General features: G+C 44.2%; 1 protein-coding gene and 1 long non-coding RNA gene across 5 annotated transcripts; one reads left to right on the top strand and one right to left on the bottom strand.

The window, feature by feature from the left end:
• Window positions 1-12,848: 12,848 nt before the first annotated feature.
• Window positions 12,849-108,398, bottom strand: TNC (tenascin C). Of its 4 annotated transcripts, none has more exons than XM_039240065.1 (27): window positions 108,231-108,398; window positions 79,063-79,656; window positions 74,777-76,186; window positions 73,173-73,436; window positions 71,816-71,931; window positions 70,697-70,853; window positions 66,991-67,260; window positions 66,039-66,224; window positions 65,686-65,775; window positions 63,903-64,166; window positions 55,581-55,853; window positions 54,576-54,848; window positions 53,699-53,971; window positions 50,639-50,911; window positions 48,125-48,397; window positions 38,410-38,682; window positions 32,853-32,975; window positions 31,318-31,461; window positions 28,872-28,991; window positions 26,441-26,584; window positions 25,543-25,673; window positions 22,218-22,350; window positions 20,422-20,573; window positions 19,553-19,649; window positions 17,997-18,158; window positions 15,367-15,530; window positions 12,849-13,197 (listed from the first exon to the last, which is right to left on the bottom strand). In XM_039240065.1, exons 2-27 carry the CDS (start codon window positions 79,517-79,519, stop codon window positions 13,087-13,089), a joined length of 6,333 nt encoding a protein of 2,110 aa, XP_039095996.1. In that variant the 5' UTR covers window positions 79,520-79,656; window positions 108,231-108,398; the 3' UTR covers window positions 12,849-13,086. The 4 variants fall into 4 exon arrangements, with proteins under 4 accessions (XP_039095996.1, XP_039096015.1, XP_039096011.1 ...); XM_039240084.1 differs by lacking the exon at window positions 108,231-108,398 and adding an exon at window positions 40,245-40,517 and having other exon boundaries at window positions 79,063-79,561; XM_039240080.1 differs by lacking the exon at window positions 50,639-50,911.
• Window positions 79,466-81,591, top strand: LOC120236978. Its single transcript, XR_005529824.1, has 4 exons — window positions 79,466-79,526; window positions 80,109-80,207; window positions 80,450-80,514; window positions 81,485-81,591. It is a non-coding gene; the product is annotated as an uncharacterized LOC120236978 (long non-coding RNA).
• Window positions 108,399-144,179: the final 35,781 nt, after the last annotated feature.

The following is a 144,179-nucleotide window of genomic DNA, read 5'->3' on the forward strand; positions in this document are numbered from 1 at the left end:
AATCCTAATTCTTTCCCTGAATCTTAGCCAGCTTAGCAGAGGCCCAGAAACTCCATCTAGCCCTGGTAAGGCCCAATCCCCAGCCATCACTGTCGTGCTCCCCACCCCCACCGAAGTCCCGCTGGCTGGGTTCCCAGGCTGGGCTCCATCATCTTAACTGCCCAGACAGTGGAGTCTGAAATCTAAAGCTTTTCCATGGTCTGTTCACTGTCTGGTTCATACTGACCTTACTGACTTGATCCTAGATAATGGGTCCTGATTCTCACTATAACTACAGCGAGCTTCTGCCTGTGCACAGGAGGCCTAAAGTAGAGCCTGAGGCAAGAGCCTGGGAGACGATTCCCAGAAGCAGGAGTAAGGGTGAGAGCAGGTTGAGACGGGGAGGAAGGGACAGCCCGCATGAACTTTGCTGCTCAGTTCCTGCAGCGGACAGCTGTGGCTCAGTCCCACTGGGGCCCTGTGAGAAGGCATGCCGAACGTGCCTCCTCCTGTGAAAGGAGAGGAACCGGGGAATTCATCCAGTGTTCCTATCCTTCATGGGCTGAGGGTCCCTCGGCATATCCCACCTCTTGTGTTAGATTAGAGTGGCTTCCCAGGCTCTGAGGAAAGAGAGTGGAGAGACTGAGAGGTGTGCTTGCAGAAGAACCTGCTACCTGCAGCTGCACTGACATCAGGGACCATGGAGCGCAAGGATCCGCTGGGGCCATCTTACTTAGCAAGCAGTTTCCCACTCTGGGCCTCTCTGCACTAGGGGTTGCCCTGAGCCACACTGAAGGTCTCGGTGCAGAAGGTAGCATCCTCTCTGAAGAAACCTACCTATGGTCAGCTCTCTGATGTTTTTCTTTCTATGAACAGCCTGTCCAGTGTAGCTGAAAGCCTACCAGGCAGTGCATGTGCTCTGGTGTTGGGGTCCATTCAAACAAGACACTACAGAAAGAGAGGGTCAGATGCCATTGCCAGTCCAGGCAACGGGCACCACTGAGTGCTACAGCTTAGGCTGGTGATCGGGTGTTGGGGTACAAGGTCAGAGTCAGACACGGCAAGCAGTTAGCAGACTGAAGCAGGCAGCAGGAAGCGGGAACTTGGGAGGAGGCCAGCAGGTCTGGTGTAATTTCTGCAATGTCGGGCTGGCAGGCGGCTCTCTTGGGAATGGACAAGTTTCACCTCCTGGTCCTGCTTTGCCATTTCTAGGGCACTTGTGTGTATGTGGGCTCCACTCCCTCCGCGTGGCCGCATGGATGATGTCATCAAACTTGGGAGGAGTGGTGACTTCCAGGTACACCCGACGAAGATGCATTTCAATCGGCTGTAGCTCTTTCCAAAACCCTGACGGCGAAGGGATTCTAGGACTTGGAAGGAGGTCCTTTTCGAGTTTTGGCCCCTGGGATTCTGGAGACTGAAATGAAGAACAGCAGGGTAGTCCCTTCTGCTGACCGTGGATTTCCAGGCCACAGGTGAGAGCAACCCCCTCCCTATCAGACCCAGCTCGGCAGGACCTGCTCAGCCGCACACAGTGAGTCATCCTACGGCCCTTGGTTTTCCTTCATCACATCCCCGTCTCAATTGTCTCCTACAGGAGAGGCATGAAGCCAGAAAGAGCTTGTGGAGTAACGTGCCTGCCTTGCGGGCAGAGAAAACATTAAGGTCTGTGCCCTTTTACCTTATGGGTCTTTTCTCCTTCCAACCCAGTGACAACCGTAAATAACCTCTTGACTTCATTGTTTATTATCATCAGCTTCTGCAGTTCATGAGAGTGGAAATTGAACGGTAAAAGGAACATGGAATTTCCTCCTTATCATGACAGTTGGTGCCTGTAGAGTGTGGGCTGGCTCCATTACCAGTGTTTCTAGTGTATTAATTCTACTCACAGCCATCTTTCTGGGTCCCAGATGACGAGGTTCTAAATTAAAGCGTTCCATTAGAATTCTAATTGGATTATATAAAGCACAATAGGGTGGTTTTGAAGTTCCCCAGCCTTCACGTACCTCAGTTTCCTCCTGTGTATAATGGGCACAATGATATCACTTACCTCACAGGTTATGCAGGAAGATTGCATGAGTTTCTGACCCAGGAGGTGCTTCCAACAGTGCCTGGCATGTAGCCAGTGCTATTGTAGGGGTGTGATGCTCTTATTGTTTCAGGAAAAGCACTCATTCAAAGATGGTGAAGCCGAGGGAGAGAAGTCAGGTATTGTTTCCAGACCAGGAAGGTCTAGATTGGGGATCTGGGTGCCATTTTATATCTTTGGTGTTCTTCTCGCTTACCTTATTTTCCAGAAAGATTTATGGATTAAGCGGGAAGCAAAAGCAGCCCGGCGGGATAAAAAAGAGAACAGAAACTGGTGGAAGAAACAAGAAGGAATAGATTTGCCACAGACCAGGGTCACGATGATCACAATAAGTGGGCAATGAGTTTGCCCTCGCTGTCTTTGAAGCTAAGGCAGTGAGAAGGCACGTTGGATGACCTATATTTAGCTTCCTGATCACGGCATCAAATACACATTCATTTGCAGAAATGAGTACTTGGGGGTAGGGGAGAGGAACTAGGCACAATAGGAATTTATTATGTGGGTCCTTTAAGGGTGTATGGCTTTGAGTACAGTTGCTAACGTCTGTATGTTCAACTTTACTAATAAAAAGCTTTTAAAGGCGTGAATCTTCTGTGAATCCTCCAGAAGTTCTGGAAACTTTGCCTTTAGGAGCTGAAATGTCTAAGAGAAAATTACAGCATAGATGAAAAACAAATACAAGTGTTAGCTGCCTCTCACAGCAGAGATCTACTTAAAGGTTGGATTTCCTTCTCGCCTTCTGCCCCCAATTCTTCCAGGAAGCAGCTTACCAGACCCAGTGCACATGACCTCACCTGTCTGTGCTTCCTCCTCAATTAACTGATGTCATTCATATTCCAAGTATTGATCAGCCAGGCAAATGTTTACTGATTATTTTCTGTGTGTGAAGGATGGTTCTAAGGAGTAGAAGGGGCATAATGTATCAAGAACCTACTATAAACAAGGCACTTTTTGGGACACTTTATACACATCACTGAATTTATTGAAATCCTACAAGGCAGTTACTAGTATTTCTGATTTATAGATGAAAACATTTAAAGCTCTGAGAAGTTCTGCAACCTAACCAAGGTCACATTGCTAGTTCTGTAGCAGAGCCAGAGCTGAGGCCGTCAATCGATCCATTGATTTATTCGCGGATTTAACATGGTGCAGACTTCCCCGGCAGGTGCTGCTGATACAGAGTCCGCTAGAGATGGTCCTCTCTCCGACTCATCCACTGTCTGGTCCTGCTTCCATGGTCTGGGGGGGGGGTCTCAAGCCTTAGCATTAAAAACATGTATTATAGGATGTGCACAGAGTTGTTTACATTCCACTTGAATGCTCTTGGCATTCAGATTAAGTGGGAAGAGAGGGTTAAGGGATGAGTGATACTGGAGGCTGAATGATAACATCGTAACCCTGTTCACACTCCAAGATCTCCTTTCTAGAGATTGCTTCTTTGGGCAAGCCTCCTGTAACTTCCCAAGTTAAGTTAGAAAGTGGAATTTGGGGGCGCCTGAGTGGCTTAGTCGGTTAAGCATCCGACTTTCGCTTGGGTCATGATCTCACGGTTCGTGGGTTCGAGCCCCACGTCGGGCTCTGTGCTGACAGCTCAGAGCCTGGAGCCTGTTTCAGAGTCTGTGTCTCCCTCTCTCTCTGACCCTCCCCTGCTCACGCTGTCTCTCTCTCTCCTAGAAATAAATTTAAAAAAAAAGAAAAAGAAAAAAAGAAAGTGGAATTTGGCCCTGAGAAATCTCTTGCCGAAAATATCCTGGTGGGGGGGGGGGGGCGGGCAGTGAAATTCTCTGGCTGTGGGTCATGGTTGGGGTTACAGGTTTCTTTTTTTGTAAGAAGTTTGTTTCCAAGAAACTCATTAAACCTAGAATTTTTAGAAGAGTTAAGGTTTTTCCAACCGGTGAGTGTGGCTCCTTCTGCTCTGCTCTGTCTAATCAGAGGAAGAGTTGACACTGTGTTTACCTCCTATCTCCCCAAGGGGCTGCCTTTTTCAATAACATCTGTGTTTCGTGGTGTCTTAACTCTGTCATGATGGCCTTTCCTTTTGCTGCATTTGAGACCCAGACTGGAGACTGGAGCAGAAGCACTGGAAAAGCTTATATGCGACAACTGACAGAGACGCAGGGGCAGAATAAGTCCATTTTAGGGCTGGAAAGGACTGCACAACACTACTTTATTTAGCATGTGCACCTTGAGACCTAGGATCTCTCCAGCACCAGGTGCTCAGTGCCTCTCTGACGGCCTGCTTGTTCCCTGGATGGTTTTGGTCGTAAGTTCTTTTCTTATTTGGGTACCGTTTCCCCATGTAGATTTCACCATGGGATCCCAGTTCTACCTTCTGTCACCGAATAGGGGAAGACTGCTTCTCTGGTCCGGGACAGGCCTGCAGAGATTCTGAGGCAGAGACTGTGTCCCTCCTCGTCACCCCGTCTTTCTTTCTTGAAGACATGGTGTCTTCAGGGTTCTTTTTGTTTTTGTTTTTTGTTTTTTTTACCATCTGTTTGTCTACGCAAGCACCATTCTAAGGATGACAAAGAGATTAATAAGACATCTATTAACTGAGTGCACCTCTCTCCCACACTGAGTCTGGTTGTGACCTCAGCGCCCTTTGTAACAACTTCTAGACTGTTACAGAAATTGATAGCTTGATAGAAGCTAGAAGATAGAAGGGAAGTCCTAACTGGGCAGCAACTGTGTTCCAGCACTCTGCTCTGTGGGTGTGGTGCTGGAGACCAGTGTGAACGCAGTGGAATAAGCCAGGCCCTCGTGCAGTTTATAGCCTGTCCTGGAGGGAGCCCCGTGCCCCGGACCGAACCTGTGCCCTGGAGCAAGACCCTTGTTGCACTCAGTTGAAGTTCTTTGCTGCCTTAGGACTGGCCTTCTGGGAAGAGACAGATGCTTTTCCAAGCTTAACTCTGATGCTCCCCTGAAGGGTCCCCAGGGAGAGGGTGATCCTAAGCCTCTGCTGAGCTGGGTCTCCTGTGTAGACCAAACCCCTTTCACACACCTGCGGCCTGCTCCACCCTCTCCGCTAACCACTCAGAAGCCCTTGATTGTCAGGAAATAGATATACTTCTTTTTGGAGAAATTCTTGAACCCACAACTAGGTGAATTGAGTTTATGATGCTTCTACCATACCTAGAAAATTATCTCTCTCTCTGTCTCTGTCTTTGTCTCTGCCTCTCTCTCTCTGTGTCTGTCTTTTTCTCTGTCTCTCCTTCTCTCTGCATCCCTGTCTCTGTCTCACTCTCTGTCTCTCTCCCTCCCTTTTCCTGTCTTTCTTTCTCTCCTTCTCACCTCATTAACTTTTAAAGTTAATATATGGAAATAAAAGACTCGAGGGGTCACCAGTTTTGCTCACTTCCCACTTCTCACGACCCCTGAGAAACGATGATTCTCAGCGTGGTGTGGTGTGGTGGCAGGGCCTCTGTCCAAAATTGGGGGGGTTCTCTCCGAGAGACCACATGTGTGGAAAGTCCCTGGACAAGTGACTTTGCCCCGACACACACCATGCTCTGTCTTTGAAAGGACCAATATTTATGGTGCTTTTCTCACTAAATGTCTGGCTGGATTTCTCCCTCCTTGCCTGTGAGACAATGTCAGCCCACAGCCCGTCCCTCCCAAGGAGCAGCTGCTGCCCGGGCTCCGTAGAGCCATTCCTCGGCTGTTTCTACAAACCGCACGATCAGGTTCTGACCTCTTGTGATGATGTGGAGGAGCAGGAAGTGGATGCATTCTGGTTGCACGAAGGCTTTGGGAAAAACACTTCTCTGAGTTTGCTTCTGCTTAACATGATGATCTGGGCACAGAAGTGACACTCACTTAGATAGAAAATAGATCTGGTCGCGTGTTCAGTTAACACGGGAGGACCGGGAGACGATAGAATGGGCTCTGTTCGAGGTGCTGGAGATGCGGCAGGGAGCAGATAAAGTCCCTGTTGTCACGGAGCTGCATTTCTCGAAAGCAGACACATAAGTAAGTAAAGCAGCGGCACATCAGGTGGAAACACATGCTACGGAGAGAAATAAAGACAAGCGCCCGGGCCGGGCAGGCTTGTGTGCAAGTGCACGGATTCGCACGTGCGGAGTGCATGTGCGTGTGTTGACCCGGGTCCTTGAGGGAAAGTCTCACTGAGGCGACGACTTGGGAGGTGGCCTGAAGGAGGTGAGAAAGCCAGCCGTGCATGTGCATGGGTGTGGTGCTGGGAACAGCATTCCCGGGAAAGGCTCAGAAGAGGGAGGCTGCTGGGTTTGAAGAACAGTGGAGAGGCCAGCGCGCCTACATCCCCATGAGACAGACATCGGGTTCAGAGAAGTATCAAGGGACTGATCACTCAGGGCTTGCAAAGCCGCGGTAACGTCTCAGGCTTTGCTGTAAGCCAGATGGCAAGCTTGGAGGGTTTGGGGCAGTGGAATGAGATGGCTTGAGTCGGCATTTTAAGAGGATCGCTCTACGCCTGTTTGCAGTATAGACTGATGCAAAGAGCCAAGCGCTGGGGACGCAGGGCCCTTGGCTGCGTTTGCAGGGGTGCCCACACTGCTCAGGGTAATCCAGAGGGCTCGCCAGCTGAGCCAGACTCCTGAGGAGCAGAGAGTATAAAACAATAGCAACGACAGCTCGTTCCGTTTCCAGAAGGGCCTCAGTGTGTGCTGGAAAGATAAGCCGTAGGGCAGGAGAAGGCACGTGGCTGAGGGGCCACGGACAAGCCACAGGAAGCAGCACTGGGCAGCAGAGGATGTGCGAGCTCACCCTTCACTAGCAACAATAATTAGCAGTGGAGGGCAGATTAGCGATGACACATCACTGCAATGGGGCCGTTCCACGTGCCCGAGAAGGGCAGCGGTCCTTACAGAGCCTGCGCCGGGACTGGACGCGTGGGCAGGAAGCCCTCCCTCCCCGACCCCCGGGGACATACCTCCCGCCCTGGTGTAAGTTTGCAAGAGGGCTTCGTTCGTTGACTTAAGGCTTGGGCAGCCGAGTGGGAAACCAGAACAGCAGAGGCAGCCTGCCCTGGTCCTACTGCCCCCTCGGCAGGGTTTGAGCCTACTATGGAGCAGGGGATTGCAGGGAAGGCGGAGAAGGAGTTTTCCTGGAGGTTTCTATGAGCCGGGGAGCCCAGGGGGCATCACTGCAGCCGTGTGAACACCTCTGGGAGGAGCGCCTCCTTTAGTGCCCTCAGAAAGCCGGGGGAGACTGCCATCTGCTGGCTGACTTGAGTATTGCATCCCGATGCTCAGCTCCGGATAACTAGCAACTTCAGAGAGAGAAATGTGTGTTGGCATTTTCCCCAGGCCAGGTGCTGCCCATTTCTCTCTTTTAAATCATCACATTTTCTCAACAGGGTATTTATTCTTCATTCTAATTTTTAGGGACACTCAGAAAAATTAAGCGACTGGGCCAAGGTCATTCAGTTATTGGAAAACGGGATGCCAGCCCAGCTCTGACTGCAAAGATGATTACTTTAGAGAAGCTATGATCACGTTGGCTTTGTAAAGTGTAAAGTGTTATGAGGGAACTGGCTCACGCAGGTGTCCCTTGTGTAATGAATGGAAGAATGGGTAAAGGAATCTGTATGCCAATAGATGCTCCTCAAGGCCTAAGGGGTCAGAAGACCTAGGATTGAGTCCTGGCTCTGGAACTTCAAGGTCGAGAGAACCTTGGAGAAGTCATCTCATGGCTCTGAAACAGCTTCACCCACGGTTGCAAGCATTGGGCTAACACGGGAGCTGCTCACTTTGTGTGTGTGTTTCTTTCCATAATACATTGAAATCTATTTTCCAGTCTTGGCGAGATTGGAGTGATTTTCTTTCTTTTCTTTTCTTTTTTCAGAGGGGAAACTCTATTTTTATTTTTTTCTTAAATAGTTTATTGTCAAGTTGGTTTCCATATACAGTCAACCAGTGCTCATCCCAACAAAAGTGCCCTTCCCCATCCTCATCACCCACCTACCCCTCTCCCCCACCCCCATCAGCCCTCAGTTTGTTCTCAGCATTCAAGAGTCTCTCATGGTTTGCCTCCCTCCCTTTCCCCAACTATTTTTCCCCTTTTTCACCCCCATGGTCCTCCGTTAAGTTCCTCCTAATCCACCTATATATGCAAACACATGGTATCTGTCCTTTTCTGCCTGATACCTGCCTTTTGCTCAAGCATAACACCCTCAAGGTCCATCCATGTTGCTACACATGGCCAGATTTCATTCTTTCTCCTTGCCATGTAGTATTCCATCGTATAGATAAACCATCAACTGACGAATGGATCAAGAAGGTATGGTTTATCTATACAATGGAGTGATTTTCAAGAGGAGAGCCTTTTCCTGCTTCCTTTCTGAACTTTAAATTCATTTGCGTGGCTGGCCCTGGAGGGAGGAGGGTGAGGGAGTGAGCCCCCTGCTGGCCACTGGCTTAGCACACCCGCCCAAATCCTGGCAGGGGACACCTGTGAGTTCGCCCAACATCCTACTGAGGCCAGAGGCCAGAGCAAATGCCTTTTTAGTACGGGAGTGAGCCTTCTAAAGAAAGATACTGGTTTTGTCACTCCTGCCCTAAACACCATCAGCAACTCTCAGCTGCACTTACAGGACACAAAGCCCCCAGGGGCAAGGCCCTGCCATCACCTTCACCCTTTGCAATTCAGCCACAGACTCCCCTTGGGATCTATCCTTCCTCATTCTAACCACCGTAACCCCCAAGAAGCCTCCCTGTTCCCTTCTCCCCATGCCAACCAAAGTCCGAGGAGAGATGCCTAGTGCTCCGGGACCCTGCAGCCTTCCTGGTTCCTGAGGTTAATGGGGCCTTGACTCCAGCTCTGCACACCCTAAGAAGACAATGGAGTCGCATCTGGAAGAGACCTGCAGGAACTGAGAGCCCTTCAGAAACTGGGGTGTGGACGTGGAGCGGCTCTCTGGGCCCCCACATCCCTATGGGTTTTACCTTCTGAATGTCTCTCAGAATCATATGCTCCATCTCCACAACACCACACCTACCCAGACTCCATCACCTTTCACCTGCACCCCTGCAGCACCTTCCATCTCACACCTCCCAGCCCAGGTTGAAAGTGCAACAAAAAGATGGTTTAAAGAAAAGATATGATCATCATCTTTCCCTGCTTAAAATTCCTTAGCGACTTCCTATTGCACTTAGGAAAAAGCTGGACCAAAAGAACTTGAGGAACCAGATTCTTGCTGCTGCCCCTGGCTTTTTTTCTGCACAGCCTGACTGCCTCTAGGGGTACCCTCCCCTCCGCCTCCCCTGCCTTCTTCACTGGTTAACTCCTACCTGTCATTTAGGTGATGATTCAGATGCCCTTCCTCTGGAAAGCCTTCCTGGTCAGGTCTTCATAGACGTTCTCATAGTGTCTTGGATTTACTTCCAAAACATGCAAGTACAGATTCACTCAATTTGCAGTTATACACTTGTCTGATGTGGTGGCTGGTGCCAGTCTCCCCCCAGCACGGGCCCGTGCAGCCCCAGCTGCACAAGGGCCCATGGTTATTTTGGTCACTTAGTGCTGCGCACATGGGCCGTATTCAGTACTGACTTTTAAATGAAAAGGGAAGAGAGAAATCTTGGGAGAAGAGACCCAATCAGTGCAGCTCAAAAGGACCCCCCATCCTTGGAGTTGGCAAGGAATGGTGGGAAGAAGAAAGGCGTGGAAGGGCCAAGCTGAGAAAGGGAGAAGGTGGGATTGATTGTCCCAAAGGATGGCGATATGTGGACGAACACTGTGCTGGCATTGGGGAAGCCAGCCGCATGGGCTCTTTGATTGGCATTCCTTGCTCAAGATTAAAAGTCCCTCTGCAGATATCCAGAGGGCAAAGCTCACGTTACGTGTCCCAGCTCCCATGGGGAGGAGGAAAGAGTATTTTCCCCTATGGCTTCCATGGTGGGAGGTGTGAGTAGAAATAATGGTATAAGGCGAGCAGGCAGTTGTAACAGTGGTGCCCAGCATCTCGGAGTGTGGCCATGTCTGTCAGGGTCCTTGGGAGAGGCAGAAGTTGAGGGATTGTCTCCAAAGGTGTGAGCAGTGTGGAGGAGAGCCACTAGAGCTAACACAGTTCACAGGTCTAGAGCAGCTGAGGTACACAGACCATCCTGAGGTCCGAAGGGGCCTGTGGAGGGAGCAGTTACCCTAAACCTGGGGAGCTGAGTGGAGACGGCCAATGGACCAGCACTGTTGCTCTGTTAGAATGGAAACAGTTATCTGCCCTGTGATGCTATAGGGATGGGGCTGGAAAAGTAGTACCCTGACCCCCTAACTGCCCAGTCTCCTGCCTTCAGTGTCTCAGCACTTCCCGTTTTGATATCTTACCCAAAACCTGAGATATCATTAATGCGGGGTGGCTTTGAAGGCTACAAGCCGGGGAAAGGGAGGGGAGCAGATGGATGAAGGGTAAAGGGAAGGGCAGACTCCTTGGAAATTCATTCTCAGTGGGGAGCTTCATGGGAAGCAGAAGTGGACTTGGACTTTGAGGGTGGACTAGAATTCCAGGAGACCTTTTGAGATGGGAGAGGTTGCTTGAACAAAGCTAGAGTCAGTCACTGAAGGACATGTTTGAGGCATGGTGAGCTCATGCGTTGACCGGTATGTGGGCAGCTTGAAACTGACTATGCAGCATTCAGTATCTTGGCTCTGGCCCTTCTCCCTACCCACCCCCATATGGGGGTATCTGCCCCCCTTCCCAGGGCCGAGGTCAAGGACTCACATTTGATGGGGATTCTTCACCAACTGGCATCTGATTCTGGTGTGGTTTCTGGGAAGTACCTCACCAGCTTAGTTACATCTGCATTTGGGCGGGGGGTGGGGGGGCTAGGGCTGGGGCTCAGAGCCTCCCAAGGGAGCAGTGCACAGAGGGTTAAGCCTCCCACGTAAGGCTGGACTGTTGTAGGGAGCCCGTTTGTTGGGGTTTACATGGCAAGGCAAGCGTTGCTATGGCCGAATTGCAGGCAACGAGTCTTATGATCTGGAACCGCCAGTTGTGTATATAACATGACAGCATTTATTAAAGCAAGATAAACTCAGCGGCAAAGGGTCTGGCTGAGCCACAAATTCTTCTCATCCTCGCCTCTGAGCCATCACATTCCATTTGAATGAGGCCTATCAGCCCAAACGTTTTCATTAAATAAGTCCATTTGCTGAAAATCTCTGAGCGAATCATCTGGGAATTGCTCCCCACCCCCCAAGTCACCATGTTTTAAAAGACAACCGTGTAATGTGTGGGTCTGACTGGACAGTTGCCAAGTACAAACAGATCTGCTGTGCTGGGCAGTGAATTACCTCCACCCCTCAGTGCATTCAGGCCAGGGCTGGGGGCCATGGGGCTCTGAGTCAGGGAGAAGGGAATATTCCTAACAGACATTCTTTCTAGTTCTTTTTTTTTATTTTTAATTTTTTAACATTTATTTATTTTTGAGAGACTGAGAGACAGAGTGTGAGCGGGGAGGGGCAGAGAGAGAGGAGACACAGAATCTGAAGCAGGTTCCAGGCTCTGAGCTGTCAGCACAGAGCCCGACGTGGGGCTTGAACTCACGAACCGTGAGATTATGACCGGAGCTGAAGTCGGCTGCTTAACTGAGAGCCACCCAGGCGCCCAGTTTTCTTTCTAGTTCTAAGGCCTCAGGGTTGTAGGAAGGATCCACCTGAACTTTCCCACCCTCAATCATTCTGTAATGTGTGCCTATGGCACACATTTCCTGGGGGAGGGAGGGATTTCCTCAGCGAGTGAGGACAAGAACTTTGAGACCGGAGTTGAAATCCTAGTTCTCTGATTAAGTGGGTAGGTAGCCGCGGGCAAGTCGTTGAACTTCTGTGAACCCCCATCTGTCATATATAAAGTAATAGCAGTGACAGCTAACACTTAGTGGCACTTAATATACACCAGGCACCATGTCAGGGGCTTCTTCATCTGGATGATATCATTTATTTTTTTCGCAGAAATGCCATGAGGAAGTGTGAGCGTCCCTACTTTACTCACTAGGAAAGTGAGACACAAAGAGGCAAGGGAACGAGGGTATGGTGGAGCCAAGGTTTGAACGCAGGCTGTCTGTCTGCCTCTGGGCACTTTAATCCTTGCTAGATGACAGTTGTTACCTCATCTGTATCATGGAATTTTTAGGAGGTTACCTTAGAAGGTGGGTATAAAAACACCTCTGAAGCCACAAACCATTAGTCTTGAAAATGTTGGGCAAGAGGCTGAATCTTAAGTGGTAACCTTTTTTCCAACCTCGTTCAACTTTGTTCAAAACGGTGCTTTCCTCTCTCCCAGCCCATCCCCCACCACCCTTCCTTCTTCCTCTCTGACTTGACCACCATCCATCCTCACCTTTCCTCCCTCTGTTCAAATACGTTGGCTTTGGTGGAATTCAGACTCAACAACGAAGAGCAAAGCAACAGCCAAATTTAAAAGTACTTGTGCTTTTATTAAAAAAAAAAAAAAATACAATCAGGTACTGTCCAGATGTGTTTTGGAAAGGAAGATCTCTTTAAAAATTCTTAGTTTTCCTCATCATTATTATTATATTAATCATATTAATCATATCCTTAAAATCGAAACTGTATTGCTTTTCTGGTTTTTGCTGTATGAAATGTAAAAAAAAGGGGGGGACGGCCTCCAATGACACACACTGAATCGTTGCGGACAGAAATAACGATAATTATACAGCTTTGTGTAAAATACAGCTGGTTCTAACACGGACTACCACTGTACAGCCTACCCCTCGCCCATTCCCAGAGCCACCCAAGAGAAGGACAACCATTGTGATGCTGTCACTGGAAGATTTTTTTTTTTTTTCTGATTCAAACAACAAAACAGAAACCTGTGGAGATCGTTGTCTTTGGTGCGAAGGAAATACTCGCAGAGTAGGTGAGGCGGGTGCTTCCGCCATTGGCCTCAGTGATCCACGGTCAACTGTAACTCCTGCCAAATACCTGGGCGTGGTTTGATGGTTGGACTGATTGTGTTGATACTTTGGTAAAGTTTGCTTCTTTCTCTGGGCCCTACTCCTCTCTCACCCAGTTGTCCCTGGAACTTACGCCCGTTTGCGCCTGCCTTCGAGGTTTCGGAAGTTGCTGGGTCTCAACTTCATCTCAGCAAACTGGATTGAATATTCGTGGCCCTTCCAGTGGAACCAGTTAACACCCTGTAAAAAAGAGGAGATCTCCAGGTGGGTTTCCAACAGGCAAGGTGGTCACTGATCGTTGCTGCTTAGTTGTCGGAATAAAAGGAGGTCTGTTTCAACCTGACCATTTGGTAGTTCACAGCTGTCTCTTGTCTATCTGTCTGTTGGTCTGTGTGGTGAAAACTTTCAAAGGAGCTGGCTGAATCTGACTCAATTTTTAAAATTTTAGTCAGGAGTCACCTGCATTTGCATTGAGCTTTGAACTGCCATTGTGAAACAAAATGGTGGCTGATGAGACTTGCCATGGGTAGGAACAGGTGCTGAAGGAATTCAGGTCATGGCTGGAGGTTACAGAATTGAGTAGCTATATGCAGGGGGGTCTCTAATTCACGGGAGTCTCGTGGAGTGTTTTAATGAGGGTTTGTACAACCTGACATGCAGAGTTCAATCTTAATGTTCTTACTTGAGGCATAAATGGCCGTACACAGTCGTCAAAAATTTCTGGACCTCAGTTTCACTATCTTTCTCCCCCACCCCCGCCCTTAGGGTCTGGTAGTGCCAACCTTGAAAAGGTGCCATGAAAATTAAATGAATTTGTAAAGGAACAATTGGAGTACCAGGCGCATTGCAGGTGCGAAGTAAATATTACCTCCTTGATCTCAGATAGGGAGAAATATCCTTGGAAAATTGGCCAAAGATTTATTTTTCTCAAGAAAAGATTATATTTGTGCCTGGGCCTCCTAATGCCATGCTTGGCTCTTCCACACAGTCCGCACATGGTAGAGATTGCCCTTGCCCCACTGGGGGAGGGGTGTCCGCTCTCAGGCGTGCTGCTGTGAGGCCACCAACACATTCTCTGACCCCTCTTCTCTCTCTCTTTTTTTTTTTTTAACAATTTTTTAAGTTTAAGTTTATTTTTATTTTATTCTCAAGTTAGTTAACATACAGTGTAGTCTTGGCTTCAGGAGTAAAACCCAGTGATTCATCTCTGATGTGTGGGACACCCAGTGCTCATCCCGAGAGTGCCCTCCTTAATGCCCATCCCTCATTTAAGACCACCCCCCATCTACCCTCAGGCTTGTTCTCTGTATTTTAAGAGTCTCTTACGGTTTGCCTCCCTCTCTGTTTTTATCTTATTTTTCTTCCCTTAAGTCAGTCAGAGGAAGACAGATATCATATGATTTCACTCATATGTGGAATTTGAGAAACGTAACAGATGACCCCTCTTCTCTTTGAGCTGTGAGGGGCTGTGAGGGGACATGGAGAAGTGCATGGCTGGTATGATGAACTAAAAAAAAAAAAAAAGAGACACTATTTGATTCTAAGTTTTTGGCATTCACTGACATCAGGCAGTGTCTGAATCTGACAGGGAGGTGGGATTTGAGAAAGCCTGGCTCTCCTCTTGGGCAAACGCGGCTGTGACTCCTCGGTGCCTGTAAAGTACTGCCACCCGATGGCTTGGGCTTTGCACTGCCCTTCCTCTGCCCTCCTGCTTCCCTCAGACGGAGGCCAGAAGCAAGCCTTCCACGTTCTATGTGGGAGACAGAGGCCAGAGAGGGAGACTGATGTCCCAGAGTCCACGCAGCGGCCAGAGCACAGCCGTAGCTGGGGTGGGACTCACCTAACGCCTTGTGGCCCTTTTCCATCAGCTCGTTCTTCTTCCAACATTGGGTGGGAGGGAGGTGGAAAGAAAAGTTTCCTTTTGGGCAGGCAGCTTTTGGTTGGTGCCCCCCACCCCCAGAAGGATTCTGTATTGCCCAGGTGGTCAGAGACAAGGAAATAAAGGTGGTGGAAGAAAGCTACCGTGGAGTATCCTTGAGGCAACATAAGAAGGAGGAAAGAACACCCCACTTTCACCCCTGCTTCACCTAGACAGCCTCCATTTTATCTGTGTTCCTTCCAGGCTGCAGACCAGGGCTCTGTCTGAGGAGACCTTTCTGTGTTTGGAATCCACGTGACTGGTGATCCTCCCCAGGCTCTTCACGGGTTAACGTGGGCCGCGTCTAGGATTTCACCTGACCTGCAGTGTCCCTGAGGTTTCTCCTTGCTGGGGACAGAGGTGCCACCATCTCCTGGAGGTTGCTGTCCCCCAGCCCTCCAGTCTCAGCCAGAACCGAGGGGCAGGAGTGCCTGCCGATCACCCCCAACTGGCTTCCCAAGCCCTGCCCCAGACCCTCGCGGTTTGCTCACCTGACTGTGGTTGTTGTCCCCATATCTTCCCATCAGGTTGACACGGTGACAGTTCTTATACCAGAAAGCCCCCTTGTAGGACAGGGCACAGTTGGTGATGGCTGAGTCCGTGTCCTTGTCGTAGGTGGAGAAGGACCTGCCGTTGTGGTAAGCCATGGAGTCACCTGCAGAGAGAAATCAGTGGATCTGAGGAATCCCGGCTGGAGTGTCCTTGTGGGCTCCGAAGGGCAGAGCCAGGGTGGCCACTCAAAGGGACTGGGGTGGGCTGGCCTTAAACACTGAACCCAGAATTAGGGTCAAACACGGGGCTGGAGGGGACCTGAGAGTTACCCTGGGGGCTCACTTCTAGAAGCAGCATAAGGTGGTAGAAAGAAGGTTGTGGGTGGCTTTGGAGGGTCCAGCTTCAAGTCCTGTCCCTTTCATTCCCTAATGTGACTGTGCACACGTCAAGCGTCTTGCTGAGCCCCAGTGTTTTCTTCTATAAAATGGAGCCAGAACACCGATTCTATTCACCTCTGGGTGCTGTTTGGACAATGGATTTGAAGGTATATGCTGAATGGGTAGGATAATATGTACAATAGTTGTGACTGTTGTGACTTTTATCATTTTTTCACATTCCTTTACATAACGGAGCTCAGAGAGGAAGATGAAAAACCTGTATTTAATAATGGTGAGCTTTCCCCAGCAAATACAAGTATTTAGTGCCACACTAGTAATCAAACCCTTTAGATATCAGATGCCACCAAATAGCATGTGCATCATACAGTTATTTTTCACTGTTTATGGGGCCAGTGATCTCTGATCCTTAGACAAGATGCCCATCTGTATGTAGCACTATCTAGGGATCCAGTTTGACATTTAATGTATTGCATTTTAGGGACATTTAAGTGCCATTTCTTTCTGTGTCCCCACACTCCCAGCTCTGGCCGATGTAGCGTGCAAACATTTTAAGACACTGAAACATTTTGCCCTGACATCTTGAATCAAAGTCCAAAGGATCTCGGAGGCCTTTTTAACAAGGAAGCTACCACGAGCGGGTGGGTATGGATGACACAAGATGCCCTCCTGGGGAGGGCCGGCTGCCACCAGATGCAGCGTTACCAGGGTCACCTTAGTGAAGGGGCTCTGGAAATGCAGAGAAAGACGGGTGGAGGCCACATCCTGCTGCCCCGTGGCTTGGCTTTGTCCAGTGATGATATCCTTCTTGCCTGAAGCCACTTCACTCAAAGAGGTATTTATTGCCAGGTAATAAAAGGCCAGGATTCTTCAAGCGATTCAGAAAATAACTGTGGCCCTTGTTGCCCCATAAGCCTCTCCCTCTTGACTGTCACCAGACTGATTTCAAAAGAGCTCGGTCTCTCCTTAGATCCTGCCTGGCTCTTAGCAAATCTTAACCTGGAGACTCTTTGCATTATGGATGTTTCCCTGTGGGGCTCGGGGAGGTTGGAAATGTACCCTAGCTTCTGTCTTTTCTGTTTTCATGGACATAACTGGACGCCATCCCAAAGCAGGTAAGAGTGCTACTGGGTGGTCCTGCTGTCAGACCCGATCCACACTTGTCCACAGCCAGGCCTGCCCCCTGGTCCACCTTCTGCAAGCTGCTTCACCCCGGGGCAAATCACCCACCTTTTCTGGGCCTCAGTTTCCTCATCTGTATAACAGCAACATCTTCCTGGAAGAGTTTCTGTGAGAAATGATGCAGGCCGAATATCTGCAGAAGATGCTACCTAGTAGGCCTGAATGCATGTTGCTTCTTTATTTTAATTTCTCCTCTACTGTTGAGCCAGAAAAACCACACCAGGGCCATTTCAAGTCGATGAAATCTTCAAAATCTGAGCTAGGTTATGTACCAGATAGGGAATGAAAGGGCTGCTTGAAAGGCAGTGAGCTGGGGCACCTGGGTAGCTCAGTTGGTTAGGCGACTGACTCTTGATTTCGGCTCAGGTCATGATCTCACAGTTCGTGAGTTCAAGCTTCACACTGGGCTCCGTGCTGACAGCGCAGAGCCTGCTTGGCATTCTCTCTCCCTCTCTCTTTGCCCCTCCCCTGCTTGTGTTCTCTGTCTCTCTTAAAATGAATAAATAAACATTAGAAACAGACAAGCCATGAGCTTCTGGTCATGTGTGGGCTGAGGTCACGTGTGGGCTGAGGCTGGATGACACATGGCAGGGTTGTCTTAGAAAAGATTCAAGCAATTGGTGCCGGAGTGGAGTGTTGGCTACTCAAAGTGTGGTCCACAGACCAGCGGGATCCCCAGGGAACCTGTAAGACATGCAGAATCTTGGGGTGTCAGCTCCGGGTCCCCGGGGGTCATATGTGCACTGGATTAGATGACCATTAAAGCCCCCAAGAGACTGTTTTTCAATCCATCTAAAACTGATATCTAAAAATGGGTAAGAAAAAGACATATTTTTTTGATTCCCAACCTACTCTGTGTTCTGCTGACCAAACTATCTAGCCTGCTCTGTTCAGCTGCAGCTCTGGATTAGCACCTAATAAGGATTCAGGTACTTTGTGGATCTGAGAAGTGGATGCATTAATGAAGGAAGGAGTGATGAGGGAATGCACTAAAAACACTAGGAAGGCATTCTGCGGGGCCGGAAGCCGGAAGTGTGGACCCCGGCGCCTACCTGCGGTCCCGCTGTACCCCTCCACCTTCAGCTTGTAGCGGGTCTTGGAATCTCCCACGCTGAACCTGTCGTAAACGGCGTAGGCGGTCTTCCCGTGGTCGCGCAGGTCCACCCGGAGCTCATACTGCCCTTGGGCTGTGATTTTGTGTAGATTGTCCAGCCCTGTGGACGACAGGCAAGGGTTACAGAGGCAGCACGAGTGAGCGAGGCCATTGTTTCTACTCCATCCCCCCTGCAAGAGCAGCGGTTAGGCTCTCGAAAGAGACTGGGGTCACATCGATCTGGGCTTGTGGTTTGGTCCACTCCTCACGGGAGCAACACCAGGCAAAATACTGGATGATTCTGAGCCTCCGGTAGAATTGGGTTGACATCTTTGCCCTGCCAACTTCCTAGGGCACTGTGAAGATCACAGTGGGGGCGCCTGGGTGGCTCAGTGGTTAAGTGTGGGACTCTTGATTTGGCTCATGGCTTGTGAGATTGAGTCCTGCGGCCGGCTCTGGGCTGACAGCATGATGTCTGCTTGGGATTCTATCTCTCCCTCTCTTTCTGCCCCTCGTCCCCCTCTTTCTCCCTCCTTCCCTCTCTCTAAATAAATAAATAAATAAATACATATTTTAAAAAAGGATCAGGAGGTACGGTAGAGAAAGCACCTTTTCAACTCTCAAACTTCTTGCATGAGAAGGCAAGCTGTGTGCATGGATGGATGGATGGATGGGTGATGGCATTGTTGTGTTGGTTTGGGGGAATTTCAAGTGGCAGCTCAACTGCTTATTGGCTAGATTCTGTGGGCATGCAGCTTCGTCTCCTTGGCCCATGTGCAAGGTGGGGGTTTTGAACCTTGCACAAGTGCCATGAGACTCAAGGTTAGACCCAAGTTTTATTTAATTTTAATTTATTTTATTTTATTTTTTATTTTTTTAAAAATGTTTTTAAAAATTTATTTCTGACACAGAGAGAGACAGCATGAGCAGAGGAGAGTCAGAGAGAGAGGGAGATACAGAATCTGAAGCAGGCTCCAGGCTCTGAGCTAGCTGTCAGCACAGACTCCGATGCGGGGCTCGAACCCACGAACTGTGAGATCATGACCTGAGCCGAAGTTGGATGCTCAACCGACTGAGCCACCCAAGCGCCCCTATTTTATTTTTTTTTAAGTTTATTTATTTATTTTGAAAGAGAGAGAGAGAGAGCATGAGAGAGCATGAGTAGGGGAGGGGCAGAGAGAGAGGGAGAGACAGAAAATCCCACGCAGGCTCCACACTCTGCCTTGAGTCTGATGAAGAGCTTGATCTCCCCACCGACTGTGAGATCATGACCTGAGCCGAAACCAAGAGTCAGACGCTTACCTGACTGATCCACCCAGGTGCCCCGACCAGAGTTTTATTTTTAATAACCTAGAGAACTGAACGTCTTTTCCACTGAAGATTTGCTATTCTGTATCCACTCTCACAGACATTGTTCCCGCCTAGTTTCTTCTCACCCATGGATTGCTGTGAGTTAGGACAAATGAGGAGAGCAGAAGTGGGTAGCTGGGCTGCAAACATGCAGAGCTGCATTACCAAGCCAGAATTCTTCTCTGCGGTCCCCAAACCCAGCGGCATAGGCCTTCCAGTTGCGATAGAAATCCTCACGTCCATTCTTGCGTCTCAGGAACACCTATGACATAAGCAAGGAGTCAGGTGCGCTTTAGCTATTGAAAGAAAGGGAAGGCATCTTTCTGAGAGGAAGAACACTAGACTGTGGGAAAAACACCTGTCCCCAGCTCTGTCTGAAGCTAATTTGCTGGGTAACTCTGGGCAGGCCACCTCCACCTGAAATGCAAGGATTAAAAATACCACCCAGCTTTGGGCGATTACGAGGTGTCAAGGCAGAGGTTCTAAATGCCCCTTCTGGGGGAGGGTGTTGCTGGGGGGGGGGCAGGAAGGGAGGCCATGCATGTGAGGACGGGGGTATATGGGCACTCTCTTCACTTTCTGCTTACTTTGGCTGTGATCCTAAAGCTGATCTGAAAAATTAAGTTTATTAATTGAAAAAAAAAATACTACCCAGCTCGAACAGTAATGGGGTTGCAAATAATTCATGTGAAACTCTTAGCACAGTGCCTGATAGTTAGCAAATGATAATTAATCCACAGGATAGGCTCCGTGACCACCGTCATTTTAATGGATCACAGAGCTGCTTGAGGATCAGATGAGATAAATTACAAGAAAATTATTTTTTCCTGCTTTTTTTTTATCCCCAGTTTCTTTCTTTAAGAGGTAATTCCTGAGTGTCCCTGCGTGACAGGCACTGTGTTGCAAAACCTCATGCATGCTGGTGTCTGAGTGCACGGGGAGGACCTCCCCCGCCCCCCTCCATACCCCTGCTGCGTCCTCTGCACCCATGCTCCCTGCCCAAGAGCTCTGGAGCCTGTCTCGGAGGTACTCACAATCCATCCACCCCCATCAGAGGTCATGTCACAGAAGACTTCCAGAGCCTGCGCCTTATCGCCATTCAGATAAATGGTGTAGAGGCCAGAGGTCGTGTCTCCATTCAGCATTGCTTGGGAGCAGTCCTTGGGGAATGGGTACAGGAGTCCAACTGTGGGATAAGACGGCAGCATGACCCTCTTAGAGAAAGGGGGTTGGGTGAGGGCTTTCAAATGGCAGCTCTACTGTGCGTTGGCTAGATGTCTATGAGCAGGCACTTAACTTCTCGGTGGTTCTGCTCTCTTATGTGCAAGATGAGCATAAAACCCATTTTGTGGGGGTTACAATGAGGCTTTGGAGGTTATGGACATAAGGGACCTAACTCAGTCTCTTATATTCTTGGAAACCACCACTGACATCAGTGGGAGGAGAGCTGAGCCCCTGTGAGGGGCATGATTCAAGCTGACCTTGATCTACCTTGAGCAGCCAGCCAGCACCTGATGAAGACCCAGGTCCCGGCCAGATGGCTGGGTCTTCAGCACCAACAGGCGACTCGCTGTGGGTCAGGACACTCTGCTGGCCATCTAATAATGATGCATCTCAATCTTTTCAGAGGGTTTGGAAGCCAGAGACAAGGATTCTAGTCCTACACTTATACTTCCTTGCCTTGAGACACTGGAGAAGTCACTTGACTGCTCTGAGCCTGGGAGTCTTAGAGGGAATTCCTAGGGAATTTCCAAATGCAACAGTGTGATGCAAAAAGTATAGAACTTGAGAGACATAGACGATCTTGGGACTATGCTAAGCAGGTAGGACAGAGACCTGATGGTCACAGCAGTTCTTTTTTCTGATCTGACCTACCTGTACTGCACCTTCACTGGAGGTTGTATCCTTAGCTGTTTCCTTGTTTCTTTTCTGACTCTGGTCTGGGAGCACCTTTAAAGCACATTCAAATTTCTGTGCTCCCAGCACCCGGCATGAGATCTGGCAAAGTGATAACTTTTGATTTTTCACCTCCCTCAGCAGGTGTGTGCAGAGTTACTTGAGGGGAGTGTGAGGGGCGGGAGGCAGCACAGGAATGCACTCTGTGTACCCCACACTCAGGCCTTTCCAAAGGCTGATTTCCCCCTCCCTCAGGAAGGCATGCTTCCTCTTAATTCACCAGTGAAATGCCTTGCACATTCTCCATCTGCCAAAGACAGCCAGTGTCCAGGGTGCAGGGGTGGTTCCCTGGGCCTGGAACATCTGAGCCCAGATCAGACTCTAACTCATGCTATGTAGCCTTCAGCAGGTCACTTTCATGTCTGGGAGCCTCTGCCACCCCGACAGAAAACTGGGCATGATAATCCCACCAGCTTAGTGGGAGCACTGCTTTTGATTTTGAATTGGACAGGCTTTGCAAATGCTGACATGATGAAAGAGAAAAGAAGGGACATAGCTTATGATGAGCCCTGACCATGAACCATACCCTGGGCTAGGAGTTCAAGGTCCTTGTGAGGAAGGGATGCTTACTGATCCCATTGTACAGATAAAGAAACTGAGGCTTGTAGAATGACAGCAACTTTCCTAAATCACACAAGAGCAAGTGGTGGAGCTAGGGATTGAATCCAGATGTCTCACTACTGACCCTCTTTCCCTTTCATCATGAGGTCCTTAACCTCCTGTACCCACATTCATCAGGCTTTCAGGTAGTAGCAAGACATTGATCCGTTTAAGAAGGTTGATGGAAAAATGTAGCCAGAGTCAGAGAAGTGGAGGGTTGGTCTAGTCTCACAAAGTTTGATCTCAGAGCGCAGCTATACCCTGAGGCCCTTACTTGTGGTAAAGATGGTCTGGACCAGCTTGCTCCTCAGGGGCCCATTCAATGCCTGGATCTTGGCTGTGTAGTGGGTAGATGGGCTCAGTTCCGCCAGGCTATAGGAGGTGGTTTCTGGGCCCACAATGACTTCCTAAGGGCAGAAGAAAGAATATAATAGCTTTTGACCACATAAATCATCAGGGTACAGATGATACACTCATTCATTCATCCATCCATTCATTTCTTCATTCAGAAGACTCCACTGAGTCTCACTCTGTGTCAGGCTCCATGCTTACTCCTGGGACATCAGAGGTGGGGAAAGTGTAGCATAAGCAAAGGTCCTAAGGCCAGAGGGGGTAAGCAAATTAAAATAATATGAGGAGGTACTGATTGATCTCAACCACACTTGGTTTTAGGTGATAGAGTGGTAGAAGAAGTGGGAAAAGACCAAATGACAAAGAGACTTAAATGCCAAGCTATGAAAATTGAATTTTATCATGATAAGGAATGCATATTCCCAACAGGGTTTTTGAACAAGTGAATGATGTGAACCCAGCTTAACTTGGTGGCAAGATGAATCACGCAAAGGGCAAAAGGTTTAGACTTTGACCAGTTATACTAGAGGTCCCTAATATGGCTCTTTTTCATAGTCCTCTGGGAAACTATAAAATAATATAACATCTGGGCCCCACTGCAGACTGACTGCATCTTAAGAGCCCGAAGTGGAGCTCTGCCAGGTGCATATTTAGGAAGCTTGTCAGATGATTCTGATACAGTTAGCCCGGGGATGTCCTGAGCCAGGGGACAATTGCAGTACCTCAGCAGGTAGGGCATAGTGGAAGTCTGAGCTGAGCCCGCATGTCTCTTTTCTAGAACAGAACTGTCCAGGAGAGGTGTATGTTTGCCTCTACTCCCAGACCTCTCCTACCTACACCTGTAGTTTGTGACTTTGCTCACTGGGCTGCTGTCCACAGGACACTGGTTTCAGCTTTCAGGAGATCTTCTTCCTTTTCAAATGCTCTTTCGAGCTTCCAGTGCCTGAGAATTCACCTTTTAGCAGATGACCTTGGTGTCTGGAATTGAAATTTAACCTATGCTTCTAGCAAACCAAACTCAGCAGTGCTGCCTACAGCCTGCAAACACAGCCAACAAGGTGTAGGACATAATGAGTCAGTGTGGAGGTGCCTGGAAGGTTCTCACACATTGTCACACTGGGCAGGTGAGGTTACCCCGATTCTTCCAAATGGAGGGTGGGGGCTGAATTTCAGAGTTGCTGAGAGACTTGTTGGTGGCAGAAGATGCATCCTGTCTCCTAACACCCTGCCCAGGACTGTTTCCTCCTTCACCAGGTTGATTTTCTTGGGTGAAACATAGAAAGTTAGGGATTGGACATGCAGGAAAGTCAGTAAGCTGACACTAGTGACCCAGTGACCTGTGTGTGGTCCCCAGGTCTGGTCTCTAGGGAAGGGTCAAGTATGAAGCTGGGTTCATTGAATTACTTGGGGGATTCAGTTACCTCACAGCTCTCTTGGCTGCTGTGCAAAGTTGCTTTCTATGCAATCAGGGTAGACCAAAATGAGGTTCAGGACTTCAGGCAAACAAAGTCCTAGAATGCCTGGCTGGGAAGGGACATTCAAGATTGGTGAATCCAATGCATTCGTTTTACATATGTGAACACTGACAAAAGGGACTTGTGTAAAGGACTTGCCTTCACGCACACAGGAAGTTAGTTATTATTATTTCAACTCAAAGAAGGGCCATGGCAGTGACTGGAAATGTGTGTCCCCTGCTAGTTAAACATGGCAGAGCCAGTTTAGCTCTATCTTCTTCTGAAACCCACTACAGTGAGGGTAAAGGGATATAAAGTATAAGCCCACGAGGAGGAGGTGGAGAACAGAGGAGACAGACAGGCACACAATGTCAACAGGGTCTTGACAGTTGGGAAGGGGTGCCGTGGAGTGACAGGTGAGGGGGCAGAGTCGAGAGAGCTGAGGCATAACCGGCTAAGGGGGTGGGGCCAGTCAGAAGCGGGTTGACGAACACCACAGAGCCCAGCAAGTTCAGGAATGGAATGTGTACAAAAGCAAAGGCGCCTTTGAAGGCTAGTGTGGGGGCATGGCTTAACAAAAGTGTGTTTAAAAGCTTAAATAAGGAACAGATTCCAAGTTTTCCCCATCCTCCAACAATCTAGAGGATTGCCCTTCCCAGTCCGGATGAAAGGCTGAGGTTTACTTTCTGGAGAGACTGAGCCAGAGAGAAGACTCTGGATTGAAATCCACCAGGCTCAGTGGTGCTATAGTGGAAACAGAAATGAAGGTTTGTTCACATAGGAGCCCAGGCTCTTCCTCCAGCTATGCTCCTGGCAGTTTGGTTTGAAGGGGCTGGAGGATCTTCTAGGGAGATAGATTAGCTCAAGAGAAAAGGCTTATGGTACCCCTATTTGTGAGCCCCCCAACAAAATGACTGGATACTTGCTTACCCACTCTACCCATAGTTGACCAGACCTATGCATGCATGTGGAGCTCCCAATAAACTGTTTCACTCTTGGCTCAAGCACAAAAAGGACCATCAGGAATTGGGTGGGAGTCTCAAACATGAAAGAAGACCCAAACAAAACAAGCAAGCAAGGAAGGAAAAAAACCTTGGAAGAGACACTATTCAGGTTGTAGAATAATATACCAGTAACATATATTCTTAGAGATATAGAGAAGATTATACACGGAATATAAACAATACGCTAGAAAATGGTAAATGAACAGGGAATAAGTAAAAGATCTTGGAAACGTAAAGTATGATGACCAAAATTAAAAATTCAGTAACAAGTTTAGAAAATAAAGTTTAGAGATAAAGCTCACTTGTGTGAAAGGAACGGCTAAAGTTACTTCAACTTGGAAAGTTAAAGAATAGAGAATATAAATAACAATTGCTATAAATAGTATTAATGTTGATGGCATAAGAACATGATGATGTATGCTCAATATCTAATGGAATGATGCTGTCTGTGACATTGTAAATATGGCAAATGCGCCAAAGAAGTCCTTGGCTTTGGCTTAAAAAACATTAAAGGACCATGAATCCAGCTCCAAAAATGTCCTCAAGTCTTGTGAGCAGTGGTTTTTGATCTTGGCGGGCTATCAAAACTGAAGTCTGGTTAAAATGAGACAGGGAGGCTGGAGCATATGATTCAGAAGGTCTGGCATGACATTTAGTCTCTATTAATTTGTTTTTTTTTCTCAGCTCCCTAGCTGCGCGGGGGAGAAATAGCCCCAGGGTAATTCTTTTCTCTTCTGAGGATCATGTACATGTTTCAAACAGCAGTGAGGAGTTTATATACTTTAAGTACCTTGACTGTACCATCCACGGATTCATACACCAATAGGTAACCGGTGACAGATGCTCTGGGGGGCCTCCAGGTGAGGAGAGCAGTTTCCGACTGAACGTCAGTAGCAGTCAAGTCTCTTGGAGAATCAAGGTCTGTGGAAGATAAGTCATTTATTATCAAATACATCAGCAACTATAGGACAAAAATCCCTGGCTGGGTTATCAGGAAGCCTGTGTTCAAGTCCTTTCCCTGACACTGACCTGTATGACCTTGGGCAGAACCTTCCCCATCAGTAGATGAGGTGGTTGAGTCATGTGATCTCTAAACATAATTCTCTGTGGTTCATTTCATCCTAAGGGCCAGATTTTCCTGAGCCCGACGTTCTCTTGATTGGCCTTGGGTGGATTTAGGGAGAAAGACACAGCTGTGAACATAATTACCAACCTCTCTTGCTCTTCAGTAACAGGACAGATGAATGCTGATATTGGCATTCACCTCTACTGAGAGGATGCTTCTTCTATTTCCCTGCTTGTCATAGTTTGTAAGAAGATCTCAATGTATAAAAACCCAATGGGCATCTAGGAAAACATGCCTGAAAAATCTTTCTCTTAAAAATACTTCCCTGCCTAGAACATGGATCATTAAATACTGGGTTTGGGGCCAGTGGGGACTGGCTTTCCACTTAAAAAGCCCTCATTTTAAAACTATTTCCTAGTCCATGGGGAGAACAAGGTCATTTCAGTTCAAAAGTGAATGGTGTTTCTTAAGGTCCTGATTGAGTGGGCACTGGTGAGTTTAGCTGATGCTGACGTCATCACATTGCAAAGATCGGACTTCAGAAAGAAGGTTGGAGAGCATGACCACTGAAGATGGAGGCTGTGGGTGGGTGGATGTCTTCCTGCTCCCGGAGTCTTGGTACCTGTTGTGAACCTGGTTGTGATGACTGAGCTCTTCTGAGGCCCTTTCTCTGCAAAGATCCTCAGCACGTATTCTGTGGCAGGCTCGAGGTCAGTCAGACCATACTCCACTGTGTTCCCGGACACCGTGCGTGTAATTTCTGGCACTAAATATAAAACACACACACCGAGGTGGTTACCTCTCCCCGTGTGAGCCATCAGTATACCTGGCACATGGCACACACAGCTACTTCTAGCAAAAATTTTCCACGACCCTGCAGAAAGGCAGGTTTGCTTTCTGAAATGACACACCCTTTTCTCTCTCTTGAGCACTCACCTCATATACAAAGGATTTATCACACAGAGACTGGATTTTTCTGGGCACCAAATCCGGAAGGAAGGGGGGCAGGGAAGCAAGTTTTTCCACGTGGTGCTGGCTGGGGCAGCTTTGCAGCTGAGGTGTGGGAACTGGCTAGAAGAGAGCTGTAGCTAACATCCTCGAGCCTCAGCTGCCCCGATTTAATGTGTCCCATTGCTTGCTCTCACCTCCTTTTCATTTACTGTCATGTTCTTTTATAATTTGACAGATGTCAAATCACGAGGCTGGGGCAGCCCCAAAATTGGGCAGCTGCAGACACTCCAGAGCCTGGTTATTGCCTCCCAGACCCCTTCGGGTCAAGGCCAGGGTTGGATACTGAACCGTGATGCCAGGTGTTTGTGTTTATTTTCAAATCATAGGTGGCTGACCATCCTGGCTTGCCAGGGACTGAGAGGTTTCTCAGGGTGTGGGGCTGTTAGTGCTGAAAACTAGGAAAGTCCTGGGTAAACTGGGATGAATTGGTCATCCTGTCTGTCATCCATGAAACCCCCTTTTCCAGGCCTTCCTCTACTAGTTCCATAATGGCTGTGAATCTACTCTGATCTACTGAAGGCACAATAACAGCAGCTTCCCTGACTCGGAGGGGTTTGCTCTTAGGGGATATTTAAGAACTGAAGAGATAAATGAATTAATGAATTCATCTAATGAATAGAAGAGTAAAAAGAATAAGCCCCAGAATCTCTCTTCCCTTACCCCCCAACTTGCTTTATGCTTATAAAGAACTCTCTTAGGTAATGGCCAAGGGTGAATTAAGATTTTCAGAGGCCCCAGGCACAGTTAAGACGCTTCTCATATTGTCACTGCAAGTAAAACAATACTGAGCCATAAAATATGAAACTTCCATATGCTTGGGGATTAAGATGGGAAAGCGTTTTTCTAGGGAAGCTCATTACAAAAGCACGAATTCATTCACTGAAAATAAATCTCTTTCTCCTCTCTCTTATTTGCATTTGATCTTACATTTCAGTGGCCATGGTGTGCTGGTGCCCCAAACAAGTGTTTAGTCTTACAACTGAGTAAATGAATTAGCACATATGTCTGCAACGACAAGGAGAAATCATTTCTGATTTCTTAGTCACACCTGTTATAACTGGCCCCCTCTGTGGCCTCTAAGAATCCCAGGCTCCCAACACCTCATGAAATGGCCTGTTTATTTTATTTTTTATAATAATCTAACCATTAAAACTTTTTTAATGTTTATTTATTTTTAAGAAAGAGACAGAGGGGCGCCTGGGTATCTTAGTTGGTTAAGCATCCGACTTCGGCTCAGGTCATGATCACACGGTTTATGGGTTCAAGCCCCATGTTGGGCTCTGTGCTGACTGCCAGCTTGGAGCCTGGAGCTTGTTTCGGAGTCTATGACTCCCTCTCTCTCTGACCCTCCCCTGCTCACGCTGTCTCTCTCTCTCTCTCTCTCCTAGAAATAAATAAAACATTAAAAAGAGAGAGAGAGAGACAGAGCATGAGCAGGGGCAGGGCACACACAGAGAGAGACACACAGAATCTGAAGCAGGCTCCAGGCTCTGAGCTGTAAGCACAGAGGATGACATGGGGCTCGAACTCATGAGCTGTGAGATCATGACCTGAGCTGAAGTTGGATGTGCCCCTGGAATGGCCTGTTTAAGACTCAAGATTTTGAACTTATTCTTTGTAAGAAATGAGAGCTGCTGCCTAGAGAGGGAGTCTCACGGTGACAGCCTAGACTAACAGAGGAGGAGGGACAGGCTGGGGAAACACATGCAGCCTGGAGATGTGCTCTTTCTTTGTTTTCCTTGAAATGACCTCCCAGCTTTCCTTGGTGTAGCCACAACACTGATGCTCTTTACTCGTCAACAAGCAGAGGAGGATGGGCAAGGCCTCCCTTGCCGTCAGCCTGGCCGGGCCCTCCACACCCACCCATCCAGCCCCAGCCATCAGCCCATGAGTCTATTCTGATGTCGACAGCCACAAAGACGTCACTGGCCTTCCAACCTACCCATGTATTTTTGCCATCCAAGCCCAAACATGGCAGGGAGGAGGGAGAACAGGAGGACAGACACTCCTCCTGGTGGGGAGGGTCTTAGACACGACCTTACCTCTCTCCCCTGTGTAGGAGATGACGTAACTGTCCACCGGGGCAATGGCTGGCTGCCACATGGCCAAGGCTTCCGAGTCAGTGATGTTGGCTGTCACCAGGCCAGATGGGCCATCCAGGGCTGCAAAGAAAGGTGAAGATGTGTTAGAGAGACAGGTAGTTAAGGGTGTAGGACATCAGACACAGCTGCTCTGCGATCTCCCTGCTCCTGGACTCCTGGTGTTGGGGTTGGGACATAGTGCTCATTGTGTGAACAGTTCCAAGTTGAGTCTGGAGTCAGGACCACCTTGGTTGGAGTCATGATTCCTTCCCTTGCTGGTTAGGTTATCTTGGATCTCTACTCCCCTACTTGTAACATGGGGATATTGATTCTTTCTGGCTTTATCCTCAGTGCTGTTTTGATGCTCACATGCTATTAGAGGTGGAAAGGAGCTATATAAACTGTAAAGGGCTGGGCACACGATGAGGGTTACTGTTATAGTTCATATCACTTGTTACAAAAATAGGGGGCATAGGCTACCAGAGGCTCTTCTGGGCTTTGAATGATAGCACCAGTAGGTGGCTTGTAGGCAACACAGAGCCGGGCCCCACGCTGCGATCCCGGGTTCTGCCACAGCTTCCCTGCCTAGTATCTGTGTGCCCTTCTCCAACCTCACTTTCTTTAGGTGTCAGAGGGCAGCTGCTATAAGGATGGACTAGACGATGTGTGTGAAATGTGCTGGGGTAGCACTAGCTCACTGAAGCTGCTATTATTACTTTTTTACTTTTGAGGGAGGAGAAGGGGCAGAGGGAGAAAGAGAGAGAACTCCAAGCAGGCTCCACACCCAGTGCAGAGCCTGATGTGGGATTTAATCTCATGACCCATGAGATCATGACCTGAACCGAAATCAAGAGTTGGATGCTTAACCAACTGAACCACCCAGGTGTCCCTACAGCTTCTTTTATTAACATGACTATTAAAGTTATTGGATATGATTCTTAGACATAATCATATCTTAGATATAATTCCCAAATAACCTGTACTGATGAAGGATGCATATTCTGAGGGCCTTGGCCTGTTTAACTGACCACTACTACTACCCAACATCCCTTTCTCAGAAACTAACCTAAATATGACTGTTGCCCCATTGCATTTCCATTTATTACTCAGTTATTCCAGGACAATGGCCCTGGAAGGGTGGAGGGCAGTGATCATTAGTTTATTTCAAAGACGAGACTCCTGAATTCTGAGGGATGTGATGACTGGCCTGAGAAGCAAGAGGAGGCAGAGTAATTTTGGAAGCCTGCACGGTCTGCTCCAAGTTCCTTCCTGTTTCAGCCTGCCTGTACAGAATTTCCTTTAAATGCCAAGGACAATGGGCCTCAGGAGGAAGTGCATCCAGCTTTTGCAATCTGTTGCCGCGGAGATTCCATGAATGAAAGATTTCTATGGGGGAAATAGGGCCTGTGTGGCAGGGCAGACAGGACTCTGGGTTCAGACGGGATGTTTTAATTGCATATTATCAACTTTTTTAGACTAAGGATATTTTTAAAATTTCCTATGAGGCCCATTCTTTGGATCCCTTAATGGATTACTCTGGATAATTGCTTGTCTATCAAAGGATAAATTGTTCAGAGACATGGCTCCCTGAAAAGAAATTTTCCACTTCACTCTCCTTCAGTGCAATTCATTATTCCCCCCCTCCTTACAGCATGCTGCACAAATCAGGTTATAATAGAACAATAATCATCTATTTTAGAAGAACACAGGGCTTGGAGTGAGGCTGACCCAAGTTCAAGTTTGCTTCAGCCATCACTAGTTCTGTGGCCTTGGCCAAGGTATTTAATTTCCCTGATCTTAGTTGTGTCCTCTGCAAAATGGGAATGATAACAGCCATTTTAATGCTTTAACTGCAAAGGGTTTAGTAACAGTGCCTGGAATACAGTAACTGCTCAACCAAGAGTTGTTACTTCATGGCTGTCCCCATTACACATCAGTGTGAAGCACCTGCTTGGAAGGACCCTCTCAATAGGCAGGGGGGGAAGGAGGAGGATTAATGTGCACAGTCATTTACATTTTACGAATGCCTTACAGGTATCATTTCATGTGATCCTTACAGCACCCTGCAAAGGAAGCAGCACTGTACCCATTTTACAGTGAAGGAAACTAGATCCTAGAAAAATTAACCGACAGTTCATGTATCTAGAAGTGGTAGACTTGGGATTTCAATCCAGGTCAGTATGACCCCAAACTTGTGCTCTTTCTCCCACACTAACCCAAGAAATGGAGGCCCCGGGAGGGTAAGAATGACGTCAAGTTTACCCTGCCCATAAAAGGCTGGGGATGGGCCAGAAATGAGGTCTCCTGAGCTCCAAATTCAGTCCATTTTCCACCAGGATGTCCCAAGTAAAAGAAAAGTTTCCAGCTGCTGAGTCATGAGCAATAATACGGAAGATGGGAAAAACACCTGTGGTGAAGGATCCTGAGATCGGTTCGCTTTCCTCGAAGCCCTTCATGGCGATGACGCTGACGAGGTACTCCGCTCCGGGCAAGAGCTTCATCAGCCTGGTCTGAGTCTTGGTTCCGTCCACAGTTACCACTGAGGGTGTCCCTGGAACATGGCAAAAGCAGGATCAGGAAGGGTGAACTGCACTGAGATACACCATTGCCCCAAGAATGGTGTGTCCAATTTGGAAATGAAACTGCCTTTATCCAGTACCACTTTCTTGATTTCCTCTCATTTGCTCCTACCCTCTGGCATAGGAAAAGAGGTCTTACTTTTTGTATAATGCTTTTTTGCCATCAGTGCAGATGCCAAAAACCAAGCCAGGAGAGGAAAAAAACATGAAATCAGAATGTGCTAAAAATGGCAAGTTTCCGTTCAGTAGAGAGTTGGCATGCTGTGCACATTTTATTTATTTATTTTTCCCACAAAGAATATGAAAAGCTCACTCTGTAATGTATATCTGGTATATTTAACTCATTGTCTTAGCTTTGGAATACATAGACTCCCTTACTAGCAGAGATCCTACTCTTTAAGAAAAGAAGATGGTCATAGTCAAGTTCATACTCTTATATTTATTGAAAAGGCCAAAATGTATACTTCTTAGACTTTCAGGGCTGGTGAGGATCTTGTATACTGGCTGGCCAAACTTCCATTGGGCTGCTACATCATTCTTTTGAAGAAGTATCAACCATCCTTTAAGTATACACTTTCACTTGCCAGAATATCTTTAAGCAGATTTGACTGTGCATCCCCTTCTGCCCCCCCGCCAAGCATGGTCTTTGGTGTGGCTCCTGTGTGCTGGACTAAAACTCTCAGCTCTACTAAGTCACAACTCCCCATCTCTACTAAGACAGGAAGATTTGGAAATCAAAGGGTAAAACCTCACATGTATCCAGGTCAAGATTAACTTTTCAGATAAGTGTGCTCAAAGAGAAAAAGGCCAGTGTATTTAGTCTCTACCATTGTGAGAAAACAACATTGGAGTCCATTTCTTTTTAAATTTTTTTTAAATGTTTGTTTTTGAGATACACACACACAGAGAGAGAGAGAGAGAGAAAGAGAGAGAGAGAGACAGAGCACAAGCAGAGGAGGGGTAGAGGGCGGAGGGGAGACACAGAATCTGAAGCAGACTCCAGGCTCCAAGCTGTCAGCACTGAGCCCAATGCAGGGCTTGAACTCACAAACTATGAGATTATGACCTGAACAGAAGTCGGATGCTTAACCGACTGAGTTATCCAGGTGCCCAGGGTCCATTTCTTACAGAAGTTCAGAATTTCAAGGCTGGATAGGGTCTTCATAAAATGACACTTCATAAGGTAATTCTTGTAAGGATCTTAGAGCACTTCACAAATCAAATCTACAGAGGTGGTCTCAAATAGAAGGAAATAATTTTCTTTGGTCATATTTGGGGAAGATGGGAATTATCAGGGTCTCTTCACTATCCCACTCAAACTCTCCAGGCTGCTCCTCCCATCTCCTTTTCTCCTTCTCCTTACCTCCTCCAACAGGGACATAGGTGATCCGGAAGCTCTCCACCTGGGCAGAGGGTGCCATCCAGCTGACAGTGGCTGAGTTTTCAGTGATGTCTGAGAAACTGATTTCCTTCGGAGAGCCCATGGCTGTCAAGGAAAAAGCACAGGAGAAACCCAGAAACAGTCAACCATCTTGCTCATCAGTGAGTCTTCCTGGATTCCTTATCCAGGAAAACACAGCCCCTAGAGTTTGTGGCTGAGCCAAGCCTTTAGGATGGAGAATGTGATGGTCTGGGGTCAAGTGGTGACTTGATAGAAACAACATGGGCCCAGGGCTGTAAAGCAGCCATTAGGTTTCACTTCAGTAGATTGTTAACACCACAGCTGACATCTAAAGAAGTGAGGGTGGCTGGTTTTGCAGCTTGGAATATGCCATCCTATTATTTATTCAGTTTTAGCATTTTTTTCCCAAATCTTTGCTTTGTAGCTCCTTTTATTAAACGATCCTAAGCCTTGACAGTGGTATGGTTCTTTGCAACTGATTGGAATTAACCCTCATTTAAAAACCCCTGAGAAGGTGTGGTTGTAGCCATTTTACAGAGGAGTAAATTGAGGCGTGGTTCTCTAATGCACATTGTTGTGGTGTGACCTTTATGGGTCTCAGGACTGGGCAGCAGAGCGGGCTGGAATCCTGGAAATAATGTTAACATGGAAACTGACCTTGACAAGCCCATTCGCAGAACTGGATGGAGGTCCAGAACCAGGAGAGTAGACAAAGCAAACACCTCCGGCACACTGGGTCTACCTTGGGGGAAAGCTGTGCCCAGGGGACAGTTTCTGCTACATAAGTACCTCCTCCCCAAACCCAGTTTCCGTTGGCTTTGCTTTGTGTATTTCTTGGCTTGGCTCTGTGCCTCTTTAGCTGACCATGTTTAACCAGAGAGTTCAGGGAACAATTTTCAGGCCCCCAGGGAGCTTGTTTTTCATCTCTCCCCTCTCCAACCCACGTTGATCATTAAGTTTTAAAACCCACAGCCCACTGTGGGGAAATGTTTTTCTTCCCTCTCCATTACTTTTTCTCTCCTCTTTTGACTTTCTCCTGTGACCTGGTAGCACCTCCACACTCTGGAGGGGTTGACTGGGGTTTTGCCCTCTCCTTGGAAAGCTTTGGAAACCACAAGGGCTCTGTCTGGAACCCAGAAGATCTTGATTGTCCAAATACCACAGAGGGCCTGGGCAACCTGGAGGCAAGTCCCTTCACTTCTGTGAGCCCCAGCTGCTCCATCTTTCCAGTGGGAAAAATGATGCCCACCTATAAGAATATTTTTAGGATTAGCAGAGCTAAAAGACATAAAACCCCTAACAGAATCTGGCATGAAGTAAGAATTCGGTAAACGTGATTGTTCTCTCTTTCTTTCCCATGTAACTCTTTTTTTACCATGGGCTACCCTGGACTTTGAAGTAACTTCCAAGAAAGATCTAGATGAGGTTGGCTGAAGACAAACCGACAAACCCCAGTGAGGTGTGTAGACGCAGGCACTGTGGCTCTCCAGCAGCTCGCCTCGGTCCACACTGCCTTTCATTCTGACTGCAGACCTCACTGGTGCAAGACCTAGCACATTTTAGATGTATCTTTGTGGCCATGGCTTTTGTTTCTACAGATCCTAGGTTTTCTCAGCTACAAAACACAATATTATCTGCCATGTCTTAGAAACCATAAGAATTAGCAGCCTCCTACAATGTGCCCATCTGAGGGATGTGCCTGATTAGAGTGGCAGGAAAACAGCCATGTATTATAACCTGAAGGAATGACATGGTAGTGATGGAATTCCAGCGGGGTGATAGTTTGGGACAATAGGCCTTTCTAGGTGTGGAGGACTATTTGTCATTTTAGCATATCTCCTTCTGCTGTAAATAGTGCCCAGAAGTGTCCAGGACAACAGCAAAGGAGATGGTCAATGGGAAGCTGAAGACAGAGCCTCACACAGCAACTAAATCATACTATTGAAAAGTTGCGAAGACCCAAGCAAGGCAATGCCTCTGTCTCTCTTCCCAAGTGGATGCTTGCTTTTCAATAAAAATGCCATTACAGAAACATCTGGAATTGTTAAAAACTGACAAGGAGGTTGAAGAGGGCTTTTATCTTCAATTTGCATAAAAAGTTGTCTCCTCAAATCGGGAGCAATTGTCCATTGCTTTAATTGCATGGCCCTTGATAATCAGCTTCGAAAATGTATTCTCCCTTCAACATACTTTTTTTTTGAACACTTCATATGTCCGAAGTCCTATATTAAGCTAAGGGGACAGCTACTGTAGCCAGTATGGTTTAAGAGCAAGGATTTTTAAGTTAGACTATCCTGGGTTTGAAATCCCTTCTGGCCTTACCTGCTAAAAACACCTTACCCCCTGAGATCTCAGTTTCCCTTCTGTGAAGTGGAACTGACTATGGCCCTCCCGGTCTGGCTGGACCATGGTGATTCAGTGTGTCCATTGCCAGGCTGCATGTGGCATGGAGAGCATGCTCTATAATGGGTGGTCACTATCTTTATGCTTCATGGGAGTCAGAACCAGAGGCATCAAGTGTAAAGAGCCTGGTTCGTATAGAAGGAAAGATTGCTAAGCAAGGGTATCTGCAGACCTGCTGAGTCAGGACCCCAGGCACAAGGCCGTTGCAACTCTGGTGTGTGGTTTCCAGTGCCTCTGAGCCAGAGGTGAGCGGAGGATTTGCAGGCTGCCTGGCAGGGAAAGGGATGTTAGGGAGGAATGGGGGGCACATTCTGGGAGTTGGGAGAAGGGACACTGACTCTCCCTCAATGGCCTCCAGGGAGGAAGGGAGTACTGGGGGTGTGTGTGTGTGTCTGGATGCAGTGATGGGGACAGGCTAAGGAAGCATTTCAGGCTCCTCACTGAGCACTAGAAACTCCAGAGGAGAAGGATAAAGCCATCATGCTCTGTTGTTGGATTTTTAACTATTTTCTATTTATTCTGGGGACCCTCTATTTGGGCACAGTGGTGTTTAACTCCCCAGTGGCAAGGATGCTTCTGGTAACTGGGCTTTCCAAAGAGAGCCATGGCTGCAGTGAAGATGTGGCTCAAACCACAGAGGGGAAGAGGAGCCATTGCAAATGCACGGATGACCAGACTCAACAAAAACTTATGACCTAAGTCTCCACCAGTAGGGGAATAGTTAAGTAAATAAGGCTCATGGGATTGTCTCTCAGAGCTAATAAGCCAGAAACACACATACTCCAGTGTGCACAAGAGTGTTTCCCCAACAAAATTTAAAAAGGAGAGCTTAGATTTATGTCAATTTTGTTTATTTGTGCAGACAAGAAAGTGGCAATATTGGCTGCCTCCATATAGAGCAACTGGGTAGTAGGGACATAGCTGAATAGAGACTTTGCTAGGTATCTTTTTTTAATTTTTGAATTTTGAGCCAAGTGGCCCATTAAAAAATAACACTTACGTGAAATCATCCAGACATAAGAATAGCTAATATTTCTACAATGGGCAAGGCAACGGAATACTCAACATTCATGGTCTTATTTAAACCTCATGGCTGAATTCTAAGTTCAATTCTACTTGCCAGATGAGGGGACTGACACTCAGAGAAGAAAGGACTTGCCTGAGATCACATGGCTGGTAGAGCAAGGATTAGACTCCAGGGAATCTGCCCAGAGGCTCCAGGCCACACCAGTCAGCACGCTGCCCCTGACAGCCCTCCCTGCTGCTGGGCACTTGGTGCTGTAGCAGCTTGTGCGCAGGGAGCCAGAGGGGACCCTGAAGCAGCGTTTATGAGGATAAAGAGGAACAGAACATCTCAGAGAAGGGTTTATTACTGTGCAGGGAAGGAAAGAGGAGGAAGGATAGAAAAACAGAAGGGAAACTTTCTAAAGCTGATGAGGTGATTGTGGAATCAGACGTGTGCTTTCTAATGGGGTCACCTCTCCTGTCTTCTCTAAGTACAGAGGCAGGGGATTCAGGCACACATGTGCACACGCATACGCATGCACACATGCACACATGCACACACACACGTTGGCTATGAAATACAAAGCCCAAAGAAAGAACTTTCCAAAGCACAGGGTCTGCTTTTTTTTTCTTTTGTTCTTAAAAAAAAAAAAAAAAAGCTCTTGCTTATTCATTTTCTCTCTCTCTCTCTCTCTTTTTTTTTTTTTTTTGTTTTAGCACTGTAAGGCCTCTAGAGAAAAAGATCAGCAAAACAAAATCAGTGATCAGAAGTAAACTTTGAAAGGCAATGTTTATAAACCAAGGTCAAAATCAGGCCCCGTCTCTGATCTCAAGCTGTTTTATGGGCAGCCACAGCAAGGGAGGAGACAAAGACCCGCATCCCAGGAGTCGAGTGTCCAAGTTAATAAGAAACAGGAGTTTTCCTCTGACTGAACTGCTGTCTGCATTTCAGCATTTCCTCCACGCCTACAAATACTGATTATGGTTTCTGTAGGTTGTGTCTCCTAGCTCACTAGGTCCTGAAACTTGACATAATAAAATACCCACCTCTGGACAAAGAGAGGGTTTGGCTAGTGTGCTCAATGCCTGTCGAAGAGGGCAAGTATGTACATTCGTTGGTTAGCTGTCATCCAGCCTGCTTATATTTATTTAGTAGTAATGAAAATAAGTTGGCATTTGGGTTCTACCCCAAACCTGGCCATGTGACATTAGGCAAATCACATCAGCTTTCTGGGCCACAGATTTTTCATGCACAAACAGAAGAGGGTGGGCTATACCCATCCTCTGGTCCCTTTTAGCCATCCTTGTGTTTTTGCGATTCTTTCTTCTGATCCCTCTTTGAAGCATCCTGTCTCTAGGGAGTGCTATGTCTCTCCTTCTCCCTCAATTTCAGAAAGGAATTCACCCTACCTGTTATAGGTCTTTCCCTCTAAACAGTCCATTATCAATTGACTTCCTTTTTTTCTCCTTGAAACAAATCACATGGAAAAGGGTTTGCATTTCCCCCTCTAGTGCCTTTTAGAGTTGTTATGAGTATCACATCAAATCAGTGAGCTTCATGAAGAGCAGCCTGTTGACCTTGCCAGCTCCCTCCTTTGATCCTTCCTGATCACGGTACTGATTATTCACACAGAGCATCTGCTAAATATTCATTTTTATAGGTGGAGGTACCACTTTTCCATTATGCCCTGCATGCTCTAAGGTCAAACATTTGACCAAAGAACAAGGAATTATACCTCTGCATAAAAAAAAGATGGGGTAATAGCCTTAAAGAAGGGTCTTTGGAATTGAAAAAAATGCAATCATTATGATGATGATGTATTAATGAAAACAATGAAAATCCAAATAGCTTTAATTTACTGAGCTCTTGCTATGCACCAGATCCTCCACTATGGGCTTTCTGTGAATTACTTCATTCAATCCTCAAAACCCCATTCAATAAATGGCATCACACTCTTCTTGAATTAAGGCTTAGCCAAATTGTCCATAGTCACACTGTCTATAATTGAAAGAGCTTGGCTGTATTCAAAGATCTTGTAATTTCCCAGCCCTGTGAAAGAAGATCCCCAAGTCATGACTCTTCTCATTAACTCCTGTTTATGTACAGTACCTGTTGTTGCCATAGCACTGACTGGTTGGGACCGCCTTCCACTGCTTATTCCATAGAGTTCAATTTCGTACTCAGTGGCCTCTTTGAGGCCAGTTATGTCCCTGGTTCGTTCGGGGGCAAGTAGGGTTATTTCCATTGGCTCAGACTGCTTTTTGGTATCTCTGATTTTGAGAACAAAACTGTCGAAGACCCCTTCATCAGCTGTCCAGGACAGACGGAAACCGTCTGGGGTGGCATCTGAAACCAGAAGGTTGTCAACTTCTGGCTCGGCTTCTAGACAGGAGAAAATGGTGGGAGGAGGAGAGAGAACATCATTTACCAGCCCATGCAATCTTCTTTTCCAGTGGGGGTGTCAGTATTCAGTGGCCCTGGCTCTCAGAGATAGAAGTGTCCTGAGATATCGAAAATAAAATTATTCAACACAAGCAAAGTAGATCTAGGAGAAGGGAAAGATGGAGTTCACACATTCAATACAGGCCAAGTGGATGCTTGCATATGTGAGTTTTGTCTAAAAGCAATTCTATAAATCCACATCTGGACTCTGCTTTGGCCCCTCCCATGTGTTATTAAACAAGTTCAAAGCCAATAACTTGTTTACATTTGCTCTGTCTTCCAATGGCTGAGTGCCCATCCTCTGTGAGACCTTTTTCTTTTCTTTGAAAAGACAAATAAACCAGTATTAACGATCTGTAGAGTTGCCCATGATGATACTGCTGATTATATTTCCCTTGATCCTGAGCAAAATGTCTTTTAAAATGTTATAAATGTTATGGTCTTTTTACTTTTTTCTCAGAACCGTGGTACTAAAGAATGCTCCCACTCTTGAATTTTTTGCGTGCTTTTTTAACCATTAGATAAATGTTCAGAGGGTAGAATTGAGGCTTGAAACCTCTTGTGCCCCATACTTTGGACTCAAGGTATTGTCTCTGATGGCCTTAACCAGACAAAACTCAATGTCAAGGTAAAGTTAGAGCTGAGTTTCCCAAAGTGTACTCAGAGCAAACTATTCTCGTTTGTTCTTCTTCCTTAAAAGGCACCCAGTGTCAAATACTGCCTGGGTAAGTCCCTCTTGGAGAAACACATGCACATTGAGATATTCTGTAAAGCCTTGTTGTCAAGGATCCTATTAAACTATATTTAACTCAGTGGTTCCAAACTTATTTCAACATGGAACTTCTTCGCCAAGTAGGAGCTTTGAATATTCTATGGAACTAGTAAAATGGAGAAAGACTTTGGGAAACACAGATTTTTGACTGTTAATGTTGTTAATGCTATATGTCTCTAGGAATTATTATTCATCTTGAGAAAATTATGGATTTAGTCTGTGTTGAAAAATATCTATGACATTAGGGTTTACCAGTATAATAGGTCTGCAGTTGGGTTTTCAATAACTAGCCCACCTGGTAAGTTTATCAAATCACAGTTGACATTTTTGAGATGGCAAATGCTGTTAGTAAGTCTTCGAAATATACTCATCAGTATATTTCTTTTGAGAAGGCTGAAGCATAAGTGAGGACCAGTCAGGATGTACACAAAAGAGGGTGATGTGGAATAAGCACACAAGAACTATGGACAAGACATGGTCTAAATAAGGACTTGAGATGCCAAGTGGAAAACATTTTGACCTTCTCATTTCTGGAGAGGGAGATGAGGAATGTTTGGTAGAGACATCAGACAAGGGAGAGTGTGGTGGGGGAAACACAAAAGAACAGGCCACATCTATGGATTCAGCAGAGAAACATGGACAAGGATGTTAAAACCATGGTGATGTGGTAGATGGATTACATGGAAGGGAACCAAGGAGAGGAGAAAATGGCTCACTTGAATCCAAATACCTGTAACAATCTCAGCCCTCAAGGGCTTGGTTTGGTGCCCTTGTGTGAAGCCAGAGACCATAACCTCATAACCAATTCCAGTTATGAGGCCTCTAAGCTCCAACTTCCTCTGGGTTCCTGAAAGTGTGAATTCCTGGGGGTCCAGCAGCTTCCCAGAATCCACCACCGTTACTAGGAAGCTGTCAAAGGCATTCTCCGATGCCATCCAGGAAATTGTGAACCCGTAGGGATTAATGTCGGAAATTGTTAGGTTTTCCAGAAGGGGCAGGGCCTCTGAAAGAAGGGAGGAGTGAAAATAACTCAGGTTAGCAGCACTGACCCTGCAGGGATAGCACAAGTATCCACGGATACTGAGAGATACCCAAGCAAACACTGTGTTAAATTCTGAGAAAACGAATATTTAGTAAGAGCTTACTGGATGCCAGATAATGTTATCTTGTATAAATCTCTCAACAGGCCTATGAGATAGATATTATTCCCATTATACAGGCAAAAAAGCTCGAGTTTCAAAGAGGTTGATTGGCTTGGCCAAAGTCAGAGAGCTAATATGTGATAGATCAAGGTTTTTAGCTGGTTCTCACTCCAAAGGCCATACATTTTCCCCTATATAACTGGATATCTTGTGTTGGGTTTGGACCTCTTTCTCTATTTCCCACTGTCTTCTGGTCTTGAAGGAAATCAGCTCCCCCACCCCCACAAATTGATATATTTCCTTTTAGGTATACTTCATATGTTTCCATTTCACTTCTAGTTCACATTTTGAATAAAGTTAATGAAGCCCATGAGTGACATACTTCTTCTATGCTGAAATAGGAGGAGGGGGTAAGAATTTTTTCATGTGGCAGAATTTAAAAATTAGGGTAACAGTCCAGTAAGGAATACTAGGATTCACTAATTCTTTTGCAGTTTGTTTTCCTGGATAAAGTAGGAGATAAGGACATGTCTAGATCTTTAATAAGTTCTGTTGTCATCTGTTCATTCATTCACCAAACATCCGTGTCCCAGGCACCCTTATTTCTTAGGCACCAAGGGGCCTTTTTACACACAGGGATTTCCGAAGAGAGTGAGGTTATATCAGCCAAGTTTCTAAGTGCTAAGTTCTAAGTCCCAATTGACAAGGCTTCATGTCTATTCTCCCATTTAATCTTCACAATGACACTGTGAAATAGCTACTGCTACCTACCCCTTTTCCCCCATGACGTCTAAGGAAACAGAGGTCAATGACTTATATGCAGGATTCCAAATCTACTGGGTGGCTATGCTGGGTTCCCACCCAGGCCATCTGATTTCAAGTTCAATGCTCTTTCCACACCCTAAGCCAATGTCTGATTAGTCAACCCCTTCAGGGCTGGAAAGTCCAGAGGCATAAATAGGATTGGTAGAGAAGGTCCAGGGCTTCCCTCTTTAGCAAAACAAAACACAGTAATAGCGAATGTATTTTTTATCGGAGGGGGCATGGGGCTGGGAACTCCATGACCAAGCTGCTTTAGCTACACCTAGTTTACAGTCTTCTTTTCCATTGCTTCTAAATGGAAACTTTCAAAGAGATAACTGACCTTACACTAATGCCCAGAGTCTAATCCACAGGATGCAAAGAAAAATATTTTACAAAGAAATCGTTGGTGACTGAATGAACAAGTGAATGAATATCCTCATCCCCAAAGCAGAGATTTAAATTTTGTTTATGCTTGGACTTCCTGTATTGATTTAACACACTTGGTGTTTGTTTTGAGACTTTTTTTTCCAGGTAAGGATCTCCCAAAAATCATAACTCTATTGAAGGCAAAGATGAAAACACTTATACTGCGCAAACAGACTTCTTTGTCTGCAGGACAATGGCTCAAGTTCTGTTGCTGAGTTTATTTAGGTAAGTGGCGCCTCTTTGGATAGCTAGGCTCTGTGCACCTCCACACCATCAAAGCAGTGAATTCCTGTGAAAAGTGGGGCATTCAGGCTAATTAGTCAATCAAAGGCTTGTTATTTATAGTCATTCATGTTCAGCTTTTTTTTCTTTTTTAAAATATGCTTCTTTTAAACTCAGGGTCTTTTCACTTCAAGGATTAGCTGAGACAATGCTGTAACCAGATCTAGGATTCCCAAGACCAGCCCTCCCAGACTGCCTTTCTTCTCCCCATTCTGCGGGAGGTCCTGTGGGAGGCTACAAGTGATGACCTGATAGGGTGTGTGGCTGGCCATTCCTCCCCTCCTGTGCATCAGAAGACAAGAGAATGGGAGCCCCCTTGACTCCCTCTCATGCCTCACTAAGAAATGACCATGTTTTGCATTTGAAGACTTGTCTGAATGTCTGAATTCACAGTAGGCAACAGGACAGAAAATATAACCACGTTTTGATCTCACATTAAAACATGTCCAGTGTTTTCCTGAAAATAATAAGTCATGATTTCATAACAATAGCTGCTAAGTTTATATCTATACTTGTTTACTTTTAAGAATGCTACTTCCCTCCTACTGCTAGGAAACAGCAGAAAGAATCCAGCATCTGTAAGATGCCTACTGGATGCCAGGCTGTTAAACTTTATCATATCCATTTAATTCCTGAGACAAGGCTGACAGAAATGGCCCTTCTTCAAATGTAAGGGGCCCTTCTTCAAATATAAGGCAATTGGAATTCAGAGCAGGTTATGCAGCTAAGAAGATGTGGGGGAAGTTCAGAAACACTCAGGCCTGATATCAAAACCCTCATACTTCTAGATCATCATGGCTGCTTCCAATTAAATATTTAATTGAACTTATTAACATATTTTATTGGTGGCAATTTCAATGCTGGGAGAGGTCCTGGTTTAATGTGAGAATCAGCAGGCAAAGTCAGTCTCCTGAAAATTATCACTAGTGGAAGGCAAGAAACTTCTAAATATTTTCTGAGGTCTGTCACGCTACAGATTTGGTAAACTGATGCCATATGCAGCCTTTACCATTGATTTGGATAATCTCAGGAAAGAAAATGGAAAGCCATGTCTTTTTTATGTAATTCTTCAATAATTCAAAGAGAGGTTGGAGGTCAAGTTCAAAAAATGGGTAAGCTTCAATTAAGTTTGGATTTATCTGCTACCCTAGGTCAAACCTCCAGTAATTTCTTGTGGATACTGACTTAAGACAAAGTGGTTTTTTTTTAAAGAAAAAGATAAATTATTATATTTCTGGGGCAAGTGGTTTATAAACTGCCTTACCTAGTATGATTTATGGCCAAAATTCCTGCTCTAGGCTGTTGGTAACAGCACTCACTCTTCAGCCAGAATTGCTAAAATATGGATCACCCTATAAAGCTGATCCAAGACAGGGAAATCCTTGGTAGCTTTATGCAACTGTTGAGGACATGGTCTCCATGTCCCATGAAGAGCTGAAAAATATCCCTCTTTGCAATAGGATCTGTTCTCTCCTCACTTATACATTTACATCTGGAATGAAGACTCTCCTGGGGTTGACCTTCCCTTTAGAATGCCTATCACCTTTCCTCTCCGCTGTTTTCCATCTCAAAATCCTAAATGGACAAGTGAGAACCTTTGAATGAGTACCTGTCACGAAAGCAGTGAGGGGTCTGGTGGGGTTCCCAGCCCAGGTGGTCCCTGCCACACTAATGTCATAGTCAGTGTTCTCCACCAAGCCCGTGATGTGAGCATGCTGTGTGTCTCCTGAGACCGTGAATTGCTGGGGATTATACAGCGACTCAGAATCGCTAACATTGACAACAATCTTTGCAAAAGGCCCGGCTCGAGTGGTCCAGGACACGTTGAAGCTGTCAGGAGTAACATTGCTAAGGATTAGCATGCCCAACTGTGGCTCTGGCTCTGAAGGGAGAGGAACATGGGCAAAAGAGAAAGGAGAGACATTATTAGCAGAAGCAGTTGATTTTTCCAAAATATAGACATAGGACATAAAAGTGCCAATCCCTCCAAATATTTGCAGAAAGGTAGTATATTAGGTTGTGGCTACACTTGCATTGACTGATGCTAGAGAATATACTTTCTCTGCAGGTATGGATGTGCATTCTTTAGAAGTATAGACACAACCACTTGCTGGCCTTATGAAGACAAGTGAACAAGGCATTAGAATGGTAGACGGGAGCAACAGAGAATATTTAGGATGCATTTCTAAGGTTTGCAGTGGGGCACTAGCTCTGTAATATGTTCTAAGAAAAGTAGCTTTATAGTAAAGTACGTATGGGTATTCTAGCTCACCCTAGAGATTCACAAAGCATGAGAGCGTTTTATAGCCTCTGAAATGCTGGTTCTGTGAAAAAAAAAAACTACTTAATTTTGTGCAGCCCAGAATTTCATGAACTTATTGATCAATGGATACCCTTTCAAGGGATATTCTTTGAACCTCTCAAGGAGCACAAGCTTCTTGAGCACCTCTTAGGAAATGCTACTTTGAAGTTTCCTTATTTAGTTTTCTTTTGATCTAGTTGGATTGTACAAATTAAAGGCTAATGTCCATACAAGAGAAATTCTCCATAGTATTTAGAAATCCAAAGGTTTTCTATATACCATAATAAAATCTGCATCTTATCCTAAATAGTGTAAAGGTAGAAATGGCTTTCATTAAAAATTTTTTGGTGTATGCAAAAGTTAAAAGAAACTTTAAAGTTAGATATTACTAGAAAATTCACTTACTGGATAATTTGGAAAGATAAGTTGTTCCCCTGGAGGTTAATATTCTCTTGTCCCTTAAGGACTAAGATATCAGTGATCAAGGCAACTCATTTTGTAATGTAGGGGGGCCTGTACTGCTGGTGTCCACTGAGATGTATATAATTTGGCCTCCTCAATGCACATTTATCAAGTAGTACTAACTTTAAAGTAAGTTCAACTCAAACTTTATTTTATAAAGAGGCAACAGTCCTGCAGGGGTGAGGTACCAGGGTCAGCATCAAAGGTTGGGAAGAAGCAGACTATTTCTTCCAAGGACTTGGTAGTGGTTTTGCTGTAGCTCCAGTATTAGGAGGAAAGAAGGGGCTCATCTGGATAAACTTTAACTGGACAGTTGCACAGTATAATTTGATGCCATAAAGTCTCTAAGGGCAAAAAGAATCTGGTCCCAAAGCAAAAGATAGCTGTAAGTAATGGCACAGGATTTCCAACTTAGCAATTAGTTTGAGAAGATAATGATGCTACAATTTTTAGCCATTGGCATAAATTACTTCAACCTACACTAAAGGTGGAACCTCCAAATGGGCCTCTGTTTGCTCTTTCCCTGTGTTTTGCTGCGACAGCAATCTCTCAGATTAAGGATGCGTGTCAGGATCCTTCTCATGCCACCAGACAGAGACTGGCAGTGTGAACACATTCACCATGCAGAGTAAGACCTAGCTTCTCACGGCCAGCTTGAATGCCAGCTGCCTCCCAAAGGGTGCAACCAAGCTCAGGAGTGAGGTGCAAGGAAAACCTTGAAGAGAGAGTGAGAGATAAGGTAATGACCAGTGTTCCATGCAAGCTGGGATTTCTTCCTCTCACCACTTACAACGCTTTGAAAAAATTCTCGGACATGCCACCTGCTTTCAAGAAACACAGATATTTTCAAAAATGTAATGTTCTGAATGTTCACCACATGCACCAAGATTTGGACAAGATGACAGATGAAAGAAGACTGACATTCTGTGACAGGTGTCAGTAGATGACAAAACATGCTTGGTGGGGTAAATGTCAAAAGAAAACAGACCGTTTGTAGGGAATGCAAGCAAATAAATGTGTCAAGAACAAGAAGCGACCACTGGGTCCTCTGGCTTTGCAAGTGTGTGTTAGGGTCTTTGCATGCTACTGGGACCATGTTTTAGAGTCTTGGGGGAGAGAAAGAGTATGTAGATCATTCTGACCAGGGAACCCAAACTGGCATGCATACACCTCTTTGAAGATGTCATAGGCAAACTCTGATTAGACCACAGGCAGATGGATAATGGGTGGAACTGGAAATGATTATTCAAGATCAGATGAGAAGGATGATGTAGAAATTCAACCAAAGCAAGTCAGGTTAAGTCTATACAAACAAAAAGAGTACCTCCCGATGTGAGTGCACATTTAGGAGAAAGAGGTTGGCTTTGGGATGATTTTTTTTTTTTAAGTTTTAAAGCTCTGACTTGGGTGGCCCTGTCAAATTTGAGAAAGATCTGGAGGAACCAGGAGGATGAAAAATGGGTAGCAAGTGATTTTTGGGGGCAATGCTCCCCAGACGAAGTTCAATGGAGAGTGAAGAAGCCATGATGGGAAATACCTGTGGTTGCCTGGACCATCAGAGACCGAGCACAGTGCCCGCCAATCAGCCCATGAAGGTGGGCAGTGTAATTAGAAGACGCTTTGAGGTTGGTGATGATAGAGCTGCGAGATGCTGCAGGTGTAGAAAGCACCTCCGTCTCCTGGCTGTGGTCAGAATTCCTAACTTCGATAAGAAAGCTATCAAAGGCAGCCTCTTGGGCTTTCCATGAGAGGGCCACACTGGCCCAGGTCACATTTGAGACCGTGAGGTGGCTCAGGAGAGGTTCGGCCACTAAAGCAAGCAGACAAAAATATGAAAGTGTGTCAATTTCGGGGAGCCTGGGTGGCTCAGTCGGTTAAGCTTCCGACTTCAGCTCAGGTCATGATCTCACAGTTCATGGGTTCGAGCCCCACGTAGGGCTCTGTGCTGACAGCCAGCTCAGAGCCTGGAGCCTGTTGTGGATTCTGTGTCTCCTTCTCTCTCTGACCCTCCCCTGCTCACACTGTCTCTCTCTCTCAGAAATAAAGCATTAAGAAAAATTAAAAAAAAGAAAAAAGAAAGTGTGTCAATTTAAAACACTGTTACAATAGAGTAAAAAACCAAAACATGTAAGACTAAATCCATAAAGTTTTAGACTTCACCCTTTGGTAAAGGAACTTGCCTTTGCTGAAGCCCGGTTTGAGCCATGAGAAACAAACATACAGAGCTGAATAATTTTCTCCATTAGGTTTTTGTGTACTTGAATATGGCGAAGACGACAGCTAGACCACCCTGCTGACAAGCTGTAGTCTCACGTAGAATGAGGACAGAGCCTCCCTCAGCCATGGGTGACTTAAGTGTTAGATGATTTTGATGCTACAATGTCAGCCTTTTTCTTGGATTCATTGTCCAAAATGTGCTAAGAATGCTAAGAAGGCTAGGCTTTTCCTTTCAAGTTCAAATAGAGAATTCTCTTTTGCGGCATGCCAGAGAGGGCTTCACATAGGATGTATACAACAGATGCTACATTTAAGTGAGAGGGGCTTACACTCCGATGGACCGAGTCCTTGTATAAACATGACTACTTCTATTTTTGCCATCAACCACTCACTCTTCTGGTGGCAAGACAGCCTGTTCAGGTCTTTTCTCCTACAGGCTGCATTGGTCTTGGGATGGTCTGGATGGCACCATCTCCTTGTGCACCCATCTGGTTAGTAATCTCCTTTTTTTTTCAAATCACTTTCCAAGTTGAAAAAAAAAATAACAGCACCAACGCAATTTCATTAAATCATTGGAACATTTGGGTATTTGGAGGCCAAAGATATTAGGATAATACAAAATATAATTTTAGGCTTTTTTGAGGCAGACATCTTTCCAAATCAAGGACAACTCTTGCATTTTAGGTATGGAAGGGCAGAATTCTTTTCTCCAGATTCCATATGGCCATCTGGACCAAACTACATTTTATGCTGCAAACATCCTGGTCAGTAATAGATCAGGCAAAGGGCTTAATGGAAATCCACCATTTGGGCTGCTGTTGGAAGAGAGTTACGTTAAGTATTGCTCCAGCCTAGCACTGTGGAACAGTTAATGCACTGTGGCTTCACCCTGCAAAGAAGGAGTGAAGGAGCAGCTTCACCCTGCAAAGAAGACTCTGGAGAGAGGGTGTCAGACATGGGAGAAAGCAGATGTACCTGTGGTGGCTGTGGCACTGATGGTTTTGGTCCAGAGGCTGGGAGCGAGTCCCGAGAGGTAGACAATAAAATGATTATTAGGGTGTAGCCCTGAGATGTGGGCAGTTCGTTCAGCACCAGAGATATTATATTCCATAGTCTCAAAAAACCTATTGGAATCAACAATTTCAATGGTAAAGGTCTCGAAGGCCCCATCGGTGGCTGTCCAGGAGAGATTGAAGCTCTCAGCAGTTATGTCAGAAACAGTTAGGTTTCCAATTTCAGGTTCTGTGGCTGAAAAAGGAGGGGTAGGAGAGAGGAAAAACATAAATGAATTTGGGTTGATTATTTGGCTTGCGTTTTAAGATTGAGGCTGTTAAGAGAACCGTGGCTGGGTAGAAAGACCTGCTAGTTCAGGGTTAAGGGGAAATGAAGCAGTGTTACCAGGCAGTGCCAGCGGGAGAGAAAATGGGGATTTGTTAAGAGAAGAAAAGAGGAAGGTCTGGCCAGTGGGATTTCCCTGCTCTGGAGCAGCCATATATGATCAGGCTGGCTAAGATCCCACGTGTGAGAAGACATCTGAATGATGTCAGCAACAACCTCAGTACCTAAGCTCAGATGCTCCCGGGAGACCCACCGCAGGGACGTTGGCCATCGGTCAAGAGATATGAGTGCTGGCAGACTCGGCTCCCTCCTGCAGGCGTCCTTTGCTTTGAGGGAGCTCCCATCTCTTTAAATAAAGGCTAAATAATTCTGATGCCATCACCTCCCCAAGGTGGTACCCTGAGGCTTCTGATTTTGTGACTTAAAGGGAACTGGCAATGTGTCAGTGTGATTCTTGGTATTTTCATCATACTTCTGACAAGGGCCAGCTGCTTTCATATTTTGTTAGAATAGCTCGTCCTCTCTTAACTGCCTCTACGTGGGCCAAGAAAGCTACTACTCATATTGCCAACCAAGAGAGCTGAGCTGAGGCAAGGCAGTCAGGCAACCCGTTTGGCCAAGAAATAACATTTTGTCTTGGAGATGGTCCTACCAGTGCTTTTCTGTGCAACTGGACTAAAATATGCAGAAAGAGGAAGCAAGATGTGAGAAGCAAGCAGTTCCTCTCTAGTAGGGAAGGGGAAGGCCTTCCCATCCCATCAGATTTGGTGAGACACAGATCGGATGGGATCACAGCCCTTCCTCCCCTCAAACCATTTCATCAGAAACAGGAATGTTGCTATCATTAAAAAGAAAAAAAAAAAAACACAAAAAAATATGAAGGGCACCCAACCACAAGGTCTGTGGGAAAGATCAGAAGTGGCAAGTGATTGCTCTTGCCTTCTGGGAAGGGATGATCTATGGAAGTCTGATAACATTGCCAGTTGCAATTTCTAGGCCTTTCAAGGTCACCGCTCATACAGTGGCTGTCTGTATTCTGTTGATTTCAGCAAGGGTTATTGAAACGATGGAGGCTAAAATGCATATCTATGCTTTGGCTGGAATCAATGAGGTCATTTAGGCACGAAGGTTTGGTTGCAATAATTATCTAAAAATGGGGCAGCGTTTGCAAAACCAAGCAAGACAGCCTCTACTGCGCTTCAAACCAATGGAGGCATACAGGAAGATATGCCGTGGAGAACAGTGCTGGGGGAGGCTGCTCACTGAGGCAGGCCCCTGGGGAAACACTGACTGCCTCCTCACCGGAGTGGAAGGTGAGTAAGGTGCAGCACACAGTCCTGGCTCAGTGCTGGGAGTGAGTCATATGCAAAAGCCAGCACTCCAGGGAGCAGCTCTTGATTAAAAGAGCAAAAAAGGCATTGGATCTTTGACATTCATTGCCTGGGACATTCCTTGCTTCAAATGCTGCTGTGTGTACTTCTCTGAATGAATGGCTTTTTCTTTGGTACTGTCTCCAGTCATAATTGTGTGATTTTTTTTTTTTTTTTGGTCTAGCTATTTGCTAATTTGGTGTTCTAACAATGACTCAGTATCTGAGAGAATTGCTTGGAGGAGGGTAATTCAGTTCTCTTATTATACTGTGTGCATTTTAAAGAAACACTTAAATTAAAACATTTCTTTTAAATGCAAGAACCGCAGTACCCATACCCTTGAGGGATTTGGGATACTAAAGCGCCTTTTCCAACTAGCAAAAAGGCTTTGTAAAGTAAATAATCTGTGCTCTACCAGAACTCACACATGGCAAGGGACGGCTTTTAGTTATAGCTCAGCACTGGAAAAGAGAATTAAAACCATCAGGCTATCTCCTGAAATGGAAGGTCATCATTCAAAAGAGAGGTAGTGGTAGGAAGTCTGGGGGAGGCTAGAGGCTGGAGGTCAGAAAAGGCAACCTCTTTATCATTCATCTTCTAGATGGCAGAGGCATCTAGACCAAGGCACAGCTTACAGGCAGGTCTCTGGGCATGCATGGCCAGCCACCAAGGAGCAGAAGGGAAGGACTTGGACATGGAGAGAAGCTGAGTATCTATAAAGTTTCTTGCAGAGAAAGCAGGGTGGCTTGGGGAGGGACATCAACAGTGGGGAGGAAGGTACCTGTGGAGGCCTCAGCAGAGAGCACTGGTGTTCTATAGCCCCCAATCACCCCATAGATGGTGACTCTATAAGGGGTGGCAGCCTTGAGGCCTGGGACGTCCACAGCCCGCAGGCTGCCCGGCACGGTGAGGTTCTGAGCTGTCTCCACCCAGTTCGCCTCCTGCACCTGAATGACAAAGTGCTCATAGGCCTGGTCAGTTGTGGTCCAGTTGAGTCTGAGGCCATTCCAGCCAACCTCGGTCACAGCTATGTCCCCCACCTGGGGGAGCTCCTCTGAAGAAGGACAGAGACGTTATTTGTCAGTTCTGCAAACCAAAAAAAGGAGGAAACCCAACATCCCACAGCCCAGCTCTAGGGAAGAGAGAAAGAGGCAAGAGAATTTTTGCATGCCAGCATGGTCATTCTTGGTCTCTGGGCATTTATTTCCAACTTGAACTGTGGCATTCCGGCCACAGCCCTTTGTCAGTAGTTGAAAATGGTCAGAAAAGGGAAGATCTACGTTGTTCATCCTTAAGATGACAATGCTGTCCAGGTCACTGCCCATCCCACCAGGGAGTCTGCATATGCATGGCCAGAAACGAAAGGACAGTTGGAAAAGAAGGACTGTGGGTCACGGTAAGGGAGGTAAGGGATGTTAAAAGCGAGGGCTTTGGAGGCATCTGGGTCTAGGTTGGAATTCCAACAATGATCTTTATTAGCCAGGTCATCTTGGGCCTACCACCCAGCTCATCTCTGAGTCTCACTCTCCTCACCATAGCGGGAGCTGACAGTACAATATCATTGGACGGTGTGATGGTTAGATACCATTTATAAACCCCTGAGTATCATACCTGACCCGTCATGAGTGCGTAGTAAGTGGCTGTCCAAGAAATACATCATTGTTTAGATGTTTCCCCTTGGAACTTCTCAGCCATACTAGAGAGAATTATCTGCCTCATTTCAAGACTTCAAGTTGGAAGGGCGCCTGGGTGGCTTAGTCGGTTAAGCGTCTGACTTTTGCTTAGGTCATGATCTCGTGGTTCATGGGTTCAAGCCCCATGTCGGGCTCTGTGCTGACTTCTAGCTCAGAGCCTGGAGCCTATTTCAGAGTCTGTGTCTCCCTCTCTCTCTGACTCTCCCCTGCTCATGCTCTCTCTCTCTCTCTCTCTCTCTCTCCCCCCTAGAAATAAATAAAAACATTAAAAAAAAAAAAGACTTCACGTTGGAGACACTGTCTTTCTTATTGCCAGGCCACCTGCTATCAGACAGGCTTTATAAAGAGTATGTTGTCGCAGACTGACGTGTCTGATGTTTTGTCTCTGGACTCTACTTGGCTTTTAGGGATCTGCGTTGATTCTTGGCTTGGTTCTTGGCTTGGTTCTTTTCCTCCCACCTTCTGCTAGTACTTTGTGCCTGAACAAAGAATTGCTGCATCATGAAGCAAAGCCATTTATGCAAAATGAGTGCCCGCTTTTAATTAAAAGTGCTTATGTTTTGCTCAGTCAATGGTGCAGAGCAGGGCCCACTACTGATCTTTCTACCATGTAGCAAGGAGATTCAATGTTTTTCTTATTGCTGATTTTAGAAAGTCTCGATTCTGAATACGGGAAAACCCACTGCTTAGTGGAACATCTCTCAGGCTTAAATGCAACCTGTCAGACTCTTTGTAAAGGCTGACATGGCCATGGATTTGAAGTTAGAAAAAGAAAATATCTGTAAGGATTCCAGCCAAAAAAGATGCACCTGAGACACTTGTTCTCGGTGCTCGTGAGTTTCAGCAAACTCAGCTTTTTTTTTTCTTTTTTAATGTTTTCTTTCTTTCTAGGAGAGAGAGAGAGAGACAGCATGAGCAGGGGAGGGGAACTCAGCTTTTTAGAGGGGCTGTATTCAAATGACCATGTAGCCTCGGTGCTCCCTGTGGGGGTACTGGCAAAGGCAGTCCTCTCTGCCCTCTTAGCTCGCCAAGAAGAGCTGTTCATTTATCTGTCACATAGTGGGGCTTCTGGTAATGTTTCATGTGCAGAAGGAATTATGTTGTTACAGATAGAGACCGTTAGCATCTATAATTAGATCACAGGTGCCTCACAAGCCCCATTGGCTCACTGGGTCTGAAGACATTCCAGGCAGCACCAGACAACACTAACCCGGCCAGGAGAGCTGGATTGCAACATTGCCCTTCTCATTTTTGGAATTGTGTATAGTTTCTCACAAGGACCAACTTTACTTGGTATATGTGAGCAAGGAGAAAAATTTATTTGAACTAGGTTATTTGGGTGGTAGTGTCAAAACACAGGATAGATAGAGAAGGGCATGGACTGAGGGCCCAGCATAAGAACCCAATTACCAAAAATTTGGCCCATTTGCCCCCTTTATAAAGCAGTGTCTAAAAATTCATGAACAGCAGAGTTTCCAATAACAGATGGAGGAGCATATTTCCAGGGGACAAATTGAGATAAATTGTTTTTCCTCCTTAAACTGAATGAAAAACATTGAAGTCAAATGTGGATGTTCTTTCTTGGAAATATGCCTGCCCTGAGTGTCTGTTAAGGAGAGAGAAAGAGAGACTGGAACAGTTTCGGCAGAAGATCATTTCAAAGGTTATTCCATAGAGATGTTGACTACAAGCTGGACAACGTTAGGGCCTCTGAGGCCTCTAATGATAAGATTTCTCTGGAAAGTTCTGACCTTATTCTTGTGCCACCATGGTCCTACTGTTTAGGCTATATTTATTAGATATAAGGCTATCTGAAATATTTAGCTATTTGCTGTTCAATATTTACTACAGGGTGAGAGCTTTGCTAAGCATTTTTAGTCATTATTTCCTCTACTGCTCAGGACAATGTTCTGAGGTAGGCTATTATCTGCTTTGAAGGTGAGAAAAGAAGGCTCAGAAATGTAAAATGCTAGACCCAAGAGCATCTAGCAAGGTGGAATTCCAACCCAGCCCTTCCTGAGTTAGAGCCTCCCTTTACGCTGCCTGTCGGAACAAAGACCACACTCCGACACGTGGGGGAATGTTCTCTCTCTTCCAAAGAAAGGTGGGCTCAATCATGTCCCTGGTATGGGGGGCGGGTCCTATACCTGTGATGGCCTCCACAACAATGGGTCGAGTGCTGCGGCCCCTGACCTTGCCACGCAGGGTGACCGTGTAAGGGGTACTGGCCCGGAGGCCTGGGACCTCCACGGAGCGCAGGCTGCCAGGAACCGTGAGACTGTGAGCTTCCTCAGCCTGGCCAGCCTCCCGGACGGCAACGACAAACTGCTCATAGGTCCCCTCGGGGGCCGTCCAGTCCAGGCTGAGGCCATCCCAGCGAACCTCGGTCACTGTGAGGTTTCCCAGATCTGGAACCTCCTCTGCATAAGGACACAGAGTTGCACAGTTACTAAAAAAGGTAATTAATTGCATGCTGGGATTCAGGTGAGATGACATTTTGGCTGAGGCTGGGATGGGTCATCTGTTTAGTGTTGATTACAGATGCACGATTTACAGCAGGTGTTGAGCACACTCTGTTGGCATTAAAGCCAGGGGTTTTCTGTTCAGCCTCCGGGAATGAAAGATAGTTCTAAGAATTGTTCATAACTTCCATTCTTAACATATAAATGGGGCTTTGGGGGAATCTTTTAGTGCGTTCTTAAAATGAGCTCAGACGAATATTTTCTTTCCACTTGCAAACTGCTTTCCAACTTCTTAGCTATTATGACTGAAAACTTGCTTTGAAAGAAAAGTCACCTCTCACTTTTGTAAGGGAAGAGGAGGTGGAATTTTCCATGGAATTGGCTAATATGTTAGACTAGGACTTGGCCAAATAAGGGATATGACATTCAGGTGGGAGCAGGGATTATTCGCCGGTGTTCCCCAGTGTGGCAGGAGCTGAGCCCAGCTTACGGCAGGAAGAGCTTTGATCCCTCCTGGGCAGAGAAAGAGGAGGAAGCAAATTAATGAACCAGTCTTGAATACCTGTCAAGACTTCAACAGAGAGAGGAGTCGTGCTGAAGTCCTGCGTGACCCCACGGATGGTGATGCTGTAATGAGTGGTTGCTTTGAGCCCGGGCAGGTCCACGGACCTCAGTCCTCCTGGGACTGTGAAGTTCTGGGCTGCCTCTACTGTGTCCGTCTCCTGCACCTGAACGAAAAACTGTTCATAGGCTCCTTCTGGAGCAGTCCAGCTGAGTTTGAGGGCGTCCCAGCCCACCTCGGACACCATGATCTCTCCCAAATGGGGAGTTTCCCCTGGAGAAGGACAAAGAACTAGTTTAATGATCAAATCACACAGCAAGATCCAGGGAATCTTGAACACAAGAACAGGATTTATATTACTTAAAAATAGATGATTGTCTTTAATAAACATGCATCATGCAGCTCCCTAAATTTGAAGACTAGAACAAAGAGCATGAAGTATAGAAAAATATCTGTCATCTTATTTTACTGAAGAACTGCCCCAATCTTCAGTGGACAAGGAGATTAATTTTGTGATTTTTCTTTCCTTTTAAATATAATGCCTTAACATCCCTTACCAGGAGGGAGCCTGTTTGTGAAAATAAAGATCTTCACCTTTGGGGCTGTGTCTATGGTTCCTGGGCAGGGCTGTGTACAGCTCCAAAGGGTGTTGTTCACATGGGGTGTGGTAGACACCATAGCACCATAGCTTGGGGCAGAACAAGTCCATTCAAAAGCAAGTTGTGTCTGGGGCGCCTGGGTGGTTCAGTCAGTTAAGTGTCCAACTCTTGATTTCAGCTCAGGTCATCTGCACTGACACTGCAGAGCCTGCTTGGGATTTTCCCTCTCCCTCTCTCTCTCTCTCTCTCTCTTTCTCTGCCCCTCCCCCACTCACACTCTCTTTCAAAATAAATAAACTTAACTTTTTTTAAGCAAGTTGTGTCTGATTATCCATTATGTCTGATTACCTATGGGTAGTTTCCTGTTAGGAAAAACAGAAGCTAGAGACAGAAGGATAAGAGGTACCTGTGGAGGCCTCAGCAGAGAGCACTGGTGTTCTATAGCCCCCGATCACCCCGTAGATGGTGACTTTATAAGGGGTGGCAGCCTTGAGGCCCGGGACATCCACAGCCCGCAGGCTGCCGGGCACGGTGAGGTTCTGAGCTGCCTCCATGTTGCTGGCCTCCTGCACCTGAATGACAAAGTGCTCATAGGCCTGGTCAGCTGCGGTCCAGTTGAGTCTGAGGCCATTCCAGCCAACCTCGGTCACGGTAAGGTTTTCCAGTTCAGGGGCATGGTCTGAATAATGACAGAGATGGGTCAGTTACACCATTCCTCAAAACCCTTTCCTTCTGGGAACCCAGAAATGGCAAAGCCATTGCCAATGCTGAAAGTCCTATGGTGGGGGCCAGGGCAGGGCCGAGTGCTGCGTTTCTGCATCCCTGAGTGGTGCTGTTACCATCAATACATCAACAGAAAAATCAGTGTAATACTTATTTTGCCTTGTAGCATACTTGGGTGTGTCTTGTAGAAATGGCATTTTCCTACTGACCAGTGTCCTGTGAATATAGAAAGCTCTACACATCCACGTTAGTAGTGCTCTAGGCTTCGGTTTCCATTTTGGAAAGTGTCTCTCATCCTAAGGATGAGATCATAAGGAACAGCCCTCTGCTATTCTCAGGATTCTTGGTCTGGGCTGCTCAGCCTTCTGTAGTTTGAGAAAATTGGCTCCTCTTAGATTCCCTTCCTTTTCATGCTTCCTCCATCTCCTCTGGAAGGTCTGTTTTACAGTCTCTACATTGGAATTTTTGTCTGTTTCTGCAGCTCAAATCAGTTTACATAATTTACTTCAGAAAGATCAGAGATAAATTAAGCACAGTACAAGTAAAGCCATCCTAAGGAAGGCAAGTAGACTTTGCAAAACCGTCCCTTACTAGATAGAAAGACTGAGGCCAGGGAGGAACAGAGCTTATTAAACTCAATTAAAATCAAAGGTGCCGTCTTCATTCATCCCTGGAACACAAAAAGTATGGTAACAATGCACCTGTCTGAGTATGCCCTCAAGGTGATAATCTGCCCAGGGCTGAGCTTAAATGGTCTTTGCATGACCTAGGAAGAAAGGGTTTTCTCTGGAAATGGATCTTGTAAACAACAGAGCAAGGACTGCCTTGAACTCATTTAAAAGAACAAATTGTTTCTGTATGTATGCCTCACATTGGCTGCGAGTTTCAGATGAGCTCTATATGTCCGTTAAAGCACACTTCTAACCTAAAAATCCTAGCTTGAAATTGAATTGAAGCTATCCTTTCTGAGGGAAAAATGTTTCTTTTCAAGAATCTATTTAATTCAGACTTTTCCAAGTTCTGGGGAAAGTTCTTCCTAAGTTTCATATTGACAAAGCTTATCCTCCTTCGAATCTTGTTTGATCTAGAACAGGGGTCTGCAAACCATGATCTGAGGGTCAAATCTTGCCTGCTACCTATTTTGGTAACAAGCTGCTAACAATAGTTTTTATATTTTTTAATGGTTGGGGGAAAAATCCAAAAAGAATATTTCGTGACATATGGAAATACAAATGAAATTCAAATTTTGGTGTCATAAAGTTTTATTGGAACACAGCCATGCTTGTTCATTCACATATTGTTGATGGCTGCTTTTGTGCTACAAAGGCCCTCTTGAATAGCTGTGACAGAAACCTTATGGCCTGAAAAGTCTAAAATATTTACTATCTGGTCCTTACAGAAAATGTTCGCCATACCTGATATTGAACTACATTCTCTGGGCTCCTCATTTAACCCAAATTCATGCCCTGAAGCTCACCCAGAGCCCCGTAGCAGTCCTTAACCAAAGATCAAAATGTGATCTTGATGAGACTGAGAGGACCTAAAACTCAAAGTGATATATCTAGTTTTGGGGAAAGAAAGGGAGAGTCGCCCATCCTTAAACCCACTGGCCCTTGGGAGGCCAGGAGCAGTGCTCCACAGATAAAACACTTGTCTCCTTGGCCTTGGGATTGAAGCACAACTAAAATCAGAAGTGTGTGTGCTTTTCAAATATTCCAGCAGTCCTCATGCATAAAAAAAAACAATCTAAGCAACACTTTAAGGTTAAGGAAATTAATCCTAGAGCCCATAAATGCCCCCTCTTATCTTACTTCCCTCTTTTTTCTCCTCCTTCTGTCAAAACTGCTTGTCAGAAACTTAGCTGACATTGACAATTTCCCCTTTATGTGAACTAAATCACTCTCTTTCCTTTTCCGGTAACTGCTTTTTAAATGGTCTCTCTAATCCTGACATAAAACTTTTTTTTTTTCCATGAAGACAATGTTAGGAACCAGGTTGCAGGAGAGGTGAGGAGAGTTCCCTAACTGAGGCAGGCAGGAGGCGAGTATGGTTTGTCTGTGAGAGCTCTTGCAGTCAAGAGGGATGGAGAGAGCACAGGAGGGGATCCACAGTGGGGAACGTCTCTTCCTGAGGAAACCATCTCTTCCCTTTGGATTGGCTTTTTATATGCTACTGATACTATTCTACAACGCCCCTCGCATCCTGCTTTATCTTTTCATACAGTTGACAGTAATTTTCACATAATGTCATGTTGCTCAGTAAATAGTAATAATCACACAGATAATACTTCCACAAAAATGTTTGGCTGTTCTTCCACTTTTTTTTTTTTTCGTTTTTGCTAAGCAAATCACGAAAGAGTATCAGTTTATTTTTAGGCAGCAGTGTTGTGGCTGCTTCTGTAATGGGTGCTATCCGTGTGCCCCCATCCTCTCATTACATCAATGTCAGTAAGATAAGTAAAAGCTGTAGCTTTCACTGAATGAACTTGATAGAGAAATTAAAGGGAGAGAGATAACAATTATGAAATTGGAGGAAGAGATATGAATAAAAATATAGCAAACAACAGTTGAGATGGGGGCCAAGAGGCTTCACATAAATGCAAACCCGACATTTCAGTAGCCAACAACACACTGGTGGGCTGACTGCCCCAGAAGCCGGCTGTTTCCGTTGTGGAGTTGCACGCTGGATTTCTTGGCATTTCTTTATGAAAAGGCTGTTGTCTTCTTCTTACAGCTGTGCACTGGCATCTACCCTCTGAACAATGTCAGTGGGCCTGGGAAATCAGAATTTCGAAATACCATTTCTACGCTCATGGTGGGTTGACCAGCTGGCCTGGAGGAATTTCTGGCTGTGCCAACTTTAAACCTTTAGATGTGCCAACTCTAAATCTTCCACCATCTTGAAGACAGTAATTATCAAGTGCTAGCTGATCAGGAATCCACTTTTGGTGTTCACTAATGGGAGACAGTGATTTTCCCACAGCGGGGGCAAATCAAATTCAAGCCTGAGGACCCCAAACGGTAGATGTAATTGCTTTGATCTCATCTTGAAAAGACAAGATAATTACAGTCAAAAGCCTTGACTGCCTTCAAACTTTTCTGTGACTCTTTATCACTGTCAAGAATGAAGCCCGAGCCCCTCAGCACGATATTCACTGCCCTTTGCAGACAGTCTCTGGTGGTGTCTCCAACGCCATACCTTGCAGGTCTCCCCCCATCACAGAGCAGGACTGGACAGCTTGTGGTTCACTAAGGTGAAGTTGCTCATGCCTTTGAGCTTCTCACGTGCTGGTCCTCCTGCTGGAAATGTCATTAGCCCCTTCTGCACTTCCTTCTCCTTTTCCTTTTTGAGGACTTGGCCAAGTATCACATCTTCCAAAGAGCCTTCTCTGATACCCTTCCTCCTTTTTTCTCGCATCTGGAATGGGTAGTTGTTTCTGCTCCCATGGCTTCCCACACTTCCCTCTCAAGCAGACCAGCTATATTCTTATAATTTGGGTTTGGGTTCTCTTTCATTGCAACGTGCATCATTTCTTGAGCAGAGGGGTTGTGTCTTCTTGTTCTTTATACCAGCACTGCCTGTCCCATAGCCGTCAGGTAATAAATATTTGTTGGATGGTTAAATATTTGAATAAACTTGGTTTGCTCCATGAAAAAATAAAAATAGCATCACAGCAGAATATGCTCTGTTACTTGTAGCTGTGACTATAAGCAAATTCCACCTTTCTGCTTCCCAAACCCTTGAGAATTACTGCAGTATCATTGTTGAGTCTTATGCTGGTATGGAAAGATGCTTTACTAACCTTGTGTTTTACATATTCTGTCTGCTTTATGTCTTTTACTGCTTACAGCAAATTCACAGCCTCCAGTTGAAGCAGGATTCTTGTTCTGAGATTAATCAGATTATACTCTGAGTTTATAAGAATATAAATGTGGGGTGGGGCAGGGAGGAGAGGCCTTGAACACACTAATTTCCTTCAACCCTAACAGGGATAGTAGCTTTCTCTTCCTCTCTCTTCCTTCCTACATCCCTCTCTCCCTCTCCCTCATTCTCTCCCTCTCTCTCTGTCTTCCTTCCTTCTTCCCTCCCTCTCTTCTGTTCTTCCTTCCTTCTTTCCTTCCAACCTTCTTTCCTTCCTCCCTCTCTCTCTTTTTATCCTTTCTCTTTCTCTCTCTCCCCCTCCCTCCTTTCCTTTATCATCCCTTCCCTTTCTCTCTCTTTTTCTTTCTTTCCTTTTCTATCCAGAGTAACCTTAATTGAAGACAACAGAATAGCTTCCTTTCCCTTAATCCTAAAGAGATGGCTTTTGGGCTGTTAATGCAGAGATGGAAGGAAAAGACCAAGAGGTTCAATGGAAACACTACCCCTTTGGAGTAGCTGGGGTCCCTAAATGCTCATGAAGTGAATGCCATGTGCTTGGCTGTGTCTAAGGCACTGAGGACGTAGCACCGGATAAAAGGAAACAGAGTCTTTACATTCTGGTAGGTAGTAGGAGGCAGGTCATAGGCAAATAAATGAACTAGTGAATAATATCAGGCCAGGCAAGTGCCATGAGGAATCCTGGGCAGCATGAAGGGGCAAATCAGGATGTGAACATGATTTCAGAGAAGTCTACTGAGATGACACTTGGGCTGAATAAAATGAGGGAGATGCCCATGAATAACAGGGAGAGGAATGGCATTCAGGCAACAGAAATAGCCTGTGCAAATGCCCTAAGGTAGGAGCAGACTTGGGATACTCAAAGAACAGAGGGAAGGCCAGGGTGACCATGGTGAAATAAATAAGGGAGAAATGGTGGGAATGAGGTTGGAGAGACTGGAAGGGCCAGATTCTGTAGGGCCCTGTGGGCTGTGGTTGGGTCCTTGGACCGGCCGCGAGCTTTTGCACACTTTTAATTTGGTGCTGCATCAATTCCATGACTAGAGCTCCGGAATTCCCTGGGAGAAAGTGCTTTAGGGGCAGCCAATTCCATGTCCCCGTAAAATGCACAGGTAATGAATGGCACTTCAGACTTCCACTCTTCAGAAGTCTATGATGCAGAACTGGGAGTTCCTTTCTTCTGAGATTTGAGCCTGAAGCCCTTTTGACATTTTGAGACTCACAGCCACATGGAACACTTGCCCAAATGCACCCGCTTTATCTGTTTCTTTTTTCTTTCCATATATATTTTCTTCCCATATGGACAAGGCCAAGGGCCTATACTCGGACTTACACGTACTCCACAGCCCAGTCCTGTTGGCCTTTATGGGTCTGTGCAAAAGCTTCTCCCCATGTTAAGCCTTTCCTGATGCCCAGGAGTCACTGTGTGCTTCTGCTACAACCTCCTTACCCCCAACACTAGCAAGTGGGGTGTCGTGTCGTTGTCTATCAATCTGTTTATCAGCAAGTTCCTTGGAAGCACACATATATCCTAACTGATCCAGTGACCACAGAACATAACTCATGGAGCTCAGTGGCAGTACCTTATTGATTGAGTAAATGTAGGAGACTTGAAAGATAGACTTCAAGAGATGGAAAGAAAGACCCACCTCACTTTTAACAAAATAAAACTGTTCTTTAGAGAAAGCTATAGGGAACAATATTCTGGAGATTGTGGAGGAAGAGCCAATAAAAGGAACTTTGCCCACTTTTCCTAAAATGAAGGACGTCTTTAAATAGACAACATGATTTTTTGGAAACTCTGTTAAGGATGCATGGCTGGGGAAATGAAACCAATGGGCCTTTGGAATGCCAAAACTGGGCTCTTAGTCAGAGACAAAGTAATTCCAGCCTGTGGTTCACGTAAAAGCTTTCATCTTCCTGAGCTGCTGAGGCCTGGGGCTTCCCCACTGGAGACAGGAGATAACCTAGCCCCAGCCAGGGGGTAATAATTGAGTGGAGATGGGAAGCTTTTTGATACAGCATTTGTCAAACCAAGGAAAGGCAAAAAGTGAGGGGAAGGAGAGAGAGAAGAAGAAGAAGAAGAAGAAGAAGAAGAAGAAGAAGAAGAAGAAGAAGAAGAAGAAGAAGAGAAGAGGAGAAAGAGAGGAAGAAGAAAAAAGGAGAGAAAGAAATGCCTTCTCTCCTGTTTTTCTGATTCACTTGCTGTCTCTTGGCACCTCATGACAAGTTCATGTCTATAAATCTGAAACATTCAAATCTCTACCATAGAATTATTTCTTTTGGATTCTATTTTGCCCTTCCCTTCTCTAGGATTAAACTGTCTCCCCAAGGCATCCTTAATGATCATCACAAACCTGGGTGGGAAGTAGTACATGCACAGAGTCAACAGTATTGACCACCTGAGCTCACTTTAGACTCTATGAGGAGGCTGATCTTTGTCTACCAAATATCCTTTCTCTCTCCCACAGTTTTATGTGGGCCACAACATGCTGAGACAAAAGACTAGCTCTTCTAGACTTGCTTATACCTAGGAGTGGCCCATGAAATAAGAGAAGTCAACAGTAAGGTTTCCAGAAAGCTTCATCTAGGAGGCACTCCCTTTTGGTTTTCGTTCTTCCTCCTTCATACTGTCCAGAACACAGATGTGAAGGCTGTACTGCAGCAGCCATAATGTGGCATGAAAGTGACTCTAGTAATGGAGCCAAGTACTAAGAAGGGTGGAACAAAAATGGAGAAGAAACCCAAGTCCCTGATAACTTAGACCTGCTATGCCATACCTGAACCACCTAGCCTCAGATTTATCTTGTAAGAGAAGAAATCAATTTCTGTTTCACTTAAGGGACTGCTGTTTGAGTTCTCTGTTTACGCAGGTAAAGCTATTCATTCATAAATGACAAAGACTCTTCAAGGCATTTCCAAGTTTGCCCATCATTACAATCCCTTTTCTGCTTTTCGAGATTGAGTTGGAGTAATATTTCTGCCCTAAAACTTTCTCTGAATACCCCTGGTTCTCCCATCCATCCCATTTCCTTGACTGCGTTCCATCTAACATTCTACCTAGTCTTCCCCACAGACAGTGAGCAGGAGCCCATAAGTGAAAATAACAATGGTAAGTACGTGACCCATTTGTCCCTCAATATCAGCACAATACTGAGTATTCAGTGGGTTCTAGATAAATACTATTTAAATCAAGACTAACAAATATTACTTTCAAGCCCTGTAGAATTAACATTTCCGCCTATTCCTCTTGAAACGTTTGAGGCCAAAATTACAGGCACATATTTTTCAAATAGGAAGAATGGTTTTTTTTTTTTCTCTGATTGGTTTTTCAACTTGGCCCCTGAGGAAATGTGGCAGCAGGTAGAAAGAAAAGCACAACTGGGCTAGAAGGGACACTGGAGGTCAGGATTTAGCAAACCAAGTTCGCCTCTTAAAGACTAGGAGAAAAGAGAAAACGGGAAGGGCGCTGTGAAAGGCGGCTCACAGGACCACACACAAATTTCCAGGTAACCTTAGAGGAAAGCAAAAAACCTGGAATGAAAACATTTAGTGGGAGGGGCGGCTGGCTGGCTCAGTCAGTGGAGCGTGGGACTATCGACTTCATGAGTTCGAGCCCCACGTTGGGTGTAGAGATTACTAAAAACAATAATGATAAATAAGTTTAAAAAATTTAGTGAGAAATAACTAAAGAATTATTACCAGCATCAGGACCATCTTGAAAAAAAAAATAAAGTGCAAAGTAAGTTATCATTAGGCTAAAGAGGAGGGAGACAAAAAGACCAGAAACAATTTAAAGAGTCTGTAAAACGCACCAAATTAATTAGGAAAAAAAAAAAAAAGAACTAAGACAAACACAAACCCTGAGGCTTTAAGTTCTCCCGGGAAGAACTATTTAACAAGCACTAGTGATTTCCCAGCAGGAAGACTTTGCTGAATCAGCTGACAGAGAAAAGAAAGGAGGAAGGAGCTCCTTGCTCCTTCACAGGGTCACATCGAGGATGCACAAGTAGAGAAAGTTGTGTGTTTTCTCACTTGGCTTCCCTTACCCAGACAGCCCGACTTGCGGGTCTGCAAACCTCAGGATCACCAGAGGCTCTGGAAGGAGCTCAGAGGCTGACCTCACCTGTGGACGCCTTCACCCGCGCGGGCTTGCTCTTGTGCCTGCCCTTCTCCGCCGTGAGGAGGATGGTGTACTCCTGCCCCGGTACCAGGCCTCTCAGGACGTGGGATGTGGTGTCTCTCGGAAGCTGTACCTGCACAGGCTGCCCCGAGGGAAGGCTGTAGTTGAGGCGGTAGTGGTCAAACTTGGCCGAAGGCTTCCTCCAGAGCAGGGTCAGGTTGGTCTCCGTGGTTTCAGAGACCCGGAGGTCCTTGGGTGCATCCATGTCTGCGAGGAAAGCACAGAGAGATGAACATGCCTCAGGCTGGGAGGCTGGGCTGCTTATGGGGCTGGAAGGCAGCTCTGGGCTCCAATCCCAGCTCTGCACACAGGGCTGGCTGGCTGCAGGCGACTTTCCCATCTGAGCCTGGGTTTTCACCTCTAAACTGCCATGGAGTGTTGCCTCGTTGGAGTTTTAGAAGATTAAAAAGAATATAGTGGTATATCCATACCCTGAAGTACTACTCAATTAAAAGCATCTAAAAAGAACTGACTTTTAAATAACCGGAATAACTTTTAAATAACAGTCTCAGTAGGCTGCCTACTGGGCGATATGTAGCATTCTTAAAAAACACTACAGAGATGAAGGAAAGAATAGGGGTGCCTGTGGCTATAAAAGAGGGGACAGAAGCGATCCTAGTGATGGAACTATTTTGTGTCTTAAAAGACAGCAGATTAAAAAAGCTGCTGATAAAATTACGTAGAACTAACTACACACACATACAAAAGTGAGTGCATGTAAAACTGATGAAATGCGCCGTTGATAAAGTTGATAGCTTGTATCAATGTCAGTTTCCTGGTTGTGATACTGTTCTAGGATGTCCCAGCTGTTAACCACTGGGGATCATGAATTGACAATTACCTCGAAATAAAACAGATAAAAAAGAGCATGTGTGCAAGTGCTTAGCACTGGGTCCTGCATAAGGAGGAAGCTCCTTGAGGCACCATCTATGTTCTCTATGTGCACCAGACCCTTTTTCTTCACGGCGCCTGGGGGAAGGAAGGAGGAGGCTGGTGGAGAAGTAGAGGGAAGAGTTTTCTTTTTTCTTTCTTTTTCTTTCTTTCTTTCTTTCTTTCTTTCTTTCTTTCTTTCTTTCTTTCTTTCTTTCTTTCTCNCTCTCTCTCTCTCTCTCTCCCTCCCTCCCTCCCTTTCTCTCTCTCTCTCTCTCTCTCTCTCTCTTTCTTTCTCTCTTACTCTCTCTCTCTTTCTTTCTTAGACAAATTTTCCAGGGTCGGGAGAAACTTGGGACAGGAACCAATGGGTTCATATCATACCGCTCCTCACCACCCTCGTCCAGAGGCTGGAGCTTCAGGACGGAATGGATAAGAGCAAATTCTGTCTGAAACCATGTTCCTGCCACTTATCATCTGTCAGACGAGGGTATATAATAAAACTCAGGTGTCTCCTAAGAGAAAACCCCCCAGATGTGTTTGGATTCGTCCATGGTTTACCAAAAAAGAAAAAAAAAAAAAAAAAAGGAACTGATTACCAACTTAAAAAAGTTTGCAGGCTTCTTATAAAATCTGGTTCCAATTTCTCCTAAAAATTTCTTGTTTCCCCTCAGTATCATTTAGATGTGGTGCCCTTATGTTACTTTGGAATTACACATCTGGGCTAGATGATCCTAGGGGCCTCTTTCTCCTCTGCACGTCTACTGTTTTTTTCAAAGTAGGTTTTCTGTCTCCTGGGCCCCAGCGTGTCTGTCTGCACCAGCCCAGCGGTGGTGGGGATCTAGGGGCATCTCACCTGTGGCCACATTGATGGTGGCCGGGTCGCTCTCCTTGTCGCCCTTCACAGCAGACACTCCAATCCCATATTCAGTTCCCGGCCTCAGACCTAAGAGAGAACGTGCAGGTCGATACTTAGCCCCAAACTGGAAAGAATTTCAGAGGATCGTAAAAATGACTCCGAGCTGCCTGTTGCTGGAGGCTGTGATTTCTCATTGTCTGGCAGTGTCTGGTATGTTCTACAGACTTCCTCACTGAATTCTGAGTGAGAGGGGTAGCTGGGAACCACACTGTTTTCTCCACGAGGAGGGAAGGCTGCAAACTGGGGACATGTGCCCCGTGGGCCTGCTGGGTCTGGGATGCGCGGCTCACCCGTGAGCGTGGTTTTGGTTGTGGTTTGCGGGCTCCTTGGCACTTCGACCTCGGCATGGTCACCTCCAGAGATGGGTGCATACTTAATTCTGTAACTGTCAACAGCTGCCTTGCCGTTCCTCCATTCCAGGGTGATGCTGTTGTCCGTCTGGGAGACGCGACGGAGATTCCTGGGAGCATCCAGGCCTGTTTGGAGGAGGAAGGGACATTTATGTTGCAAACACCAGGCACCAGGAGAGTGGGTGTCTGATGATTCAGGCTGAGACTTGAAAGGCACCTGTCCTTGGAGAAAAAAACAACAATATCTGCCCCACACCCACCTCTATTGCTGATGCACAGGTCTAAACAAATACTGCATATTGGGCACCTTTCCCCTTTATTGATGCATGTGAGACTCTAGTCAGGCATGTGTTCCTCAGATTTTGTGCTTTGAAAAACAAAACAAAATGGAAACTTACAAATAAGATCTGTGAGTGTAAGAACTGGTGTGTTGTGCCCATCTCTGTATTTCTAGTAACTCATACAGAGCTTACTGTGGTCCGAAAACAGTATTTATTGAATCAATGATCGATTGACACCTTGGGGCTTTTAAAAGACTGCCATAGGCTAAGAGGTTACAGGCCTCTTTGTTTTTCATGCTTTCCATAAACTGTACTTTATTATGAAAATGTTTACTTGAATTTTATTTGAACCACACCTTCTTTTTCTGAGATTGTCAGACAAGCAGCATCTTCTACGTATGCTTTCTTTCTTTCTTTTTATTTTTTGGGTGGAGGGAGGTTATTTAGGTAGTTTTTTTCTTTAAAAAAATTACTCTCTATAATATTTTAGAATAAACACTTAAAGGAATCAAATTTCCCTTTCCATTGTCCTACTGTAAAAGGAGCCTGGAAGCCACCCTAGCATGGAGTCACAATCCCTTCCTGGTTGTTCACAGGTGAGGGCCCGTTACCTGTTGTGAAGGTCTCTTTGGCAGGGTTGCTGGACATGTCACCCCTGCGGGAGATGAGGGACACCTCATACTCCGTGTCTGGTTTCAGATTCCCGATGGAATATTGGTTCTCATCGTGTGTGAGGTCAATGGTGGTGCGGTCGCCCGGCACATCTTTGATTCCATAGGAGAGCTCGATGCCGTCAATCTCGGCCAGGGGCTTGAACCAAGTGATCAGAGCAGTGGTGTCTGTGACATCTTTCACCTCGATCTGGCTGGGGGCATCCAAACCTGTGACAGCAGATGATGGAGCAGTTTCAGAGACTAGGGCCAGGGCTAGGGGCTGAGCAGAGAGGGGCTTGGAGGCATCCAGATCCATTCCTGAACGGTTAGGTGTATACTGACCATCTGACCTTTTTTGTGTTTCTGAGTCTTGATTTCCTATTTGACAAGCCATAAATAGGGATGATGCTAGCTACCTTGAAGCGTTTATTGGGTCCCCCCACCCCCCACATTAAAGGAGATAATGCTTGCAAAGCATCTAGCATAGAGCCTGGAACATGGCAGTTATGTGATAAATGGTCGTTGCCCTGTTATTATCATCATACGGTTCTCATAAGTTGAAGAAAGATGCTTGGGGCCTATTTCATTAGAAAAAAAAAAAAAAAAGACATTGATTTAGTTTCTCTGGCTTTTTAATTAGGCAAAACTGCCTGGTTGGTTGATAGCTTCTCCATTAGAGTTATGGAGCCGAAAAGTGAGGCCACTCCTAGATTGGCCAGGTATGGAGTGTCACTTGTGATGAAAAACTTCAGGCAGAAAGTCACAGCCATCCCAAGCCTTGCCATCTTTGTGCCTCTGTCCCAGCCCTCCTCCCACCCCACCCACTCTGTGCCGTGCTGTGCTGTGTGTGTTGTGTTGTTCTGTGGCAGCAGCAGGCATGACATCGCCTCCTGGCCTCTGCATTTGCTGTTACTTTCTATCTTTTCCTGACATTGCCCTTCTCTTCTAAAAAATCTCCTATCAGCCTTCAAAACCTCACTTATATGTCCCTTCCCAACGAGAGCCCTCTTTGACCCTGCTGTAATCAAGTAAGCACATATACCCTTCCCAACGAGTATAAAGTTTGAGTAATACAAGATGAGTAAGTCCAAGAGATGTGCTGGACAACACAGTGCCTCTAGGTGACAATACTGTATTGTACACTTGACTTACAAAGTACATGAAGTACATATACTTATGAAGTACAACTCATGAAGAGGGTAGACCTCATTCTAAGCACTCTTACTGCAATTAAAAATTGGAGTCTCCTAATGCACTTTTTTCATTGTTCTGTAACACATTTCTCTACAGTTTATTCAAACTGTGTTATTCAATTTAGATAGGATCTAAATTCATTCATTTAGAGAGTGAGACTTTGAACCCTTTTAATCCCCAGCATAGCGGCAGGCTTTGTCATTTATGTCTTCATTCTTTTCTTTTTCTCATTATGTAAACCATTTTAATGCAAACAGTAAGACAGACTGGGCCTTCGGTAAATGCCTAAAATTAAGATATTGGGGCATTTAGTTAGTGTTTATTTCTTCAATTTAAAAACAGCTAAGTTTGTGTTTTCAGCATTGGTTGAGGAAACAGTACTGAATGAAAGGAACATTAGTTTTATATAGGAATGAGAAGGAGGAGTAAGTCATAGCTGATTGTGAGAAAACTGCAGAGTCCATTACTTGAATTTGAAGTATTGGTCTATCAGTCTCAGTTTCTGGGTGATGAACCCATAGAACGTACCATAATGAAGCTACAATTGAACCCTGAAGCTACCTGTCCTGTGTTGCTACAGGTGGCAGCAATCACCCACACCACAACTGCTACCGTCCGTAGCAGCCCTTTCATAAAGGTGGGATTGAGTCAAGCTCACTGATCGACCCCCAGATCTGGGTCCTGTGAACAGAAGACACTAGCACTTAAACACGGCAAGGAGAGTGCTTTATCATGTACATCTTCACTTTCGTGACAATGCTGTAAGGACACTGGGAACCCATTTTCCCAATGGTAGGGTCATTAAAGAAGCAGATTTGCACAAGGTGAAGGTGAGCTGTGAAGCTGGAATTCACACTTGGGTGTGTGTGGGTCCAAAGCCCGTGCTCTTTCTCCTTTAAATGCGAACGCCTCTCAAAAGCATCCAGATGCCAGAAATGGTTGTCATACAGCCTTATACAGATATCAGAGGGAAGGAGCCAAAAATGTTTTGTCACCCAAACTTTAATGTCCTTTAAGCCTGGATAAAGTTTGGGTATTAGCAAAATGAACACATAAACGTTGGCCTCTCAATGTTGATATTTATGTGATTAAGGAACTTCAGGCATTGGGATGTTTGCCCTGCTTAGAAGAATAAAGAAGCCAATCTGCAGAATTAAATTAAAAAGAAAGGGGCAGATAAAAGAAATTTTTCTTTTCTGTAGTTTCTGTGTGCCTTCTCTATAGCAAGTGAGCATTTGTTTGATCTCTTCTATGCCTTTGTGGTGATCTAATGATTTTTTCCTGTTGATACCTGCTTTCTACCTACCACAGAGGGATGGTGTCAGAATGATGGAAAACACTTGCTTACAGAGGAGACAATCTAGGAGTTGGCTCGGAGCTAGGCAGAATGTGCAAATATTTAAATGCAAGATGTTTTTTCTTGTCATTAGTCAACAGATTTAACTTTTCCAACAATCTCCTGCCAAAAAGAATCAATTCCTGAAACAGTTGGCACATATGCTATCTTGAAGAAGATCAAGAGGTTTTCTCAAATGGCAAAGCAAAATAATTTTATTTGTTTATTTATTGATGTTTAAAAAATTTGCTCCTCGGTAGAACAACTCCAGATTCAGATTTATTTCCTGCTCACCAGAGGATCTACCAGTGCCAAATTCTATTCAATCCCCAAGAAGCTCTGACATGTTTATTACTGAGTGACATTTAATTTCTATTCCTGTTGGAGATATGGGATCAGCATTCTATATTAACCAGAGCCTAGTCCATGCTAGTGGTAAGGGGACTAAGATTACAAAACTGGACCTTCCTTAGGGTTGTGACGCTGATATTGTTCACCATGTGGAGTTTGTCAAATTGATTTAGATTCACTAAGCCTCAGTTTCTACTAGTCACAATAATATTTGACCCACATCTCTTACAAGACTGGTATACAGATGAGATGACATGGTAGATCATCTGCAATGGTCTTGTCTATCTTGGACCTGTGCCCCCTTTGAAATGTCACTTTGAGCCTCATCTCATCAAGAGATAGATTTGTTTCCCCACTCTTTAAATCTGGACTGGCCTCGAGATTTGCTTGGGCAGAGTGATATAGAGCCACTCTTGAGCCAGCCCGGCTGCCAGGGGAGCAGGCCCAGGTTAGCAGACTGAGGCTAGAGACCAAGTGAAGCAGAAAGGCATCACCCTGGCTAAGACCAACATAGGCCAACCAGCCCCCAGCCCGCACAGATGCGTAACTGTGCCCACTCAAGAACAGAATTGCTCACCTGAGCCCAACCCCAAATCACCCAGAATCACTGGTGAATGATTGGTGCAGAATCATTGTTCCACAACACCAAGTTTGGGGTCTGTTCTTTATGTAGCAAAATCTAGTTAATGCAGATGCTGTGTAAGGGGAAATGTTATCAGCCAGAGGCGCTACAGGGTACAGTCAGCCTTGCCAAGGTGTCAGTGCTATAAAGGTGATACTCACGGGTAGTGGTTACCCTCTTCAGGCCTGGGCCCCGGGTATTGTTTTTCACGATGTGCAGAGAGATCTCATACTCTTGCCCAGGAGCAAGGCCAGTTTGCTGGTATGTGGTCTCTGGTCTCCTCAGGCTTTTGGTGATCTCTCCCTCATCTTCTTTATTCTGAAAGAAAGGAGCACCTTGGTAAGAACTAAAGGAGGGGGGTGCCTGGGTGGCTCAGTGGGTTAAAGTGTCTGACTTTGGCTCAGGTCACGATCTCACTGTTCCTGTGTTTGAAACCCGTGTTGGGCTCTGGGCTGACAGCTCAGCTCAGAGCCTGGAGCCTGCTTTGGATTCTGTGACTCCCTCTATCTCTTGCCCCTCCCTTGCTTGCACTCTGTTTCTCTAAAAAATAAATAAACATTAAAAAAAAAAAAAAGAACTAAAAGAAGCACCAGCCTCTTCTTTTTTGTGATCTGCTCCTCTGCATCCGTTCCCTCACTAAGCACTCACTATGCATTAGACCAGCTTGGCGGGTGCTGAGGACACAGAAGTGATGAGGACATTCCTTAAGTTTGCTTCTCCCTCTTGTAAACCAATCTGCTCACTCCACTGACACCAAAGTCGAGTGATAAAATGTGAGAGCCAGGGCAGTTCTAGAGCCACAAACTCAATCCTTCCTTTGATAGATCAAGAAACCAGCGTCACAGAAGTTGGATGGCTATCCCATAGTCATGTGGTTAGTTAGTGGCAGAGCCTGGGCTTGGACTCAGGAACTCACTTCCCTGCCTCGTACGTGCTTTTAGGCCCAGAGAGAAGGGATACTCAACCTCAGATATGCCTGAGGGCATTTGGAGACAGCCATTTCTTCTCTTCTTTGCCTCTGAGATTTTCCAGACCATGAGGAGCAAAGGGAACCTAAAGATGGCTTAGCACCTCTCCGAGCTCACAGCCCTATTTTAATAAGTCAGCTTACTGACTTGTTAAAATAACTTAAAATATACATACAAACATGCAGGGGCTAAGCACAGCCTTGCCCCTCACCAGCAGCTAAGAGAATAAAGTTGATATAAAAGTCTGTAGAGCCCTCAGACCATCTTTCAGATCCCTGAGGTCAAATATGCCCACTGCTCTGGGTGCCTTACCATATTCCGGAAGATGATCTCCCATGTCTCAAAAGCAATGTCCAGAGGATCCCACTCCACCTCCACAGATGTCTCCTTGATGGACTTGAACTTTAGGCCTTCAGGTGCAGGCAAGTCTGTCAGGAAGAGCAGAAGAAGGAGGGCTGCATGTGTGTGTATGTGTGGAGTGATGCTGCATGATTCCCCTGCACCCCGCTGGCCGATGTCCCACCCCTTTAGGGCTGGAGTCTACCTCTAACTGCTTCAGGGATGCTGTCTACTGAGGAGGTGGCATGAAAATTAACGTTGGGACCCACCGTATGATTAAACCTTGGCAATTTCATATGGGTAAAGCTCTTTTGTACCAGGGTTTAGAATCAGACAAACAAGGGCTCAAACCCAAGCCTCACTATTACAAGTTTTGTGTGTGTGAGCAAGTTGCATGATGAGCCTCATGCCCCAGCTTCTCTACTCAAAAGGGGAGGTAAGTAGGCCTGTTCCTTTCGGAGAACTAAGTGAGGACTGAGTGATATACTGCATCACGTGGACTGCTGGGCATGGCTCCTGGCACAGGGCACATGTTTAATATGTGGCAGCCAATGTTATTATTACTGAGTGAAGAAAAGGACCAATTTCTAGCCACAACTTGCTTTTAAGGTATGAAGGTAATTATACTGATATTGGATTATTAAAAAAATAACCTGAACTGTAAAGTTTCCACTTTTTAAAAACATATAAGGAGAGGGGCACCTGGGTGGCTCAGTCGGTTGGGCGTCCAACTTTGGCTTAGGTCAGATCTCATGGTTTGTGGGTTCCAGCTCCGCATCGGGCTCTGTGCTGACAACTCAGAGCCTGGAGCCTGTTTAGGATTCTGTGTCTCCCTCTCTCTCTCTGCCCCTCCCCCACTCATGCTCTGTCTCTCTCTGTCTCAAAAATAAACTACAAAAATTAAAAAAAAAAAAAAACACATAAGAAGAGTGAGCTCCATAGAAGGGTTGTAGTAGAATAGAATGGTTAAGAGTATTAACCTCCAACCAGACCTCAGGGTTTAAATCCCTACCACTGAGGAACTGTCTGATTTGGGATGAGACGCTTAGCCATTCAGTCTCAGTTTCCTCATCTGTAAAATGGATTAATAGTTGCCCCCATCTTATAGAATTATTGTGAGTGAAGTGATTTAGTATATGAAGGGTTTCTTTAAAAAATATTCAGTGGGCCTAACTGGATCCCAGGGTCTTAACTGGTGTAACTCTGACAGGCCAGCTCTACAGCTATGAGCACAAAGGCAGAGCCGGAACTCATGGGTGTGGTGCTTAGGCGCTGGGCGAGCAGACAGTAGCAGAGGCTGTCGCAGGTGGGGTGGGCTCTGCTCACTCACAAGTGGCCACCCTGGCGCTGACGGGAATGCTCTTCTTGTTTTCCAGGATGGCGAACACACGGATAAAGTACTCCACGCCAGGCTCCAACTCCCGAATGGTGGTGGACGTCTGGTCCCCGGGCACTCGGAACTGCATTTCCAGGCCATCCTCGTGGGTGGGTGTGTACACGACGAGGTACTCGGTGACCCGCATCTCATTGTCCCAAGCCAGGTTCACGGTCTCCTCTGTCACTTCTGTCACAACCAGGTCTTTGGGAGGGGGCACTGGCAGGAATAAGAAAAGACAGCTTGGTGGGGTTTTGTCAGTGAGGTGCTCTGTAAATTCTCTCTAGGTTTGTTTCCCTGGAATCCCACGGCCAATCACAGAGGCCTGAAATCCAGCTTCTGCTTTCTAAACAGAAAAAGATCCTCTAGGACTCCCTGCTGTGAACCAACTTTAAAACCTTTGTAGGCCTTCAGGCTAAAATTCTGGGCCTGCAACGTGGCCTTCTGGTTTCTCTGTGACCTGGCCCCTCTGAATTCTCTGTTCTCTGGATGTTAGTTCAGATTCAGGCCAGCTGCATGGAGACGTGCAGCCTGAGCTTGGCTCCCTGCTCTGAACTTGAGGTCATATGCTGTTAGCGCTGGAAGGGGATCTGGGGCTCATTTGGTCCAATTCTTTCATTTTCTAGATGTGAGTGAGGCAGAGGGACTTGCCCAAATTTGCTTATCTCACCAGACTTGAGACTAACACCTCGTCTTTGCCAGCCTGCTGTACTTTTCAACCAGGGTTCCCTGCCTTGGGCACATTAAACATATTTATTTATTAATATCAACAATACCTTTAATCAGAGCAGAAAATTTCTATTATGACAGGTACAGAATGGGTGCAGGAGAGGGGTACAAAGAGCCCCCTCATTGAATATGAGCATTATCATTCTTTGTCGTATTTTCACTCATAGTTTCTTGAGCACTTACTGTATACTTTGCCTTGTGCTGTCAGGACAGTGTTCCTTTAAGGAGCTCATAATCCTTAGGATCAAAGATTGTTATGGAATAATGATTTAAGAGATGGGTCTGCCTCAAAAGTGATTAGCACTTACTCTCTAGCTGAGGGTGCATTTAAAACAGTTTTATGTAATCTCACTGTCCATTCAATTGAGCTGAATTTTTGCTTCCAAACAAATAGAGGGATTTAGTTTATTTCTGGTTAGGCGTCAGTGGGGCAGTAGGAGAGAAGGCTCATATTTAGCAAAAGGGCTGTTAAAATCATTTTGTCTATCTCACCATGGGCACTGGGTGTTAAACTTGGGGTAGATGAGTTAGGTAAACCCAACACCTCTACCGTGTATGAAGAAGGTGTCCTTAGGACAATTCTACGACCTCCCTGAGCCTCTGAGCCTTCAAATAGGTAGCCCCGTGACAGATGAATCATCAGAGCCTCTGCAAAGCTGTGTGTGCGCGTGCGCATGCGTGTGCCTGTGCGCATGCATGTGCCTGTGCGCAAGCGTGTGGCTGTGCGCATGCGTGTGGCTGTGCACGCGCGCATGCGTAATACAACAGGTAGCTCTCCAACGCGCTGCAGCCGCACCCTCGACGCCACGCCGGTTCAGACCCGGACTCACCCTCGGAGCAGTCCTCCCCGGCATGGCCGTCGCTGCAGATGCAGCGGCCCTCCACGCACTGCCCCCAGCCGCTGCAGTCGTTGGGGCAGGAGCGCTGCCCGCAGTCCGGGCCCTCGAAGCCCTCCTGGCACACGCACTGCCCGTCCTCGCAGCGGCCCCGGCCATGACAGTCTTCGGGACACCTCCGCTCCTTGCAGGCCGTGCCCATGAAGCCTTCGTGGCACACGCACTGCCCGTTGACGCAGCGGCCTTGGCCGTGGCAGTTGCCCGGGCACGCGAGCTCCGCGCAGTCGGGGCCCGTGAAGCCGTGCTCGCACTCGCACCGTCCGTCCACGCAGCGGCCCCGGTGGCTGCAGTCCCTGGGGCAGCGCAGGTCGCGGCAGTCTTCGCCCGTGTAGCCGTCGTCACAGACGCACATGCCGTTCACGCAGCGGCCGTGCCGGTGGCAGTCGTTGGGACAGCTCATCTCACTGCAGTCGGAGCCCTGGAAGCCGTGCTCACACACACACTCGCCCTGCACGCAGCGGCCCCGGCTGTGACAGTCGTTGGGGCACCGCCGCTGGCCGCAGTCCTCCCCCGTGTGGCCCTCGTCGCACACGCACTGCCCGTTGACGCAGCGGCCGTGGCCGCTGCAGCCGTTGGGACACCTGAGCTCGCCGCAGTCGGCGCCCGTGTAGCCGTCATCACACTCACACCGCCCGTCGACGCAGCGGCCGCGGTGGTGACAGTCGGCGGGACACCTCTTCTCGCTGCAGTCGGCCCCGGCGAAGCCCGGCTCGCACACGCACTGGCCCTGCTCGCAGCGGCCCCGGCCGGTGCAGGCGTTGGGGCAGCTGAGCTGGCCGCAGTCCTCGCCCGAGAAGCCCTGCTCACAGTAGCAGGTGCCGTTGACACAGCGGCCCCTGTCGAAGCAGTCGTTGGGGCAGATGAGCTCGCCGCAGTCCTCGCCCGTGAAGCCCTCGTCGCAGACGCACTCGTTCTCCACGCACCGGCCGCGGTTGTAGCAGTTGTTGAGGCACAGCGGCTCGTTGCAGTCGTCGCCCGCAAAGCCGTCGTGGCACACGCACCGGCCGTCCACGCACCGGCCGTGCTCCTCGCTGCACGGCACCGGGCACACCTCCTGGCTGCAGTCGGCCCCCGTGTAGCCTTCGAAGCACACACACACGCCGCTGACGCACTTCCCCTGGTCGTTGCAGTCACTGGGACAGGCCAGCTGGCTGCAGTCCTCTCCCGTGAAGCCCTCCTCGCAGACGCACTGCCCGTCAAGGCACTGGCCCCGCAGGTGACAGTTGCCTGGACATTCAGGCTCAGAGCAGTTGGGGCCTTTCCAGCCGGGCTCGCAAACACAGCCGCATCCTTCGGTGCTGAAGTTCCCGTGGCCACTGCAGAAGGGCCTGGTGTCCAGGCGGCCTACAGCAAAAGAGAAGAGGCAGGCCGCTGAGCGTAACGGGCTGGTGTCCCGGGCGCCACCTGCCCAAACCCAGCCTCAAATTCAGCCAGAAGAGGGTTGGCACTCTCAGCTCCATCTGGCTTGAAATCTAGTTGCTTAGTGTGTGAAATCGGAGGGGACTGACATCCAGTTAGAGTAGGTACAAATTCTTAACCTGTACTCCCTGAAATTGTAGACTCATATGCAAGATTGTGTTACTGTGTGTAGCTGTGTGTATGTGTGTATGTGTGTGTTTGTGTTTCCGCCCTCCCAGGGAGAGGGTCTATAGTTTGTATCGAATTTTTAAGTATTCCCATCATCCCAGTGAGTACAAACCAGTGCCTTGTGGAATGAGTTATGCTGGGCTATGGTATTTTCCCGCACCTAGCCAAGGTCAGGCACATAAGGGAATAATTGTTTCACACAAGAAATATTTGTTGAACTGAACTCAATTCTGCTTCTGGCTCAATTGCTGTGCCGCATTTGGAAGGAGAGTCAGATGATCTGAAGATTACTTTCTTCATTGGTCAAGCGGGATAATAACCCACTTCCCTGGGGTTTACCGGCATTAAGGGAGGCCATTACAAACCTACTGTTGTTCTCGTGATTTTGTATGTGGGTTTACGTTCTAATTTTGCATAACTGAAATGAGGTGGCTCAGGAGTGGCTTTTTAATTCTGTCAATAGAATGGACAGACTCTGCCCCCAGAACATTCTTGTGCCTCTGTCTTTTGCCCTCTCCATCCTAAAGCCTGCAGTGGTGAGTGGATCTCAGGAATACACGGTCAGGGCTGACATGACTCCAGCTCTTTGAAGTCTACATAATGTCCTGGCTCAGCTGGTAGGAGTGGCTGGTGAGGTCTCCATGGAGCCAAAGAGAAGAAACAAACTCACTCCCCTTTCTCTGCACCCAAATACAGTTTATTGCTACGTTGTATCTCCTTTCCAACAGCAGGGAGCAAGGCAATTAATAAAATGGTTTGAAAAGTGGGAATTAAATATATGTGTTCATATATGGTAGCCACCAAACACGTGTGGGTATTAAACAACTGAATGGTGGCTAGTCTGAGTTGAGATTTGCCATAAAACTTAAATATATATGGGATTTCAAAGACAGCTTAAAGAAAGGAATATAAAATATCTTTTTTTGGTATTAATAATTTTTGTGTTGATTCCAGGCTGAAAATGGATAATCTGGTTACACCAAGTTAAATAAAATAGTTGATTAAAATTATTTTTACCTGTTCCTTTTTCATATCGTTCGTGTGATGACTGGAAGAGTTAGGAATACATATCTGGCTCATGTTATATTTCTCGTGGGCAGCACTGGACCAAATAATTATTTCAACCCAGTCTTTAGCATTAATCCTATTGTGTAACTCACATTTGCATTTGCCAGGGAGTTGATAGAAATTGAATATAAAATAATTTGTGTATAAAGAAATAATTTTTTTGCCTTAGAAACCTAGAGCATGTCCTATAGTGCCCTCCACTTATGGTGATTAGGCCTATACTTTTTAAAAATGTTTTATTCATTTATTTTGAGATACAGAGAGAGAGAAAGAGTATGATCATGAGTGGTAGAGGGGCAAAGAGAGAGAAAATCCCAAGCAGGATTCATGCTGTCAGTGTAGAGCCCAACATGGGGTTCAAACCCATGAACTGTGAGATCAAGACCTGAGCCAAAATCAAGAGTCAGATGCTTAACTGACTGAGCCATTCAGACACTTCAATTAGGTCTACTCTTGAAATAACTTATCAAAGTAGAACAAACTGAGGGCTGGGGGGAGTGGGGGTGAGGGGAAGGAGGGTGATGGGCATGGAGGAGGGCACTTGTTGGGATGAGCACTGGGTGCTATATGAAACCAACTTGACAATAAACTATAAAAAAAAAGTGCTTTCTGGTAATTTCTTCTGAGTGGCAGAAATAAAGAGGTTCAGCTCTGATTTGAAGCTACCAAAAGTCCCATTGCTCTGTCAGCTCTAGGGAGTAGAGATGAAGACAGTTTCAAAGTGGCAAGTTTCCTGAAAAGGGGGATACCCTGGAGACTAGGTATCACGGGGGTGGTGTGAGTTCTGGAGCATACAGGCACACTCAGGCTTCTCTCTCTTATTACTCTTGGTGCCCTTTTTGTGCCAGTTGGTTAACTTCTTTGAATCTTAGTTGTCAGAGCTGTAGAATGGGAGTATGAAACCTCACCTCAATGGGTTGTTGGGAGGGTTCAATGAGATAATGAGTTGCAATGCCTGATACATAAAGGGGACTCAATGCATATTGTGATCGTCATTGTTGTTGCCATTAAACTGAAAGATTATTTTCCAATTCCCAGACTTTGTACCACCATAGGCAGCACTGTGTCTTTGTAAGAACACCAGGGTGTGGGATACTGTGGCTCAAGTCCTACCTCAGCCACGGGTGGCAGGGCCCTGAGGAATCCCATCCTCCTTCTGGACCTTACTCTCCATGCCTGTACAAGGTGATGGGGGCCATATCAGCGCCTTTCAGGGAGTGATCTTGGGACAGAAATTTCATAAATATGCTCATAGCTTTTGGGTTAGAGAATGTGTAGATCCTGTGGTCAAATAAGTCTTAGAAACTGGCCATTAAAATGAAACAAGATTTTCCCAAGCAAGACTTCTCAGAAGCCTAGAGACTCCTCTGAGAAACATTTATCATTAAGACTCCCCAAGAGCAGAAGAGAGATAGTTACATTCTCCACATTTATTTGACCATAAAATCTCTTTCCAATGGACCCTTTGTGAGGCTAGGTCCCCCAGGGAACCTGCTTTGGAAACCAGTGACGGATCTGGCCACGCCCATCGTCTCTCCGGCCTGGGCAGGGAGGGTAGGGCCTACCTTCGGCTGGCTGGAGGCAGCAGCCGGCTCCGGCGGTGCACAGCTCCCGCAGGGAAGACACCGTATTCTCCAGCTCCTCCAGTCTGCTCAGAAGCTCCTTGACATCAGGAGCCGCGGCACAGCCACAGGCCCGCCGGGGGATGTTGATGCGGTGTGTGAAGACGATCTGGTTGTCCCCGTCTACTGTGTGCTCCTGGAAGCTTTCGCTGGGCTCGAATGGCGGCGGGGCCAGGTCTTTCTCCCCGTTAGCTGATTCTAGATCCACCGAGCACTGGGAACCTACAGGCAGCTTGATGTTGTAGACGTGGTTAAACACCACCGGCTGGTGTTCCTCGGGCAGAGTGACGTTCACCCCACTCTGTCGCTTGTGCCGGATGACTTTCTTGAGGACCCCGCCCTCGGTGGTGAGGGTGAGCAAAGCTAAGAAGATACCCGCCAGCATCACCACGGCCCCCATGGTGGAGGTGGGTTTGGCTGGGTGTTTCTGCGTTCTTGGATCCTAGGGTGTCTCACTCTCAGGCAGAAGTGGGGATGTGGAAGCACAGAGTAGAATCTGGATCTGTTTGTTCCTGATCTTCTTGAAGGAATTCTCTTCTACAAGTAAATGAGGGGAAACAACAAGCTTGTTAGTGCCTATTATAATTGAATCTATTGAATATCTTCATTCCAAGTGAATTTTGATTCTCTATCTCCTGTGTTTGAAGTTCTCCCGATATCCCTTCAGTATTCACTGTAGTGCTGATACAAACTGGTCTCTAAAAGAATATTGCAGGGGCGCCTGGATGGCTCAGTCGGTTAAGTGTCTGACTTAGGTTCGGGTCATGATTTCACGGTTTGTGGGTTCGAGCCCTGCGTTGGGCTCTGTGCTCACAGCTCAGAGCCTGGAGCCTGCTTCGAATTCTGTGAGTCTCCCTCTCTCTCTGCCCTTCCCGCTTGCACTCTGTCTCTCTCTCTCAAAAATAAACAAACATTAAAAATATTTTTATAAAAAGATAAAAGAATATTGCAATCTTGAAGACATGATTCATTCACTTTTCAACTTCTAGAAATATAGGGGGACAGCAGAGAATAGAGAAAAGGCCAAAACTTTGAAATATTATAGACAGACCTGGGTTTTGATCTCAGCTCTACCTCTGTGCTTCTGGGTAAGTCATGTAACTTTTCTTTGTTCCATTTCACGTTTTATACAGTGACTGGCTAAAGTCAGGGTTCAAATAATTATATCAGTAAAAATATTAAGTGGAAATCTTTCACTGATTTATGAATCCCTTCCATATTTACTAGATGAGCCCACTGAGTACGTCCTTGTAGTGATAGGAAGGCCATGGTCCCAGTAAATGTTTACTAACCCCTGTCTCTTATTATTGACCCTCCAATCTGAATTTAGCAGCACCCTCTGGTTCTCTCTGCTCTGGGAGGCAGAGGTTCAAACAATGGATGCTTGAAGGCAAGGTGAGTTTTAATTCCAGCCTAGCTTCTTACTAGTTATGTGGCTATAGGAAGACTATACACTACCTCTTTGAGCCTCAGTTTCTCTTTTCCTTGACTTATTTCTAAAAACTTAAAAAGTCAGTGTTTCCTTTGAAGAATCGGACCCAATGTTTCTAAACCAGTTGTCCAAACCAGGACTGAAGACAGGAGACGGCTCAGAAAGAATGTCCACGAGGCTCTGATATCTTATCCAATCTATAAGTACTTGTACTAGTCTGAGTGTTATAGACTAAATCTTGGCCTCCTCTCCCCCCCGGCAATTTAATATACTGAAGCTCTAACCTCCGTGACACTATATTTGGTGACAGGCTTTAGCGAGGTAATGAAGGTTTTTTAAAAATTATTTTTAATATATTTTTTCTTAAATAGTTTATTGTCAAGTTGGTTTCCATATAACACCCAATGCTCATCCCAACAAGTGCCCTCCTCCATGCCCATCACCCCCCTTCCCCTCTACACCATCCCCATTAGTCCTCAGTTTGTTCTTGGAATTCAAGAGTCTTTCATGGGTTGCCTCCCTCCCTCTCCCCAACTATTTTTCCCCTTCTCCTCCCCCATGGTCCTCCATTAAGTTCCTCCTAATCCACCTATACATGCAAACATATGGTATCTGTCCTTCTCTGCCTGACTTATTTCGCTCAGCATAACACCCTCAAGGTCCATCCATGTTGCTACACATGGCCAGATTTCATTGTTTCTCATTGCCATGCAGTATTCCATCGTATGGATAAACCACATCTTCTTGATCCATTCGTCCTTTGATGGACACTTAGGCTCTTTCTATGTTTTGGCTAGGTTTAAATGAGGGCATCAGAGTAGGTCCCTAACCTGTTAGTGCCCTTGTCCTTATAGAAGAGGGAGAGACACCAGATGACAGATCTCTCCCTCTCTGTCTCCCTCTCTCTCTTTCTTTCTCTCTGCTTGTGCACAGAGGAAAGGTCACATGAGGACACAGTGAGAAGGCAGCAATCTGCAAGCCAAGAGGAGAGGCTTCCCCAGAACTGAACTTTCCAGCACCTTGAATTGGGACATCCGTCCTCTCAAACATATAAAAAAATAAATTTTTGTTGCTTAAGCCAAAATAACAGTCTGTGGTATGTTGTTATAATAGCCTGAGCAGACTAATACACTGAGTTTTCTATAATAATCAGAGTTCTGTGGAGGTAGAAAGAAACCTAAGACTGAGTGCCTACCCTCAGAGGCGTTAACAATAGATTATAAATAAATGGAATCACTCATTCAGTACTTAAGGAACAAAGCAAGAAGGAATGCAAATTACTGATATTGTGATAGAGACTACAGCTGTTTATGGAATTTGAAAAAAATAAAAAGAATTGTCAAAAGAGTGGTAGTTGGAAAGGATAGAATTTAAACTGAGCCTTAGGGAGTGAAAAGCATTAGATGCCAACAGATTATGGATGAGAGTATGCTATTGTGAGGCAGCTCATACCTTGCTAAATTGTCTTATCCATCTGTCCTATGACTATTTACTAGTAAGGACAATCAAATAAGCAGAGGAAAGGGTTATTGTCAAAGGTCATTGAGAAATTATTTTTTTAATAATATAGAGAGAGGGTGGAGGAGGGGCAGAGAGGGAGAGAGAGAACCCCAAGCAGGCTCTGTGCTGTTAGTACAGAGCCTGATATGAAGCCCAAACTCACAAACTGTGAGATCATGACCTGAGCTGAGATCAAGAGTTGGATGCTTAACCAACTGAGCCATGCAGGTGCCCTGAGAAATTATTGAATAGATAGGAAGATATGGATAAACTTTAAGTGGTTATAATATTGGCTGAAATATGCTACGGATGCATGTGGGAATGATATCTAGAGGGTATGAAGTCATTCATACTCCTCTTTAATTAGGAAATACACCCGAATGTAGTTCAAGAAAGTAGTTGAGAGCTATTTGGCTTTCAATCAATCATTTCACAGATTGGCATTTTTCAATTACCTGTGCTAGTCTTATACTTGCTCATTCTGAGTTAGCTATTTATGTCAATTAGATGCAGTATTTGGAATGCTTACTCTACAGAGGTTTTCTAACTTTTCTTTCCAGAAAGATTTTAACCCCATGATAGAATGAATTAACAGGATACCACATGATTGCCTCCTGTGTGACAACAGAAAGTCTTTGCAAAACTCTGGAGAGGGATGATGGCAGGGAAAATGGAACTTGAGAAATGTTCTGTAGGACTGAGCAGGGGTCCAGGGAGCTAAAAGACACTGGCGATGCATTTTATTATTTATTTATTTTTAAAGTTTATTTATTTATTTTGGGAGAGAGAGTGAGCAGGGGAGGGGCAGAGAGAAAGGGAGAAAGACAGAATCCCAAGTGGGCTTTGCCCTGTCAGGAAGGATGATCTCGCCAATGGTGAGATGGTGACCTGTGCTGAAATCAAGAATCGGATGCCCCACTGACTGAGCCACCAGGCACCTCATTGGCTATGCATTTAATCAAGAACTTCCTATCCACACATCCCACCACAGCCTAATTATGTTCATGCTTGATATTTTACCAACTATCCATGTAACATCTACTTAGGGCATCTACTCCCTGGTTAGGCAAAACCAAACAAAAAACAAAAACAACAGCAACAGAAAAGGGAAACAAACACTTCTTTTGAGTATGCTTTCTTATTCAAATTAGTTTCCTAAATAAGAATTTGTGGCTCTGTGGTGTAGGCCAGCTCACTGAATAAAAATTATTACGAAGAAGAGAAAGTTGGCAAGTTCTTTTCTTTTAAACCAGCATAGCCCATTTTATTTGTTTACTGGACAAATATTCATTAATTGCACACTCTATTGCAATCGCTTTAACTCTCTTTGCCTTCCACAAAGTCCTTCCTTCCACCCTCTTCCCATCAATTCTTAGCTTTTTCTGTCTTTCTTTCTTTTCTTTTCTTTTCTTTTTTTTTTTTTTTTTAAATGAGGAAGGGCCATGGGCCAAGTTTGAAATGCTTTTGGACTTTTATCCACACTTTTTTGTGTGTTGCTAAATGACTTAAATTTCCATCTAAAAGGCCATTAGAATTGCTGGTTGAGACTCTGAGGCAATGAGTCTAGGGTAATAATGACCAAAGTATGGGTTGAGTGAGGATTTTTCACTGTGTATGTAAGAGCTGTGTAGTGGCACAGCCAAACGCCACATTGTTTGGAGGAAGGAAATGTGATTCTTAAGGGTTGTGTATTTCCCACTGGCTCATGGTGGTCTGAGGACAGGTGGATATTTTATTTGAGCTTTGGAAAAGACCCCTTTACATCTCCAGTGTGGAGGAAAATGCCCAGGCTTTGGAATTAGATACACCTGGGTTCAATGTCGCTTACTAGCTGTGTGACTTTGCCAAGCTATTTATCCTCTCTAAACCACGATGTTATTGGTAAAATGGGAGTCAAAGTCTTTCCAGAGGGAGTTATGGATTAGAAATCTGTACAGAAAGTACTCGGCATGGTGTCAGGTCCATAGTAGGCACACATTAAAAAGTAGCAGCTATTTCTTGCTCTCCTAGGAACAAAACCTAGCTGAGTTCAGGGCACTTGATTCCCTTTGCTTAAGCTTGAGCTTGACCTCCACATTGAATCCTGTCTTAAACTCTGCAGCCACCTGGCTCTAGATGAAAGAGGAACTGCAGAAATTGCTGGGGTGGAGGGGAGTGAGGAGGTAAACCTTATGAAGATAAATTTTCTAGAACTGGAAATATTTATACCAGAGAGGAAAAAAATAGGGAGCAAAGAATAACCTTTAAAAATGTAAAATATGCTCATGCAGACAACTGGCTGGTTAATGTCTCCTTTGAGAGTGGACCTAGGGATAATTACTTTAGATTGTAGTTGGTGACATTTAGGTTAGACATGTAGGATCATGCTCTGACAGTGGGGCTTTTAAAATTTCAGAATGAACAACAAACCCTATAGAGACTCTTTAAAAGGCACAAGCAGATTATTATCTTTATAGGAAGTGATCAGGCAATGGAAAGTCTGCAAAGGATCTTGTAGGAGGAATGAATGCAGACCTGTGTGTGTTTATCTTGTAGTTGAAAAAGCCAGGGTTGAGAAAGACAGGATGAACATGTATAAATCCTAGGGAAGCAGGAGTTGGCTAGTCCCTTGTGCCCTCAATGGCAGAACAAGAGCCAATGTGTGTTTATGTTGGGGGTGGGGAGGAGGGCTGGTTACAAGAAGGCAAATTTCAGCACCAGGAGAACTATTTTTTTACTTGGAACTCTCCAACGGAAAGGGCTTCTTTGAGAATATAGCACACTCCAAGGCACTGGGACGTAGACTACTGTTGAAGAACACAGGTTTTGTAGACAAATTGTCTTGGGTTTGAGCCACTGTTTATCTTTCTCTTTCTTGGGCAAAGTGTTATCTAGTATCTTAAGCCTGAGTCACTTCATCATTAAAATGGGATACAGGTGTCCTCAGAGGACTGTTGTGAAAAGTGCATGAGATAATGCGGGGAGTGGGGATGCCACAGTCTTTGCCAGCAGCACGACCTCATCAAAGGGAAGTTTCTATACTGAAAGGTATGGACTTCAATTAATATTTTGCCTAGATTTTGCTTTCTCTCAACTTTTGAAATGCCTACATTGGCGTCAATCAATCTGGTTTTTTAAGCAGGGATAAAAATTCTGCAGGGAAGTGGAGATTTCTCAGAGATCCCAGACAAATATACTTCGGGAGATACAGGTATAGATATACATATGGGTCTGTTTATCTTCTATTTTAAGATTAAAGAATATCATTAGTATCAATATTTTCAAAGGAGAGCAGCAGAAAGAAACAGCGTTTGTATTGGCTAAACTATAGATTGTTGTGGTCACACATTTAGGACAAATGGGCTATTTCCAAGCTTTGCATGTTGCCCAGATCTTTATCCTGTCTCAGTATATATTCTGGGTACAGAAAAGTACATGCACAGAACAGACTTCACTGTGCTATCTTTATCAAAAACAATTTTTAGAGCCAAATGAACTCCTGCACATTATTTTTATGAGACTCCTTAGGTCCCTTCATTCCTGTTAATTTCTCAAAACATAATTAATCTTGAGGGGGATAAAACTACCATAAACATTTCTCCATAAGATAGAAGGTTCGAGAAGAAGTAGAAAATTTTGAATTCACTGGTCTAGAGCCGTGGTGTCCAATATCGTAGCCACTAGTCTCCAGTGGTTATTAAAAGTAAAATGAATTAAAATGAAATATAATTAAAATTTCCATCCTCAGTTGTAATGCTCACATTTCAAGTGTTTTACAATGGCCTGTGGCTAGTGATTGTAATACCGGTGCGGTTAACACTTCCATTGTTGCAGGAAGCTCTATTGAGTAGCATTGATTTAGAGGGGTGCTTAGTGGTAGTAAGTCCATGGTACAAATGAGAAAACAAGCTCAGCAAGGTCAAAGAGAGACTATACGATGTTGATAAGTGTCCTGTCTAATGAAGACAGGTGAGTATGTCAGGCAGGAGACTAGTGAGAGAAGATGGTGTCTTTGTGGTCCCTCAGCTAAACATAAGCAAATATGTATGTGATTATAATTTCCGTTACATTTTTGGACCTTCCAAGTTCAAAATATCCAAGTACATGTGGTCTTAATGGCTATTGTCCTCAAATCTGAAGGGACATCCACATTGCCTCAGGTTAGCATCCTTCCCTCCCAGTCCCCCTAATTCTACCCTTTGGGATAAGAAGTTTTTTCTTCTTCCTCTTTCTGTATCTCTTAGAGCCTCAAGTTCTCCATGAGTTTCTTCTCCTCAAGTCAAAACAAAGATTAGCTACTCTAGGGACCACTTTGGCCATGCCCAGCATCTTGTACTGCTCTGCCTCACCCTTTCCTTGGAAGCTGGTAGAACTTGTCAAACAAAGATAACTTATGGGTCTTCTATTGACCCTACACCACTCTGTTCCAAAGTTTTTGAGGAGACTCAGTCCGTTTACTTCAGCAATATAAACTATTCTGTTGATGAAGCATGTGGGTGTGAGACCTATTTCCTGGTCTTTGGAAATAGACCTACATTAAAATCCAGATTTTCCACTTAGTAGCTACTACTGTAGCCATTCACTTTCTCCTGAGTCTCATTTGCCTCATCCTTACATTCCTATATGTACATCTATTTCATAGTGTTTGGGGAGAATGGGATGAAATTAGATGTATATTAAGCTACTAGCATAGTGTCTGGCATATAGTAGGTACTTTATATATAGGGGCTAATAATAATAGAAGCAATAATAACACTGGTCAAATAGAGAATGGATCAGAAAGAAAACTGCACCTAGAAAGGATGAGAGAATTAGGGAGATACATCACGATTATAATCATAATATAATAGGTAACAGAGATTGGCCGGCCTAACTCTATTCATGTTGAAAGTGGAGGGAGGCTGCATTCTTTTGAGCGGCTTAAGTAAAACACCTTGAAAGAGATGCCACCTGAGATGGACCTGAAGGATGGGTGGCATTTTGAAAAGTGGATGGAATATAACCGTAGGAGGTGGTTAGAATTTGAAGCCTATGGAAGTTTAGAAAGAGGACAGAGAAAAGGCAAAGGACTTAGAATGCATGGTTGATAAGGAGAATAAAGAAGAGAACAGCAGGGGTGTCTGGGTGGCTGGGTTGGTTAAGTGACTCTTGATTTTGGCTCAGAGTATGATCTCAAGGTCTGTGGGACTGAGCCCTGCATCAGGCTCTGCACTGACAGCCTAGAGCCTGCCTGGGATCCTTTCTCTCCTCTCTCTCTGCCCCTCTCCCAATCTCTGTCTCTCTCTTTCTCTCTCTCTTTAAATATAAATAAATAGGAGCACCTGGGTGGGTCAGTCAGTTAAGCATCTGACTCTTGATTTCAGCTCAGGTCATGATTTCACATTTGTGGGGTTGAGCCCCACGTTGGGCTCTGTGCTGATGTCCCAGAGCCTGCTTGGGATTCTCTCTCTTCCTTTCTCTCTGTTCCTCTCCTATTTGCTTGCTCTCTCTCTCCCAAAAGAAATAAACACCTTAAAAATGTTTTAAGTAAATAAATAAACATTAAATTAAAAAAAAAAAAAGAAGATGACAGTAATAACAGAGGCTTCCCTTTGTGGCTCCCTGATAGAGGCAAAGGTGGGGTAATGGGTATGGCATACTGAAGGTTAGTTCTCCTAGAGGTGTCAACGACTTCAGGGGAGCAGAAAGGAGCAAGCACATGGGGTTGGTAGAACCATAGTAAGTAGTACATGAAAGGTCAATGTGAAGAGTTGGCACTAAGCCCAGGAAGCAGTGCTGTCCCTCTCTAAGAATAGATGTCTGATTGCTCATTATCCTCTGCTGAAAGGACTAGGTAGAACATGGGCTTCTGTCTTCAGTTCCTTGGCCTCCAAATACATGGCATATTTATGGTACCTGACCCTCCCCCTCAAAATTTAAAAAGACAAAAATGGTCCTGAAGCCTTTTTTTTTTTTTTTTTTTTTTTTAAAGTGAGGAGGGCAGGGGCGCCTGGGTGGCTTAGTCGGTTAAGCGTCCGACTTTCGCTTAGGTCATGATCTCGCGGTTTGTGGGTTCGAGCCCCGCGTCGGGCTCTGTGCTGACTGCCAGCTCAGAGCCTGGAGCCTGTTTCAGAGTCTGTGACTCCCTCTCTCTCTGATCCTCCCCTGCTCATGCTGTGTCTCTCTCTTTCCTAGACATAAATAAAAAACATTTTAAAAAAATAAATAAATAAAAAAAAATAAAGTGAGGAGGGCATTAAACCATTAGGACTTCATTACCGTTGAAAAATAAAAATTAGTTCTTGGTTTCTTGGTTCAACTTCTTTGGTATTAGATGTTGACAGTGTAGTGTCATTTTCCGAAGCTTGGCATTACAGATTTTTATTCAGAACATTACTCTGATGTAACACTTCATTTAATGGACAGGGAAAGTACGGTCAGTATCATGGGAGCCATATCCCAAGAACTTTTTTGGTCAATAATTTTATACTTTATGGTGCCTTTTGTCTATTTATCAGATCTGACCCTACCCAGCCCCAAGTAGAGCTGTTCAGTAGGTAACCTTTGGGAAGCAGCATGACATAAACTATCAGTTATTTTTAGGCACCTCACCATGGGACAAAGGCCATTGTTAGATGAAGGAATTAACAATCTTTGAATTCTTTCCTGGTCACAGCTGGAGAATAAACAATTTCATTTTTAGATAAAGATTAAACTTCCAACTGGCTGGAATCACATTTCAGAATTCATTACTTATGACTTCATTTTTAGTGGCTCACAGACTCTATCTATCTTGTTGACTTAGGCACGTACATGAAATACTGACATTGGGGGCAATGAGGAGGATTCCTACTGTTTAAAAATGCAGATGAATCTCTTTCCACATCATTTTGGCAACGTATGCGGCAGCTCGCACCAAATTTTTCTTCTTGCTTACAGGCAAGAGAGTTTTATTGTGCAGTCAGTTAAGCATGGAGCTGCTTACATGGGTGTTCTTAAAGGTTCTAGAAATTCTTCACCCCTTGTTCTTCCCAACATCCATAAATTCCTTCTTGGAACGTGTTAGGAAGAGAGAGGAGCCAGGAAATAGCCTTAAGTGTGGATTTTTTCCGAGGACATCTGATCCTTACAGTTGAGTGAGGCCAGCACAACCTGTCTTAAAAGAATTAAGAGAGCTCTAACTGCCAAACCAAAGCACCTCCAAGCCCTAGGTATTTGAATTCCAGCACTAAAAAGCATTTATCCATTCAGGTAGCATAGTGGCTTAACTAGTGCCCAATGCGGACACTATTGGAGCCAGCAATCATCCCAGAGGCCTGAGAGTTAATGCATTTAAAAACTTACTCATTCTTGCATTCAACAGAGATGAACTGAATGAGTGCTAAGATAGCCCAAAGGGTAGTGAGGTGTTTCAGAGACCCATGGCAATAATTCTTGCTCTCATTGAGTTTGTGGTCCAGTAAAGGAAACAGACATGTAAACAGATAGTTACAGGGAAAAATGATAAATGCTAAAATTGACAATTATTCAAGGACAGTCTGTGCTATGTTTGAGAATATCTTTTCTAGAATAAGATACTACTGAACCCAGGTTCTGCCACTTGGTATCAATTTGACACATATGGAATTGCCATATTTTTTAGGTCACAAATGGTTGGATAGAGGCAACTTCACATGGCTGCATCTAGTAACTATGACCTTGGATATGTAGCACTGCCTTTCTGAGCCCCAACCTTCTTGTTTGTAAAACAGTAACACAAATACCAACCCTATAATAAAGGTTTTTTTTTCAATTATAAGTGGGAGAAAATGGGATTAAAGGAGATAATCTACGAAAATACTTAGGATAGTGCCTAACAGGAAAGAGATCTCGGTAACTAATGTATGTTGTTATTGTGTGATGATTTGAGCCTTTTGTTTAGAGAAGGCAGTTAGTGAAAGGTTAGATTCTGAAGGACAGAAGATTCATAAAGGAATGCGGAGGAGCCCCCTTTTGCCCACTATTGCTTTTTTCTTGCAATTGTTTCACTTTTAGTGCTTCAGTTTGTCAAATGACAGGGATATTCTGAAATCCTTAGGGGAGGAGGCTGAGGCTATCGCCCAGGATTTCCTCCTCATCTATCTATCCTCATTCAGGAGCAAGAAAAGCAATTCTGTGAATCTAGGGTGGAGCTCTTTTTCTGGGAGGTCAATAACCCTGGCCAAGAGGCAGTGCTGCTACTGGGATGGCTGTCCATGATGCTCTGCCAAGGATTTCTCCAGAACAGGCAGCTTGTGGTTTAGTCTTTTAAGACATCACTCCTGACGGGAAGTGGTTGGCTCCAGTTTTCGGCATTTTCCATAGACACAGAGGGACATCAGATTATAGAGTCAAAATCAGAGTTGAGCAGGGCTTAGAAGCAACTGTAGAGCATCACTGAGTCCTGGGGTGGCAAATCTGTGGCACGAACACACATCCTTCTAGTATACGTGGCAGGCATTGCGGATCAACACGTATACATTTCTGCAGAGCCTTACTTCAGAATGGTTACGAATACATCACTCTAGGCAGCCGCATCCGAATATACAGAGTAGTACATGTCATGAAAGGGAATGACTGAACAGAAGCACCAGAGAAAGTCAGCAGCTAATTAGTGGTAAAGCTGATATTAAAACCCATAGATCCTCTGTCTTGGTCAATGAATTTGATTGAGGTTTATTGGTTCCCCCAGGCTGCTGAGAGCCCTTCAAAAATAAGTGCACATGAAAAGCTTCTAGTAATTCTCAGTTTGAGGTCATTGTAAAGGTCCCCAGAGCAATATATCAGCAATAGGATTTTGGAGAGACCCTGTGTTAAGAGATTTCCAGGTTTCTTGGCCCTGTAAGGTTTCTTCAATTTTCTATCCATCCATCCACCGATCCTTCCTTCCTTCCATCCACCCATTCATCTATCCACCTATACATCTTTTCAGTACATATTGGATAAAGACCTACCATCTGCCAAGCCTTGAGTTAACCATGAAGGATATGACAATGAAGAAGATCAGCATGTTTTAATCATAAAGATTACAATTTCCTCCTAAAAGCTCACAAATGCAGTTGATTTTATTTATTTTTTTATTTTTATTTATTTCTAGGAGAGAGAGAGAGAGAGAGAGAGACAGCGTGAGCAGGGGTGGGTCAGAGAGAGAGGGAGATACAGACTCTGAAATAGGCTCCAGGTTCTGAGCTGGCAGTCAGCACAGAGCCCGACGTGGGGCTCGAACCCACGAACTGCGAGATCATGACCTAAGCGAAAGTCGGACGCTTAACCGACTAAGCCACCCAGGCGCCCAAATGCAGTTAATTTTAAATCCATGTACTCTGGATTTAATATTTGTGCTATTCTTAAGTGTCACTGCAAATTGGGAACATGGCACATACTCTCAAGCTGATAGCAAGAGTATAAGTGTTAAGATTCTGTTAAGAGCCACTATTTGTGACACACAAAAAAAACAAAACCCACTATTTTTGCTGTTTGCTTACTATGGGCTGCACAGTGTGCTGAGTGCTAGGGAGACTAGGCAGGGTAAGGATTGACTCTCTGTTTCCAGAAATCTCAGAGACAAGAAAATACAAAGCAGCGTTCAGTAGCAGTGCTGGTATGAATGAAGGAATTGAAGAAAGAAGTGTCACTCTGAGCTTGGAAGTTCCTAGAGGACTTCCTGGATGAGGAAATGCTTAGAACCACCAAATACTGATTGAGAAGATAAAGAAGAGGCTGAAATCATAACAATGATAATAAAAGTAATAAAAATATCATCAACTACCATTCGCTGTGTGCTTATTTTGCCAGTAAGCATTTTATATGTCCAACTTAAATTCTCACAAAATGATATGTGAGAATGAAATGAAATGTGTTTCATATCACAAAATGAAATGAGGCAGTATCTTTATTCTCAGTTTGAAGGTGAGGAAATGGAGACAGAGGGTAGTTAAGTGGCTTATGTAAGTTCAGATATTCATTAAGTAGAGTCAGGATTTGAAAACAAGTCCATCTGAATCCAAAGTAAGTGCTCTGAACCATGATCTTAGTGTTTTGTGCTGGGGGGCCAAGGGAAAAAGTTATGGCTCAAGATCAGTCCCAAGCATTGCCTCCATAACTTTCAAACACCTGGCTCAAAAGGGAAAAATCTTTGGAGACACTATCATATCTCAGTAATCAATGAGAGAGGGTACAGATCCCTTAAAGGCTGCTCAAGAACCCCTCTGCCATCTCTGAGTGGACAAATCTATTTGTCCTTCAGGATAGAGCTCAAAAAATCTCCTATCATTCAAAGCTTTCTTGGGTAATTGTTTCTTTCTGAATTATCTGAGTACTTAATTTGATATTATTTCAATCATGTGTCATTCTAAAATTGACTTTAGGTGACTTTATTATGTATGTGTATCTTCCTCTTTAGAGCATAAGCTAATTCTATCTTGTATTTATGTCAGACTGTAAGGAATTAAATTGTATATAATCTTTAAGCTCCAAGAAGGAAGGAACTATATCTAAGTCTTTCTCCTCCTAATACCCAATACCAAGTTCAGTGTCTATAGCATAGTGAAGGCATGATATGATTATATTTGCACGAATAAAGCTGAATATATTTCTTGATTTGAAATACATATAGCAGAGGCTCATATTCATGGAATTAATGAATGAATAAATACTCTTATTTTCCTGATAGCCCTAATGGAATTAGCTCTCCTATGAGCTCTTCTAAGACAAGATGTATCAAGGAATTCATAATAGCTGCACTCCCAGAATTACTTCATTTTTATTCACTCAGATATTCAGTGAGTATATACTCTGTGACAGCTATCACACTAAGCACAGAGGTTACAAAAGTGGCCAAGACACTTTGGGCTCCTTTCCCATGAGATTCCAGGCAATACCTCAAGGCTTCTTGAGAGCCCAGTACTATTTGCTTTGAGATAAACCTTCTCTATGATCAAAGTAAACTCAACTAGACCTTTGGCAGGAGGTGAACTTGACCAGGCCTTTGATATACTCAGTGTAAAATTCACTTCAATGTGAATGAAGCATCCTGGGTTATTAGCAATTCTTCCAATTTTGCTAACGTATTCATTGTTGGTTAAATTTAGATCACTCTCTCTCCTTTTGAATTTTGACTTTTATTTCTCAGCTTCCAGAAATTTGAGGCTCTTCTGGGACCATGTAGCAGGGAGTGCAGCAGATTAAAGGGTTAGAGGATGAACTCTGCAGCTCAGTCCTGTCAACCTCTTGCTGTGAGACCTTGGGCAGGTCACATTCTCTCTCCTGTCAAATAAACAAGATTGTGTGCCTCCAGCCCCTGACTCTTTCATTCTAGGGACCTGTGGCCCATCGCTAATTTGGCAATATTTCTGCTGAACTTAAATTTGGATTTCATTTTGGACCCATGTCAAGTAGCCAATATTCAGTACACCCCTCTTCCCTCCCAAATACTGTGTCTTTCTTTAGTTGTTTGGCTTAAGCACTGGTGGTGCTTTGTGGCTTCTTTCTTCCCATCCCCCAAACAGAAGTTTCATTACCAACCAAATTAAGCTCACAAATCTTCATCCATAAAATATTTCCATCCAGACACAATAATGAGATTCATATTTGTGGTTTAGTATACCTAAGAAAAGCTCAGATGAAACATGACTAGATCCATTGATACATTTAGACCACAGACTGCCTTGGTGTGGTCTGGTTTCAATTTCTGAAATAAAAATTCTGCAGAGCACTTGCTTTCTCTTTCCTATTTCTTGCCTAGACAGAAAGGAAAATAAAAAGTGGGTCTGACCAAGTGGCAACAATATAGGTTCCTGTAAAATTCTGGAAAAATTGTTTCAAACATAAATTTCAGTTCATTTCCTAATGGAACAATGGCCTCCTCTGGCCTTTATCCAGAATTCTAGGAAATCTAGTTGACTCTTTCAAAAGTACTAGAAGTAAGTTCTTGAGCTCTTGAGCCAAGGTGAAGAGATTAGAGATTTATCTAGGAAGGACAGGTTTACAGACTGAATCATACCTCAACATTAAATAAGAGACCTTCTGAAAAGGGCTCTGTGACATCATGACCTCTGTGAAGCTGTTGTTAGCTAACCAATGCCAGAGATGTAGCCTTGAAAGATTTTGAAAATTCTTAAGGAGGCATTGTGATGAGCAGAAATATAGGAGATCAAATTCTGCTTACCTGCTGGGGAGCCTTAGACAAAGTCCTATAACTTTTCTGAATTGTGGCTTCTTGAGCTGTAAAATAAAGATCTTTCCAGGGCTGCTGGAGACAGTGAATGGAATGATAAGATTATGAATGCTATCCAAATGTTAGTATCTATTCTCTTTTTCTCTCTTCCTCTATGGCTTCTCTTGATAGGGGAGCTCCACAACATCAGACATATGAAAAAAAATAGTAATATTGTAGAGGTGGTTCAAGCATTGACAGAGAGGTTGAATTGGTTTGGAAAAGCAGTTAAGTTTCAGTTTACGTGTCAACCTCAGTGAGCTGACATGGCTACCCAGCACTGTGTTGAGAAAGACTCTATGGTCTCCTTTGGACTCAAGGGGAAACAGTGCTATGATGACTTAGCAATGAATGCCATGGGTACCAAAGTGAGGGAGTGTTGATATGTGTGTCAAATATTTGGCATAGCAAGACTGATAGCTTTGGCAATCTTTTTCAAGCCAATGTGCTGATATTCAAATCCATGGAATGCTGTTTGAGACCTGAGTCAGAGGGAGCGAGATGGATTCTCTGACAATTGTAAAAGCTTGTATGAGTCAAGTGCAATAAAGTTTGATACTAGCCTCTAAGATTGGAAGTAAGAAACTGGACTCTCAGGAAAAGCTAACACTGCTTCAGCAATTTATTTGTGTGATACCATGCAAGGAAGCATACTTTCATTGCTTTCTCTTACTCAAATGAGGCCTTTTAAATGCTTCCATAATAGCTAACGTTTATTGAACACATCCGTGCCAAGAATTGCTTTATGTGTATCTCATGTAGGTTATTCCACTGAATTCTCTCCATGAGCTATGAGGTAGCTACCTTTATTTTTTCAGCTTAGGGATGGGGAAACTGAGGCTCACATAGCTCCAGCTCATATAGGTAGAAAGGGGGAGCAAGGATTTAGTTCAGATAGACTGGCTCACATGTCAGAGACCCCATTCCTAACCCTCAGCTTTGCTGTCATTCTTGGTTGATGTCAAAGTGTGGTTTGCACAACCAAAGTAAAAAGGCAAACTTCCCAAAAAACCAGTGGTCAGGGTCCAGATTAACAATGTAGGGCCTTTATGACTTCCAGATAATGTTGGGGAAGCTCTACATGAGCTTGAAAAATGGAGATATATCTAACCCCTGACTTGGATTTAATTAGCTACATAACCATAGGCAGCATTTTCTAAAGTGTAATCTACAACATGTTGGCAAATATTAGTGCAATGGAAAAACATGTTTGGAAAATGCTATTTTAAACCAAATGCTATTTTAAACCAAACAAATTATACAGCTTTGTTTACTTCAGGGTTTTCCAGAGTCTTTAATGTGTTTGTGTTCACTGGAAATCTCCAAGAGGGGGAAAGTTTATAGTGTTTTCCAAACCTATTTGATTATTTGTGTTTGAAATACATCACAGGATTTGGTTTGATGGCACACAATAAGGTAAGTGCAGATTTGGAACAAATCTAGACCCTCTCCTTCCATTTCTTTACACATTAGATGGGAGTGATGATTAACTATGGCCAGTCTCTGAGTGTGAATTAAGCTTCTGGATGGAGACTTTCTACCAATGTAAACCATGAGTGAGACAATGGTTTCATATGTATCCTGTGCCTGGAACTTTACAGATACCAGTTAATTATGACGGCAACCTTATAAGTTAGGAAGCACTGTTTGTATTTTACTGTTATGAAAGCTGAGGCTTCAGAACATGAAATAACCTGCCCAGGCAGTAATTATTTGATTCAGAATTAAGAACTTGGTCCTAGAATTCCAAATCCTATACTCTTTCTGTTACACCAAGTTATCTTTTTAAACAAGATTCTTTTTTTTTTTTCAGTTTAAAGAATTAATGTTTATGCAATAAATATCAGAGGGACATCCAATATCACTGATACAAGTAGCGTTGTTGGATTCCTAAAATGGGGCCCTTTGGGAGGGTGGGTCTGGGGTGTTGGAGTGCACATAGTCATTTTATGTACAGTTTTGAACTTGAGGGGAGGCACAGAGCCAAATGCACTGTAATAACTATGTCTCAGGCAAATCTTTAAAGCCCCTGGAAACAGCCTACTCTCTTTGAGTCTGGCCTGGAGAGAAAGTGAGTAAGTGAGGGGAAGATAAAGTGAGAAGTAGCAGACAGAGAGCTTAACAAATCTCTCCTTTCTGGAAAACTGGCCCTCATGCTATGTACAACTAAAAGAAGAGTATTGTTTCTAAGAAATCAGTCAAGGCATGAGAGTCTTCCAGAGGGTCTAGAAATTACAACTTTCATTTTTGAAAGAATGGACTTATATTAACAAGTAAAACAAATAAGGAAAAGGGGTGGGGGATTCCTTCTGGACAGCACATTTAACTCAGTATATGGCAGGAAAGTCAAGAAATTTAGCCTGAGAGAAATAAAAGGCAGAGGTGGTCTGGGGGAAAATCAAGGATGAATCATACAAGTGAATCACTCTTTTGTCATTCTTTGAAGCTCCCTTCAGCATTTATGGTTTTGGAGTGGGACTTAACTAAATGAGCCTTTATTTCTGCTCCAATCCCTTTATATGTATAAGTATAATAATATATACCTTGGTAGGTTGTGGTGATTGGAAATTATATATCTAAATTTAGCACACTGGCAGGAGTCAGTAAATTAACTTCTAAGTGACCAGAAAGGAAATATTTTAGGCTGCGCAGCTAGATGTTCTATGTTACAATGACCACTATTGCAGAGAAAGTAGCCATAGCATGGCTGTGTTCCAATAAAACTTTATTTACAAAAATAGGCCACCACCTGGAGGTTTCCTGACTCTTGCTAGAACACAATAGTTTGTTAAAAAATGATAGCTCTTATTATAAAGCCAAATACAGATTGAACTGGACAGGGAAGGAAACTAACATTTTGTTGAGAGCCTACTATATACCTGTTTGGGGCCATGCCTTATACTAGATGATTTTTATACATGCCATCATTTGTTTTTTTGTTTTTTTTTTTTTTAAATGTTCTATTTATTTCTAGGAGAGAGAGAGAGAGAGCGTGAGCAGGGGAGGGTCAGAGAGAGAGGGAGACACAGACTCTGAAATAGGCTCCAGGCTCTGAGCTGGCAGTCAGCACAGAGCCCGACGCGGGGCTCAAACCCACGAACAGTGAGATCATGACCTAAGCGAAAGTCGGATGCTTAACCGACTAAGCCACCCAGGCGCCCCAACATGCCATCATTTGTCTTGTCATTAGTCGTGACAACCTGGCGAGATCGGTATTATTATGCAAATCTGGAAGTTAAAGCAACCCAGACTTAGTGAGAATCAGCTTTTGGATCCTAATTTGTGACTCTAAAATGTGTGCTCTCAACTACTATGCTGGGCTGATTCATCAGGCAAATTCTTGCAGTTCATATCAGGTGAAAATTTACATTAGCACTGCTCAATAGACAGATCAGAGCCCAATCAGACACCTTCACCTTCCATTTCCTAGATCTTTAGCAGAATCTGGTGGCTGTCTGTGTGTAAGCAGTGAAATATTTGACCTCTTTCTCCCAGAGCCTCTGGCTGGACCTCAATTTTTGTACACTTCCCCTTTGGAGAATGCTTAAGCCAAGGTGTACTGTTTGCAAACACTTATTAGCTTTTAGGCAGATGTTGGCAAGTTTCCTTTGGCCCGAAATGGGATTCCAGAGTCTGCTGAAGCCTGGCTGTGCTCATCGATCATCTCAGCCAAAAAGAGTTGCTAATTAGGGTGACACCCTGCATGTCTTCACCTCTAGAGCTAGGTTTTCTTGCTCTGGACATGCCTGTTTCAGCCCAAGTGGTTTGTTGGGATTTTTACTACAGGTCTAGATGAGTGAGAGCAAATTTATAGTCCTTTAAAAAAATTCTATGAAGCCTTGTGCTCTAGTGCAGGATTTACCAGGTTATAATCCAAGATGTTTTTAGGTACGTGTCCTGTGGAAAAGGGCATTTGTGGTCAAATAACTTGGGGGGTATTGAGTTCAACAAAGCTGACTAGTTTAACTGCTATAGGATTATTCAGATCATATACTCTTTTAATCACAGAATAAAATCTAAACTCCTTGCCACTATCTATAGAGCTCACTTCCCTAGTTCATTCAGTGTCTGCTTAAATGTCATCCCCATATCTCACCCTATTTAAAAGAGTATCCCACTCCCACCAGTCATTGCCTGTTCCTTTACTGTGTTTTCTGGTTCTTCTTAGCAAATACCCGCCTTAAATTGTACTTATAAGTTTGATTCCTTGTTATCATCTACCGTCTCCCACTGTAATGTAGGCTCTATGAAGAGCTTAAAAGGATCTTGCATGTTCCCTTATTACTACATCTCCACCCTTAGAACCATGTATTGAATAAGAGCTAAAAATTCCCAAGAACAGGACATAGTGCCAAGTGTTCCCTAAACCCTTGCATCCACAGAACAAACACCTTTACAGGTGCATCACATGAGCATGGTGCTCCACAGGCCACAGTCTGGGGAACTGCTTGTCTAATGGAGCCTTATTACCAACAACCATCGTGACAACAGATAACAATGACAATAAAACATTTATGCCAGAGTACCAGTGCTGTGTTAAGCAATGCACTCTCACATATTTTAGTCATCATAATAACCTTATGAAGTAGGTGCTACTATTATGCCTTTAATACGGATGAAAATGAGGGTTAGAGAAGTTAAGATCTGGTCAAGATTACATTAACCAGAAAAGATCAAGTTCTTGAATTCAGAACTAATGCCAAAGCCATACTCTTAACCATTAGCCAATACTCCCCCGGCTGTTGAGCTGTTAATTTCTTCATGTCCTAAGATAGAGGGCTCTTTGTCTCCATCCCTCCCTTGAGTCCTTTCCTTCCTCCCACTGGTTGTAGACTGATCCTTGTTATAACCTCCAGATACTTGTATCTCTTGTGACTCAGCCTCAAATCCCCAGACAGACCTCCTCTGTCCTTGGTACTGGTTTTTCCAAAACCCAGGCAGGGCATGCTTTGATCCCAGAGGCCTCCTCCGAAAGCAAGGGCATTCCTTGAATTTTGTGTCCTGAGACGGTTTCCTGTCCCAGAACTGGGCTGGCTTCCTCCTGTCACATGTTATGACATCATTCTGCACAGTTGAGAGCCTAGAGGGCAAGGCTTGAAAACAACTTCAAGTTCTGGGCTTTCTGAATAAACTCAGTTGAGGTAGCAGAAGTCCAAATCTGGGACACAGCAAGGACTCTTGTCCGTGGTTGAAGATTAATTTTATTCCAATTGTGCTCAATTTCAGATGAACCATATACAAATTCTCCTTTCAAGAGTTGACAGGAAGAGTTGATCTATGAGCAGACAAGCAATTCCAGAATGATAAGGGTGATGACAGAAAAAAATATGGGGTGGAAGGGGATAACAATAAGGGGACATCTCATCGACCCAGAGGAGGGAGGTGGTTCATGGACTGAGTTTTAAAAGGAGATTATGAGTAGGTGAAAAACATAGGGAAAGATATTCTAGGAAAGAGTAAGTGACATTTGCCAGGGCATAAAAAGCATGAAATAGTTGGTGTTGAAAGCACGGATTATAGCTGAAGTACAAGGTCTTTTAGGAGGCCGGAAACCAGACCATGAAAGAAACTGAATGCCAGGTTAGAGATCTGAGTTTTTCCTGCGGCCAGAAGAGAGCCATTTGGAAATCTTTAAGTCTTGGAATGTTGACCTACAACCCAGGTTGAGGGATAGATTGAAAGGAAAGTCTGGTAGGATGGGGCCCAATGGGGAAATCATTGTTGCGATCCATGTGTGAGATGCATGACCTGAACTAGGATGATGAGGGACTGGGCGGGGAGGCAGTGAGCTGATTCACTTGTTAAGGCGATATAACCCACAAGAGACGGAATATGGTGGCATAGTAAGGAAAAAGTGGAAAGGGAGAAAGAATCAATCTCAAATTTTAGTCTTCATTATATCTGCTAACGGAAGAATAGATCAGGGAGGGAAGACAATGGATGAGTTTCAGTTTTTGTCACTTTGAATGCCTCATCTTTGAATGAAATACATTTGATGTCATTGCCTTGAAAGATCCTGTCCTGGGATAGTCAAGATGAATTTGGCTCCCAAGTGAACTAGGACATCTAATGTAAAACACCTGACTCTACTTTATAAATAGATGGAGAGCTTAATTAATACACAGTCCCTCTAGTGCCATAATAATTGATTGCTCATCAACAGAAGTGCAGGTGGGTTGGGTGAACTTGTTGTTGGTAAGAAGTTGTCAGAAATAGGTAACATTGGACTGTTGGAGTGGCAGAGAAGCTCTAAGATGGGCTCCAATGATACTGCCCCTGCTCTTCACATCTTTGTGCAATTCCCTTCCCTTCAGAGTGGGATGGCCTAGTGGCTTGTTTCTAACCAAAACAAAATATGGCTAAGGTATTGTGTATCAGTTCCACTATTAAGCTGCACACTATAGTGATGTCTGTTTGCTTGTAGGCTCTCTCTCTTGTTGGCTTTTATGAAACAAATGTCCATGCTGGAGAGATCCATGTGGATCTCTGTAGAGAACTGAGGGTGGCCTTGGGCAAACAGACCTCAAGAAACCAAATGCAGCCAACAACCAATTATTAGAAGGTAATAATTCCTCATTTGAACCTTAAGATGAGACCCCAATTCTGGCCAACACTATGATTGAGTCTCATGAGAAACCATGAAAGTAGAAGGTCCTGCTAAGGTTTGCTCAGATTCCTGACCTACAGAAATTATAAGACAACAAATGGGTGTTGTTTTAAACAAGTTCCACAGCAATTTGTTATGCAGTGAGAGATAACAAATACAATGGACTCTTGCCTCACTCCGTGTACACTAAAGCTGTTCAGAGAATAAGACTCTGCTAATTTTTCCTTTTAAAATAATATATTAACTCTGACTTTTTTTATATATTGTCCCTGGCTCCCAAGAGCAAGAGTCAGAAGACCTTGGACTGAATCCTGAGCCTGTTGCCAACTGGCGTGAGATCTTAGAAGGACTTTTCTCTCCTCTGAGTCTGTTTCCCCGTCTTCCAAATGAGGAGAGTTAAACTAGGCCAGCAATTTACAAAAAACATCATCATCATCATCATTATTATTTGCCACAAAACTCTTTCACCAAATAACATTTCATAAGGAAGCTCCATGTACAAAACAGATAAAAGTGGAGGGGCTTAAGTTAAAATAAGATTGAATGGGAGTCCCTGCTTGACCTCTCCATCTCTTTGGCAGCCTCCAAACCAGCCTGGAAGAGTCTTTTAAATCCAATCTTCAAGCCCCCTGGTTTAGAGGCTGCCAATGAGCCCTTCTAATTTCAACATTCTGTAGGTTCTAAGGAAAACATTTTTTAAACAACCTTCCTGTAAGTTGCAACACTCTACTGTGACATCTCTGCATCAAGCTACCCCTGTGTGACCATCCCAGGATCCAGGGCCTAAGTTTCCCAGAGAGCAGACCACTTCCCTTGAGGGCAGCACTAAAGGTGAATGTACCCAGCATGAGCTGAATGTTTCTTCCCTGAGCTCCCCAACAGGTGGGTTACCTCCTTTGCATCTAGGTTCCCAAGGTATTTGCCTCTCCCAGACTGTTTCTTCCCAACGTGGAAAGTCATGGATGGATGCACTCACAGGCTTTATCATCATTGCTGTTGTTGTTGTTATTTTGTACCTTGGTGCCTACGCTGAATGCAGTGTTCCTAAGAGTCTCTGGCTGGCAGAGTGTCCAGTGTCGCTCCAGGCTCTCTCCTTCTGGCTGTGGTGAGTCACTTCTGCAGCAGGGCTACCCATGCTCAAGTTGCACTGCATGCCTAGCAAAGTTCCCCAGGACACTGCTATTATCCAGGACTTCCCTACACTGCCTTTGGAGGCTTTGAGTTCTGAACAAAAATATACTGGCTTACACTCAACTTTGAGTCTCTGCCATCTTTCTTAAATTCACCCAGTATGGTCTCACCCATGAAACACATCCCTGGGTCCCTGGGTGATAAAATTTGAGTTCTCCTACTCCTCCAAAGCATCCCCTTGCCTGAAGTCCACCACTAGTAATTCTCTTATTTGTTAAGCATTACCCTCTCTACCGAACTACCCTTTAAAGGTCTAAATATTCCTCTGGAAAGTAGCCTGTTGTCCCTAAACTCTTTCTTATCTGAAAAATGGGAATAACACCTGAGTGCTAAGTGGCATGGTGGAAGAGACACAGTCATGGGTGTTAGGCATGGGGTGGAACAACAGTGCCACCACTTTCAACCCTGTGTGGACGACAACTTTTCTAGGTCTCACTTTACCTATCTGTAAGGTTGTGCATAGTTTCTGGGACCATCTAAAAGCAAGGCATGGGAAAGTTATTTCATATGCTTATAAATTCTTGTATGTCCTACTTTGTTGAAAATTTATCCAGCATAAACCATAGAACACAGTTTCAGAAGCAAGGCAGTGTTGTGCTGTTGTTCTATTTGCTTTGGGACAGCAGAAAGTTTCTTCAGCAACAACTTACTGAGGTCCTGGTACCCGTCAGCGGGCAGCTAGGCTTTGGGGAAAAAGCACCAGCAAGACACAGTTCCTGCTTCGCTGATGATCTTGACCTCTGGGATGTGCAGTCAGGTGGGGCAGGGAGGATGAATATAGAAGTATACATGATAGCAATACACAGATGTCAGTGGGGGAAGAGAGAACTCTGCGGGAACCCAGAAAAGGGTATTTCAGGCAGCCTGCCAGGCAAGGATGGCTTCATTGCTTATGTGTGTTCATGCTTCAGATCTCAGGCTGGCCATGGGCACAGGGAGTGGGTCAGGCTTCACCCTCAGGCAGCTTAGAGCCCAGTAGAGGAAATACATTACATTAGGAATTGTAGGCTAATAATTTGATTACAGTTTCCACAGGGAGTGAAACCAGAAGGAGGAGGTTGGGTTAATAACAGTGGCCGCCCTGCTGAAGAGAACATGAAGGTCTGAAAGGTCAGCTTTTGATTCTTTCTTAGTTTTGTGGTGTCCAGCCCTCTTTGTTGTCAGGAGATGAATAGAATTAAGGTGCTGAGTATGGCTTGCATATCCTCATGGTTATAGCCACATGTTCAAGACAGGGAGCTGGGTCTGAGTTCTGGCTCAGACATTTACTATCTGTGTGATGTTGGGGAAGCTACTTAAACTTTTTCAGTCTCAGGCTCCCTGTGTTTGAATGGGAGGCAATTACACTTGCTGGATGGTTGATGAATAAATGGCATACTGCCTGTCAGGAAATGTCAGCTATTATAATCACCACCTGTGCCTTGGTTGAAAGAACTTTTTGGACCCATTCATGCAGAAGTTAGTAGCAGGCAACTCATCTCCTCCAGGGTAAGAGTTAACCAGTGGTTAGTTCTGAAGCAAAGCTGTCTATTTTCAGAGCTTACAAAAATCTCTCTGGCTCTTGACACAGGGTGTTGGGAGGGGGGAGGTGTTAAAGGACCAACCCAAACTATTTGAGTTATTATGGCTGTATAATTAAAAACCTGTGAATTTCAGGAAATTTTAAAAATCTGAGACAACGTGACATGATTTTTTTTTCACTTCCATTTGCAGATACACTAGAAATGTGTATGGAAGGGATTTTCCTCTCACAATGTGCTTTCGGGGTGTTCAGGGTGGGCATTTTGCTCTTTTCCATGATGGAGGGTCAAAGGATGCAATGATGGTATTGAATCAGGTTGTTACTAAATAGAGGCCAGAAATGTGAGACAAGGCAGAAGGAAACAGAAAAAAAAATTCTAGACTTAAGAATATTACTGAAATAAAAGTCTGGTCAGCAGTGTTAAAATCAGGTAGGCACACAGACTTTTCTCCTCTACCAAGAAGCCATAAGGGGTATATGGCCCCTTTATGGTAGTAAGGCCACCACTATATTTTGTTTGGATGGAACTATTGCCTGGAAATTACAGGATTCTGAGGGGGGTTTTCGCCTGTGGAAGGAAGCCTTCATCTCATATTTCCCAACATGATGAAGGTATTCAAACTGGCGGGTTTAGATTCATGGGAATTCCCTATGATCTTCTCAAAGTGAGAAGTGATTAAACCATAACCCTCATCTCTGAGACTTCAGGGAAATTTGTGGCTTGGAGCCTACACCATTTCCTGATCATCCTGAAATTCACTGCCCCAAGGCTGGGCACATGGATCTCACTCTGGGCCCCCAGTTGGGACTTTTAAACCAGGTGCTCTGTTCACCTGGCTCTCAAAGAGGGTGTAGGGACAGGTATAGTCTTGCCTTCCCTGTGAGTTCCAGCTCGCAGAACATAGCAAAGTATATGCCTACTTTCCTGGGATGAAAACGAACAGTAATGACCGGATTGCTACTTTTAGTGTCATTCTCATCCCTCCCCCAACACTCTCTCTCTCAGCTGAAATTTGAACTTTTCTGTTTCTAGGCAGAGAAGTGCACCACCAAGAGCTGACCTTTCCTGAGCACCATGAAAAATGATATAGGGAGAGCTATTCTGTAAAGTCAATAGACACCAATGCTAGTTGGGGGCTTTTCTACCTTCTGGCCAATCACCGAAAGACATCATTCAAGGTTCTATGAGGTCAGCCCTGCCTGACTTCCGGAAACAGTGCAGCACACTGGAAAGAATAGTAGAGTTTTAGTCACAAGGTTTGGGTTCATAGCCAACCATGCTCCTCACTTACAGAAAACTCTCGCGTCAGCCACTGAACTTCTTTGGGCTTCGGTTCTCTGTCCATAAATTGGAGCAAGTGATTTATAACTTGCAGTGTTAGGGTGAGAATTAGATGAAAAACCAGAGACAAACCCTCCTCTCACATACGCGATACACAGTTAGCCCTCAGTCTTAATTATTGTGTGTTTTATCATCACAAAGGATTTGGGTATTTGGAATGAACTAAATGTTTGTTACCTCCTTTCTACTTTTCAAACTAAAGTGACTTCAGTCTGGAGGGACTTGTGCTTTACATCAGCTAGGTATTCTTTTCCTGTAAGAAAACAGGGCTCTATGTCCACAGAAATCCAGGGGAAGGAGGGACTAGGTGTTCTTGGTTCATTGTGAGCATTAGAAAGGGCAGGATTAAAAGGGACATGGTTTTCATTCAGTCAGCTTGGGTTCCCTTTCCAAATTCCATTCTGGTTATATGATCAGGCTACTGCTGTATTTAAGGGTGGCCACAGTCTGGCTGGAGGGGTAGATTTAGTCAGAAAGGAAGCTTTTTTTTTTTTTTTTTCCCCTTCTAAAGGCAGTACATGAAGCAGCAGTATTCAGAAGGAACATGGTGGAATGTGCTTCTGATTTGGGGACCATTGGGACCTGGGTCCGAAAACCGGCTCCATCACTCTGTGTTTTAGGACTCTGGAAAAATTATTTGCTCTCGCTCCTCTTCAAGCTATGTCTTTGTCCAACAGGCATGGTTCATACTGTGGATATTTAGTGAGATGATATATACGAGGGATCTTAAGTATAGAGTAAGCTTCCCATACATTTGGCTATTGTTATCATTAAGACTAATTAAAATAACCATGCTTTGTTAAGCATTTGAAACTTCCTATGTTCTTGTGTACTGTTCTACTTGGGGAACTGCACTAGTTCCCATTACCGGTGAGGAGCCGGAGGGGCAAACATCCTTGCTGACGTGTGGAATCACAGCCTGAATGTGCACTGCCTGGCTCTAGGATTTCAAACCGTGTTTTGTGTCATTCAAGATTCTGTGGAAATGTCCCAGAGGCTGAGAACAATGGAACGAGTTTTGGACCCGCCACCCCCACTCCAACCAAAGTAGCCCCACATTTATCTCTCCTATTGGAGTTCTGCCATCAGTGTCCTTTAATGAATATTTCCACGGCTAAATAAAAGTTTGAAAACCACTGTCTTAGGACATTAATTTCAGATAAGAACTTATAAGTGGATAAGCAAGAAAACCAAAACCAAACCAAACCAAAGAAAGCCCTCTATGTATTGACCCCTTACCATGTGCCAAATACTGAGTCTGACATATATTATCCCACTTGGATGTCACAAGAGCCCCGAGAGATGGAGATCGTCATCCTCTTTATATGGGTTTATATGGGCACCATCACTGAGGGCTGGAAGATCAGTAACTTCTTTGGGAGGAGGATAAAGGCAGTTCAGTGGAAGATGAGAGAGAGAAGCTAGGTTTTTTCACACAAAGCACAGAAAAGAAAACTTTAAAGATTGTAAAGCTGGTACAACTCCTTTGCCATCCTTATCTGATTCACACTGTTCTGAGCAAACCAGAGAACATTCATATTGCATGATGCACCCCTTTTTTTCCCCCAGACGCCATCACCTGCCCAAAACACATGTGGTCAAAGCACAATTACATCAACTGCAATGGGCTCAGATGCATACAATGCCAGCAAACTTTCCACAGGTTTCTTTAGCACTGAACAAACCTCCCCCGAGTCCTCAATTGGGCTTACCATATTGAAGGACAAGGCGGAAAGCTGGCTGGGGTGGGCAGCAGGTTTTATTTCTAAAGCACATATGGGAAAGCTTCATAAAAAAAGGGGGGGGAAGGTCCACAAAACATGAAAAAGAGGCATTCATTCTTCAAGTGGGGCTCCCCTGTTCCACTCTCACTCTGGATAGAAAGCATTTCCAAAAAGTCCCCGGGCAGCATCGTACTTTATCGCTGACAGCTTTAGAATCTGCAAACGCCCAGACTCAAAACGTTGTGCATTCTGGAGTCAGAGCTCAACATGTACATCCAGCCCCCAGGCTGCTCCTTTTCCCTGACCTGCGCCAACACAACGTCCTACTTGTTAAATACAGCCAAGTCTCCGAACTGCCGGCCTGGTGAGACACCCTCAGACTGGTGAGATTGAAAAAAGGGGGGGGGGGGTAGGGGTAAGAGGGCGAGGAACACATGAAAAACAATCCAAGATTTCCTAAATGCCTCTTTTAACTTCCAAGGTGATGGCTGTTTTTGATAATGACCATGATTGTCCAAACCTCCAGTTACTAAGCACTCACTCTCCCAAATGCTTCTGTCTCGTTTCCTCCTCATAATGACAACAGCAGTTGTTGTCTCCATTTTTGATAGGTGGGCACTGAGGGTCATAGAGGTTTCATATTGTCATTGGGGTAACATCTTTGATGGTGGCGGTGGGGATACCAAAGTGATTGACCCCTGGCTTCAAAATCCCAGCTCTTAATCCCCTTACAACACCTCTGACAGAGAGGAACCCCAGGGCTCTTCTCACACCCCTCCAGGTAGGGCTTCCCACCCCCGGGGCAAGGTGTTTCTCAGGGCTTTCCGTGATAGGGGGAGGTGGGGGAGGTGGTCCTAGAAAGATTCAGGATAGTGCTGGCTCTAAGCACCCCGGACACACACATGTACCCAGCCCAAGGATCAGTGACACAGGAGGTATCCACGGGGAGTCCCCCTGCCCTTCAGGATAGAAGCTGGTGTCCACCGCTCCCACCTTTAAGTCCACGGTTGTTCATGTGGCCCTAGGAATCACCTCCTCCCTCTGTCCTCTGGCTGTCACCTCTTTCTGTGCCTTAACCACAGGCAGGATGCTGTGATATGAGGGATGGATAGAAAACTTTTGTAAACTATAAAGTGAAAGCCGTTTGAAATACAATTGTTTATTGTTCTCTCTACAATCCTCTATGGACCTGCCCTTAACGCATCCCAGAATGAGGCCATGAATGATCTCCACCTTCGGCTTCTACCTCTCTAACTCTCAACCAAAAATATTCACAGGTGAAATCATCCGGGCAGGGAGCTAAGCGAAGATTCTTACTTTTCCTCTGAAGAACGCGGAGATAAAAACTTTACCAGAAGTTCCTTCCACGTGCTGTTTCTCCTAGAACTAAAACAAACCCACAGACACACACATACAAAAATCTACCAGACAGTCACAAGGAGAAGACAGTCAAGGTGTATCGGATCATAACAAAGACCTCAATTTTGTCAGCAGCGAAGATACAGCAAAAGTGTTATAATTATGAATCCACAGCATCTTTGGTACCGGGAATGCAAACAGTGCACCATAATGATCTTTGGTGACGGGGGTGAAACACACTTACCTTTCCGGAGTTGGGAAAAGACCTAGATCCTTAAATGTACCAGCTCCATGGAATAAGTACCTGGCTGTGAGCAGCGGGGCTCCCACGTGCGCTGCCCCCACTGTCACCCCCGGCCGCACAGTCTTTGTGCGGAAGAGAGGCCGGTGTGTCTGCGCGCGCGGGAGAGCGTGTGACAGTAGGCAGGCTGTGGCCAGCGCAGCCAGCTTTGGCTGGCTTATATAGCAGCTCCTTCCTCTGTAATGGGACGCCTCGCCTCCAGACATCCTTTCCTACTTTTTCAGTTGGTGAATTAAAGGAACAGCCCTCCCAGCGGAACGGGGTTAGCTCATGAAAGACGCACTCACTCCCTGCTCCCTGCCAGGAAAGGAACCCATTTGCATACAATTTATGGCGAAAGTAGGAATTCCAGCTTCCCCCACCTCCTCCCCTTCCCCACCCCCGACCCGGAGCAGCTGTTAGCTAGGTGTGATTTTTGCTATGCTCCCCAAACGGATTTTCTAGTTGTGAGACAGAAGCCCAGGAAGGGAGAGGGAGGAGGATCCGCGGCTCTGGCGCTGCTGCTTGGGTAGGCTGAAACCGCCGCCCGGAGCTCGCCCGGGCTCTGGGCGGCAGCTGCTCGGTGGCACCTCGGAAAGAAAGGGGCTGAGCCCAGTTCCTGGAAAGAGGAGATAAAGCCCTCTAGAAGCATGGGGCGTTTGGGTTTCTCTGGGCCAGCCGCGAGATAACCCGGGATTCGTTCTTAGCAGGTGGGGCAGCGCTGGGAGCGCAGATCTGCCCGCTTCCCTTGTGTGGGAGGGAGTCCTGCCCAGCTGCTCTGAGGCCCCACTGCCCTACCAAGGGGCAGCTTTTTGACAATGCCCGTGCCGAGCCCTGCCAGTGGGCCTGTCTTCTAGGGGGCACTTGGGGAAAGGTCTCTGAAGTTTCTTCTCAATGTGGAAAGGTGTCCAGCCCGCGGGGGAGGGGCAGGTAACAACTTAATCTTTGAGACCTAAGCTGTGCCTTTGCTCTCCAGCCTGCTGTGGACTCTTTCCAAGCTCTGAGTCATCCATTCGTTTGCTGTTAGCATGCACTGAGTATCCGCAGGGCACACACAGGCATTTGAGGCAGTGGGGAAGCAGCTAGGGCAAGGCACCCACGCTTGAGCTTGTCACAACACATGGTGGTTTTGTGATAGTGGAGGGAATGTAACCTGTGGCTATCGCTGGACCTACCTGTAGGAAGTCTGTATTAGATGATCTGCAAGGTACTTTATGGATATTATTTCATTACATGCTCACAGGCACCATGTCCAGTAGGTACTGGTGTCGTCCCCTTTTGACAGATGGAGAAACTGAGGTTCAGAGAAGTAACTTTACTTAGGCAATACACCCAGGAAACATTAGATGACCATACTGGGCTCCATAGTTCTTCCTATTACACATCACTTCCCAGGAACATTGTAGATGATATTTAAATGTTTTATATCCTATTGAATTATAACACTGTGTAACAGTCACTATCTAAATATGGAAAATATATTTCTTTGTTCCGTACAAGCTAAATAGGAGATCCTTGGGATTTTTTTAAATTAATCACTAATAATGAAGGTTTCATTTATCTATTTTTCGTAATGAATGATACAATTCCCTGTTGTTATTATTGCTGTGGGCCTCAGTTTCTCCATCTGGAAAAAGTGTGACAAGGTTAGGTCATCCCTATGATCCTTATGGCTCTGGCATTCTAGGATTCTCTGCTTAAGTGACCTTCCCTGATGGCAAGAAAGCCCATAAATAGTCATGTCATAAAACAGCCCATGTGAACTTTTGAACATTTTGGGCTGATTCAAATGTTGGTTGTTTTGGAAGCTTTTAATTCTGTGTCTTAGCCAAAGTATGTTGCAGTAGCACAAGGCCGTGTCTTTTAACAAGTATTGACTGCTTCCATGATTCTCGGTGTTCCAGATTCTACCAAGTTTATGTTCCAGGTTAGGGGCTAAAACATTAGAATAGTATAGAATACATGGCATATGGCATATAGGTTATACATATAATATGTAATCAATATAGATTTGCAATTATGTGTGTATTTAATTGAGATAAGGAAGCATGCTAGAAAACTAGATAATAGATATGACTGCTGGGAAAGTCCCAAACCTGACCACCCCATCACCCTGCCAACCCTTGTACTATTCCACAGCCATTGACCAGGGTCTACTACGGTGTCTTAGCCAATCAGAGGGAAAACACAGCCAAATATCACCAGGCTGGCCCCTCAAGGCAGGGCTAGGCTACTGGAGCAAACAAACAAGAATATTACTAGGCATTAAGTTACTATAATAGGAGTATATTCTGATAACATAGAAAAAACATAACTAGCTTTATTTAGATATATTTAAAAGAGATAGGAATTTTAGGAATTTTCTCCAAAACCTATGTGGGATCTTGAGGCACACCTTGGCATTTGTGTAAGAGGGGCCCAGACAAGGAATTGTTTCCATCCCTCCCTAGAACTTTCACAGCCTCCATTTCAGGCAAATGGGTCTGCATGTGCTCCCCAATACCTGAACCTTGGCCAATGCTGTACTCTACCTAGAATCCTTACCTACACCTTCTCACATAGGCTTATCATCTAGTTCTGACCCAACTTCATGATGGAACTTCCTAGATTTCTTCCATAAGAAGTGCTTCCATGCACGATAGCATTTGGGAATTCTGTAAGGACATTCAATTTGTACGAGGTATTTGTATGTCTAGTTTTTCCACTTACACTCTAGGCTTCCAGAAGACAGGGGTCACATCTGATTTTTCTATGCCTAGCACAGAGCCTTGGGTATTGCAGAAACTCAGTAAATGTTTATTGAATACTTGACATAATGGAGGAACAACTGAATGTTTGATATATTGTGCTTTATCATTAATTCTTCCTTTTTCACTCCTAGAGCACGAGAGGAAAGCTAGATTGTTATGTCTAATACATGCATTGCATAATTGAGGAAAGGGGGCCCACAGAGAAATGACTTGCTCAAGGCTACCATGGCTGCTTTCCACCCCAGACATTACAGCAGAGGATGTTTGTAGAATTAATAACCATTCATCCTGCTGTTTGGCAGAGGCCACACCTCTTGGCATCAAATCTCTTATGGCCTTCCCTTCTTGGTACTGTCAGTGCTTTTATCCACATGAGAGGGTGGAATGAGTCCTTGTAAACACCACCTCTGCATGCAGTTTTCGGCCAAAGACTGATGTTGCTTGTGTATAACGCCCCCTCAAAGGCTGCTGGTGGAGGCTGTGGTTTGGAGGGAACATGAGGGTTTGCCTCAGGTGAGATCACTCTCATTTCCTTGAAGGTCTGTCAAATGTAATGCTTTTTTGTTTTTCCAGATAGATCAGCCAGTGAATGGTATATTGGCCAGGACTAGAGCTATCTGAGGCAGGCAAGCATCCGTGTCCTTGAGAAGTGTGTCACCCACTTCCCATAGGATCACTTGCTTCCTGCTTAGCCACTCCATTGTTCCCAACCTCCTTCTCTTCTTGGGATTCATTTAGTGTGCTAATTCCCATCCAAAAATCCCATGTGACTCTACAATTGCAAAAAAATCTCTCCCAAAGCAACGAAGGAGCTCGGATCCAACACAATGAGCTGGTCATTCAATTACATGCATTTGTTTAGAGTCAAGGTTCCCCAGCTTGCTGTCTGCAAGTCTTTGTTCAGTGCTCTTCTCCATGTCTTCTGATTTTCCTTAGATGACAAAGGACACAAAGCCCAAAGTTATCATTTAATGAGTTGCAACCTAGAGGAGAGTTTTCCTGCTCGAATGAATAGAGCAAATCAGCTGCATAATCAATCACTATGTAAAATTTCTGGTCAGCATAGCAGAGTGGATGGAGCTTTGGCTTAGAGTGGGTTCAAGTCCTGATGTGCATCAACTTATTGTACGACTTTGGGCAAATCCCTTCCTTTCCTTGGCTCTCAGTGCCCTGGTTACCAAATGAGCAACCCCTAAGGATCTTAGCAACTAAAAAATTTTAAGTAAAAAAAAAAAAATCAAAGAAATAATTTAGAGGGCTCTGAGACTTTGCGCATTCAATTCCCTGTCCTGAGAACAACCCTCCTCCCACTTTGTCCACATGGCAAATTCTTACGTTATTTTTCAAGATTTACTTCATCGTACGTCCAAGAACATTTCCATGACCTTACATGACCTCTTTTCTTCTAATCCAGGCTTTCATTTTTTATTTTTGGATATTTTTACCCCATTAGACCATAATCACTTTAAGGGTAGGCACCATACTTTTCCTCTGCTTATTAACAGATTTGTTCATGACCATTTACAAGGTGAATCACCTCAAGGAAATGATGTCCCTTCTTTGGAACTCAGATTCCTCATTGGTGAGATGGATAAAAATTCCTACCCTGAGTACCTCCCAGCATTGGTTTAAGGATTAAGGAGGTGAATGAAAGAGAAACTGTGATGACTGCAGATTTGGGAGATGATGAATGATTTTTTTTTCTAAAATCCCATCAAAAGCTTACACTTTGCATCCTTGTATTGTACTTAATGAAAGCATGAGTCCCAGGTTCTATCTAAATTTTTTTTTCAGGGTTACCAAGGGAGAGAAAGGAGTTGAAGCCACCTGGTGCTGTCTTGTCTTCTAACACTTTCTAACAGCTTCTTAGCTGGAGGCACAAGGGGAAGAGGAAGGGTTCAAAAGATTAACATTGGCCCATTGGAAGGTCTGGAGTTGTGGATTCCCTACAGATGGCTGGGAAAGTGATTTGGGGCATGTTAACTGGTCTGAACCTAGACTGCAATGACAGCTACAAGTGAGCCAAACCGTCATGAGGTTTAATGCAGGTGACAGAGGGAATACACAGCTTTGAAGTTAATGCAGATTGAATATCTTGTCTGATTTGCCACAGCTGAGTGAGACACTTGTGAGGAAGTGTAACTTGTCCCTTTTCCTTATTTATCTCCTTGGTTTTCCTTAGATTTTGTTTGTGGACAATGATAGATAACAGTAGCTCACATTTATTGAGTAGTCCCCGTTAGGGAAACTCAGTCAGTTAAGTCTATGACTCTTGATTTTGGTTCAGGTCATGATCTCACGATCGTGAGATCGGGCCCCACATTGGGCTCTGCATTGGGTGTAGAGCCTGCTTGGGATTCTCTCTCCATCTCCCACTCTCCCACTTGCTCTAAATAACCAAATAAATAAATAAATAAATAAATAAATAAAATAAATAGTCTCTGTTATGTAGTCACTTTGTAAGTAGTTAGCAGGCATTTAGTTCCATAGTGTTTACTATGAGCCTATTGGGTAGATACTTCCATTATTCCCTTTTTGCAGATAGGGATTAGGAAGTACAGAGATGTTAGGTGTGTTATGCCAGACATAGGAGTAATAAATGGCAGCAAGAAAAAAATCCAAACTCAGCCTGTAAACTCTATCCCCAACTTCCTGTTATTGGGGGTGCTTCCTTATGTATTTAAGAACAATTACCAAAGGCAAAGAAGACACGCTTGGACTCAGGTGGACCACCTGACTGATTATGGAGTTTGTGTATAAAATATCTAATGAGGCAAAAAGGGCTTTGGTTAAGCATCTCTGGGTGCTCTAGCAGCAGGGTGCAGGGGAAAATTCACACCTCTCTGTGCTAATGATGGAACTGTGAGAGTATCTGGCATGTGTTTGGCTCCCATCCTAATTCAACCACTAACTAGCTATGAAAAGAAGTGGGACATTGGGCATATGACTTAACTTGTGTGTCATAGGTCTTTCATTTGTAAAATGGGTATAATAATATTTGATACTTCTCAGAATTGTTCTTGAGATTTAAGGAAATACACTTAGTCAAATGTTTATGCTTGCTACACTCTAAGCAATCTCAAAATGGTGGTCATTGGCTATTATAGACAAGTCACTTATCCTACCCTGGGCCTTTATTTTCTCATCTTTATCAAAAAGATCATCTCAGAGCCATGTTCCAGAAAGGTACTGAAATAAAATGGGCTAACAAAAAGAACACACAGAGATTGAGATGCACCTTGAGATTCCTAGGTTGACCAAAGTGAGTGCTCTGGTTACTCTATTTACTCAAACAGCCTGCACAAATTTCCCCTCCATCCTGCTATGCACATGCAACACACACACACACACACACACGCGCGCGCGCGCGCGCGCGCTCGCGCACTCACTGAGTATTTCTGAGAGAAACAGTGTCAGCTTCTATTGAGAAGTGGAACTACATTTGCCTACCCCTTCTGTAGAGGGCAATGAGGCCCCTGTTCTGCCACTGTTTTCTGAGTCTTTGCATATTTTGTTTCCTCAGTGATGCTGTAAAATTCTCCCCTACGTAGAGTTGGATGAATGGTTATCACTTGCCTGAGACTTGGAAGCTGCCTCAGCAGGACCTAGAGGTTGATAGACTAGTATCACAGAGGTACGAGATCACTCTATTCCTTGGGGAGCACCTGTGGGTGCACTCCATTTATATTTTCTATATAAAATTACTTACAAAGCATTAACGTTACTTCTATTCTCACACGTAGGTTACTGCCATATTACAGTTTGGTAAACTGAGGTAATAAGAGGTCAAGAGGCTTATTAAAATATAACCAGTACAGGGGCGCCTGGTGGCTCAGTCGGTTAACCGTCCGACTTTGGCTCAGGTCATGATCTCGCGGTTCGTGCGTTTGAGCCCCGTGTCAGGCTCTGTGCTGACTGCCAGCTCAGAGCCTGGAGTCTGTTTCAGATTCTGTGTCTCCCTCTCTCTCTCTGATCCTCCCTCACTCATGTTTTGTCTCTCTCTGTCTCAAAAATAAAAATAAACTATAAAATATAACCAGTACATGGTTTGACAGAAAGTCTCTCCAAGTGAAATACCAGGCTCCTTGGTTTCCACTTTGGAAGCCATCTATATGGGGTATTATTTTATCAGTTTTATGAGGTACAGGGGTAAAACAGAAGATGCCCATCATTTGAAAATGGACACATGTGGGTTCAATCCCAGTTCTGCCATTTATTAGTGTGTGAAGTGTTTCAAATTCCTTCTCTGCTATGAGCACCATCTGTGTCACTGTCTGTAAAATGGGGATGAGAATACTCACTTCATAGAGTTGACAGGAGGACAATGGTAGGCTGGTTAATGGCCCCCCAAGATAGCTATGACCTCATTCCCCAGAACCTATAAATGTTACCTTATATGGCAAAGGGGCTTCACAGATGTGATTAAATTAAGGGTTGTATCATAAGGAGATTATCTCGGATACAATCACAAGTAACCTTCTAAGAGGGAGGCAGAGGGAGGTTTGATGGCAGAAGAGGAGAGGGCAGTGTGATTAGGGAGCAGAGACTGAAGTGATGTGGTCACATGCCAAGGAATGCTGGCCACTACCAGAAGTTGGAAGAAACAAGGAACAAGAGTCTCCCTTGGAGCCTCCACAAAGAACCAGCCACGTGGACAACTTGATTGTAGCCCACTAAAACTCATTTTAGATTCTTCTCTCCAAAACTGTAAGAGAATAAATTTTTGTTCTTTTAAGCCACTATATTGGTGCTGATTTGTTACAGCAGCCACAGGAAACTAATACAAGGAGTCAATGGGATGATGTCTCTGCCTTGTGCACAGCAGAACCTTAAAAATGGTAGTTCTATCCCACTAGATTTTCAAGTATCTTCTTATTGCACCTCTTTTAATATGACTTTTTAGGTACCGTCTGGAAGATAGGGAAAGAAATGGAAATTGGAGGGAGCTCAACCTCCCCCATTAGACTGACAGTTTTGAAGTGGCCTCTTAATGTGGGAGTTTCGCAGTGTTGAGTGATTTAGCCCAGAGACAGGGGTAAAACTGTAATTAAACATTACATCCTTATCATTCCAGAGTCAGCCTGACCCTAATAAGTGTCAGGCTTATCTGGGTAGCTGCTCATCTATAACTCTGAGGACCCATCCGAAGCATTCTTTGTCAAGTTGAAAGGGCTAAGAGATCATTGTGCTGAAGGGAGAGAGAAGAAAAGGAGGCTCAGAGCAGTGGCCTGCTTTGCCCACACATTGTGAATTGTGGTCAGTTGAGGCTAAAATCCAACTCTCCTTATTCTTGGAGCAATGTTTCACATGGAGGAAGCACCTTGTCTAGATTTTTATAAGACTCATACAAACCAGAGGAGTTTGTATCTCAGAAAATCCTTCACGCAGAGCTTCTAAGTAGACTTAGAAAGAACAGATATAAGAAGGTGACTGAAAAGAGTAAGTGGACACTCGCCAGGCACAACAATCTACAAGTCCTCCCTCATCTGCTTCCCCCAGGTGTCCATTTCACTCAGTGACCTCACCAGATGGAGCAATGGTATCTGGGGACTGCAGGAGCCCCACAGTGAGATGCCAAGCCAATATTTCAGTCTAAGAGAATGGCCTCTGTTGGGGAAGTTCAAAGCTTTCTAAATTCTTTGGAACACCTGCCCAGGCCAGGATTGGACCTGACTTGCAGAAGGATGGGACATGGGGAGTGCTCTACAATAAGTATAGATACATGACTCACTGTTTGAGACAGATGACAGAAAACTTCCTCTCTGAAAATACTTTATAAGGAAGTTCTGGTGAAGCCTTGATAATCCCTATGGGCAGGAGGGGGTGGGAGCCAGAATGAATCAGTGGGACAGCTGCATTGTAGAAGACCAGTGGAGGGGTGATTACTTTGAAGTGTCTTCTGACAGTAGCTGTCTATGCTAGTATAGTGTTGCCAATGAGAGATCTTCTGGGAGGCTGGTTTAATGAGCACCAATCAGTAGTGAATGGATGCTTTTAAGGGAAGTGGAAGTACTTTGGCTCTTGAGCAAGTTGCGATCCTGTTTGCCTAAACTAACAGATGATTTATGTGAAACTATTGGTATTCGACAACATTTGACCTACAAAGATGGCACTTACATATTAGTTCAACTAGTGAACTTAGGTCTTGCTAAGATCACAGCACCACAGTTGGGGATGCAAAGAGCAGAGCCACTCACTTGTAGGAATGCAGGCTGAACAGTATCTGCCATGGCCAGAGCCGAATGAAGCATGCAGTGGTTCCCATATGTTCTGGGGCATGTAAGAACCCTGGACTGCTGATTAAACCAGGAACAACTCCCCACCAGAGTTGAGATTGAATTTTACTAAACACTTGATCACTTTTATTTCATTATTATTATTTTAAAAAATTTTACCAGTTACTGGGGTGTGGACATAGAGCAAAAAGGTTGAGTTGAGAGAAATGAGGAGAAATAAGGAAATGAGAGTCTTCCTATGCTCCAAAGTTGCAGAGTATTGCATCTACTACAGGACCAGCCACAGAAAATGCCAATCCCCTTCTCCTTCCCATGGAGAACAATCAAAGAGAAGTAATGAAGAAGGTTGTTTTTCAGGGGAGTTGTATGGTGGTCAGAGGGATGAGACCTGTAAGTCTGCCAGACTTTCCAATGCCTGGGCACCTGCTTTGGAGGCTAAACCTTCCGGCTATGAAGTATCTGTGGCTTAATTAACTGTTTCCTTTGTGTGTCAGGTGTTCCCTTCTCCAAAAGTGTGGAGGTAAGAGAATGGAGAGTGTGTCTCCAAGACTTCTGAGTCCTTTTGTGCTCTCTAAACCCAACAAGGCAATAGGAACATCTGGTTTCCTGTGGGTAGCTAAGAAAAATGCCCAATGGCAAAATCATTCTCTAGGTCTTGAATGACCCAACGAGATTTAGCCAGCACCCTGACCGGTGGTCGGCACATAGTAAGCACTCTATAGATATTTGTTTTATGAATTCTTGAATCTAATTATCTTTGAAGCACAAGCTTGGATGTGAAAAATCTGGCTCACATATTTTCCTTATAAAAGCAGCCAGTTTAATACAGAATTATTGATTGCTTATGATTTTCTGTAGCAATAAAAATAATGACTGCTATCTTTTTTTCCTGATTGTTGGATGTTCAATGAACACAGTTGGTAGCAGTTAGAACTGCTGAAGCCTAGAACTGATGAGTTGAGTAGGAAGAGATCAGAGTGGTTATTTTGTCTGAGTTCTAGTTTGGTCAATGATGCCCACCCTCTAAGATGTGAATATCTTTATTTACAAATTTTGTCTATTGAACTCAGACATGTAACACACCTTGGTTACAGGTAATGGGACTCTGTCACAGGGATTAAAAGGTGACCCACCCAGTTCTGCATGTATTTATAGCCCCATGGGAGAAGACAGATACAGAAACAGGTAATTGCAGAAGAATGTAATATGTATTGTGAAAGTCACTGTAAGGGGCTATGATAAAGATGTAGAAGTATAGAGAACCTAATTTTTCCATTACTTCAATGCTTCTAGTATTAGGAGATTCATTATCTTACAAGAAAATGCAGGGAGAAAGAGTGCATTAACATTCTCTATGTACTTGACATATTTTAAATGAGTATCTATTATATGCCACATACTAAGTCAGGTGCTGGACAGGCAGTGAATAAAAGGTGCAGTGTCCACTCTCATTGAACTTTCTGATTTATGGGCGAGATGATCATTCAACACATAAATACACAAAAATATATCATTACAGACAAAACAGTGATGAGTGTGATAGAACAGAACTCAGTGCTGTGAGGTTCTCATTTCCTATTCTTAGTTCAGTCCTGAGGGATGAGTATTCTTTAAAACTTCTAGTTATAAAAATTAATCTAATTATTCTTTGTAGACAAAACTAATTTCTGCAAAAAATACTAAGACATTTAAAAATGCCTTACTATTTATAGAAAAAAATAACAAGCTACTTTACTTTATTAATGACACTGGCTTTCTTTGCAATTTGCACAATGGAGATGTAAATTTTTACTTGACTCATTTAAAACATATTTACAGGGGCACCTGGGTGGCTCAGTTGGTTGGGTGTCTGACTTTGGCTCAGGTCACAATCTCCTGGTCCCTGAGTTTGAGCCCCATGTTAGGCTCTGTGTTGACAGCTGGGATCCTGGATCCTGCTTCTAATTCTGTGTGTGTGTCTCTCTCTCTGCCCCTCCTCTGCTCACACTCTCTCAAAAATAAACATTAAAAATATTTTTAAAAATATTTTTATAATATTTTTTATAAAACATTTTTATAATATTTATTTTATGCTATGGACTTAAGTGCATTACAGATGGTAATTCCTTTAATCCTTATAACCTGTCAGAGAGGTGTTATCATCATTATTTCTACTTTACAGTTAGGGAAACAGCTCAGGAACTCAGAGAGGCAAGATAACTTGTCTAAGGTTGGGCTGATAAATGGCAGAGCCAGGACTGAACCCAGTTCCTGTGGCCCCCAGAGCCCCTGCTTATCACCACTATCCTGCTGCCCCTTGAGGAATTACCAAGGCAAATGAACTCTGAAATGTGCTCATCTATCTGGTGCAAAAGCTGAGTATTTTCATCTCTGTTTTGCTAAGGAGTTAACTGAGGCTCCACACTGTAAAGTGCTTTACCCAAAGCCACACAGCTGATAAGTGTCAGAGCTGGAATTAGATCCCAGCACTGTCCAATGCCAAGTACAAGCTTTCAGTTCCACATCATCACTGAAGAGCCTCATAGTATATGGGCCACTGCATCCAAGGACAGAATATTAGAAACACAGTCATTGAAATATACTATTTGCTTTATATGCCCTTAACATGTACCACTGACTTAAGGGGTAATTATGTGCTATCTCATGCTGATATATAAATGGGTTGTTTAGTCTTGTTTAAGTAAGAGCATAGGAAGTCTGATTCTTCCACTCAAATCCACCCACCTCTGTCTAGGCTGATGCTGAATGTAGAAGTTCTCATAAAATACTCACTGGTTTAAATCATTGAGTTTGAAATTTTTATGATGTTGCATACAGACTTCAAAATAATGCACTAAGATTAGCCAATGACTCTGAGTTTGGACTTTAAATCATGCAGACCTGGGTTCAAATCCCAGCTCTATGACTTTCAAGCTTCATTCTCCTGAGCAAGACTGGCCACCTCCCTGGGCCTCAGTGTTTTCATTCATGAAATGGGGATAAGAACAATGACATTTGGGGCTGTGGTTAAAAGCCAGTGAGGTTAAGCACTTAGTACCATGCTTAGGACATAGTGTTAATTTGTCAGCAATTATTACTGCTTCTAGATTTTTCTCTTTATTGAATAAATATCATCTTAACTATCGAATAAACTTCCTTAGTAGCTTTTGTTTCATTTCTAAAACTAGATAAGCAGCTGGGGACTTATTGTATTTTATTTACCCCCTGAATTCTTTCCCCTGCCTTTAATAAAAAGGGGTCTGATTTCTTTCACTTTTTGGTTTAGGCCAGTGGTTCTGAACTGGGTGGGAAGGCATTTTCCTCCCCAAGGGCATTTGGAAATGACTGGAGATATTTTTGACTGTCACAACTTGGGTGGGAGTGCTACTGGAAGCTAGTGGCTAGAGGCCAGGGGTGCTGTTGAACATCCTGCAAGGCATGAGATGTCTCCCTACCTCCCAAACAAAGACTTAGGCAGTACATATATATCAGGAGTGCTGAGACTGAGGAACTCAGGTATATATACCATTTAGCACACGCGTGTGCACGCGTGCACACACACACACACACACACTGCACACATACAAGCTCACACTCACCCCAAATCCCTTGCTTGCATGAAGGGAACAGCGTGTGAGGGACCTGAGCCTGAGTGAGCTCCAGGATGATGTCATGCTGGGGGAGACCCACACAGGCCTGCAGTGAGACACATTACCCGTGGGGGATCTCACCGTTTCCGCACAGACCCCTCACCTCGCGGTCGCCGCCGCCTCATATCCTGCTCTGGTCCCTCCTGGGAACATGGGAAACCTCACAGCAGATGGGGTTTCACTTAGTCACATTCTCTGTGGTCAGATCGGATTACATCCATAGCAGTTCTGGCTCTGAGAGATCCACAGTTGCCTGGTGCTCTCTGGGCTAGCCTTTGACCTTCCAAAGCCAAAGGCATCCCAAAATGGGCAAGGAGAGGGGTCTGTTTGCAGTTCTATCTATCATAAGGAAGAAAGGTGATAAATAGAAAAAAGGCAAAGGATGCTGGAATCCTCTTTTGAAGGCAGGGACTGTGTATTTCTTTGTGTGTATTTCTTGCACTTATCACACCAGGTGGTAAGTAGTCTGTAATTTTTAAAAAAGAAACACATAAATGACAGAAATCTTGAAGGAGTTTGTATTTCACAGGAAAGAGTAAGAATGGGTGTTAATATTAAGTGATTATAATATTCCAAATACTATATTACGTGTTTAACAACTAGTATTTCATATTAACTCTGAAGCAGTGAAGCGTAGATTAGCATCTCCACTTGAGAGCTATTATAGGGTGAGTGAAGCTGGGTGGCCCAAGACCAGAGCTCCTAGGTGACAAAGTCACTAAGTACAGTGAGGGAAACAAATTTTATGAAGAACTAGACAGTCCCTGCCACAGTGGGGATCAATGAACTTGTTCTTGAATTTGGAAATGACAGCCAAGGATATGGAAAAAATTTGGTAGGTAACCGATCTGGCCACACTCCTCAGGTCTCACCCTTCCACTGATTATTCATTCTTTCTATGTATGGGCCTCCCTCCCAGGTGGTAATAGGGATTGGGTAGTGAGAAATCCTCCCGTGGGGGTCGGAGCAATTTATAGGATGAAAATAGAACTATTTCGGAAGAAGGATAAGTGGGGCCCTTTTATTTCTGTTCCATGGGAATCTATGCATTGTAATTAATTCATTGACTCATTCCACAAACATTCCTTTGAGCTACTATGTGCAATGTTAGGCAGTGGGGACCTATATATCCAGTCTCCACTCTTGAGGAGCTTATACTCAGGTGTGGAAAAGACAAGGAACGGGGGTGTTACAATCCAGCAGAATGAGTCCTGTGGCAGAGGATCATCTAACCCAGGCTGACAGACGATTAGCTGATGTATATCTACACTGAGTCTTAAAACATCTTTAGAGCAAAGCAGTTGGGAAAGGATGTTTTGGCAGAAGACATAGCATGTGCAAAGGCAAGGAGGCATGGAAGAACATTCAGGAGCAGTGAGTAGTTCAGGAGGGATGCATACAGGATCCCTAAGGGGGAGATATGGCTGGACTAGATCATGATGGCTGTCTCTGGTGAGAACTTGCTGCTCATCCATAGTGACCTGGGCACCACCAGCACACCCAAATGCCACTAGGCTAGCGACTCCCTCTAGTCATGTGTCCTTGCATCTGCCACATACAATCTCTGCTACACTTTCTAGCCTCTTATAGGAATCACATGTGCCAGAGAGGGCACTGATTCACTGCCCACTTGGGTACCACTCTTGATTTTTCCAAAGGTTCTCTAGTAAAAATGATGTCCTCCCTTCCTTCATCCCCAGGGGACTGATAACTGTTTCCAGTCCCTAGAGAAGAAGATTGAGTCATTGTATCATCACTCTACAGTGTCTTAACACTCTGTGGCCATTGGTATTCATGAAAGAGACAAATTGTGAGGATGCACTGGGAACTAGAATCTCAGTTTCTCATTTGTAATCTATTCTTGGATAGGAAGCAGACACACATGGAAAAGATTTGATAATGTTAACAAATGACACAATAGTAACTGGCTGAGCCAGGAAATGTTTCTTTCCTCACTCAAATGATGTGCTTCAGTTACACAGACTTCTGGGAAAACAGCTTTCTCATCTTATCTAAAATGCCATTTCATCTTCCAATGCTCAGCTCAAATGCCACCTGCTCTGTAAGTCATTCCTCGACATTCTGCTCAGAACACCGCTCTGTATTTTACTTGTATCTCTGTTCCTTGATTACTCACTTTGCCAGGATCTTAAATAATTGCTTCCATATGTGTCTTTCTCATGAAATTATAAAATAAAGTAACACTTATTATGAGCCTGCCTGTGCCAGGCACTGGGATAATTGTTTTACACATTGTTTTTTCATGGAATCTTTTCAAATTGACTGTGGGCAGATGCTACTAGTTCCATATTAAAAGTGAGTAAATAGGAATTCCTGGATGTTAAGCCCTGGAGTGTTTAAAAATAGGGGCGTCTGGGTGGCTCAGTTGGTTGCACGTCTGACTCTTGATTTCAGCTCAGGTCATGATCTCACTGTTATGGGATCAAGCCCTGTGTCAGGCCCCATGCTGAGCATGGAGCCTTCTTAGGATCCGTTCTCTCTCTTTCTCTCTCTCTCTCTCTCTCCCTCTCTCTCTCTCCTTCTGCCTCTCTCCCCTGCTCACATTCCCTATCTCTCTCAAATACAAATACAAACAAATGTATGTCTCATCTCACTCCTCATGCTCTACCACTATGGCATAATAGTTCCTGAAAGTGGTAGGAACAAATATCTTTGGAATTCTTCTTTTCCCTTCCCAAGTAATGCAATATCCATCCAAGGCTTGTTTTATATTAGAAACCAAATACTAGGAAAGCTAACAGCAGTGTAACCAAGGAGTCAGAGCACTAAATCTTAGGCTTCTGCCACAGGCATTTACCATAGGACATGTATTGTTCTGTGCTTCCTCATGATACAAAGACTTTTCAGTGACATTGTGATATATTTTAGGGCCAGATTTGCAAAACTTCTCCCAAGTAGTTATGTGTCACCGTGTGGAAAGGGCTAGGGCATTTGAACCACCCTCTGTTCTACCTTTTTCATCTTTCTTGACATTTAGCAAGCCCAGTGTACCATTTCCTTGAAAGAGCTTATGAAACATACCTTTCCTTGGGTCGATCTCTGATTAAAGGAAATCTTTAAACACCTGCTTCTGTGTGTGTGTGTATGTTGGGAAAAGTGAGGAGGTGGTTTCCATTCAGTAGTCTGGAGCCCACGGTATTGGAAAATTTCCCCAAAAAAGGAAATGTTACGAGAGTTCTTCTTTCGCAGAGCTTGGAGTGGATTCCTTTCTGTTTTTGGAAAAGCAGGTGTGAAAAATCCATTATGTTCTCATCCACGGTCAGAAGGTCTGCTCAGACTTTTAAATTTGTGGAGAAAACATTTGTTAGCCTCTGTTTTCAATTAACTGGATGAGTTGGTTCCCCTGCTAAGGGAACATGGTCTCACGAAGATGATGAAGCCCTCTTTACTATCCCCAGAAGAGAAAGGCTGGGGGTGGCCATAATGAGTTAATGACAAAGTTCAAGCTCATTTAACTTCTGTGATCACTCAGTGTGCAAACACAGCATCTATTATGAGAACATATAGTGTCCATTACAAGGTGAAGATGACAATGAAGATAGATAGATAGATAGATAGATAGATAGATAGATAGATGAATATAGATAGATATAGATATAGATATAGATATAGATATAATCACTTGCTCTATCTTTAGTATTGTTCTGGAAAGTGAGGAATTTAGATGAACCGCAAGGCTTGCCTTGAAGAGGAGGAGGAGGAGGAAGGAGACAAGTAAGTGACAATTGTAATTCAATGTGGTGAGTGCCCTGATAGAGTGAGCAGATGATCTACATGGGTGGAGGTGGGGGAAGCTTTCTAGAGAGGGTTACACCTGAACAGAGCCTTGGATATGATTTAGAGTTACAGAGGAGAGGGAAGGAGAGAAGGAAGGGAGTTGGAGAGGCACATGCGCCCTTCCAGGACACGGAGATGAGAAATGGCGTCCTGCAATTCTAGAAATGCTGGTGGGGTGGCAGAGAGAGCACTGGGGGTGGGCTTGTGAGAAGGACAAGGTTGGTAGGTTCTCGTGCAGAGGGGTTTTGATCTCTCCACCAGCTAGGTGATGGGAGGCCATTCCGAGATGTCAGTAAGGCAGGACAAGGATAGATTCATGCCTTAGAGATATCATCCTGGTCGCAGTGTGAAGTGGAGTTAAGAAGAAGGAAAAATGGAGTCAGGCAGAGCACTGAGTGGCTGTCATAGTCATTTAAGCAAGAGACGATGGTGGTTTGGGCCAGGGTTGGAGCTGTGGGGATGAGGGAAGTGGAAGGTTTTAGTGATATTAAAGACAACCTTGCCAGAATTTGGTGATTGAGTAGATGTGGGGAATTAAGTAGAGAGAAGCAACATCCTGGAGGGGGTGCCCATTGGATGAGATGCTATTTACAGAAGTGAAACTAGGAGAAGAATGAGGATGACAACCATTTGAACCTGGCAGTTTCAGCTCGGGAACAGAGACAATAGCAGTGAAAGGACTCCTTTGTCACCCTGGCCTCAGCAGGACATAATGCCCACGTCATTCATCTCTAGACATTGTCTATGAGCACATATATGTAGAACTTTCTCACTTGCAAAGGAGCCAAAAGTAGGCCAAAATCATCTCTAGAGGGGCTCTCCTCATTGGTTTGATATGCTTTTATTCTCACAGTCCAGAATAGTAACATAGTGCATGTAAGCCAGGCTGCCTGGGTTTACAAATAGTCTAATTCTTACTGCAGTGTCACCTTCAGCAAGTTACTTAGCCCATCTGTAACTCGGTGTATACATTAGTAAGGTAGAAGTCATAGTTCGCACTTGAAAAATTTATTGTAAAGAAAAAAAATTGTGTAGAACCATATGTAAGGGTGGAGGCACCTGATAAATACTGATAAATCAAATCTTCTTCATTCACTCCCTCCTCCTCTCAGTATAAAACATTTACTGGATGTACTAAATGCCACAGATTCAGAGCCCTTCTTCTCTTTTGAGGGAGAAAATGGAATTTAGAGGTCAAGTAAGGTGTTTTGGAGAATCTGTTTGCATCTAGTGCTGGGCTAAGCATTCTTTTACATCACTGAACCCTGTGAACACCCAAAATCATCATCCTATAATCCTGATCTAGTCTTGCTTCTTCCCATTGCTCAAAGGATCAACCTTCAGTATGGCTCTCAAGGCTCTGTGTGATCTGTTCCCAACTTCCTTCTTGAATCTTATGTCCTGCCCCCATCTCCTAAATGCTGATTCTACTCACTGCTTCAGTCATAGTGTTTTCCATTGTTCAAATGTCATAATTGCTTATACTTCCATGTCAAAGTATGTACTGTGCCTCCTGATGGAACTGTCCTTACTTTTCACTTATTTAAAACTTGCTCAAATATCACCACATCTTGCAGGATTACTCTATCCACCCTTCTCTGATCTCTAGCGCCTTCATGGTTCTTCTAATGTAATGCTTACTACAGAGTATCTTAATTATTTTCCATGAGTTTATCTTTCCTTTAGTAAACTCTGAGTTCTTCAAGGTAGAATCTGAATCCTCTTAGCCTTGGAAGTTCCAGATCCTAACCCAGAAGTTGGCGCAGAGTGGATGTTTAGGTAAGGCTTACTGGATGAGTCAATAGATAAATAAACCTGCTTAAAACTGAAGTAACAGTGGATTAAAAACATGCATTCCCCCCCCCTCCATCATCTCCTTAACCTGCCTTCACGCGAGTTCAGCAATCTTCCCAGGAAGGAGAGCATCTGAAATCGACCAAAGAAGGAAAGGACACCCTACAAAATAATTTTAAAGTATTTATCGTTTTGCTGTGTTCTCCAGATAAGGCATTGATTCCAAGGCACTAGCATTATATTCCGTAATTAAAGAGATTTTTTTCTTTCATAGTTTATTGTCAAGTTGGATTCCATATAACATCCAGTGCTCATCCCAACAAGTGCCCTCCTCCATGCCCATCACCCCCCTTTCCTTCTCCCCCTGCCATCAGCCCTCAGTTTGCTCTCAGTATTCAAGAGTCTCTCATGGTTTGCCTCCCTTCCTCTCCCCAACTATTTTTCCTCTTAACCTCTCAGCAAAAAACCAGTGTTCAAAAATCTTTCAATTTCCTAAAGCAAGATAGGGCACCCAGTTACAAAGGGTAGTATAGGTTCACAGGTAGGAACACTAGACTGGGGTTGACAAAGAGGCCCAGATCTACTCCAATCTCAGCCCAACTTGACAGACAACATTTATAATTAGAAAAGGTGCTATCCTTACCTCTTTTACACAGATCAGTTTATCAGTAAATAGTGACCTTTTGAACACCTACCATTTGATCTGCCCTATAATAATTATTGAAGAGAATTTACTGTGGGAAAATACAGTAGTTTTCAATAATTTGCTTTTTACCTTCTAAAATAATCTTGGAAAACCATGTACCTTCCAAGTTGACAAGTGCTTTTATTGTATGTTTAAATTGTTACAAAGGACATAACTTCAAGTATGTTAAAATATATAATTTAAAAATAAAACTCTTATATATATTTGATAAAATCTAAATTCCATTGTGATTTGATATCATTTAATCATTAAGAAATATATGAATAAGATCTTCTTTAACAGCTGAAAACTTACATAGATCCCTTTTCTCCTTAAATGTGTATTTCCATTCAATTTCCTCCACAGTTTATCATAATGTGGTATATTCTTATACTTAAAAGTCTTCACTTAATCATGTTATCCTATTCTTCTAAAACAAAACATGTACATAAATTGATATTAAAACTTCTTTAATGTTCTGTAAGTATAAGTTTCTAAGAGAAGACAACTTCTTCTGGATTGAATTATCATAACAGTTATTAGACAATTTCTTCTGGATTGAATTATCATAACAATTATGAGAAGTACTAAATTGACAAATCCATTATACACGTAATAAAATTTTGCTAGGGGCACATGGGTGGCTCAGTCGATTAAGCATCTGACTCCTGATTTCGACTCAGGTCATTTCACATGGTTCGTGAGTTTGAGCCCTGCATCGGGCTCTGTGCTGGCAATGGGGAGCCTGCTTAGGATTCTCTCTTTCCCTCTCTCAGCCCTTCCCCTGCTCATCTCTCTCTCTCACTCTTTCTCTCAATAATATAGTTAATAAGGACTTAAAAATATCTTTACATACAATTTTGATAAATATTTATGACATGAAACAAAGTTTTATTGGAAATGCTTTCTGAATGAGATGAGTTTTCTTCAATTAGATCATATCTGTTAAGGAATATCTGTTAAGGAATATTCATTACAGCTAACCTCAGATGGTATTATATAAATTCCATTCCTAGTTTTCATTTTTTGGTTGTAAGCACTGAGAAACCCATTCACAGAAATAAACAGATGAGAAAAGAAGAATTTATTTTTTTTATAGAAGCATTATAATCTTCTACCAGGTTGTATGCCAAAAATCCCATAGGAATAATCATCAAAAAGCATTTTTAATATTTTTTCAACTGACATTTTAACTCGGTCCCCCTTTAGTTTTATGGTAAGCAAAGCATTGGAAGTCATATGACTTTTAAAATGATTTGCTACTAGATCATCAGTCATGCAACAAAACTTTGAATTGTACTTTTGTTTGGTCTCCTAGAGATTTTTGTACCCCAAGGCAACTCAAGATGAGTGAGAGGTATGGCTTCCTTTTGTAAAATGAGTGAAAGGCATTTATGAAAAGAGACTCTTTATCCTCAGATTCTTGACAAAGACTGCAAATGAAACTTGAGAACCTAAAAATTCCCTTAAATCTATCTGCCAACTGGAGCCCTTAGAAAATTCTGGACTACCTCTGTGGGTATAGTGCACTGGAGTTTGAACATTGTGATATGAATGATATCCTTTCTGTAATTAAATTAAGACTTCCCAGAGAGGCAGCATGATTGTACAGGTAATAATAAGATAACAGTGCAAAGCAATCAGAAGTCAAGTTCATATTGACTTATAATGGACCCGATTCTGTAATTCAGAAGTGGGAGGAACTAACTTGTGTTTCTGCAATCTGGCTTGACTTCATGAATGAGCTTGGATTCAAATGAATCTTTGAATTATGGAAATAGAAGGTTAAATCTGGAATAAAGTTTAGAGACCATCTAGTCTGGAGAAGGCAATGAAGCATTATCTTCTTTTTAATGTTTATTTATCTATTTTTATTTTTGAAAGAGAGAGCAGGGGAGGGGCAGAGAGAGAGGAAGAGATAATCCCAAGCAGGCTCCGTGCTGTCAGTCCAGAAACTGATGTGAGGCTCAAACTCATGAACTGTGAGATCATAACCTGGGCCGAAATCAAGAGCCAGATGTTTAAGTGACTGAGCCACCTAGGCACACCATGAAGTGTTATCTTTTATATTGGCTTGGATTAATCCTTAGTGACTGCTTGGCATTCTATATCATGAAGGATTCAGAGGAATCATCTGTAGGAGAGAATGCTGTGACTGATTGGTCACAGTGCAAGCAGAGAGAGAAGCAGAACAGGTGCTCTGTAGAAGGCACTCCTGACATAGCACAGGGATGCAGGGAGAGCCGAAGCCCAGTGAAGGCAGGGAGCTTGATCAAAATCCCAGAGCCAATTAGTGGCAAGATGGGAAGGATTATTTCTTCTTCATCATTTGGTGCTCATTGTGAATTTAGTCATATTTGCAGCTGGAAAGTGGATATTTTAAAGCTGGAAGGGAGAAAATCTTTCTGTGTAAATATGAACTGTTCTTTCTTTTAGGGAACTTTTAGGTTCCTTCACATTCATTCCCTATGAATATTTGCTGAGAGAAGGAAATAGGTCAACCATTATGAGGATGCTGAAAATACGGGGTGGTCTTAGTTGCCCATCCAGAGGGAGCTCAGGAAAAATCAAAGCCATATCAGCTACACTCCACTCTTCTGGCTACTGTCCCTACCTCACCCTGGCCCAGGAAAACAGAGGCACAGATCTGAGGTTAACACAGGCTTGCAAAGCTTCTTACTGTTACATCTACTGAAGGTTTCCACTGACCCCCTGCATCTCACACCCTCACAGTGCCCTAGATGAGTCCTCTCGCCACATGAGTATTATCAAATCAGGGGATTAGGTGGGAGTCAACAGAAGTATAAGCAGAGGTACAACAGGATTTATACACTGATGGGGGGATTAACTTCATATATAACAAATGGATTTTACCATACATACTGAATTGCGTATTGCCTTACTCCTTTTTTCATTTGGACCTCTTTCCACATAAATCTCCACGTGCCTCATTCTTTTTAGCTATAACATCACATTCAGTTGAGTCCAGACTTTTGACGGTGTAAACAGTGCTGCAGTAAACATCCCTGTGACTTCATCTTGGTGCATTTCTGAGAATGTACTTGAAGGATAAATTGCTAGAAGTGGACTGGCTGCAACAAAGCTTTCAATTCCCACTGATATTGTCACACGGATCTCTGAAGAGGTGATACCAATTTATACTCCAAACTATGGTATATAGGAGTGCTGGCTCCCTCACATCCAGACAACACTAGGTATTTTCCAATGTGAAGAAGAGGATTTGAATAGTTCTGAATTAGACTTGAAGCCTCCCTCTTGGCTGCCCCAACCTCTGTCTCCCAAAAGCAATACAGATGGGTGATGGCGAATGCCACAGACTCTGCTCAGAAGGCTGAATGCTCCTGCTTCAGTGGGAACAGGGGGTATTTCTTCAGTCCGTGCCCTACTTGGCATCTGTCCCTGACAGACCCAGCCAATGTGGGGAGCAAGCCGCTCTGACGGTGAGAAAGAGTGGATTGGAAACAAATTGATCTTTTCACAGCTGGCCGTTCCCTTCTTTCCCTTCAGCTTGGACCCAGCTCAGAACAAGGTCACTGATGTTCTGCTGCAACAAAAATGGCATTATTGAGGACTGCCTTCTTTGGGGGAAGTGTCATTCCCCAAGAATTGCCTCTGTAGTATCAACCATGACAAGCCTGGAGACCACATAGCTATGAGTCTCCAAGGGTCTCCAAAGCAACACCCAAACTGTCCATCCTGTTGACCATGGACTCTTCTATTGGTGTCCACAACTTTATTTAAAGGATGTCAGATGACTCAATTCAACAGACTGTAACCTCTTGTTTATCCTTCCTGGAGGCCCGAGGTCAATGGGTGGAAGACTTTGGGATTCAAAAAGAGAAGAACTATGTGAGCAACAGGGGAAAGAATCTAGTGTTTATTGCTAGCTACCACCATCTTATCACTGTTCATCCTATTACTCTTCTGCCTTTTTTTCCACAGTGCTCGTCCAGCTGAGAGAAATCATTTGTTTATCGTTTTATCGACTACCTCCCTTACTAGAGTAAAGCCTCCAGGAGGGCAAGGCATTGTTCAGTTCACGACAGTATTGTCAGTCCCCAGAGTACCACCTGGCCCATTGCAAATGCTTGATACATCTTTGCTGAATGAATGAATAAAGCAAATGAGTACGTCCTGTGTTTCATAATTTTGTGCATGTGATGTCATTTAATATTTAAACTTAAGGTATAAATATTTTCATTTGTGGCTAAGGAAATGGGGTCTCAGAGACTAAATAACACTTCTAAAAATGCACAACTGGTAATTGGTAGAACTGAGATTTTCATTTAGTCCGGACTGACCTGAAACCTATCTTCTAGGCCACTGGGAGTCTGACTTTTGAAAGTTTAAAATAAAAAACATTAAAGGCTTTTGCAAGCAATAATGGATATGGTCATTGAAGACATTGCCAGGTAAACATGATGTGTTCAAAAAGAGCAGATAGTCCTCATTGCCCTCACCATGGTGAGCAATTCCAAACACGTTAAGTGTCTATTAAATCTATATTCATTTGGGGACAACAGTAGGGCTAATTTATATGAATTTGCACAAATTTTGGACCTCTGAACTGAGTAACAAGGGCACTCTAAAAGATCCTTATGTTAATGGTGAGTGACTATAATGAAGGACACCAATATTTTAGAGTTATGCTATGTGCAAGAAGTCGCGCTTTAAATATGTGATTTCATTTAGTTCCTACAACAGCATTTCTCTCTTTTCTTTGCTTTTTCCTTTCCTTTCCTTTCCTTTCCTTTCCTTTCCTTTCCTTTCCTTTCCTTTCCTTTCCTTTCCTTTCTCCTTCCTTCCTTCCTTCCTTCCTTCCTTCCTTCCTTCCTTCCTTCCTTCCTTCTTTCCTTCCTTCTATTCATTCCTTCTTCCTCTTTCTTTCTTTCTTTAGAGAAGAATTTGGAGATTTAGGTTGGGTAAGTAATACTTAATAGTAGGATCAACACTTGAATCTATAGTTTTGTATCTATAGAGCCTCTTCTCTTTCTGCTCACCATGCCACTGAGTATTGGACAGGGACTATGGTCTCAGTTGACCAAGTACAGTCATAGGCACAAAGGGTGCTGCATAAATGACCGATTGGCAGACCGCTAACAGTCTGGTCCTCAACCAGTGATCCCTAGGGCTACTTGGGGCTTGGCATCAAGCCTGGTATGACTTTATCCTTTAACTGTTTCTTTTGTTGGCCAGCCCCCTGAGGGAGCCCTGTCTCCTCCTTGAAATCCTGTGCTAGAATGAGAGGTCTCCACAAGGGTTCTGGAAGCCCACACTCAGTGCTGTGGTTTTTTCCCTGAGAACTGGCTGTAAGGTAATGCTCTGAGATCAGTCCTTCCAGTTCCCAACTCAAAGATCCACAAACTCCAGGCACCCAGGGGTATTGAGCTGGCAGTTATAATGAAATATTAGCAAAGAATAAAATGATTTTTTTTCTATTTTGGGTTTCTAATCAGGACAGCATGGTTATGGGATGATTTATATACTCGTGAGTATTTTCAAAAAGTTTCTTTTAATGTTCCTTCCCGAGCCATTTCTCTTATCACTTGGGCTCAGCTTGGTGCTTCTCTGGAATTTGCCTTTCCCCCCTCCCATCTATAAAATGCCAAACACATGTCCCCAGTCTGGCTCCATGAAACTGAGAATCTTTGGGAAACTCCTTAGGAAAAAGGCTTACAGATCATGTTTTTGACAAAGTCAGCCCCAAAGAGGTAGTTGATGTATTTGGAGATGAAATGGACATCTGAAATAACAAAAGCCTCTAAAAAAATAAAAATAAAAGGGGGTTTCTCCAAGGCATTCTGTTCTTTATTCATTGTTTGTCCATTCAAGCATCCATTTGACAAATTCTCCTTAAGTATTTACTCCACATTAGACATGGTGCTGAGTATGAAAAACATAATAGTAAACCAGACAGAATCCCTTTCTTGGGATCTCATGGTCTATAATACCAGCCAAGTGAGTACTGCAGGACATTCCCTGCCGGCCACCCCTACCTGTGAGTCCATCTTTGACAGCTCTCTCCTCCTGGCATCACTGTTCTCATCTCATTCCCCACCTGGTGCACAGCCCACATTATAAATGTGAGAAAACTGAGGTCAAGAAAAGTGAGGTGACCCACATGTGATCACCTGAAGAAAAACTGTCAGAGTTTGGACTTGAATTCCAGTCCTCTTACTCCCATGGACTATAGGGACATTTGAAATTCATCTACGAGTCTCCGTGCCATCTACCCATTCAGACTCATGCAGATCCACTTTCCTCCAACCATATGAGAAAGCCAAAGCCCCTGATACCTCGTGTTCTCACCTGCTTTTGTGTTTTTACAACTACTACGCTTATACTACTACCGCTTCTCCCAGAAATAATAGCTTATACCTGCTGAGATCCTATTCAAGGTCAGGCACTACTTTACATCATGGACTCAATCTTCCAGACAAGGAGATAGATTCTGTTATTATCTCCACTATATGATTTACAAAACTGAGGCTCAGAGAGATTAAGTAACTTGCTCAAGAGGCTGAGGTTGGAATTCAGGTAATACAGAATCAGAGCCTAGATTTCTCTAGAGGGTCTTCAAAGATCTGTTGAATGACTAAATGGAAGATTGACTGAGTGAAATTGAGTTCCTCTGTTGCTGTTTCTGAAATGTCATTTTAATCAGAAGTCATAGGTAAATTATTATCTGCTAGAGATAGAAATAGAAGTTTCCTAAATTAGGTTGGCCAAGAATCTTCATTTCAATCTATTCAACCCTTACCTCTGCACCCATTATACAAAAGCATTAACTATATGAGATGAAAGATAAAGTGATTTATTAAATTTATTCATAATTCAGAAATATGAGCACATGAGGGTGAGCAGATGCCTGTGCACACGTTCTGCCGTTTCCAGAGACATTCATGCTCCTCTTGAAGAGAGCACTGGGAGATGTTTACCTGAGGGCCCTTAGCCTGTGCTCCCACATGCCTGGGGAGAGGGAGCTGCCAGCAGTGTGCCAAGTAAGGAGTTCCATGCACTCTACTGCGTCCTTAGCCCAATTGTTTAAAGGGTCTCCAACATTTTGGAAGCATAATAGGTAGTAACATCATTCCTGGCATTATGGGGCCATTGATGAATGAAGTATGTCTATGGAAAGACAAATACCTTCACATGTTACCCACTTCCAAATCCTCTAGCAGCATATCTACGAACTTCTCATTAACTCTACTTCACGCTTACTGGATCTACTCACTTGGAATTTTCCCAGTGGATCCAGTCTGTGCTTCATCTCCTCAGTTCCTCCAGGCTCCTGTCATACACCGCCAGAACATTTTGCTCCCACAGCTGTTGAAAGAGACCCATCAATGTAGCCAGAGGAGTTGCTCAGCATCCTAAAAGCAAGACCAAAAGGAGTGAAAAAAGACCAGAAGTCGTCGTTAGTAAGTGATTGACCTCATTCTGTAGGAATTCCTTTTGGAAAGGGAGCTGCAGAGTGTTGTGACAGACGGTAAATCATCTGTAAGAATGTTTACCATGGAATTCCAGCAAAAGAAATGGATCAAGAAACTTCTCGGGTACAAAAATGGAGTCTGCTCAGAGGCCCCAAAGGGGACCTGGAAAACTTGAACCGTGTGACAGAGGTTGTCTATTCTGACTCCGGGATCAGCTGAAGCTGCAGTAGCACTTGAGTTACCCAACCTGCTAGGAAGGTGTTTTTAAAAACCCAAAAACAAACAAACAAAAAAAAACCCTTCTTGTTCTTCAATTAACTCCACTTAAAAGACTAGTTGTGGGATATATGAAGAAGTGCAAAACAAGCTTCAGTCTACTGAGTGTAAGCTAGGAATTACTGTTTCCATTTTATAGAGATTTAGACTGATTTTAAAATTGCCTAAATTCACAAGGTTTGTAAGGTTCAGAGTCAGAGTTCGAACTCAAGTGTATTTGACTCGAAATTGTGCACAGTTACCTTTCTTGGGGGCAGAGTTATGCATTCTACAAATTTTTCTTACTTGGTTGCAATATTCACTGCCCGAGGTATGTAGAATCTTGAAACATCAAGATTAAAAGCACCTTTAGACATCCCATGGTCTAACCTTCTCATTATGAAGACGAGAATGGGCCTGAAGGGACAGGTATCATCCTTGCTTATCCTCACATAAAGTCCACGGGCAGAATAGAGTTTGGCCGACTCTCAGCTAAGAAATGTTCCCTTTGAAACAGGAGCATCAATCTGAATGGGTACTTAATGTATTTTGTTGGTTGATTTTTTTTTTTTAATGTAATTCGTGACAGCACAATCTCTCCTTCTCCTAGGCAAGTCATTGCTAAATCCCAAGATTCCAAATTCTGTCCCAATTTTCTTTTTCTGGCTAGTAGTTATCAGCATGTAATGTACAAAACCTTTTTCCTTTAGTCTAGTGAACAAAACACTGTGTAACACATTGGGGAGGGAAAGAAAGATCTGCTGTGAGCTTTAGGAACTTGCTAGCAAGTGGGAGAGCCAGACATGGGAATATTTTATTTGAATCCCTTATATAATCATATGGAATAAACACCTAGGGGTTATAGAAGCAAAGATGAGGGGCACCTTCCCCAGCCTGGGAAAACAGAGGGGTCTTCTTGGAGGATTAATGAATTAAATTTATTTGACAATTTCACCCATCCACCAAATATTTTTTGGTACCTCTTCTGTGTCAGGTACTCTTTAAGATATTAGGGGTTACAGCACTAAGAAAGTCAAAATATTTTTCTATGTAATGGGAGAGGTGGGACATAAAAATAGATAAAATATTCAAAGTAGTAGTCATGAAGAAACATATAACAAGGCAAAGATCTAGACAATGATATGGGGTTGGGGATTTATTTAAAAAAAAAAAGGAGCCAGGGAAGGCCCCTTCAAGAGATGAACATGGAAAGAGCCCAAGTGTCCAACAACGGACGAATAGATCAAGAAGATGAGGTTTATCTACACCATGGAATACTACATGGCAATGAGAAACAATGAAATCTGGCCATGTGTAGCAACATGGATGGAACTCGAGGGTGTTATGCTGAGCGAAATAAGTCAGGCAGAGAAGGACAGGTACCATATGTTTGCATGTATAGGTGGATTAGGAGGAACTTAACGCAGGGCCATAGAGGAGGAGAAGGGGAAAAATAGTGGGGGAGAGGGAGGGAGGCAAACCATGAGAGACTCTTGAAGGCTGAGAACAAACTGAGGGCTGATGGGTGTGGAGGGGAGGGGAAAGGGGGTGATGGGCATGGAGGAGGGCACTTGTGGGGATGAGCACTGGGTGTTATATGGAAACCAACCTGACAATAAACTATTTTTTAAAAAAGAAACAGTTTTGACCTTTTAAAACATATGTTTTAGATAACCATTATTTAAAATATACATTAATTTAAAAAAAAACAGAAGACTAAAAAAAAAAAGAGATGTTTTTTGGTCAGAGACCTAATGAAGATGTATCCCAGTTATCCTCGATTACTGCTTCCCAGGCAGAGGGAAAACACAGGACAGATGTCTTGAGTCAGCACCAGTTTGGTGTATTTGAGTAATGGTGAAAGCCAGTGTGGGGAGAGTGGACCTAGGGAAGGTTACTGTTAGAGGGGATGGGGATAGAGATGCAAGAAAGTACCAGATCACAGGATGTGTAGGTCACAGGTAAGCAGATAGGCAGGCAAGTGGAAAAGATGCCTTTTCCTTCTTGGTAGGCATCATTGGCAATGCCATCACATCAACACAGAGAAAGGTAAAGCTAAAAGCAAATGAATCATTCTGATTACCCATCCTATGATTATAACTAATACGTTCCTGCCATAGGTGAGATTCCATCAAAGCATCTTTCTGGAAAATGTAGTGATCAGAACCCCTGGCCCCAGCACCTACACCCACTGCATCCACTTACTTGCATTCTACATTTATCATCTCTCTCTCTCTTTCTCTGGCTCTTTGTCATGTTGCTAACATCACTTAAAGGAGGTGGTACAAGTCCAAGTAAAGCTGTGTCCATAAATATTTAGACTGAATAGAAAATGTGCCAAAGATGCAAAGAATCTGTCCAGAGGGAGAAGAGACCTTCTCTTTGTTCTCTTCAGCCTTGTAATTTAACTCATGGATACATGTCTTTGAATAATACATAACTATCAATTTACCTAAAAGAGTTACATAGAAACCTTAGCCTCTTGGTCTTTCTGCTGTGCCCTGCATGGTATTTTCTTCCCATCCTGGGGTATATATTTCTCTTTATTTTTCTTGTATCCTTCTCTTTCTTCTCTGTTCCCATGTTTCTGATCACATACTGTGTGTCAGGCTCTTATTCCTGCAGAGTCTGTACCCACTACCACTTCTCATCTTATAATCACTTGTCAATTCATTTTAACCAGCCTTTTCTTTCCACCTCCTCTTTCCTGAGTCTGCTCCCACTGAGGTCAATCCAGTCTTCATATTACTAAGCCCGGGGGCCATCTTTCTGATTCTCATTTTTCTAGACCTCTTCATTGAATGGATCATGTTAATTGGTCCTTCCTGAAGCTTACATGTCCTTTTGGCATCTGTTTGCACCATTCTTCTACTTGAACCACACTGTCCATTCCTTCTCTTTCTCTTAAATTTTCAGCTTCCCAGGGATTGTGTCTTTGGCATCAATGTCCTCCATGCCCGGGCTTTGGCTTGAACAGCTTCCACACCTTTATTCTCTGCCCAGACTTAATAGCCAGCTCCTATCTGTGGGCATTGAATGCTAAGCCTCAGCCAAACCACTCTCTCATCTGATTAAGAGATTTCAAAGTGACCCTCATGCATCTCTCTCCCCGCTTTTTTTTAATTCCAGGAGAGGAGGAATTAAAATTCTCTCTTCAGAGAATTTGCTAACTGACCTGTGATTAAATGCCTTTCCCTTTCTGGGTTTCATGTACCCCCACCTGTAAAGTGAGTGAATTAAACTACTTCAAATTTCCCTCTAGCTTTAGATGGGCATGATATATAAACATAAACACACACACACACACACACACACACACACACTCAAATAAACAACTGACTACTGTGATTCTACAAGGCCCAATAAACAACACCCCAACCCTTTCCCCAAATTCAGAACCGGGTGCATAACTGAAACTAGAGTCATAATTAAACAAGAGAAACCTAATGTTAGCCTCATTAGATAAAAGTAGATTCATCTACTGATTCCTCTTTACCTGTTTCCAAATCCTCCTAGTAGATATTCCTTAAGAAGGCAGAGAAACCATGCTCTCTAAGTAACTGCATGGTGGAAATTATTCCTCTTGAATGTTTGATGATGACACATTTTGATTTAATTTAGCTTTTTCAACTTTGAGAGTAATTCCAAAGCTGGGGGAATGTTTAAACTCCTTCCAGCTGCCTATTTAGCATGAAGAGCTCTTCCCTAGACTAGGGGCGAGAGGAAATCTTATCTTCTTTAATCAAATCAATTTAGGCTGAAAAAAAGACCAACTTGACAGCTAGCATTTTGTTAGCATGCTACCTTTCTAAGCATCTATAATTTTTTCCTGCTTTATTGAATGATATGAGTTGCTTGATTTAAGTGCTCTTAATCAACAAGCACCAAATGAAGTTACACATTTGAAGTCACATAAAAATAGAAAGTACTCAAGCCTGAACAAAGTAAGAGTGTTCAAACTTTTCAGTTGTCTACAGACATTATCATCTGTGATTTTTACAGAGTAGGGTCAGAAAGGGGATATGACATACCCAAGGTCACACAACTGAAAAAACAACCTATGTGGCACTATAAATCTTGATCTTATAATTTTGAGAACAATGATTTTTGCCTGCACACACTATATCAGAAAAATAATAACCTCCTTGATATTTCTTTAATAAATATTATAATCTTAAGTCAATACCACAAGTGTAAGGTCCAGGGCAATATCTAATTCAACACTGCTGTAATTTCAAAGATAAGAATTATAAAAATTCTCCTCCCGGTCCACGTGTTTATTATTATGTTCCACTGGAAGCTAACACACTGGAAATTATGTAACCTTATTTTTATTTTATATTATTTAACTTAATTTTTAAGTTAATATAATTATTCTTAGGCATTATACCAGTATTCTAATGGATTGTCAATTCTTATAGTTACTATAATAAGGCACAATTATAATAGCATTGCTTTTTCTTTATGTTTTCAGTAGATAAATAAGTGCTCCATGAATAACTCTCACTAAAAACTCAACAGTTAGTATTGGGGGGACACTCATCTCTCACTGCACTTGGAGAAATAGCTACTAGACCTCCTGGAGACTCTTGTCTCCTGTGACTCCCAATGGAGAAGCTACTTGATCATACTGATGAGCTGGGGAGAGGTTGCTAGGCATACTTAGCTCAGTGTTTTCAGTGTGGTCCCAGGACAAGCAGCATCAATATCATTAGGAAACATATTAGAAATACAAATTCTCAGCAACCCCCCCTCCTCCCACTACTCCTGAATCAGAATCTCTGGGGTGGGCCCAGCCATCTGTTAACAAGCTTACTGTCCATCAGATGATTGTGATGCCCACCTTAAGCTTGAGGACCTCAGGTTTGCTGATTTCTCCTTTCTCTCTTTGGTGCTGCCTGTTTGCAGAAGTCTGCAGACTTCTGGTCTGCTTTGTGCCATGTTGTTTTTTTTTAAAAAAAAATAGTCTTGGGGGAGGATATGTAGTTAAGCAGACTTGCCCATAACTGGGTATTCCCATATGCTAATTATAAGTGCACTGTTAGAAAGCCCATGATTTCACACCATGTTCTCCAACCAAACTTTTTAATAAAGCTGACATTTGGATTCTCATTTTTAAATAGGACTCTAATTTCAATTATGCAGTTGGTGCTGAATTTGGACAGAGGAATAGGGTGTTGTATATTGGGGTCCTTAAAACTGTAACAATAGTCAGTTACTTATTGCTTTCTTTGTGGCTACATATCATGTCCATGTAAAGCTGGGGGATGATTTGGAATGATCCAACTCGCCCACTTTACAGCTGGGGTAACAGCTCAGAAAGGGAAAGGCATTTACTCAAGGCTACTTAGCAAATTAGCTGGAGGTAGAAGGTTCCCAGACCTGGGCTGAGACCCACACATCTATCCAACAAAACCATGATGCACCTTAACCATTTCCAAGTTGGAACAGAGGAAATGCATATTTGGAGCAGTTCATCTTACCACACTGAAGATTTCCTAATTTACATTTCAGTCTGGAAATCATGGATGCCTCTGTATCTACCTCATTTTCATGGCCCCCTAGTGAATATGGCCTCTATCAGCGTCACATCCTTGTATTCCTGCCCCAGCTTCTTGCATCCAATTTCTTTGACAAGAATTGAAAATGTATTGCAGCTGTTCAGCATCTCTGAGGAGGGAACTGAATTCTTAATCCCAAACTGAGCTCATCCCAGGAAGAGCACATTGTGCAATGAGGAAGTGCTCTCAACTATGACACTGAGCTCGCCCACTTTTCCTTTTAGTCATTTTTGTTTCCAAGTCTAATTATTTATCCAAATCGGGTTACTTGATCCCCTGGCAGACATATCCTATGAGTTAACAATCTGGCTTTCAGAATTGTCTTTTGACAAATCTATTTTTTATTGGCATTATGCTTTCTTCTTCCCTGATTCCTTTTATTGGTTGTCTATTTGCATACATTTTTTATATTCAGAAGGTTGACAGCACCTGCCAGAGCCTTGATGCTGAAGACCAACATATTTACCTCTACTTTTATAATTTAATAATACCAGCTAGAATTTATTGAGCAATTACTATGCATCAGACAATGTTCTAAGCATTTTGCATGTGCTGGCTTAACCAATCCTCTTATTGCAACCTATAAGGTAGGTACTGTGATAATCCCCACTTTTTATAATCTTTTAAATGTTTATTTAGTTTTGACGGGGAGAGAGACAGACAGAGAGAGACAGAGAGAGGAAGGAGCAGAGAGAGGGAGACACATAATCTGAAGCAGTCTCCAGGCTCTGAGCTGTCAGCACAGAGACAGACAAGGGGCTCAAACTCATGGACTGTGAGATCATGACCTGAGCTGAAATCAGATGCTTAACTGATTGAGCCACCTACGCCCACTGTAATTCCCATTTTTTAGATCAGAAACTGAGGCACAGTGAAGTTAATTTCTCCAAGGTCATAACTTTTAAGTGGTGGAGTCAAGATTTAAGCCCTGGTTATCTCAGTCCACAGATTGCCCATTAGCCCTGGGTTATACCATCATCTCTGTGCACAAGGATCTGGAAGATGTCTTCACACTCCTACCCCCTCCTTGATGTGTCACTCCTTTCTTTGTTCTATATCTACTGTGGTAAGATTTGAACCTAGGTCTTGTCCCAGACCATTTTACACAATGAGATGTATGTTGGTTTACTGGGATGACTCAGCGGGGGGAGGGTTTGCTGGGGAGAGGGCAGTGTAATTGACAGCCTTTGCAGAAGCTGAACAGAGGGCACATTTAGTTCCAGTCCCATGCCAAGAAAAAGAACTGAAGAGAGATGATTCTTGGGGAACTATCAGGAATTTGATATCAGTGTACAACTAAGACCCATCCTCACAGACATCTCTGGGGTCTGAATATAACCAGCAACCTGGAGTATATGATAGATGCAAAAGATCTTGCTGCTGGCCTGGTGTCCCAGGCTGGCCCCAGGTTACAGTCTAACCCCTTGCAGTTTACAGAAGAGGCACTAAAGTTCTGTTGAGGGAAAGCTTAAATTGTGAAATCCAGAGAGAATGTTGTCCTAGCAGACATCAAGGATCTGAGCAGAACGCGGGGCACTTGGGTGGCTCAGTTGGTTGAGCGTCCAACTGTTGGTTTCGGCTCAGCATGATCTCACAGTTTGTGGGATCGAGACTGGCATCAGACTCTGTGCTGACAGTGTGGAGCCTGTCAGCTCCACTGACAGAATTCTTTCTCTCTCCTTTTCTCTCTAACTTGCTTGCACTCTCTGTCTCTGACTCTCTCAAAATAAATAAACTTAAAAAAAAAGATCTGAGCAGAATTTGTCACTAAGAAGTGTAAGGATAATACAATGGCTCTTCATAATGTGGCAAAAGGATTCACTTAGAAATGGGCTTGTTTTGGGGTGCCTGGGTGGCTCAGTTGGTTAAGTGTCCAACTCTTGATTTTGGCTTAGGTCATGATCTCACGGTCATGTGATTGAGCCCTGTGTGGGGCTCCACACTGAATGTTGGACATGCTTAAGATCCTCTCCCTCTGCCCCTCTCTCCTGCTCTCTTTCTCTCTAAAATTGAAAAGAGAAGAGAAGGGAAGAGAAGAAGAGAAGAGAAGAGAAGAGAAGAGAAGAGAAGAGAAGAAAAGAAAAGAAAAGAAAAGAAAAGAAAAGAAAAGAGAAAAAAAAAAAGAAAAGGGCTTGTTTCACTGATCCAGGCAGAATGAAGCTAGTTTTGTGCTTTGATTTTCAGCCTAGGCTTCAGGAGGGATATAGTGACTGAGCTGAGTCTTGAAGGGTCAGTAGGCATTAGGCAAAGAAGGCAAAGGTTGATGCTTCAAAAATAAACAACACATGCCCTTTACCAGTTAGGATGCGGTTGGTTGACAGTGTGACAGTGACATAAAACCCAAGAATGGGAAGGACTCTGTTTACATTTTTCATTCAGGACGTCTCACCCTAACAATGTCAGAGCTGATGTCTGCCTCCCTCCCCTACCCTCTGCCCCCTGTAACAATCTCATGTTGGTGGTAACAGTTCTAAGCATCTCTTTAAGTCAAGAGAAAGGAGATATGGGTGACATTATCTACACTCAAACCTTTTATCAGAAAGCAAGAGTTTTCCTACAATACCTAGCAAATATCCACTTATGTTTAATTGTCTAGAACCAAATTCCATGACCACTCTTGGTTGCTTTTCCAGCTTCTTTGGAGGGGATGAGTAAGGGAGAATACCACCAGGAATATGCGGTAAATTAGCCAACCAACAGTGTCTTCTATATCATCCCTGTTCACCTTGGGGCTTTATAAAGGTACCATTGATACAAGTATAGAGCATAGTGTTATATCCAAAGAAGGGGTAACACAAAACATGAATTTCAGGAATAAATAAATTCAGTTCATTTCAATAGGGATTTAGTAAACAAGGCCCATATGCTAGGAACTGTGTAGGTATAGATCAAACAACAGAGAACCTGGGGACTGGTGGATAGCTACTCAACTTAACATCCCAATTGCTATGGTACATGTTAGGATATAGGTACACATAGCAGGAATTGTTTCCGGGAAATGGCAAGGGAAGTACAACCCACTTTAGTGGGTTGGAGGAGAGCAAAAAGGAAGTCAGAGAAAGTCAGGATAGTTTAGATTATGCTTAGGTAACAAATGACCCCTAAGTTTCACTGTGCAACCACAGAGTTTATTTCTCTATCATGCTATGTGGCCTTTGGTTTAGCTGTGGCTTTGCTCCATTTTAACCTCAGGCTGGGACCAAGCTGAGGGAGCAGTCTCTATCTGGAGTATTAACTGAGTAAACAGGGAAAACAGCAACCACACACGGACTCTTACACTCTTCTTCGTAGAAGTGACACATGTCACTTCTGTTCATGCTTTCTTGGCCAGAAGCAAGTCACACAACTGACAAAATTAATAGGATGAGACTGAATAATCATCCATCCAAGAGGCACAGGGTGGATGAACAGTAATATTGTCTACCACAGGGATCCAGGACAGCATCCAACTGTGCTTTCTGTTCCTTCCAGTCTATCTCCCCAAACTTCTTTTCCTAATGGTTAGCCATCAACCTCACTTTGTGTGGGAGAGCTGTGGTCTGAATTAAATGGCCAGAGATGATCTGGAGGGGAGGAGCCAAAAGGCTGGCTTCCTCTCCACCTGGCCCAGGAAGGGAGCCTGAGGGAAGAGGCCTATATGAGCATCAAGAGGATCCTGGCAGGATATGGCTTTTGGGAGGCAGAAAAGTGAATTTTACCATCTGTGTCTTTCCTAATGCTATAGGGACAGGAGCTCTCCCAGGACAGAGAA

This window comes from Hyaena hyaena, unplaced genomic scaffold (genome assembly GCF_003009895.1).
Source record: "Hyaena hyaena isolate Hyena2069 unplaced genomic scaffold, ASM300989v1 scaffold_6, whole genome shotgun sequence".
Taxonomy (NCBI): domain Eukaryota; kingdom Metazoa; phylum Chordata; class Mammalia; order Carnivora; family Hyaenidae; genus Hyaena; species Hyaena hyaena.

What these genes read in the sequence shown, in the direction of transcription:
- TNC (XM_039240084.1), bottom strand. Translation starts at nt 79,519, where the DNA reads ATGGGGGCCGTGGTGATGCTGGCGGGTATCTTCTTAGCTTTGCTCACC. An exon ending in CTCTGCTGAGGCCTCCACAG is followed by an intron (nt 48,398 to 50,638) that starts GTACCTTCCTCC and finishes CTCCTTTTTCAG; the next exon opens with CCACAGAACCTGAAATTGGA. An exon ending in CTGATGGGGGTGGATGGATT is followed by an intron (nt 19,650 to 20,421) that starts GTGAGTACCTCC and finishes CTTATGTCATAG; the next exon opens with GTGTTCCTGAGACGCAAGAA.